The 144,179-nt window shown below is 35.4% G+C and overlaps 1 non-coding gene across 1 annotated transcript; it reads left to right on the forward strand.

Annotated features, from left to right (window-relative positions):
- The first annotated feature begins 77,560 nt into the window (after window positions 1-77,560).
- Window positions 77,561-77,667, forward strand: LOC131170763 (small nucleolar RNA R71). Its single transcript, XR_009141531.1, has one exon. It is a non-coding gene; the product is annotated as a small nucleolar RNA R71 (small nucleolar RNA).
- The last annotated feature ends 66,512 nt before the right edge of the window (window positions 77,668-144,179 follow it).

Below are 144,179 nucleotides of genomic sequence, written 5' to 3' on the forward strand. Positions count from 1 at the left end.
GCCGGTAGTCAATACAAAGTCTCAAAGTCCCATCCTTCTTTTTCACAAACAGCACTGGAGCTCCCCATGGTGACACACTAGGGCGTATGAACCCCTTATCCAGCAACTCTTGCAACAGAGTTTTCAACTCCCTCAATTCAGTGGGTGCCATCCTATAAGGAGCAATGGAAATGGGTGTCAGATCTGCAGTTGTCTCAATAGCAAATTCAACTTCCCTTTCTGGTGGCAAACCAAGCAACTCTTCAGGAAATACTTCTGGGAAGTCTCTCACTGTGGGTATGTCACTCAAGTTTGGCTTAGCCTGCCTAGTATCCACCACATGTGCTAGGTAGGCTTCACAGCCTTTTCTCATCATTCTTCTTGCAACAGTGGCTGAGATGACATTAGACAGAAAATCTGTCCTTTCACCCACAACTGAAATTTCATTACCCTCAGGGGTTTTCAAAGAAATTCTCTTCAATTTGCAATCAACTATTGCCTGATGACGTGACAACCAGTCCATTCCCAAAATCACGTCAAACTCGTGGAAGGGTAACTCAATCAAGTCTGCCAAGAATTCATACCCCTGAATCCTTAAAGGGTAACCCTTGTATACCTTGTTCACTACCACACTGTGACCCAATGGATTAGTGACCAGAATGTCTTGGTCACTCTCCCCTATTAGTATCCCCCTTTCTACGGGTAGGTTGCTGCAAATGTAGGAATGAGTGGATCCTGGATCCACCAATGCATGCACAGGAGTATTGTAGAGGGAGAACGTACCCCTGATGACATCCGGGGCATCTTGCTCCTCCTGAGCTCTCAGGGCATAATTTCTGGCAGGTGGTCTATTATCCGCCTCTCTGCTGGCTCGATGTACGCCTCGAGATGGTCCCACGGATTTACGGACCTTCTACCCTTGGTGGTGCAGAGCGAGTCCATCGCTTGTGTTGGAGCAGCTGTAGTAGTTTTGCGTGGGCAGTTCCTCAGTTGATGTTCTGTCGACCCACATCTCAAGCAAGCACCAGTCACTCTCCAACACTCCCCCTTATGCCATTTCTGACAGTGTGGACACGCAGAAGATGCTGGGGCTGGTCCCCTGAACCCCATCCCTGGAGAGCTGCCCACTGATGGTATGGACTGACCTCTCCTAGGGGTGAATCGTGGCCAGGCCCCGAGACCCTGGCCCTGTGGCTGAGCTGAACTTTGTGCAGGAGGACCCTTGAACTTCTTCCCTGATGCAGGAGCTGAACTCGACTGACCCGGTCCCCTCTTCTACTGTCTCTCTCTTCTAGTCCACTCACTAATTTTTACTTTTTCAACCTTTATTGCCGCTTCCACTAACTTGGTAAATTCTGTGATTCCCAAGGCAGTGAGCTGGATCTTGATGTTGTCATTTAGTCCCTCTTCAAATCTCTTGCATCTTTCAGCTTCATTTGGGACTATCTCCCTTCCATAGCGGCTTAATCGGACGAATTCTTTCTCATACTCAGCCACCACAACTGTCTCTGTCTCAGGTTAATGAATTCCCTTCTTCTCTCTTCCAAATATACAGTACCCACATACTTCTTCTTGAATTCAGAGAGAAAGAAATCCCAAGTTGTAGTTTCTGGCTGCACTTCACTGGACACCGTGTCCCACCACTCATAAGCATCATCTTGCAGCAAAGAGATGGCAGCTTCCAGGTTTTGCTCTGGAGTGGAGTGGAGTTGTTTTAGGACTCTGCCTGTTCTGTTCAACCAATTCTTGGCTGCAACAGAGTCATCTTCTCTCTTACCATAGAAGTCCATAGCTCCAAACTTTCTTAGCCTCTCCAAGTGTGATTTCTGCTGTGGAGCTGGTGGTGGTGGTGGTAGTGCTGGCATTACCCCAGCCATCTGTCTAAAGAAGTTGGCCATTTGTTGGAGCAGGCTCTGCTTGAGCTGGCGGAGCAGATTCTCTCATGCCCCCAGTCTCAACTGCTGCAGGTGGAGCATGACTCTCCACTTCCTCCTCAACGGCTCTCTGAGATGAGGGATCCATATCCTATTCAAAATAAGAAAGATAAACAGATCTGCGTTAGTGTCACCTCGACTCTTACAAATGCAATGCATGGTATGGACTCAATCTAGGCCCAGAAACGCCTAAACCGTGCTCTAATACCACTAAATGTGACACCCCTTACCCGTGTACAGTGTACCCGAGTAAATAATGCCACACGGTGTATCGGCACACTCTAGTATACCTTAATTAATTTATATCATGCTTTTGCATATAATTTATGAAATATGATTTATTTTAACCATTTATCAAAAGTATTATTCATTTGAGGTTCCGAAGATTTTAAAGAAAATTCGGCGGAGTACCGGCTAAAAATGGAGAAAACAGTTCTTCGGAACCTGTTAAAAACACTTCCAATATACAACTCATTCATTCTCAACTCCAATATCATTACAAAACTCAATATCAAGATCTCAACAATTTTTCAATTTCAGGTCTCAACAACCTTTTCATTTCTCAAACATCCCTTTCTCAGAGTTCTCATATATATACAACCATTAAATACTCAAATTAATACCATACATGACCATAAATCTTCATTACTTACATAAAGCTCAAAATACATTACATAAATCCCAAATACATATGAAAAATAAAATTTTAATTACAAAATGACAAAATGACATCTAGTGTCCTACCAATGCACTGCAGGTGACGAGGTGACACGGACATCGAAAGCGAATCGGATGGACTTACCTCACGTGGTCTACTGGGCTCACGATCGGTGTCTCCAGTACCTACGCGTGGCAAAAGCAACGCGCTAAGCAATAATGCTTAGTGGTGCAATAATATAATAAAGGAAAATAGCAAGAAAAGGAATATATAGTGAATGTGTATGATTCATTTGTTTAGTATGGTTATGTATACATTAATTCAGTAACTTGTTCACTTTCATTCATTTGGTTGCCCAAGTAACCTACACTAGACGACTGGACTGGATAACGGGTAAACTGGCACTGGGTACCTAGTACCTCGGGCCATCACACCATCGGTCACATATGCATCTCCCGGTGTGCAACAGAATAGCTAACAAGCTGTAAATAATATCAGGCACAAAGCCAAGTCTCAATGCAAAGTCAGAATGGCTAAAAGCCATGAAATCACAGAATGGCATTTTTGCCATGTGCGATCTTGCTAATCGAACCCTATTGGCATGCCAAACTATCCAAACCAATCTTGTTAGGTATACTAGGGCATTTGAAACTTTTAAATTCTTCAATTTGTGAATTTCAACTTTTTTTTGTGTCACTATTCATCATTAGTCAACAAAAATGTTGACTTTTAGAATAAAAATGTGTACATTGACTTTGACACTCCCAACATACCACATTTGGTGTTTAAAACTTGTTGGCATTAAGTGTTAATACCATTTCAAAGTGTAAACCCACACTAGCAGAATTTTCAGTTTTGGTGAGTCAATTTCACTATTCCATTGGACACTGTTACTGTTGGAATTTGAAGAAATGTAAAACATAAAAGTTGTTCCTTATTTTGTCTAGTTGAATTTCCTTTTTTGAATCACTCCATTTGGAGTTTTGTAGCTCCAGATATGGCCCAAAAACCCAAGCTGTCCGGATATGCATTCTGCAGAAAATTACCATATCTACAGTGCATGAACAGTGACTGGAACCACTTGTTTGGATGGGTTCTGGCCATAATTTGGGGTAGGTTCCTTCATGAAAGTTGTTTGTCTATGTCTTAACTTGTTTCTGTAAATTTTTCAGGCCAATTGACCAAATCTACAGTGAGTTATGGCCAAATGAACAGTTACTTTTCATTTGGTCAATTCTGCAGAGGCAGTTTCAGGGTTCCGGATTGGGGCCAAGTTTTGGTCCTCTTGCTTTGGTCTTTTGGGCATGGTTTCTTCAGCAAAAATGTGCCATTATAAGCCTAGTTTCATGTCCAATTGGCCAAACATCAATTGGACTAACACAGCCCAAGTTATGGCAGTGCAAAAGGACTGAATTTTCAGTCCCTATGCTGCTGTCCATAGGCAGATTTCACCTTCACTTTACCATCCAATTTTTCAGTTCTAATTAGGGTCAACCTACCTAAAATGGTCACTAATTGACCATTAAAAAGTTCTCTAACCATTTCCTAAGCTAAGTCATAATTTCACCTTTCCAAACCCTAATGTCCAAACCAATTACTCATAAACCTTGATTAACATGCTTAGTTCAATCTCCATGCATATTAACACCTTAACCATGATTTCCAACCACTCTAAGTTTATTAAACAATCAAACTCAATCTCCCATAGGGCTGCCGAAATTCAAGTGTTCATATCCATAGGTTTTTTGTTCATTTAAACTACAAATCTTACTAAGTTCAAGTCCCAAAATCATGGAAATAAAGAGTTTAATGGGTATAAGTGCACTAACCTTGTTTGGGCAGAATTTCCAAAGCCCTAAACTCTAATTTCTTTCTCCTTCTTGGCTGCCAAGAGACTATGCAAAGTACTAGAACAAATTTTAGTGAAGCTAGGTTATGATTTTATGGTGGAAACAAAGGAGAAATTAAGCTTTTGGATGGCACATCAATGGATGAAGGTGGGTTAGGGATTTCGGCTGGTTTGGGATAAGGAAGAAGGCAGCTGCATTTTGTTTCTTTTGTTCTTCCTTTAGTCTTTTAATAGTTTAGTCAAATGGTAGATTAATGGTGATTGGTTGAAAATTATAATTGACATCACATTGATGTCATAAATTGCATTTTTTTGATTTTTCTTCTCTTTTCTCCACTACTCATTTCAAATTTCATTTTTAGTAATTTTTATTCATATTTTATGTCATATTAATTATTTACTTAACTGGACAAGTCGGCCAAAAATCACCTCTGAAGGCGAAATGACCAAAATGCCCTCCGTTTGGCTTAACGGGTCAAAATCGGCTGTACCGATTGAAATATTTTTCTAGGTATTTTCTTAGCATTCTAATGCCATAGGAACCTTAATGACCCTTCTCTGGAGTCCCAAAATTTATTTTATAATTTTTCCCCTGGGTCTAGGGCTCCTCGTTGCGAGAACCGCAACTTCCCTCCGGTTACCCATCGCTTGGGCACCGGCTCGTTTTACTTGGTTGTATTTTATTTATAATATTTTTACTAAATTTTTCTTATTAATATTTGAGTTAATTATGGCCCCTCACTTAAATTTAATTATTTTTCCGGACGTTCTAGCTGTCCGGACCGACACCGGTCACCGGAACAATAGAATGTACGGAGTGGTTACCGGGAGGGTGTTACAGGCAATTTGTGGGGCAATTTGTATAGGTGGGGCTAGTGTAGTCAGGCCTCCGACATTCTGAGGAGTTGGAGCCTCACCTTGTACTTCAGTTGTCACAGATCGTTCTACTGTCTTATCCTTCTCTTCCATATCTTTACATAAGATTTTTCTTTCTCCTGTACAAGCAACATAAGGAGATTTCTCTCCGTCAGTTCATATTCATATACTTATCAAAAATTTGAGCAGTTGTACTTATCGAAAATTATTTCAAATTCACAATTCTAAATTCACATAACAACTTGCTCTGATACTACTAAAACATGTCACACCCTACCCCTCTGTAAGGAATGACATGATCCCGTAATATACCTAATAAATTACTGAGCTTCACCTACTGATAATATATTAAATATACTACAAGGGATTTTGACAAAACAAATTCATTTTTAAAATTTAGCGTGGTGATAAAATTTTATCTTATGTGTTTTCAACTCAAGGATGTATCATAAAACTTATTTAGTAATAATTAGGCATTTTAAAAATTTTGCGGAAAATTCGCGTGGTTACGGCTAAAAATGGATAAAAACAGTTCTTCAATTTACTTGCAAAAGCAATTTATAAAAATCTCTCAATCCAATCTCAACAATTGATAAATCATTTCCAGCAATCAACTCAATTCATTTCCAACAAAACCCATCATAAAGGAAATAATTCATTAATTATAAAATTTAGAAAGAAATTTAAGCACTGTATTCATTGGGGCAATAAAATTTATTTCACAAACATATACAGGTAAATAAAATTTTCAGATAATATTACAATAATATGTATTTGATTACATACCCTGTCACACCTTATCCTTAGTAAGGCATGACATGTTCCCGTAGCATACCTAATGAATTACCGAACTCCACCTACCGATAACCCATTAGTTATACTAAAAAGGATTTTAAAACAAATCATAGCTTTTTATGTTATCAATTCTTTTGCAGAAAACTGCATGAGAATAGTTAAAATTCTATGTAAACATTCATTAGAAATAATGATAGAATAAATATTGTAAATGTTACATTTTCATAAGTCTCAAAGTAAAATGCAAAATAGTTACAACTCAAAATGTGATAGTAATGCAATGCTTTTAAATACAAACTGCTCAATGTCCGTATATCCATACATATAGGTACAAAATACATCAAAAGGAAATTATAGGGGTATACGTACGATATATACCCACAATAAAAACCAAAATGCTACTTCCAAGTCTCTCACTCAGCAGCCTTCTCCTTTCCCTTACTTGCGACAGCATAAAGAAGCTATCGCTGAGTATATCACTTAGTGATGCACAACTAATAACTTTAAACTTAAGATAAAACACAATTTGTCAAAGCATAATAAATCACATTTTTCTTAAGCATGAAAACTTCACAATAGTTTTAAGTCCATAAGAGCCATTTATTGGAATAACATTTCAAATGAGAAATCATACTTCATAAATCACAATTCACAAAGCATTAGTGTTGCCAACATCAACACACAGTTCAGGCCATGACACAAAATTTCACGATTAGTGCCGTGTTGTATACCATGACAAAGCAATCTCAAGCTCACTAACCGTTATTAATGAGGGAAGGGCTAGCTAGCTAATGAGTACTCATGTAGTCTTACCCCACTAACCGTTATTAATGGGAGAAATAATCAATATCAATTATCAACCCTAAGTAGTCGTTACTATTGGGGAGTTCCGAAAGGGACTGCCATGCTAACTGTGGTTTTAAAACAGTTTCCAAAAATTTTTCGCCCAACAATCATAATAAACACATTTAAATTCATCATAATATCCATATAAAGGTGGCAACACCCAAATTTCTTAAATGCAAGAGAAAAACTATATTTCAGTCAAAGTGAACTTGTTCAAAGCAAACTCATTCAAATAAACACATTCCAAACAATTTACAAGTTTAAAAATGAAGAAAAGGTTAGTTGTGTACAAACCTTTAATGCTCTCCTTTCTCTTTACTTATTATTCCTTGTCCGTCCCAACCTCTTTCTCTATTGAAAATGCACAAATAGAATGTCTCAATATGCATCTCAATTGCTGCCTAGAACTCATTACATGAATGTCTAATGCATCCCAAATTAGCTTTGCTGTCACACCCTACCCCTCTGTAAGGCATAACATGATCTCGTAGTATACCTAATGAATTACCAAACTTCGCCTACTGATAACCCATTAAATACACTACAAGGGATTTTAAACTTTTTCTCACTTCTTTTTATAATGGTGAGCACTATTACAGGTGTTAAAAAGTTTCTTTTACTGAAGTGAAACAACTAACACATGTGAAGAATTAATAATTTCTGTAAAAATTTTGGCAGAGTGTCATCTATATTTTAAATAAAACAGTTCTTAAAAAACCTGTAAAAAGCACTTCAAATATATTTCTCAATCTCAAACTCCAACATCCAAATCAACACAATAAGTTTCTCAACATTTGTCTACTTAATCCACAATAATTTTCCAGTGTTTTCAAAAGCTGAGATAAAAAAAATATATCACAATATTTACAAACCAAAATAATTTACAAATTTAGTTTACAACTTTAATATACAATTTTAATTTATAACTACTGAAAACTAAGAACACTATATACGTACAGTGAACATATATTACAATACAAATTGCAAAATATGGTGTACTCAATATACCGGATGAACTCTCAATATAGCATTAGCAGCCTAGTCTGCTGCCTTGTCAGTCTGTCTACCTGCGATAACAATAAAAAGCTATTGCTGAGTAAAATTTACTCAGTGATGCACAATAACAGTTTGAAATGTGATATATAAATCTTTTATTGACAATTCACAAATCAAATAATTTACAATTCCATTTCACAATTTACAAAGTTCATATAACACAAATTTGATCAAACAATTGAATAGCACAGTTTTTCCAATCAATAACACCATTTGATCAAATAACTGAATAATACAGTTTTGCCAATCAATAACACCATTTGATCAAATAACTGAATAATACAGTGTTGCCAATCAATAACACAATTTAGGCCATGACACAATTTTTTCGCACATGCCGTGTTGTACACCACGATAAGACACACTCACCCCAATAATCAAAATTAATGAGGGAGGAAGCTAGCTAGATATTGAGAACTCATCGACACTCACCTCAGACTGACAAGTCAAAGAGGGAGAAATATAATCACACTCACCCCATAAATGGAGGAGGAACATAATAATATTGTCATGCCAAGTGTGAATCAAAACAATTCCAAATCACAATATTTAAATATTTCATACAAATCACAAATCATATTTTATCTCAAAATTTCCATTTGCAAAGTAGGCAACACAATAATTTCCAAATAAAATTCCCAAAGTTAAAACAATAAAAAATTATTCATAACTTAATTCTCCAAATAAATTTTCTGGTAAAAGTAGTGAATATAAAAAGTATTGTGCACAGACACAATTTAAAACTATAATGTTCAATTAAATTTTTAAGTAGAAAATGAGAAATCAAAATTATTGTGCACAAACACAATTTAAAACAATAACATACAAATAATCATAATTTATTTCAATTGAAAAATTCAAAAGAAATAACTATTGTGCACAAACCTCTGATATATGCCTCTTGGCCCTGACTCAGTGTTCCTTATGCTTCTCAATATCCTTTTCAACTGAAACACACAATTTAAAGTGTTTCAGTACTCAATGAATTTGTTTCTAACAATAAAATCCAATATTTAAATTTTCTTGGTACTATTCCCTTCAATTCAATTCATTAGTCAACCTATAATATTGACCCTTGATGCACTCTAAGTGAGTCAATTCTAATGTTACCAATATGTCACATTTAATAGCCTTTTAGTGTTGGTACATATTACCAAATTCATTTTCAAGTATATTGCATTTTATTGCAATTTACCGGATTTCAGTATACTAATTTGACCTAGCCGGATGACCTAGTTTCCTCGGTTTTCGGGTTTTGGTCCAAACTACAAACTTGTAGGTCTATGTCTTATTGCACGTGGAGCAAAATTTCAGGTCATTCTGAGTTGTGTAGACCAAGTTATGGTCAATTTACCAATGCTGGACAGAATGTACCAAAATGGTAACTTTAGGTCATTTTTAGGTCACTTTTGGTTTGGCCAGTTTTGGTACCTGAACTTGTGTAAGCTTCGACTTGCTTATGATCATTTATGGGTGTTGGTGTCTTCATAAGAATTGTAGATATATGTCTAAACTATTCATGGTAACAATTTCAGGTCAATTGGACCTATTTTGAGTGAGTTATGGCCAAAACACCAACTGCTGCCCAAATAGTCAATTTTCAGGCTTTCAAAGTACTAATCCGAATTTGGTCATTTTTAAGGTCAGTTTCTAGGCAGAATTTTGGCAACATTTCTACATAAAAGTTGGCCTATTTGGTGTATATTTTCACTCTCCATTGGCCTCATACCAATTGGGTCCACAATTTTGCACTTATATCCTAATTTAGGTACTGCCATCAATACACAACCTGCATAAGAGAATTTACACTCCCAATTTGGCAATCCTCCTTCTTCCAAACTCTAAATAAGCATATATGGCACTTCTAATACTCATTAAATAGTCTCAATTCCAACAAGTCATCATCAAAATTTCATCATAATTAAACAGCCCCAAATTAACATTAAAGCCCTAATAATTTTTCAATTTTAATTATACATACAATTCAACCTACATACATGTCCATATTCACTCTCAAGCATCATTCAACAAGTTTAATCATTCAAAACCATCTAAACCTAGCTCTCCTCAAGGCTACCAGAAATTAGAAGGAGTGTAGACTTATCATTTCTCTTAAATTTCAAGAGAATTCAACTCACCTCATGAAGCTCATCAACTTTAAAGAAGGAAGGGTGGGGGTTCTTTGCACTTACCTCATATGTGTGACCCTTGCTGCCCTTGACAACTCCACTATTTCCTCTCCTAATGGCTTCCCAAGGATTTTTCTTGATGTGAGGATAAACTTTCATGAAGGGACTTATTGGATTTATGGCATGAAAGGGGAGAGATTAAGCTTTGCATGAAAGTTGGCTATGGAAGTTTGGAGAGAGATTTGAATTCAGCAATGGGTTTGAAAGGTTGAAGAAGGTAACTTGGTTAGTGGAAATTTTGTACACTTAATGAGTTAGAATAATCCCATAGTGCTCCACTAACATAATTAACATTTAAATAATCTAAATTTTTAATTATTCCACATTTCACCCTTAATTCCTCTTAATTACTCCACACATTTGACTTCATTTTTTTTGGCATTATTAAATTTTAACACTACTAATTTTTCATGGACATTTCTGTCAAAAGTTAACTCGGGGTGTCAATTGACCAAAATGCCCTTATTCGATTTGTATTTCGAAATTTTTAGTGTTACTGATTAAATCCTTGACCTGTCAATTTCTAAATTTTCGATTTTATTTATATTGACTTACTAATTTTTCTTTGACATTTTCAAAGTCAATTATACCTCAATAGATATTTATTTAGGTCTCAAAAATATTTTCCAGGGTTTCTCGCGGTCTAGGGCTAGTCAACGGTCCACGCCCCAACTTTCGGTGCGGTCACCCATTGCTATGGTTCTCGGCTCGTTTAACTTGGTTACATTTGATTGCTATTATTTTTTCTTTGTTTTTCTTATCTTTTCTTTTCTTGTATTTCATTATTCTATGTCTCGTCACTAATATTTAAATATAGTTCTAGGCATTCTAGCTGTCCGGACAGACACTGGTCACCGAAGCAGTATAACGCACTACCGAACATAGGAGTGTTACATTTGCAAATTTTAGAGAGTTTTGGTTTTGGACAGCTTGGTGCCCTAATCTTTGAACCCAATTTTTACCTAGTTTCGATCATAATTTGATGAGGTGTTCTCATGAAAATTGTTCATCTAGGTCTTAACTTTATTTTCTTTTTGAATCGCCTAATTCGGAGCTGTGTAGCTCAAGTTATGACCAAAACACGGTTACTATTTATGTTACTATTTACCCTGCAGTTTCAGTTTTAGCAGATTTAACGATCCATGTTTGTTCAGCAATTTGATCAAGTTAAGTCCATAATTTGTTCTAATGTTCTTCATACAAAATGTTCTACTATGTCTTAGGTTTCCATCGATTCAAGAACTGCCTAAATTGAAGTTTTCTAGAGAGAGTTATGGCCATGCAAAATTTACTACTCATATAGTCAATCTGCATATTTCCAGATTTTCTGCAGATTTGGTGATTCAAATTTGCTTAGCAATTTGATTGGGTTAAGTCCATAATTTGGCCTTAAGTTTTTCATATGAAGTGTTCTACAATGTTTTAAGTTTCTATCAGTTCAAGAATCACCTAAATTGGAGTTTTCTAGAGAGAGTTATGGCCATGCAAAATTTACTGTTCACGTGCCTAATTCTGCAGGTTCCAGAATTTTGTCTCCAAGTTCAAGCCAAGTTTTAGGCAATTTCTGGGCAGTTTCTGGGTTGGGTCTCTTCATGAAAATTCTAACCCTATGTCTTAAGTTTGATTTGCAATTGGTTTCACACCAATTGGAGTTGTGTAGCTCAATTTATGTGCTGTCAAATACACTGAACTCAGTGTGTAAATTTTGCTCTAGGTTCAAATTTTCATTTCTTCAATTATTCCCACTAACCAACCTCAATTCACATTTAATTCACGTAAAATGACTATAATTTAGCATTGAGACATCAATGGCACTTCCTAGTACAAACCCCACAATTTTCAAATACCAAAGTTTGTAATTTTCCCTAATCTTACCATTTCATTACTTCCATTCATCAACCCAATGTCAATTCAAACTAAATAAACCTCAAATGATCATAATTTAACACAACCCACCCCAATTTCACTCTCTAGCACCATAGCTCCAATTTTCCCATGAACCCTACTCTCCCATAATTAAATTTATACACATTTCATGTAATTTCTTTGCCCCAATCATGTATACTACTTCAACAAAGCTTATTCTCATCATCAATTTCATTTAAAGACATCAAACCCTAACTTGTCTCCAATTTGCCCAAAACCTTAGTTTAAATTCCATGCATGTTTTCTTTCATTTTCTTATGAAATTTCATCATAATCTAACTTAATTTAAGGTTTGTATAACTAAATGTGTAACGCCCCTATTTGCATAGTCTGGTATATGTTACTGTTCCAGTGACCGGTATCGGTCCGGACAATTAAGAGGATTAGAACTATGATTAAGATACCTAGAAAAGCCCTGATTGAAAATAAATAGTGATTACCAGATAGAAAAGTAAAAATAAGAAAAACAGAATATAAAAGGTTAAATGAGCCGAGAGTCACAGCGATGGGTGACCTTCTTGGGAAGGACTGCGAAGTCGATTTAAACTCAAATTTCAAACTGAAAAATTTTGACGCTGCAGTCCTTAGGACTATTGCCAACATAGTGGAAAAGAGAAAAATCATAGAAAAGAATTGTTAAGCAAGTCAAATAATTAGGTCAGGGATCCAGAAGAAATATTGAATTATTTGCAAACCGGGTTGAACCGGCGAGGGGCAATTTGGTCAATTGACCCCAAGAGTTGACTCTTGACCTAACTGTCAAATAAAATCGGGGAAAAGAAAATTTTGGAATCAAAAATTAAATTAAAGAACTAATGGAAAAAATAAATAGAAAAATAAAAAGAAAATGAAAAAGTGAAAAGAGATGACATCATGCATGACATCATGCATGATGCCATAAATGCTATAATTAAAATTTTATTTAATTTGATTTATGGTTTTCCATAAGACTAAATTCATAAAAGAAACAGAAAAGAAAAGATTTCATCTTCTTCAAAAACGTGAACCATGTCTCTCCCACCTCTCCCTCACTAAAACTCCATGGAAGCTCATTTTGAGCTTGATCAAACCTTAAATCCCACCATAGAAAGTTAAAATTCCATCATTAAATCTTGATTTCAAGCTTTGATAGAGAACTTGACAACAAAAAGAAGAAGAAAGGAAGGGGTTTTGAAGAGGTGAAAATTCAAAGTGAGGTTGGTTAGCAAACTTCCATTTCTTAGTTTAATTTCTATGTTTTTGGTTCAAGTAGCTTAGATTTTAACTTAAAATTAAAAGAAAATAATTGTTGGAGGACTAGAGGAAAATTTGGCCAGCTAGGGTTTTGATTTGTATATGCATGAATTTGATGGACTTAAAAGTGTGTGTGAGCTTGATTGAGTTGAAGAAGCATGTGTATAGGTATTGAATTGGTTAAATGCAACAAATTAGTGAGTTAGGGTTTTTGAGCACCTAGAGTTTGGGAGGCAAAAATGTGAGAATTGGTCAAATGGTGTGTTTGACCTTGTTTGAGATGAAAAATGGTCATTTGTGACCAATTGAGATGTGTTGGAAGTGTTAGAAGTGAGTTTAAATTCGGATTGAAAATGGCCATGCTGCAGGCAGCAGGACCAAGGTCATATGAGGGACCAAAACTAAAAATTTACAAGTCCAATTGGTATGAGACCAATTGAGAATGAAAATAGACACAAAATCACACAATTTTCATTTAGGAATCATGCCCAAAAAGTGACCAAAACCTAGTGAACAAATTGACCAAATCCGGATTTTTACAGTCTGACCTGTACAAAAATGACCAAATGAACAGTGTTTGTTCATTTGGCCATAACTTGAGATAGGCAGGTCTAAATGACCTGAAAGTTTACCAGTAGATAGCTGAGATATAGACCTAAAACTTTCATGAAGAACACAAATCCAAATTATGCCCTTAACTAAGTGATTTAGTCACCCAAATTTGGTTACCTAAAACTGCCAGAACCAGAATTTGCCTAGAAAATCTGGGTTAAGTCCAATCTAGCAGCCATGATTTAAATGGCTATAACTTGAGCTAAAAAACTCCAATTGGAGTGATTCAAAAAGGACAATAAATTTAAGACAATAGGGAACATTTTCTATGAAGAAAGTTTTGCCAAATTCTAACAAGAAAATGACCAATGGAGCAGTGTAACTTAAGACACCAAAACTAAAAATTTGCAATTTTGCTTAAAAGACATAAAATTTGAGAAAACAACCAAAACCAATAAATTAGGTAACCAAAATGTGGTATGTGGGTGAAATTAGAATTCTCATACCTATTGAGCCTTAGAAAGTCAACAAATTGACTTGAATAGTGTCGTGAATAGTAACCCGAAATACAAATTTTAAAGAACGTCAAGTTTAGCACATTAAAGTTAGGTAAAAGTGAAATTAAATTTATTTTTAGATTTATTCTAAGTTATGGTACTGAAACACTGTGAAACTATGTGTTTCAGTGGAAAGGAATACCGAGAAAGAACTCGAGGAATTGAGTCAAGGCCAAGAGGTGACTTGCTAAAGGTTTGTGGACAACGTAGAATTTTTGTAAATTCTCTTCTGCATATTGTTTTGAATAATTTGAAATATTGAATTGTGACATCATTGTGATGAAATATTTATTATGCTTTTGATTTAAATTGTTGAAAGTTATTTGTGTATATTTGAAATGGCAATGTTTAGTAAATTGTTAAGATAAGTTTTGAAACCACAGTGTCATGACCATATATTTGAACACCTCACTAGGATGACTAGTGGGGGTAATCAGTTTCGAATTTTGATTCCTTCTTTGGCTGAAGTGTTGAGGTGTGTGCCAGTAGAAGAAGAAATTGAATGGACATCCATATATTTGAGCTAGCTAGCCTTGTGATGTGACTTCTCCTTAGCCTCTGGCTATTGAGAATATATTTGTTTCAAATGGCATGATATAACTGTGGGTTTTATGAAATTGGTTTTGATACTTCGAAATGAAATTGTTTGGATTAAAATCTCATAATTTGTGTTTTGTATTTAATTCTCATGTTCAGTCTAATTTTTGAATAAATATGATTTAAATTCTGCATAAAGATTATTTTAGTATGTTGTGCACCACTGAGTCCTAGTACTCAACGATGGCTGTTATTGCTATCGCAGATATAGAGATTAGAAGAGTAGCAGAATGAGCTGCTTAGGACAGAGGAGCTACCTACTCTGAAGTCTATCGGGTATATTTTATACCCTGACTATAAAAATTTATTTTGATATACGTAATGTATGTAAAGGTATGGACATTTAAAACTGGTCTTGAGCAGTTTGTATAAAGTTTGTAATAAATTTTAGTTGGATTTTTCCTAATGTAAATTTTTGTAATGATGTATATAAATTGTTTTATCTTTAATGAAATATGAATGGAAGTATTTTGTTTTAAATTGAATGAAATTCATTAATGGTATTTTGATGATTGTTGAATATTGGAAATTGTGGATTTGAATTTTTGGAGATTGATAATGATGTTGAAATTGATTGTGAATTTGAAGAAGTTGTTGAGACGGATTATTGAAAGTGTTTTTTATAGGAATTTGAGGAACTATTTTCTCAAAATACAGACGGCATTCTGCCGAAATTTTTATAAAATTTGCGGAAAAATAAAATGGACCAAAATTTTAACTAGTTTTCAACTTTAATTAAATGTTTTAATACCTATTAGAAAATGCTCACCACTTATAAAAGTAAGAAAATTGTTTTAAAAATGAGTTATCGGTAGGTGAAGTTCGATAGTTCATTAGGTATTCTATGGGATCATGTTATGCCTTACAGAGGGGTAAGGTGTGATGGACAAGGGGGATAAAACGGTAGAGCAGTCTGATACAGCTAACGTACAAGAAGAGGCCCCAGTTTCGCAGAGTTTTGGAGGTCCAACTACACTAGTCCCTCCTATATAAATTATTGCACAAACGGACCAGCAGATGGCCATGTTCTTTCAGCAAATGGCTGATAATCTATCAGCCCAGGCCCAAGTACAAACCCAACCCCCTCAAGAGCCGCATGAAAAAGAGAAAAGTGGGAAACCTATCGGTCAAAATTATAGTAGTAATTTGGGAAAGAGAAAAGGTTTTGAGGGACCCTGAGCTCCTAAGTATGAAAGAAGCGGATCTTCAGGGCAGAAGCAATCAAGAACCATTCGTTAAAGAACCAGAAGTTCCTACCCTATCCGTATCTGTGACATTTGTCGAAAATTTCATGGGGGTATTTGCCATACTGGAGCTTGCTTTAATTGTGGTGGAATTGGACATTTCGCCCGAGATTGTATTAGCGCACGTCGATTTATGCCACATACTACACCAGAGGAATCAGTTCAAGAGTTTGATTTTAGAGGCTCATTAATAGTTAGTAAGGGCAGAGGTAGAAGTAGAGACAACACTTCGGGTAATCCTCGCACAATAGACCAACCCGAGCAGAGGAATACATTAGAAAGAGGGAACGCCATGCATCGAGGGGAAGAAGCAGAGACTTCAGATGTAGTTATCGGTATGTTCTTAACTTGTGAAAGGAATAATTATGTACTATTTGATTCTGGCTCTACTTGTTTATATGCTAATGCTGAAATTATATGTTCTACTGCTATTCCCTTGCATGGAGATAAATTTTAATGTGTTAGTAATTAGTCTTTTAGGATAAGAATTGCGATAATAAGCGTGATTGGAATTAATTTTGGAAAAGTTTCTAGTGAGAGACATCTCCTAGACTATGATAAATTATAAAGTTAATTAGTAAGCCTAATTAGGTAAGGCAAGAGGACCAAAAAATAAGTTATAGCAATATATCTGCCCTAGATGGAAGTAAAGGTATTACTGTTGATAGATGTTAGTAAGTACCATAATCAAAATAAGTTTAAGATATTAGTAGATTTGAAAGAAATAAGACATAGGGAAGTATGATCTATTAGGATGTATCGTAGTAACTATGCAATATTCTTGATGTTTGTGCTGTAAGTTGCAGATTACAGTACTGACTTGAGATTTATTGTGTAAAGCTATGTACTATCCAATAGTACATAAGGATAAGAATAGTTATAAATGACTTTCGCTCTGGTACAAATATACCAGAATAGAGTTTTATTACTAGAACTGAGTTTGAAAATCCTAATTCGGGATTTAAAACTCTATAATTAGAATATCAAAAGATCATGGTTGTAAGGTAGTGAGAGTTAAAGACTCCGTTACCCTAGCATGAATTACAGTACATCAAGAATTGTTATGGGACTAGAGATTTTAGCAAGGTAAAAATTTAAAAATAACACCTATAGGGCTAAGTCATCCAGTCTCCGATATGGGGTTTATAGTTGTTTTGGTATTGTAATGGATCTTTTGCTCAAAGTTTAGTAAGGAACAATATTCTATTTGTGTAGTAGTGAGACACAAAATATGATTTTGTTCTCCTGGAAGAGACAGGATGCTATGGATGACAATTATAACTTATAAAATAGTTAAGAAATGATATTCTACTGATAACAGTAATTCGATAGGAACTAGTTGGCCAAGTATTCTTTAGGAAGATCATAATTTTATTGTGCGGATCATAAGGATTAGATTAGAATTAAAGCGAAACTTTTGAATAGCATGGGAAACAGGAGAGTCTGGTATACTCCCTTCTTAAGATTAAAGAATTGTTTATGGTTGAAAAAAAAAGGGTAATGATCGCAAACCAGTGAAAAATAAGCTATAGAATATTGATAGATAAAAGAGTTGTGGAAGTAAAAATTAGAATAGTTGATACGAATGTAATAAAGAAACGTTATGAATATTAGTTAAAGTGTTGACTAGAATGGTCAGAGGACCAAATCAAAGTAATATTGAAGTATAGTGGATTTATTAGGGATGATAAGAGGTGCTAAATCATGACTCGACAGTCAAGTTAAGGAAGAAGATAAGATTGAGGAATAAAATAATTAAAGTTAAGCTGTGGAAAAAAAAAAACAAATAGAACAGTAGGAAATGAGAAAAACACTAGATGAGGAATTGCCACCAGAGCAAACAACCTACTTAAGACGCGTAACGATATCCCAAACTATTTTATCAAGAAGGAAATAAGTTAAACAAAAGCAAACAAGATAGTGCAAAAGGGCACATAGGCCTTGGTCATAAATGGAGATGGTGAGATAATGGTTATGGACCTATGGCCAAGAAAGAGATAAGGTTCATATATGACCAACAAGGTCATTTAACAAAAAAAAAAAGACTAAAAAAGAAAATAATTGCTAAAACAACAGCAAGAAAAGACTAAAATATTCTAAACAAAACTGAAGGTTGCATAAAATGATCAAGAGATTTGATAAGAAAAGAGTAAAACTAAGTTCTCGCCCATAGGATCATACGAGGTCCTAGAAAGAGTGGATCCACTAGCATACAGATTTGCTTACCTTTAAAATTGAAATGAATTTGAATCTAACTTATAACAGAAGCTCATAAAAAACTTGGCACACGAGGTGAGCAATTGATGAGTAAATAGTATTGGTTAAAGTGCTAAGGAACCATCATTCAGGCCAGGGAGCTACTTAGGAGCGTGAATAGAACATGAGGAGATAGCACCCATAACTGTTTAGAGACTGATACCAGGTAAAATTTCGAGGACAAAATTATTTTAAGGGGGGGAGAATTGTAACACCCCTATTTGCATAGCTTGGTATATGTTACTGTTTCGGTGACCGGTATTGGTCCAGACAATTAAGAGGATTAGAACTATGTTTAAGACACCTAGAAAAGCCCTGATTGAAAATAAATAGTGATTATCAGATAGAAAAGTAAAAATAAGAAAAATAGAACATAAAAGGTTAAATGAGCCGAGAGTCACAGCGATGGGTGACCTTCTCGGGAAGGACTGCGAAGTCAATTTAAACTCAAATTTCGAACCGAAAAATTTGACGCTGCGGTCCTTAGGACTATTGCGAACACAGTGGAAAAGAGAAAATCACAGAAAAGAATTGTTAAGCAAGTCAAATAATTAGGTCGGGGATCCGAAAGAAATATTGAATTATTTGCAAATCGGGTTGAACTGGTGAGGGGCAATTTGGTAAATTGACCCCGAGAGCTAACTCCTGACCTAACTATCAAATAAAATTGGAGAAAATAAAATTTTGGAATCGAAAATTAAATTGAAGAACTAATGGAAAAAAATAGAAAAATAAAAAGAAAATGAAAAAGTGAAAAGAGATAACATCATGCATGACATCATGCATGATGCCATAAATACTATAATTAAAAATTTATTTAATTTGATTTATGGTCTTCCATAAGACTAAATTCATAAAAGAAAAAGAAAAGAAAAAAGATTTCATCTTCTTCAAAAACGTGAACCATGTCTCTCCCATCTCTCCCTCACCAAAACTCCATGGAAGCTCATTTTGAGCTTGATTAAATCTTAAATCCCAGCATAGAAAGTTAAATTTCCATCATTAAATCTTGATTTCAAGCTTTGATAGAGAACTTAACAACAAAAAGAAGAAGAAAGGAAAAGGTTTTGAAGAGGTGAAAATTCAAAGTGAGGATGGTAAGCAAACTTCCTTTTCTTAGTTTAATTTCTATGTTTTTGGTCCAAGTAGCTTAGATTTTAACTTAAAATTAAAAGAAAATAATTATTGAAGGACTAGAGGAAAATTTGGCCAGTTAGGGTTTTGATGTGTGTATGCATGAATTTGATGGACTTAAAAGTGTATGTGAGCTTGATTGAGTTGAAGAAGCATGTGTATAGGTATTGAATTGGTTAAATGCAACAAATTAGTGAGTTAGGGTTTTGGGCACCTAGGGTTTGGGAGGCAAAAATGTGAGAATTGGTCAAATGGTGTGTTTGACATTGTTTGAGATAAAAAATGATCATTTGTGACCAATTGAGATATGTTGGAAGTGTTAGAAGTGAGTTTAAATTCGGATTGAAAATGGCCATGCTGTAGGCAGCAGGACCAAGGTCCCTTTGAGGGATAAAAACAGAAAATTTACAAGTCCAATTGGTATGAGACTAATTGGGAATGAAAATAAACACAAAATGACACAATTTTCATTTAGGAATCATGCCCCAAAAGTGACCAAAACCTAGTGAACAAATTGACCAAATCCGGGATTTTGCAATCTAACCTGTACAAAAATGACTAAATGAACAGTGTTTATTCATTTGGCCATAACTTGAGCTAGGCAGGTCCAAATGACCTGAAATTTTACAAGTAGACAGCTGAGATATAGACCTAAAACTTTTATGGAGAACACAAACCCAAATTATGCCCTTAACCAAGTCATTTAGTCACCCAAAATTGGTGACCTAAAACTGCCAGAACCAAAATTTACCCAGAAAATCTGGATTAAGTCCAATCTGGCAGCTATGATTTAAATGGCTATAACTTGAGCTAAAAAACTCCAAATGGAGTGATTCAAAAAGAAGAATAAATTTAAGACAATAGAGAACATTTTCTATGAAGAAAGTTTTATCAAATTCTAACAGAAAAATGACTAATGGAACAGTGCAACATAGGACACAAAAACTGAAAATTTGCAATTTTGCTTAAAAGACTTAAAATTTGAGAAAATAACCAAAACCAATAAATTAGGTAACCAAAATGTGGTACGTGGGTGAAATTAGAATTCCCATACCTATTAAGCATTAGAAAGTCAACAAATTGACTTGAATAGTATCATGAATAGTAACTCCGAAATACAAATTTTAAAGAACGTCAAGTTTAGCATATTAAAGCTAGGTATAACTAGATTTGAATTTATTTTTAGAGTTATGATAAATAATGATACTGAAACACTGTGAAACTCTATGTTTTAGTGGAAAAGAATGCTGGAAAAGAACCCGAGATATCGATTCAAGGCCAAGAGGCGACCCGTATAAGATTTGTGCACAACTAACTATTTTGTTACTTTTCACTTCTAAATTGATTTGAATAAGTTTATTTTATGATTTATAATTTTGTTGTGTTGAGGATTTTAATTTGTTGAATGAAATTGTATAAATTAAATGTAAATTTTCTTATGTATTTAAGAATTTATTGCATGGTTTTGAGGATTGTAAATTTTAAGTTTGATGTGTTTCCAACCTTGAGCCTGAATTTATGATGATTAAATATGTTGATGATTTGTAAATACTTTGTAAATAGAAATTGTTTTGAATATGATTTAAAACCATAGTTGACATGGCAAAATATGTTGTGAATTCTCATTAGCTTGTCTGGTGAGATATCTCCTCAACTAGATGGGGCTAGTTCTTTCCTCTTTGGCTTGTCAGTTAGGGAAGAGTTTGAATGAGTACTCATATATACTAGCTAGTCTTTGTTCCTCCCTTTTAGCCTCGGTTATTGGGAGAGTGTGAAATGTCATGGTGTACAACACGACATCTATTTGAATTTTGGGTCATCGATTCAACTGTGTGAATTGTTGACAATGCCCTTTAAATTATGCATAGTTTGATAAATTGTGGTTGAAATAAATAATTTATTAGTGATTTAAAATATTTTTGTATTGTTTCGGGATTTAAAAGAAATGTAGATAAATAGTTACTATTTGATCAAAATGTTATTCAAATGAATAATTTGCATGAATGAAAATATTGATTTCTGAATGTTATGAATTTTGAAGAATTTAGAAATTTTAAATTTTTATTTGTTATGAATTGTCAAGCATAACTTGTATTAAGTTTTAAATTATTAGTTTGTGCACCATCGAAGTTCAAGACTCATGATAGCTTTGTATCTTTGTCGTAGGTGAAAGAAAATATAAAGCAGCTGAGCAAGATTACTGAAAGGCATAATGAGACTATCTTCGGGTATATCATATGTATACTCTTGTACTTTAGATTTTGATGTAATTCTGTAATTATATGTATGAAATTTACTTTGAGCAGTTGTACCAACTCTTTTGTAATATATTTTTGGATTGTAATGAAATACAAATTATTATAAGGTTATCTTGAGATTTTATATATTTATAAAGTTTTGCACTACTAAATTTTTAATGATCCCATGAATGTAAATATTAATTTTGTTACCTTAATGAGAGGTTTCAATGTTTGATTTAATTTAAACTGTGTATTGAGTTGCTTGTGCTGATTTGTGAAATGAAATTGATTAATGGAGTTGTGATTGAGAAATATATTGGGAGTATCTTTATTTTCAGGTTTTGGAGAACTGTTTTCTCAAAATACAGACAGCACTCTGCCAAAATTTTTATAAAAATTACAGAGATTTTAAATATATAAAAATTTGATTTATGTTTGGACTTTAAATAAAGGTTTTTTAATATCTGAAAAAAAAAAATTTACCCACCAATTTAAAAATGAACTAAAATTGTTTTAAAATCTCTTGTAGTATATTTAATGGGTTACCAGTAATGAAGTACGATAATTCATTAGGTGTACTACGGGAGCATATTACATCTTACGAGGAGTAGGGTGTGACAAAATGAGTATTAAAGAACTTACCTCTTGATGACTTCCTTCCAACTCCCCAAATCTTCAATTTTCTTCTAATCTCTTGTTTCCCCTTGCTTTTAATCTCTCAATCAAAGATCTCTTTGATGTTTACTATAACTTAGATGGAAAACTCATGAAAGATAAGTAAGGGATTGAACTTGGAGGATGGGTGTCTATGTAGGAGGAAGAAAGAAGAAAGAAATATGAAAGAGGGAGAGGGGAGGTGGGGCGGCATGAATGGGAGAGGAAGGGAGGGTTTTTTTTTTTTTTTTTTACCTATTTTATTTCTTTTAATTAACAATTGAATTTAATTATCAAGAGCCCATAAGTCATAATTTTAAATTTTGTCTTAATGAAAATGAAAATTTAAGTTTTCACTTCTTAAATTTCCCCTTACACATTTTTACTTGAATTTTTCCTCAAGAATTTATTCATAATTCAATTTATTATTTTCATTTACTTAAATTGACATTTTGGTAAAAAATCAACTCTTAAAGTAAATTGATCGAAATACCCCTTATCGGGTCATAATCCCTCTTTTATAATATACTCGGTGAGTCCTTATATTTTTGGATCACTTGAATTTTTATTCTGTCTATCTCAATTAATTATTTATTTATTTTTGGTCCTCAAGGTATCTTTGAATAGTACTAATCATAGATAAAAAATGGTACTATTCATAACTCGGAGGTTCAGGGTATTACATGCCCAAAATAATATTACAAGAGTTTTTGTACAACTGCTCAACCGTGGCTACATACATATAATTATATGATTACACCAAAACTTAATATACAAGGGTATACATAAGTTATACCCATAAATAACTTCAATTCACTGCTTCAAGTGGCTTCACTCAGCTGTTATACCCTTTCTTTCACCTGCGATAGCATACAAAGCTATTCGTTGAGCGGTGAACTCAGTGGTATACAACAAATAAATTAAAATTTAATGCAAAATATACTTTGACAAATCATAGTAAGAAAGATCAAAATATTTAAAATTTTCAAAATTGATAAAATCAAAAATCGATAAATTCAATCACACAAATTATTTGATGAATAGCATTTGAACGAGTAATAACAATATATCCAATTCATAATAAGGCAATTGAAATATTTATTTTTTTCTTGAACCATAAAACAATATATCATTTTCCAAATGCTAACAAATTTTTGTTTCAATCACATTTTATCAAAGTATACATAATTTAAGGATGATGGAAACATTCACACAGCTTAGAGCATGACACTAAAACAATGTCGGGTTGTGCACCACGATAAAGCCAATTCTCTCAATAACCAAAGGCTAAAGGGGTATACACGAGCTAGCTAGCAAATATGAGTACTCAATCAATTCTTCCTCAACTGGCACACACTTCAACATTTCAGCCAGAGAGAAAATACAATTCATCTCATTAGACAAGCCAATGAGGAATTCAATCACATTGCCATGTCGACTGTGGTTTCAAAACATATTTCAAACGATTTTTACTCATAAGCATCTTTACAAATTCCATAAACATTTTTAATAATTGTAAACTCATGCGCAAGGTTGTCAATACATCAAGTGTACAATTCACAATTTATAATTGTCAAAACCATGCAATAAATTCTTAAATGCATAGAAGGAAACATATTTAAATCAAACAAAGCCATTCAACCAATTAAATTTCTTGTACACAAGAGAAAATACAATTATCAAGTTCATTCAAAACTCATTATAAATTTAAAACATAAAACTAAGCTAGTTGTGCACAAACCTCTTATCTAGGTTTATCTTGGTTCAATTCCTCCTCCTTCCTTGGAGGGCTCCTTTCCCACTGAAGCACATAACTAGAGTGTTTCAATATCTATTCAATTTATTTCTAATTAATAAATTCAACAATTAAATTTTTTACACTTAATTTATCCACCAAGATTTATAGCTTTTGGGTCGTTTGCAATTGTTGTATTTGTGGTTACTATTCACTTTACTATTCAAGTCAAAATATTGACTTTTTCATACTTAAGGGGTATACTAGTTTTAATTGTACCCACATACCATATTTTGGGTTAAAATTGTATTGGCATTGACTGCCAATTGAAATTCTAAACTCCCTAGGAGGAATTACAATTTTTCAGTTTTGGTTTCGAAAGTTACTGTTCCATTGGCCTATTCTACAGTGGAAATTTGGCCAACTTTCCTTCATCAAAGTTATTCCTTAGTGTCTTAGCTTTAATTCTCTTTTTGAATCACTCTATTTGGAGTTTTGTAGCTCAAGTTATGACCATTTAATGATAACTGGCTAGATTTGAAGGAACAGAAGCGTGAAAAATACAAGTTTATACCATTGAATTCAAAAATTTTCACCTAGGGTCACATGCATCATGCAAGATTTATTTTTATCTATTTGATTTCAATGATAAACAACATATTAAAACTCTTTTAATATGTTTTTGGATCTGTATTTGTCATTTAAGATTTTAAAATTAATCAGATTAATTTTAGAACCCTAGATTAAATCAAGAACGATTACATTAACCTCTTGATGCACTGCAGCGTGTCTGCGCCTTTGAGATTTATCTTCAGGACACCAGATGTTGTCCCTCAAGTTTTTCCACACCAAGAACACCTATGAAAGCCCTTGAACAACTTCTAAAGCTTTTTCTATTAATTAGAAATTTAAGTTATGCCTTTTAAGAGATTAGAGATGTAAACATGACACTAGAAACAATTTCTAGTGTTCTTAATTCAAGAGATTGATGGCTAATCTCTTTGAATTGATGAGAGATGAAGAAGAATAGATGAAAAGCCTCAAAATGGCGTGACAAAGGAGAGGAGTGGCTGCTAGTTATTTTTCTTTTTCTTAACAACACTTATATAGCTAGGCTAACACATTAAACCCTTGCCACATGTCACCCTTTGATTAGCTCTAGGTTTAAGTGATCCAATCACATTGTGCCAAGTGTCAAACCTACATTTAATCTTGATTTTAATCATCTTACATGATTAAAAACATTTGAAAAGCTTATGTGTAATCTCATGTGTCACCATCTCATGGTGCCACGTGTCACACTGTGAAATAACCAAAATGCCCCTGTGTCTTAATTTTGAGTTCTTAACCCAAAATAATTATTTTTTTCTTCTTCTAATTTATATCAAATATAAATAAATTAATTAATCCCTATTAATTAATTTCTCATTAATTAAATTCATATTTAAACACTTTAAATATAAATTTAACTTATACTATACATCCAATAATCTAGATTTGGTTTCAAGTAATGTTAGGGACTTTGCAATTTAATATCATTTAATTAATCAATTAAACGCTATAATTAATTAATTAAATGATATTTAAATAGGTGATAACTTGTGTATGTGTGTGACTTACTAAGCTCATCACTAATTGGCAATGAGACATGATATTAACTCTTAATATCATTAGAACTCTTTCTTACCATAAATGATTTCTCTAAATCATTTTATGAATCTCATAGACCATGGTTAACACCTAGCATAGCATGCCATGACCACCCAATTAGTAATAAGGTTTACCTTAAATGAACCTATAATCATATGTTACCATGCACTAGAATCTCTCTGTTACAAAATCCCAACTCAAGCTGGAGTCATGGTTTATGTCAAACTCCATTTGCTATGAATATTATGTTCTCATTTAATTCCAGTTCTTGATTAAAAAGATTTTCTCATCAGAAACTCTTTTCTAAATAAATCTATCTGTCTTGGCCAGGAACTTGAAACATCAAGAACAATTAAATGAACATAGGATTTTATCTCTATTTACTTAGAGGAACAGATTCCATCTTGATCAACACCTACCTCCATATATAACTAGTAGGAGCCAACAGATGCCGATATACCCATACTCAGTACAAGTATGAAAGCAGTACTAAACTTAAACTACCTATATACAAGATAACTGTGCTATCTCAGGTCTAAAGATTATATGCACTGATATGATTTATGACAAAACATTAACAAGAGTAAACTCCATGTGCTTGTCATAATTGTCACTGGTTCGGCCTACTTATCATTTATAAGTGCCTATCATGTTTGTTATATGGCATGAGACTCACCATTCCATCTTATTTATATCTCATATAAATAACTTGAGAACAAACATGAATACAATCTTTCTGGATAAGTCATGTCCTTATTATGAAGTATCCTCGATTGTGAACCTATTTATGATACTTTGTGCTAGAAATATTGTCACTCATATTCTTAACAACTTAAGAATAATATTTCTAACAAAATATCAATGGACCTTTTCTATTACACATAAATATATTATGTTAACGGAAAAGTGGAAATGCCTTTTATTAATAAAAATATGTACAAGATACATACTAAATCATATGCTCTAGGGCATACTACTAACAATCTCCCACTAGCACTAGAGCCATTCATTATAATATCTTAGACCTATCTTCTTAAGATGTCGGTCTAACTGAGCTTGTGACAAATGCTTAGTGAATGGATCAGCTGATGTTATATTTCTGCATAGCTATATCGCCTTGCCCAACTATATCTCTGATAATGTGGTAGTGCCTTTCTATGTGTTTGGATTTCTGGTGAGACCTTGGTTCCTTAGCCTGTATGACTGCTCCATTGTTGTCACAGTGTAGTGGAACTGCTGACTCAATTGAAGGAACTACTGTAAGTTCTGTCACGAACTTCTTTATCCAAACATCTTCCTTTGCAGCATCTGATGCAGCAATATACTCAGCCTCTGTAGTGGAATCTGCAGTCGTGCTCTGTTTGGAACTCTTCCAACTGACTGCACCTCCATTACAAAAGAACACATATACAGAGGTAGACTTTCTATCATCGATATCTGATTGGAAATCAGAATCAGTATAACTATCCAATTGCAAGTCTCCACCTCCATAAATCAAGAATAAATCCTTAGTTCTTCTCAAGTACTTAAGGATATTCTTGTGACTATCGATGTTTCAAACCTGGATTGGATTGATACCTGCTAGTCAAACTAACAGCATATGCGATATCCGGCCTAGTACACAACATTGCATACATTAAACTTCCAATAGCCGAAGCATATGGAATCCTGGCCATCTTATTTCTTTCTTTAGGTGTCTTTAGAGACATCTCTTTAGAAAGGTGGATACCATGTCTCACTTGTAACAATCCTCTCTTCGAATCAAGCGTGTTAAACCTCTTTAACACCTTTTCCAAGTATAAACTTTGGGATAAACTAATTATTCTTTTCGCTTTATCTCTATTTATGCGAATCCCAAGAATATAGGTTGCCTCCCCTAAGTCTTTCATGGAGAATGTATTTGACAACCATACCTTTATAGTTGTCAACATACCTGTGTCATTACCCATCAATAGTATGTCATCCACATATAAGATAAGGAAAGTGATAGCACTGTCACTAACCTTCTTATATACACATGGCTCATCCTCATTTTTGATAAAACCAAAGGATTTAATGGCTTCATCAAAACGGATGTTCCAACTCCTCGAAGCTTGTTTCAACCCATAAATGGATCGCTTTAGCTTGCATACCTTGGAACCATCTTGGGATTCAAAACCCCTAGGTTGTTCCATGAAAATGTTTTCTTCAATGTATCCATTGAGAAAAGCTGTTTTGACATCCATCTGCCAAATCTTATAATCATAGTATGCAGCTATTGCTAATAAAATCCTAATTGATTTAAGCATGGCAACAGGCGAGAAAGTCTCCTCATAGTCGACTCCTTGCCTTTGGTGAAACCCTTTCGCTATTAGCCTTGCCTTATAGGTCTCTACCTTTCCATCAGAACCAATTTTCTTCTTGAAAACCCATTTGTTCCCTATAGGTATAATAGCTTCAGGTGGGTCAATAAGATCCCAAACTTGATTCTTATACATAGAATTAATCTCGGATTTCATAGCATTAATCCATTTTAAAGAGTCTATATATGATATAGCTTCTTCATAGGTAAGTGGATCATCTCCATGATCTACTTCTTCATGAGTAGACAACTCTTATTCTTCTTCATGAAGAAAACCATATCTCACTGGTGGGTGAGATACCCTGGTTGTTTTATGAGGAATAGCTGTAGATGTTTCATCAACGGGTATAGGTTGACTAGATGGATCTATATCCATCTGATCTGTTGGTTGGTCAGAATTCTCCAATTCTAACTCTATTTGCCTTCCTTTGCCTCCTTCTTGAACAAACTGTTGTTCATGAAATGTGGCATCTCTACTTATCACAACCTTTTGTGAAGTAGGCAAATAAAAATAATATCCAAAACTATCTTTTGGATATCCAACAAATCGACCTTTTTCTGATCTAGTCTCCAATTTATCAGTGTTCAACTTTTTGATATAAGCTGGACAACCCCAAATCTTAACATGCTTAAGACTTGGTTTTCTTCCATGCCATATCTCATAAGGTGTGGAAGAAACTAATTTTGATGAAATCCTATTCAGAATATACAAAGCCGATTCTAATGCAAATCCCCAAAAGAAGATTGGTATATCAGTATAGCTCATCATACTATGTACCATATCCAATAGGGTACGATTTCTCCTTTCAGATACACCATTCAGCTGTGGCGTTCTTGGAGGAGTCAGCTGAGAAACAATGCCATGCTCTCTCAAGTATTCATCAAATTCAATACTCAAATATTCACCTCCACGATCTGATCTAAGAGCTTTAATACTCTTTCCTGTTTGATTTTCTACTTCATATTTAAATTCTTTAAACTTTTCAAAGGATTCATGTTTGTATTTCATCAAATACAAATACCCAAATCTTGATTTATCATCAGTAAAGGTAATAAAATAATGAAAGCCCCCTCTAGCCATTTCTTTAAATGGACCACATACATCACTATGTATTAGCTCCAAAATATTTTCAGCTCTTTGCGCTTGTCCAATAAAGGGTGATCTAGTCATTTTGTCCTGAAGGCAAGATTCACAAGTTGGAGTAGGCTCAGAGCCTAATGAGGATAGAATCCCCATTTTCTCCAGTTTTGCAATCCTATCTTCTACAACATGACATAACCTTAAGTGCCAAATATATTTTGAACTTGAGTTAGTTTTCACCATGGCATTGCATTCTTTTAGATCACTTGCATTCAATTTGTGTTTGCCATTATTATCCAAATAATAAAGACCATCATTCATATAACCCGAACCAACATATTTATTTCTAAAATAAATATTACAAACATCATCTGTGAACTGAAATTCATAGCCATTTCTACTCAAACTAGATATAGAAATCATCAGGTACATATAAAATATTATCCAAACACAAAACATGTCCAAACATGTAAAAAGATTTATATCCTATGGCTGAAGCTTTAACAGTTGAGCCATTGCCAATCCGGACTCTAATATCTTGAGAACGCAAGCTGCTACTATTTGCTAGTTCCTGCATATCATTAGAAATGTGAGAACTGGTACCAGTATCTAAAACTGAAGCTGTAGATGAACTACGAGTATCATCAGAATCTAAATAACAAGATATGGACATACCTTCTGAAGGTGTATCCTTCTTGTCCTTCAGAGAAGCAAGATACTCTGGGTAGTTCCTTTTCCAATGCCCATCCTTTTGGCAGTGGAAACACTTTCCTTTGCCTCCATCAGCTTTAGTCTTCCTTTTTTGTTTAGCTATTTTCTTGGAAGGACCAAGAATCTGAGGTTTCTTTTTCTTATTGCCCTTCTTCTTGTTGGACTTTCCAGCAAAAGAAGATGCAATCAAAGCTACCTCTTTTCCTTTATTACCCGGCATATTCTTTTGGGCAATAACCAGCATGTTGAGTAAACCTGCTAAGGTGCATTCTTGTTGAGTCATATGGAAATTTGTTACAAAATTCCCAAAAGACTTAGGAAGGGACTAAAGGATCAAATCCGTCTATAGTTGGAAATCGATGTTGAAGTCAAGATGTTCCAACTGCTCAATCAGTAGAATCATCTTGTGGACATGATCCCCAACATTCTGTCCCTCAGACATCCTCATACTGAATAGCTGTCTAGATATCTCATACTTAGCATTCCTGCTGTGCTCACGATATAACTCTTATAGGTGAATGAGGATCTCACTCGCACTCAACATGTTCTCATGCTGCTTCTGTAACTCATTACTCATGGAAGCAATCATGTAACACTTAGCTCTCATATCATGCTCCTTCCACTTGTCCAAAGTTTCATGTTCCTCTTGTGTGGCCTCTGGAGGTAAGGGACCAGGAACATTTAAATCTAGAACATATCCTATATGTTCAAGGTTCAGGATAAGTTTCAAATTTCTTAGCCAATCAGACAGATTAGGTCCTGTCAACCTATTGCGATCAAGTATGCTTGCAAGGATATTGGATGGTGATGGTTGTTCTGTGCTCATTTTTATCAGAAAATTAACTGCAGAAAATAATCAGATTAATTAGTAAATGTATCATGTAATTAAATAAAATGATTATGGTCTTTTAATCAAATTGGTCCTCCCACTAACTTAGCGAATCCTACACTTCCAAAGTAGAAAACGAAAATCCTAGTTGGATGGATTTCTAGTGGGTGATTGAATTCTTATAATTCTATTAATCATCCTCAGGTACATCCATTATTGGAATTACAATAAACTATAAGTGAGCAACTCCTTGCCCATCACATCTCATGTGAGGTTCAATCCTTTACCTAGCCCCTAATGCTCAAAATCTCAGGTACATCCATTATTGACTTATCTTGCATTAGTTAAGTTGATCCCATTGAGCCAGTAATTATGCAAATAATTTTAATATCCTCAGGTACATCCAATATTGGCCACCAAACTATTTATATATTTACAATATCTCATGCTTAACAATTATTCTTAAGAAAATCTCTTAAATTAATTGCATCTTATGCAACTATTTAAAATTTCTTAAAATAATTGCCCCAATGGAGGGCCTATGTTATAATTACTTTAATTATAGCATTTCCAACTTAATCATTTGTTTGGAAGATTTTATGGTCATTTTAATTACTATTAAGGTCTCACTTTGCACATTATCCAATCAGCATGCATATATCATATAATAGCATACATTCCTATACATCTCATGCATTCATGGATAAGCAATAAATATGGTATGATCATGGACTTTCTAAGAGATTCAATTCTGAGCCACCAAGAATTGAATCAGGGCATTCCTAGGTGCATTTCATTCATTCATTTTACAAGAGTTGCTGAAGGAGTACATAATCTGAAGGAACGAAAGCGTGAAAAATACAAGTTTATACCATTGAATTCAAAAATTTTCACCTAGGGTCACATGCATCATGCAAGATTTATTTTATCTATTTGATTTCAATGATAAACAACATATTAAAACTCTTTTAGTATGTTTTTGGATATGTATTTACCATTTAAGATTTTAAAATTAATCAGATTAATTTTAAAACCCTAGATTAAATCAAGAACGATTACACTAACCTCTTGATGCACTGCAGCATGTCTGCGCCTTTGAGATTCATCTTCAGGACACCAGATGTTGTCCCTTTAGCTTGTCCACACCAAGAACACCTATGGCAGCCCTTGAACAGCTTCTAAAGCTTTTTCTATTAATTAGAAATTCAAGTTCTGCCTTTTAAGAGATTAGAGATGTAAACAGGACACTAGAATCAATTTTTAGTGTTCTTAATTCAAGAGATTAATGGCTAATCTCTTTGAATTGATGAGAGAAGAAGAAGAATAGATGAAAAGCCTCAAAGTGGTGTGACAAAGGAGAGGAGTGGCTGCTGGTTATTTTTTTCTTTTCATAACCACACTTAAATGGCTAGGTTAACACATTAAACCCTTGCCACATGTCACCTTTTGATTAGCTCTAGTTTTAAGTGACCCAATCACATTGTGCCAAGTGTCAAACCTACATTTAATCTTGATTTTAATCATCTTACTTGATTAAAAAACATTTGGCAAGCTTATGTGTAATCCCATGTGTCACTATCTCATGGTGCCATGTGTCACACTGTGAAATGACCAAAATGCCCCTGTGTCTTAATTTTGAGTTCTTAACCCAAAATAATTATTTTTTTCTTCTAATTAATTTATATCAAATATAAATTAATTAATTAATCTCTATTAATTAATTTCTCATTAATTAAATTCATATTTAAACACTTTAAATATAAATTTAATTTATACTACACATCCAATAATCTAGATTTGGTTTCAAGTCATGCTAGGGACTTTGCAATTTAATTGCAAACTAAACCTATTTAATTAATCAATTAAACTCTTTAATTAATTAATTAAATCATATTTAAATAGGTGATAACTTGTGTATGTGTGTGACTTACTAGGCTCATCACTAATTGGCAATGAGACATGATATCAACTCTTAATATCATTAGAACTCTTTCTTACCAGAAATGATTTCTCTAAATCATTTTATGCACCTCATAGACCATGGTTAACACCTAGCATAGCATGCCATGGCCACCCAATTAGTAATAAGGTTTACCTTAAATGAACCTATAATCATATGTTACCATGCACTAGAATCTCTCTGTTACAAAATCCCAACTCAAGCTGGAGTCATGGTTTATGTCAAACTCCATTTGCTATGAATATTATGTTCTCATTTAATTCCAGTTCTTGATTAAAAGATTTTCTCATCAGAAACTCTTTTCTGTATAAATCTATCTGTCCTGGCCAGGAACATGAAACATCAAGAACAATTAAATGAATATAGGATTTTATCTCTATTTACTTAGAGGAACAGATTCCATCTTGATCAACACCTACCTCCATATATAACTAGTAGGAGCCAACACATGCACATATACCCATACATAGTATAAGTATGAAAGCAGTATCAAACTCAAACTACCTATATACAAGATAACTGTGCTATCTCCGGTCTAAAGATTATATGCACTAATATGATTTATGAGAAAACATTGATAAGAGTAAACTCCATGTGCTTGTCATAAGTGTCACTGATTCGGCCTACTTATCATTTATAAGTGCTTATCATGTTTGTTATATGGCTTGAGACTCACCATTCCATCTTATTTATATCTCATATAAATTATGACACCCCTTACCCGACTACAGTGTAGCCGAGCAAGTTATGCCACTTAGTGTGCCGGAGCACTCTATTTTATCTTAATTCGTTTTTATCATAGTTTTGAAAATAACTTGTGAAATATAATTCATTTATTGAAATTGTAATTTATTTGAGGTTCCGAAAATTTTATAGAAAATCCAGCGAAGTACCGGCTAAAAATGGAGAAAACAGTTCTTCGGAACCTGTAAAAAACACTTCCTATGATCATATTCAATCATCTCATCACTCTCAAACTTCAATATCAAAATCTCAATATTTTTCACCATTCATTTCTCAATCATTCATCTCATGTGATAATCATGTACAAGTCATAAATAGACATTCACTCTTCCATTCACAAATACAATTTTCATTATTTACATGAACATCAAAATATGTTACATAGATCCAAATACATATGAGAAGATAAAAATTTAGTTACAAAATATCAAAATGACACCTAGTGTCCTACCAATGCACTGCAGGTGACGAGGTGACACGGACACTATGCAGAACTGTGAAGTGCCTTACCGAATCTGTGGTCTACTGGGCCCTTTGTCCAAATCTTCAGTACCTATGCGTTGCAAAAGCGACGCGCTAAGCATAAACCTTAGTGGTGCCAATAATACAAGAAAATATAATATGCAAATAAAAATAATAATTTCCTTGCTATTGTGTTCATAAGAAATGAATAATTACTAACTTATTGTTTAGTCGAGGGCTAATCATGTTTTATGATATTAACTTCTTCATGCATTTCGTTAATTATTTTCTTCATGATCTTGAGCTTCTTTGTATTTTTGTAATCATTCCTGATACTTAATTTTCGTATTTTCTTTAATAATCAGTTCAATCACAGTTATACTTTTCCATGCCCAAGTAACCTATCTTTGGGCGATTGGGTGGATAACGGGTCGTTAACCTTTGGACACCGCGGTGCCTCGGGCCGTCATACCATGGGACGCAGAACGTCAACCACGTATGCAGTTAGTATGGCTAAAGAGCCATGATATCACATAATCGGCATAAAAGCCATGAATACAGGCATAAAAGCCATGGATACGGGCATAAAGCCATGAATACAGGCATAAAGCCTTTCCTTTCGCAGTACTGCTAAAACAATACCCTATTGGCATGCCAAACTATCCAAACCAATCACATTAGGCCTACTAGGGCATTTTGCATTTTTAAGTTTCACAATTTTTGAATTTCAAGTTTTCATGTCACTATTCATTTCATTAGTCAACTAAAATGTTGACTTTTGCATAAACAATAGGTACATTGGTTTTAATACTCCCAACATACCACATTTTGTATTCAAAACTTATTAGTTTTGATCACTTTCTCAAAGCTTAGGTCATTTTGGCAAAATTGCCAATTTTTGGTTTTGGTGTCACTATTCACCTCATTGGTTAACAAAAATGTTGACTTTTGGATAGAAAATAGGTGTATTGGTTTCAACACCCCAAACATACCACATTTTGTATTTAAAACTTGTTGGTATTGGTTGCCAATACCATTTCTAAGCTTAATGCTAATTGAACAAAATTTTCAGATTTGGTGCTTCATCTTTACTGTTCCATTTGTTATTTTTACAGTGGGAATTTGAGGAAATGGTAAACATGAAAGTTGTTCCTTATTCTGTCCATTTGAATTTCCTTTTTTGAATCACTCCATTTGGAGTTTTGTAGCTCAAGTTATGGCCAAAATAAGTTTACTGTTCACGTGCACTGTTCATGCTGCACTTTTGGGTTTTGGCAGATTTTGGTCCAACTTTGGTCAGTAATTTGATCAAGTTAAGTTCATAATTTGGCCTAACTTTCTTCATATGAAATGTTCTACCATGCCTTAGGTTTCCATCGGTTCAAGAATCGCCTAAATCCGAGTTTTCTAGAGAGAGTTATAGCCATCCAAACATTACTGCTCAAATGAAAATTCTGGAAATCTCAGTACAGTAAACTTCACTTTGCTCAATGATTTGATTAGGTTCTGGTCATAATTTGGGGTAGATTTCTTCATGAAAGTTGTTTGTCTATGTCTTAAATTGTTGCTGTAAAAATTTCAGATCAATTGACCTTTTCTACAGTGAGTTATGGCCAAATGAACAGTTACTGTTCATTTGGTAATTCTGCAGGGGCTGTTTGCTGGGTATCCGGATTGGGGCCAACTTTTGGTCCTCTTGCTTTGGTCTTTTGGGTATGGTTTCTTCAGTAAAAATGTGCCATTATAAGCCTAGTTTCATGTCCAATTGGCCAAACACCAATTGAACCTACACAGCCAAAGATATGGCAGTCCAAGTGGACTGAAATCTCAGCCACCCTGCTGCACTCATTGGGCAGCCTGCCCATTCCACTTTGCCATGCAATAATTCACTCCTAATTATGGTCAACTTACCTGAAATGGTCACTAATTGACCATTAGAGTGTTCTTTAACAATTTCATAAGCAAAGTCAAATTTTCACTCCTAAACCCTAGCTCAAAGTCATGGTTTTCACAATTTCTTTAGTTAACTCTTTCATTCTTTGTATATATATATGTATACACTTTAAACATAATCTCCAATTCACTCTAAGTCCATTAATACAATCAAACTCATTCCTTCCTAGGGCTGCTGAAAATTCAAGGGATGCATACACTTAACTTTTATTCATTTAATTTATAATTTCTCACTTATTTCAAGCTTCTAACATGGAATCAAAGAAGTATATATATAAGTAGGCACTAACCTCACTTTAACCTCTTGTAGGGCAGATTTCTCCAAGCTAAAACTTCACTTTCCTTCACTTTCTAGGCTGCCAAACACTTCCCAAGAGGTAGAGACAAGCTTTTAGTGAAGGGACTTAGGGTTTTATAGTGCAAATTCATGGGAAAATGGAAGTAATTAAAGAAAACTTCCATGGAGGGTTATGGAGGAGAGGATCACGTTTTGAAGAAGAAGATGGCTGCTTGTTTTTGGTCTTCCTTGGTCTTTATTTATCTCTTTTATTAATTAGTTAAATGGTTATTGGAGGGGGCTTTTAAATGACATAATCAAGATGTCATAAATTGCTTTTTATTTCATTTTCCTTTTCTTTTATCCACTACTCATTTCCAATTTCATTTTTAGTAATGTTTATTCATATTTTATATCATATTAATTATTTACTTAACTGGACAAGTCGGCCAAAAATCACCTCTGAAGGCGAAATGACCAAAATGCCCTCCGTTTGGCTTAACGGGAAATTTTTCTAAATATTTTCTTGGCATTCTAATGCCATAGGAACCTTAATGACCTTTCTTTGGAGTCCCAAAAATTATTTTATAATTTTTCCCCCGGGTCTAGGGCTCCTCGTTGCGAGAACCGCAACTTCCCTCTGGTTACCCATCGCTTGGGCACCGGCTCATTTGACTTGGTTGTATTTTATTTCTAAAATTTTTACTAAATTTTTCTCATTAATATTTGAATTAATTATGGTTTCTCACTTTAGTTTAAATATTTTTCCAGAAGTTCTAGCTGTCCGGACCAACACCGGTCACCGGAACGATGGTATCTTGGAATTGCTACCGGGAGGATGTTACAACTCTTCCCCTCTTATTTAAATTTCGTCCTCGAAATTTACCCAATGTAAATAGCCAAGGAGCTAATACCTCTTTATTTCTTCACCTTTCCGTGTTATCCTACTTCATTTTCTCCTTAGTCTCAATCCTATCCTCAAACAGTTATGTACTCATCCTTTTTCATCTTAAATACAGTCTCCTTCTCATCTCCATTCGCTATCTCATTGTCTCTTCACTCTCTTATTCCATACCTTAACCTAAAATAAACAGGAAATACAGATCTGCAATAGTGTCACCTCGACTCTTATGAATGCAATGCATGATATGCAATCTATCTAGGTCTAGAAACGCCTAAACCGCGCTCTGATACCACTAAATGTGACACCCCTTACCCGACTACAGTGTAGCCGAGCAAGTTATGCCACTCAGTGTGCCGGAGCACTCTATTTTATCTTAATTCGTTTTTATCATAGTTTTGAAAATAACTTGTGAAATATAATTCATTTATTGAAATTGTAATTTATTTGAGGTTCCAGAAATTTTATAGAAAATCCGGCGGAGTATCGGCTAAAAATGGAGAAAACAGTTCTTCGGAACCTGTGAAAAACACTTCCTATGATCATATTCAATCATCTCATCACTCTTAAACTTCAATATCAAAATCTCAATATTTTTCACCATTCATTTCTCAATCATTCATCTCATGTGATAATCATGTACAAGTCATAAATAGACATTCACTCTTCCATTCACAAACATAATTTTCTAAACAATTCCTCTTTATTTGTCATTCAATCATTTCACATCATCATTAGACTCAAATCATAAATAAATTCTCACATGTGATTCATAATCACAAATTACAAGTACTTACATTAATACAAAATTATATTACATTTGTTTAAATACATATGATAAAATAAGAGTTTAATTACAAAATTTACAAAAATCTCAAAATACAAAATGGGACCTAGTGTCCTACCAATGCACTGCAGGTGACGAGGTGACACGGACACTATGCAGAACTGTGAACTGCCTTACCGAATCTGTGGTCTACTGGGCCCTCTGTCCAAATCTTCAGTACCTATGCGTTGCAAAAGCGACGCGCTAAGCATAAAGCTTAGTGGTGCTAATAATACAAGAAAATATCCGACTACAGTGTAGCCGAGCAAGTTATGCCACTCAGTGTGCCGGAGCACTCTATTTTATCTTAATTCGTTTTTATCATAGTTTTGAAAATAACTTGTGAAATATAATTCATTTATTGAAATTGTAATTTATTTGAGGTTCCGAAAATTTTATAGAAAATCCGGCGGAGTACCGGCTAAAAATGGAGAAAAAAGTTCTTCGGAACCTGTGAAAAACACTTCCTATGATCATATTCAACCATCTCATCACTCTCAAACTTCAATATCAAAATCTCAATATTTTTCACCATTCATTTCTCAATCATTCATCTCATGTGATAATCATGTACAAGTCATAAATAGACATTCACTCTTCCATTCACAAATACAATTTTCATTATTTACATGAACATCAAAATATGTTACATAGATCCAAATACATATGAGAAGATAAAAATTTAGTTACAAAATATCAAAATGACACCTAGTGTCCTACCAATGCACTGCAGGTGACGAGGTGACACGGACACTATGCAGAACTGTGAAGTGCCTTACCGAATCTGTGGTCTACTGGGCCCTCTGTCTAAATCTTCAGTACCTATGCGTTGCAAAAGCGACGCGCTAAGCATAAAGCTTAGTGGTGCCAATAATACAAGAAAATATAATATGCAAATAAAAATAATAATTTCCTTGCTATTGTGTTCATAAGAAATGAATAATTACTAACTTATTGTTTAGTCGAGGGCTAATCATGTTTTATGATATTAACTTCTTCATGCATTTCGTTAATTATTTTCTTCATGATCTTGAGCTTCTTTGTATTTTTGTAATCATTCAAGATTCTTATTTTTAGTATTTTCTTTAATAATCGGTTCAATCACGTTATACTTTTCCATGCCCAAGTAACCTATCTTTGGGCGATCGATGGATAACGGGTCGTTGGCCTTTGGACACCGCGGTGCCTCGGGCGTCATACCATGGGGCCTTGAGCGTCAACCACATATGCAGTCAGTATGGCTAAAGAGCCATGATATCACATAATCGGCATAAAAGCCATGAATACGGGCATAAAAGCCATGGATACGGGCATAAAGCCATGAATACAGGCATAAAGCCTTTCCTTTCGCAGTACTGCTAAAACAATACCCTATTGGCATGCCAAACTATCCAAACCAATCACATTAGGCCTACTAGGGCATTTTGCATTTTTAAGTTTCACAATTTTTGAATTTCAAGTTTTCATGTCACTATTCATTTCATTAGTCAACTAAAATGTTGACTTTTGCATAAACAATAGGTACATTGGTTTTAATACTCCCAACATACCACATTTTGTATTCAAAACTTATTAGTTTTGGTCACTTTCTCAAAGCTTAGGTCATTTTGGCAAAATTGCCAATTTTTGGTTTTGGTGTCACTATTCACCACATTGGTCAACAAAAATGTTGACTTTTGGATAGAAAATAGGTGTATTGATTTCAACACCCCAAACATACCACATTTTGTATTTAAAACTTGTTGGTATTGGTTGCCAATACCATTTCTAAGCTTAATGCTAATTGAACAAAATTTTCAGATTTGGTGCTTCATCTTTACTGTTCCATTTGTTATTTTTACAGTGGGAATTTGAGGAAATGGTAAACATGAAAGTTGTTCCTTATTCTGTCCAGTTGAATTTCCTTTTTTGAATCACTCCATTTGGAGTTTTGTAGCTCAAGTTATGGCCAAAATAAGTTTACTGTTCACGTGCACTGTTCATGCTGCACTTTTGAGTTTTGGCAGATTTTGGTCCAAATTTGGTCAGTAATTTGATCAAGTTAAGTTCATAATTTGGCCTAACTTTCTTCATATGAAATGTTCTACCATGCCTTAGGTTTCCATCGGTTCAAGAATCGCCTAAATCCAAGTTTTCTAGAGAGAGTTATAGCCATCCAAACATTACTGCTCAAATGAAAATTTTGGAAATCTCAGTACAGTAAACTTCACTTTGCTCAATGATTTGATTAGGTTCTGGTCATAATTTGGGGTAGGTTTCTTCATGAAAGTTGTTTTTCTATGTCTTAAATTGTTGCTGTAAAAATTTCAGATCAATTGACCTTTTCTACAGTGAGTTATGGCCAAATGAACAGTTACTATTCATTTGGTCATTCTGCAGGGGCTGTTTGCTGGGTATCCGGATTGGGGCCAACTTTTGGTCCTCTTGCTTTGGTCTTTTGGGCATGGTTTCTTCAGCAAAAATGTGCCATTATAAGCCTAGTTTCATGTCCAATTGGCCAAACACCAATTGAACGTACACAGCCAAAGATATGGCAGTCCAAGTGGACTGAAATCTCAGCCACCCTGCTGCACTCATTGGGCAGCCTGCCCATTCCACTTTGCCATGCAATAATTCACTCCTAATTATGGTCAACTTACCTCAAATGGTCACTAATTGACCATTAGAATGTTCTTTAACAATTTCATAAGAAAAGTCAAATTTTCACTCCTAAACCCTAGCTCAAAGTCATGGTTTTCACAATTTCTTTAGTTAACTCTTTCATTCTTTGTATATATATATGTATACACTTTAAACATAATCTCCAATTCACTCTAAGTCCATTAATACAATCAAACTCATTCCTTCCTAGGGCTGCTGAAAATTCAAGGGATGCATACACTTAACTTTTATTCATTTAATTTACAATTTCTCACTTATTTCAAGCTTCTAACATGGAATCAAAGAAGTATATATATAAGTAGGCACTAACCTCACTTTAACCTCTTGTAGGGCAGATTTCTCCAAGCTAAAACTTCACTTTCCTTCACTTTCTAGGCTGCCAAACACTTCCCAAGAGGTAGAGACAAGCTTTTAGTGAAGGGACTTAGGGTTTTATAGTGCAAATTCATGGGAAAATGGAAGTAATTAAAGAAAACTTCCATGGAGGGTTATGGAGGAGAGGATCACGTTTTGAAGAAGAAGATGGCTGCTTATTTTTGGTCTTCCTTGGTCTTTATTTATCTCTTTTATTAATTAGTCAAATGGTTATTGGAGGGGGCTTTTAAATGACATCATCAAGATGTCATAAATTGCTTTTTATTTCATTTTCCTTTTCTTTTATCCACTACTCATTTCCAATTTCATTTTTAGTAATGTTTATTCATATTTTATATCATATTAATTATTTACTTAACTGGACAAGTCGGTCAAAAATCACCTCTGAAGGCGAAATGACCAAAATGCCCTCCGTTTGGCTTAACGGGTCAAAATTGTCTGTACCAATTGAAAAATTTTTCTGAATATTTTCTTGGTATTCTAATGCCATAGGAACCTTAATGACCCTTCTTTGGAGTCCCAAAAATTATTTTATAATTTTTCCCCCGGGTCTAGGGCTCCTCGTTGTGAGAACCGCAACTTCCCTCTGGTTACCCATCGCTTGGGCACCGGCTCATTTGACTTGGTTGTATTTTATTTCTAAAATTTTTAATAAATTTTTCTCATTAATATTTGAATTAATTATGGTTTCTCACTTTAGTTTAAATATTTTTCCAGAAGTTCTAGCTGTCCGGACCGATACCGGTCCACGGAGACGATGGTATCTTGAGTACTCTGGGAGGATGTTACATAAATAACTTGGGAACAAACATGAATACAATCTTTCTGGATAAGTCATGTCCTTATTATGAAGTATCCTCGATTGTGAACCTATTTATGATACTTTGTGCTAGAAATATTGTCACTCATATTCTTAACAACTTAAGAATAATATTTCTAACAAAATATCAATGGACCTTTTCTATTACACATAAATATATTATGTAAACGGAAAAGTGGAAATGCCTTTATTAATAAAGATATGTATAAGATACATACTAAATGATATACTCTAGGGCATACTACTAACATAATCAACACTTGATCTTGAATTCCTCCCACGGGTCCCACCAATACTCTTGACCTCCTCGAACTTCTTGCAATCCAATATTACATAGTAATCCTTGGCATACCAAGGCGAATTCACAAGAACTTAAATAAATGAAATTACAACCCAAAAATTATTACAAACTTAATAATACATGCCCAAAATAAATTAAAATAAATTAATTAATTTACAATCCCAAAGAAACATAAAAGAAATAAATCCAATCACATTGGTCTTTTATAGTCCATGATCATCTATCATGCATATCACTATTTAACAATTAAATAAAATATACATACTTAAATTAAATTGAATATCTCATATTCAACTTAAAAATCTAGATTTGAATATGATTCAAATAAATTTAAAAATTCATATTTGAATCTCATTCAAACAAATTTAAAAATTCATATTTGAATCACATTCAAACAACTTTAAAAATTCAGATTTGAATCACATTCAAACATTTTTTAAAAAATCAGATTTGAATCACATTAGAACATTTTTTAAAAAATCAGATCTGAATTTTATTCAATCAATTTTAAAAAATCAATTTAAATATGATTCAAACAACTTTAAAAATTCAGATTTGAATCACATTCAAACAACTTTTAAAATTCAGATTTGAATCACATTCAAATAATTTTTAAAATTCTGATTTGAATCATAATTTAATTGTGTGATAAAAATTCTAATTAAACAATTTAATTAGACATAAAATGGATTTTAGATCATACAACAATTGCACATTCACCATCCATTTACCTTTGCACACCATTGTGGTGCATCAACCATGCGTACCATGGTGTTCATCATTTGTGCTGCCACCTTGGCTTTGCAACCAGCAATGAACTTTTGATCTCACACAATTAAATCATATAAACATCAATCTAAATGGCAAATATAGTGGCTCTGATACCAATTGAAGGAATGGAAGTGTGAAAAACATAAGTTTATGCCATTGAATTCAAAAATTTTCACCTAAGGTCACATGCATCATGCAAGATTTATTTTTATCTATTTGATTTCAATGATAAACAACATATTAAAACTCTTTTAATATGTTTTTGGATCTGTATTTGTCATTTAAGATTTTAAAATTAATCAGATTAATTTTAGAATCCTAGATTAAATCAAGAACAATTACACTAACCTCTTGATGCACTGCAGCGTGTCTGCGCCTTTGAGGTTTATCTTCAGGACACCAGATTTTGTCCCTCTAGTTTGTCCACACCAAAAACACCTATGGCAGCCCTTGAACAGCTTCTAAAGCTTTTTCTATTAATTAGAAATTCAAGTTATGCCTCTTGAGAGATTAGAGATGTAAACAGGACACTAGAAACAATTTCTAGTGTTCTTAATTCAAGAGATTGATGGCTAATCTCTTTGAATTGATGAGAGATGAAGAAGAATAGATGAAGAGCCTCAAAATGGCATGACAAAGGAGAAGAGTGGCTGCTGGTTGTTTTTCTTTTTCATAACAACACTTATATAGCTAGGTTAACACATTAAACCCTTGTCACATGTCACCCTTTGATTAGCTCTAGGTTTAAGTGACCCAATCACATTGTGCCAAGTGTCAAACCTATATTTAATCTTGATTTTAATCATCTTACATGATTAAAAAACATTTGGTAAGCTTATGTGTAATCCAATATGTCACCATCTCATGGTGCCACGTGTCACACTGTGAAATGACCAAAATGCCCCTGTGTCTTAATTTTGAGTTCTTAACCCAAAATAATTATTTTTTTCTTCTTCTAATTTATATCAAATATAAATTAATTAATTAATCCCTATTAATTAATTTCTCATTAATTAAATTCATATTTAAACATTTTAAATATAAATTTAACTTATACTATACATCCAATAATCTAGATTTGGTTTCAAGTCATGCTAGGGACTTTGCAATTTAATTGCAAACCAAACCTATTTAATTAATCAATTAAACTCTTTAATTAATTAATTAAATCATATTTAAATAGGTGATAACTTGTGTATGTGTGTGCCTAGCAATGAGACATAATATCAACTCTTAATATCATCAGAACTCTTTATTACCATAAATGATTCTCTAGATTATTTTATGAACCTCATAGACCATGGTTAACACCTAGCATGGCATGCCATGACCACCCAATTAGTAATAAGGTTTACCTTAAATGAACCTATAATCATATGTTACCATGCACTAGAATCTCTCTGTTACAAAATCCCAACTCAATCTGGAGTCATGGTATATGTCAAACTCCATTTGCTATGAATATTATGTTCTCTTTTAATTTTAGTTCTTGATTAAAAAGATTTTCTCATCAGAAACTCTTTTCTGAATAAATCTATCTGTCCTGGCCAGGAACTTGAAACATCAAGAACAATTAAATGAACATAGGATTTTATCTCTATTTACTTAGAGGAACAGATTCCATCTTGATCAACACCTACCTCCATATATAACTAGTGGGATCCAACAGATGCCCATATACCCATACTCAGTACAAGTATGAAAGCAGTATCAAACTCAAACTACCTATATACAAGATAACTGTGCTATCTCAGGTCTAAAGATTATATGCACTGATATGATTTATGACAAAAGTTTGACAAGAGTAAACTCCATATGCTTGTCATAAGTGTCACTGGTTTGGCGTACTTATCATTTATAAGTGCCTATCATATTTGTTATATGGCATGAGACTCACCATTCCTGTCACATTCTACTCTCCCGTAAGATGTAACATGATCCCGTAATACACCTAATGAATTACCGTACTTCTCCTACCGATAACCCATTAGATATACTACAAGGGATTTTAAAAACAATTTTTGTGAAATTTAAATCATCGATTAAAATCTGGTGTTATAAAATTTTTTCAAAATTTCGGCAAAGTGTCGGCTGTATTTGAGAAAACAGTTCTTCAATCCTGTAAAAGAAAATGCTCCCAATATGTTTTCTCAAATACAACTTCAATAACTTCATTTGCACTCATAATTCAAATCTCAATAATCAAATCAATCTCCTCATAAAAGAAACATTTCATTAATTACAAGACTCAAAATTAATATTATAAAACTATTCAGATAAATGAAATCCCAAACTTACATTTACAATAATTTACATTTAATTACATACCAAAATATTTTACAAGAGTTTTTATACAACTACTCAAATAATTTATATACATATTATTACATGCATACATCAAAACCTATGTACATGGGTATACCTATAATATACCTGGAGCTGATCTGAAAGTGTCTTCAAAGAAACTTACTCGCTGCTCCATGCTCTTCTTACCTGTGACAGCATACAAAGCTATCGCTGAGTGGTAAACTCAGTGGTGCACAACTATAATTTAAAACATAGTACAATATACATTGACAAAATTTACAGTAAATAATTTGGAAATCTGAATACTCATCAAATTCCAAAACTCAAAATATTCATTGCCAATAATGTGAATCATTTGTATAAAATGACTTTGATCATGAAATTCAATTTATCAAATCATAACTAACCATTTAGGTAATTCCAACAAAATCAATTATACATAAATCATAATTGAAATCACAATTCTTTACCATTCAAAAGCCATTCTGTATCTCAAAAATCATGCTGTATCTCAAAAATCATTCTTTATCTCACTAACTATGCAAGACTAATCCGAAAGGGCCATATTCGATGTGATTCTAACTCCCTATGGTTGGGGAGGTCGAATCAGATTCTAACTCCCTATGGTCGAGGAGGTCGAATCATCGTGCACAGTACCATCACAATAATGAATCTTCCGCAAGGGCCATAACGATAAAATAAACTTAGACTAACCTCAAATCAGAGGAAAATCTAAGTCTGTGCACATACCATGGTAATCAAAACACAACTAACTCCATTGTCTTCTCAACAAATGAGAGAGACGGGTAATAACCTAGTCAAGTATCTATAGTGAGATATAAAATAATATCACAATCCTTTTAGTGAGCATAAATCACAATATAATTCGATTCAAATTCAATTCCAATATCCAATAATTTTTCTGCTCATCATAATTCAAATCATAAATTTGCATTTTTCCATGAAAATTACCATCACAATTCAAAACATGTTCTATCACAATTTTCCAAAAAATAATTTATTCAATCCATAACAATGCTTAATACTTGTGGAAATACCATTTCACAAAGCTAAATTCATACATACTATAACAATTTTCAATAATCATTAAATTAAATCCAATGCTTGTTAAACATAATACATAAGAAAAGTATGTCATTTAATCATATGAAATATTCAAACAAAATTAGTTAAAAACTAGTTGTGCACAAACCTCTGATAACTGTCTCTTGGCTCTGACTCAGTGTTTCCTTCCCCTTCCCTGAGTCTTTGCTAACTGAGAAACACAATTTGAAGTGTTTCAGTACTCATTTAAACTGTCTCTAAGAATAAGGTTCAATAATTAATTTGTCGAATTCTATTATTTTCTTAGTTAACCTAATTTGTCGACCCTCGATGCATTCTAGGTAAATTAGGTTTTAATGTTACTAATATGTCACATTCAATAGTCTTCTAGGGTTGGTACCTGTTACCAAATTTATTTCCATGTATCTTGCATTTTTTTGCAATTTGCTGGATTCCGGGATACTAGTTTGACCTAGCTGGACGACCTAGTTCCCTCAGTTTTCGGATTTCGGTCAAAACTACAAACTTGTAGATCTATGTCTTATTGCACGCGGGGCAAAATTTCAAGTCATTCTGAGTTATGTAGACCAAGTTATGGTCATTTTACTATTGCTGGTCAAAATGCATCAAAATTGGTCACTTTAGGTCATTTTAGGTCAATTTTGATTCGGCCAGTTTTTGGACCCAAATTTTTGCAAGCTGTTTGACTTGCTTATGGTCATTTCTGGGCTTTGGTATCTTCATAAGACTTGTAGATATGGGTCTTAACTATTCATGGTCAAAATTTCAGGTCAATTGGACCTGTTTTGAGTGAGTTATGGCCTAAATACTAACTGCTGCCCAATTGGTAAATTTTCAGGCCTTTATTGCACTTAATCCGGATTTGGTCATTTTTCAAGCTACATTGCAAGCAGAATTTTGGCAAGCTTTCTTCATAAAAGTTGGCACATTTTGTGCCTAGTTTCACCTCCAATTGGTCTCATACCAATTGGAGCCACACACTTAAAGTTATAGGCCTAAAACACAAACTGCCTTATTGCATTTCTTTCATACACATCAAGGATCACTCCTAACACTTACCAAACTCAATATTCAAGTCAATTCTGGTTGTATCATGACCTAAACATAATTCACAACACATTATAGGTCATTTTGGCAGCTTATAATTGCATTCAACATACACCATAAAGTGCAGAATTTTTCAACTCAATTTACAATAATTCAATCACCTAACCATAACACTTTTTTCATGTCCAACTTCACACCATCATATATACACTCAAACATCCAACACAATTCAACATTAATATACCATAAACCAAGCATGAATTCCAACATTCTTCAAGAGTTAACAACCTGCTGCAATGGTACCTTTACATTCCATTAATTTCCAAGCTTCAAATTTCAATTCACATTTACATATACTAAGTATACATCACCCAAACAATTTCCTACACAATATACATTTAATCAATCATTTAATTCACCATTTACAAGCAAAAATAAACTGCCTTCAAAGTGTTTCCATGGCTGCCAAAAGTACACATCCCCATTCAACATCAAACCTCAAAAATTTCTCCATAAATCAAACACCCATAACATCCTTGCAAACTTTAACAAAGCAACAATAAAAAACACAAACTTACCTATTGTTAGGACTTGCTAAATCTTCACTAAAACTTCTTAAAATTGCTATCAAACTCTTCCTTGTGACGTGGGGATAAACTTTAATGAAGATAAGTAAAGAAAATGTAGCTTGAAAATGGGTGTAAAGGGCCATGCATTTGGGCGGCCATGGGAGGACTTTGGGAGCTCTTCATTTCGGCCATGGTGTTTGAATGAATGAGGAAGATGAAGTTTTAGTGGAGTAATCTGCCCACTTAGTATTTATTAAATTCCCATAGTGCTCCACTCACTTAAGAAAATAATTTAATATGTTTAAGTGCTAATTACTAAAATCTCACTCCACTTTTGCTATTTATATTAGGTACCCCTAATTTAATTTTTCATGACATTTTCCAAGTGAAATATTATTTATTTTTAATGGAAATTTAGGTCAAAAGACAACTCGAGATATCAAATGACCACAATGCCCCTGTTCAGGTTACATTCTCGATTTTTCGGTAACACTGGGTTTTGTCCGTTTTTCGATTTCTCACTTTTCTTTTTACTAATTATTTAATTTTTTTTTAGTATTTCTAATGGTATTTGTATTTCAATAGGTGTCTATTTAAGTCCTAAAAATATTTTCTAGGGTTCCTCACGGTCCAGGGCTAGTCAACGGTCCACGCCGTGACTTCCCGGTGCGGTCACCCATCACTAGGGTTCTCGGCTCACTTAACTTGGTTTCATTTCTTTACTATTATTTTTCCTTTGTTTTTCTTGTATTTTCTTTTCTTGTATTTCATTATTTTATGTCTCCTCACTCATATGTATAAGATACATACTAAATGATATGCTCTAGGGCATACTACTAACAAGATTGACTAAAGTTTAGATTTTTGGGTAAGTTTAGGGTTCTGGCAGTTTTAGTGAACCAATTTTGGTTGGCAATTTGATTTGGTTCTAATCAGAATTAGGGTTTGGTTTCTTCATGAAAGTTGTTCTACTATCTCATATCTTTGCAATGGTATAAAAATCAGGTCATTTGGACCTTTCTACACCAAGTTATGACCATTTTAACAAGTACTGTTCATATAGTTAGTTTCCAGGGCCAGCATGTTGGTCACCCAGATTGAGGTAGAATTTAGGTCATCCTAAGTTGGTTTTTTGGGTAGGGTTTCTTCATCAATGTTGTGTCATTATATGTCTGGTTTCACCTCCAATTAGCCTTATGCCAATTAAAGTCACACACATCAAGTTATTGTAGCCTAACTACACTAGACTCAAGTCTAGTAATTCTAGCACATTAGGGGCAACATACCAAACCAAGTCTTAATGCCACAATTCACTTCAATTTGTGGTCAAACATTACCAAATGGTCATTAATTGACCATTAAAATTTTCATTCACTATTACATGAATAAAACCCTAATTTCTCTCCAAACCCTAATTCTCAATTTCCAATTCATGCAACATACAATACATGTTAACTAAAGTGACTAATCATGTACTTATCAATATCCAAGCTTGTATTCAAGTTTAATTCAACAAAACACCTCAATTTGTTCTTCAACCAAGGCTGGCCGAATTTCTTTCTTAACCTTTAGGCATGTTTTCTTTAATTTTTTCTTCATAATTTCAACTCACTTCAACTTGTTCTCACAAATTAAATAATTAATTTGAAGTTGAATTGCACTTACCTTGACTTGGCTTTCCTTCTTCTTGTAAACTTCAATTTTTCTTCAATCTTTCACTTTTAATCTTCTTACCATAAGCAAATATGAAGTTTTCGTTTTGGGAACTAGCTAATTTATGGAGATTTATAAGGGATTTAAAGCTTGAGAAGGAAAGAAAATAGAGGAAAGAGAGAAATTGAGTGAGGTGCCGGCTGCCCTTGATGAAGAAGATGATGGTCTCATTTTTTTTAATTGTTTTGTCTTTATATATGTGTATTTATCCCTTAATTATCATAAATTAAAAATAAAAGTTTTAATTAGGTCATGGATGATGTTATAATGCACTTTTTTTTTTAAATTTTCTTTTCATTTTTCATTTCTTCCTTACACCTCTTCACTTGTAATCTATTTTTCATAATATTAATTTCGTACATTTTATTGGGCATTTAGGCCAAGAGTCGCCTCTAAGGGAGAATTAACCAAATTGCCCCTTACCGGTCTAATCTGTTTTTCCAATAACACTGTATTACTTCCTGAACCCTGATTCAATAATTTGACCTTGTTCTCAACTCCTTTTCCTGGTTTTCACATTTCCCCTAGCTTCGCAATAATTCTTAGGCCTGGGGTGTTACAATATCCCACTCAAAAATAAGGAAGCGACTAATCTCGAAGTCACTTCCCGGTGCGGTCACCCATCGCTGTGGCCTTGGCTCATTTAATCTTTTATGCTTTATTTTTCTTATTTCCATTTTTCCTTCATATAATTTCTATTAATTTTTGTTTATAGCTTTTCTAAGTAACTTAAATATGGTTCTCAGCCTTTTGACTGTCCGGACTGGCACTGGTCACTGGAATAGTGAAATGTATAGAACTAATGAACATAGGGGTGTTATAGAGTTTGATTATATTTCCTTCCTCTCTGGCCTGCCAGTTTAGATTAAATTCGGATGAGTACTCATATAGCTAGCTAGCCACCTTCCTCATTAATTTCGGTTAATAAGGTTGTAGATTGCTTTGTCATTGTGTACAACGTGGTATTAATTGAAAATTTTGTGTCATGACCTAAGTTGTGTGAATTGTAGCAACACCAATGTTTGAAATTATTTGATATAATATTTTTAAAAATATGAATGTTAGATGAATGTTGAAAACTCTTATTTATATTTTTGACAAATTGTGTTTACTTAAAGTATTAAATTATGATTGTGCATCACTGAGTATAATACTCAGTGATAGCTTGTTATGCTGTCGCAAGTAGGAGTAAGTAGAAGTCTACTTAGACGGTTGAGTGAGCTATAGATTGGAGCTTTTTTGCAGTCTCACTTTTGGATATATTAGAAATACCCATTGTATTTTCCTTTTTGATGTATTTATAGTACATATATGTATATGATCATGAATATTGAGCAGTTGTGCAAAAAGTCTTGTATAATATTTGAGTTTGCAAATATTGAAATCTTACTTTTGTATATATGTGTTGATTGTTTGAAATGAAATGAGAAATGATTTATGAAATGTTGATATTGAAGTAGGATATTATTGTAAATTACTTTTTCAGGTGAATAAAAGAACATTTTTCTTATATTTATAGCCATTATTCTGCCAAAAGTTTTGTAAAATTTTTAAAATGCAAAAAAAAAAAATTTATGACATCTAACCACTATTTATTAATCACTTATAACTCCCGACTAAATTTGCAATTATTTCAAAATCACTTGTAGTATATTTAATGAGTTATCGGTAGGTGAAGTTCGATAATTCATCAGGTATACTATGGGATTATGTTATGCCTTACAGAGGAGTAAGGTGTGACATATTTTAGTGGTATCAGAGCTTGTTTTCAAAGCATGTTTTGAATTGTGAATTTGAAATATTTTTTTGATAAGTACAATTGCTTAATGTCATAATTGATATATATATATATATAGTGCATTACATCATAAATGTGGACTAATGAAAGGTAATTTCCTTTGAATTGGTGGTTTAGGGGGTAGAAATTGTTGTGAATCAAAATGGAAGAGGGGGACCATTCACCAGAACAGTCTGCTGCAGCAGAAGCTCAGGGTGAGGCCCCAACTCTTAAGAGTGTGGGAGGCCCAGCTGCACCAACTTGCCCGTTGCAATTTCTCGCTCAATTCATACAGCAGATGGCTACCTTATTCCAGCAGATGGCTAGAAATGTACCTACACCAGCACCAGTGCAACCACCACTCCCAGTCAGACACTATGAAAAATTAAAGAAGTATGGGGCTGAGGAATTCAAAGGCACAGTTGGATCCTCTGAAAGCAGAACAGTGGCTTGAGAGGATGGAAAGAGTATTTAAAATGCTGCATTGTACTGATAATCTGAAGTTCGAGTATTTAGTCTCTTTGCTATAGGGAGATGCATATGAGTGGTGAATGATCATCCCACATAGTTTAGTGGAGCCTTTAGTTCTAACATGGTCAGATTTTCTGAGGGAGTTTAGACAGAAATGGGTTCCTGACACATATATGGATATGAAGTTACAAGAATTTCTTGGTTTGAAGCAGGGGAACATGACTGTAGCTGAGTATGAAAGGGAATTTTCTCGCCTCAGTCATTGTGCTGGGAGCCTACTTACCACTGCTAGAGACAGATGCAAACACTTTGAGGCTAGGTTAAGGCCTAGTTTGAGACTGCAAGTAGTGGGGTTCAGACACCAGAATTTCTCAGAATTAATTAATTTCACAAGCTTTATAATTGGAAAGGATAGAATTAGAAAGAGCAGCTGATAAGGGAGGCAAAGAGAAAGAGAAGAGTGGAAAGCCTGCAGGTCAGAGTTCAAGTAGTAGTTCGGGTAAGAGGAAGGATTCTGGGGGACAGCATGGTCAGAGGTATGACAGAGGTAGATTTTCTGGGCAGAGACCACACCGATTCGGTCAGCAAACACAACAGACGCCCAAAAGTGCACTATCGGTTCGCCTTTGTGAAACATGTGGCAAAACACATGGTAGGGTATGCTACAGAGCCACAGAAGCATGTTATAACTATGGTGAAACTAGACACTTTGCCAAAGATTGCATTAGTGCACATAGGTCAGGGCCACCTACTACTTCAGAGGGTTCAGTTCAAGGCTCCACCTCTCGAGGATCACAGCCAGTTAATAAAGGCCGAGGCCGAGGTAGGGGTAGTACATCTGGTAGCTAGGGTACCATGAACCAGCCAGAGCAGGGTGGTACACCATGAGACAGAGGGTAGAGGCTGAGACATCCGATGTAGTGGCTGGTACTTTTTTCATCTTTGATCAAGATGTTTATGTGCTATTTGATCCTGGCTCCACACATTCGTATGCCAGTGTTAATATCATATGTTCTACTGCTATGCCTTACTTAAAAATGGATTATGATGTGTTAGTAACCAGTCCTTTGGGACAGGAGGTTAGGGTAAACATAATGTATAAGGATTGTCCTTTGGTGATCCAAGGACATACTTTCCTATCCAATTTGATTGAATTGCCCTTCCGGGATTATGATATCATCTTGGGCATGGATTGGTTAGCCAGGCATCATGTTATGATTGACTGTAGATTGAAGACAGTCACTTTTGTTCTCCCTTAATATGGGGATGTGGTAATACATGGAGAGAGGCAGTTATTGCCATCAAACCTCATTTCGGCTGCACTTGTAAGAAAAATGATTCAGAAGGGGTGTGAAGCATACTTGGCATATGTGGTAGACACCCAAATGGAGAGTCCAGGTCTAAAGGATATCCCTACAGTATGTGACTTTTCAGATGTCTTTCTTGATGAATTGCCAGGATTACCTCCAGAAAGAAAGGTGCAATTCGAAATAGAGATTATGCCTGGTGTGGAACTGAGGGTTGCCGATTCCGCCAAAAATTAACTGAAATTACCAGTAATGAAATATTTTCTGAATGAATGCAATAAGTGGTAATCCAGGTCGAATCCTAGAAATTGAATTACTAAATTTCGTGCACTTGTGTAACAGAAAAAGAACAAAGGTTAGGGGGGTGGGGGGGTGGGGGGGGGGGTTGGGTTTGTAACACTAAATCAGAAGAAATCAAGTTTAGAAATTAAAGAACTAAATTTAGATATGAAACTCTCAATTTAAACAAACTTCAGTCCAAGGTAATTCACATTCCAATGCATGACTCAATCATAGACAAAAGAAATATAATTTTCTCTTATTGAATACTTAAAGTAGATTTACCAAATAGCGAGGTAAAACCCTTAACTCTCCTATACTCATCAATTTGAGCCCAGCACTCTTGTTGACTCTAATTATTAACTGAATTGGTATTAGGCAATTCTCATCAAATTAATAACTGCTTTAAGAACAAGAAGTAGTTACGCTAAATAATGATTTATAAAGGATAAATCATTTAATTTACCCTATTATTTCCTTAGGTTATTATCAAAAACTTGGATCATAATTAATAAAACCTAATTGCTACTCACATTCAATCTTACATAATAATTATGGATTATGAAGATGAACTAGCAATTGATCACATCAAACAATTAACCAATAGGCCTTTTTAGCAATCATTCAATAGATCAAAAACAATAAAATCAAGAAACAATAGATATTCAAAAAGGCATAATTTAAATTAAGAACTGGATCTCACAAATCATGTATAAGAACTAGAATCCCTTGAACTGAATTTAAAAACTTAGTTGCTCATGTTCATGGCTTACAAAAGAAAAAAATAAAATGGAGAAATATAAAACTATTGACGTGAATGGAGAATGAAGGTGTCCAAGGTCTGAATGTCTCTATCCCCGCTGTTGTCCAAAGATGATCTTTATAATAAAAGACCTAATCCATAGATAACAACCAAACTTGGAAAATTTTTGAAATTCAAAAAGATAGATTCTTTGCTTTGAAATCATGGCCAATTTTCAGCCACTTCCCTTGTGATTCTGTCTCTGACTTCTTCAGGAAAGTTGTAGCCCTACTTCTTAGCTTTCCAACAGGTACTCATTTGCCCAAATCAGGGTCTACAACCCAAGTTATGGGCCAAAAACTGAAACAGGTTCTGTCAGGCGATCCAGCCCAAAATAACGACTTTGCTGTTGTTTTTTACAATTAAAACGGCCTTATCTCGCTTCCAGCCCCTCACAATAATTGTAGAGGTGGCCTCTGAGCTTCAAATGGGCCTAAGTTTGCTTTGATTGGACATCTAATGCTTCAGATATAAAATAATTCCCAAAACTGGTCGTGACACATTAAGTGTGGGCTTTTGTAATAGATCCATAGGTAACTTTGACAACCTTAGAGACTAATGTAGGCTTTGGTCCCTCTTTGTCATTTGTAGTGCTCTGACTTAGCTTTTCAATGAATTAAACAGCATTGGATTTGAAGACCCACAACTTTAGAAACACCTGAAAAATACAGCTAAGGTCAAGTTAATGTAAATGCTGAAAATTTCTCCATTTAACACAATTATTCCAACAACTCTCTAAAAATATGCCTAATTAATAATTATACTTTAATCAACTGAATTAGGCATAAAAATATGCTAGAAGCACTAAATGTAATGGGAGTAAAATTAATAAATTATGCACTTATTAAATTCCCCCACACTTATTCCATGCTTATCCTCAAGCATGACTTAAACTCTCAATCAACTCCACTTAGAAGTTCACTTAACTTCACCCTATCACAACATTCTCTAATAAAAGATTAAAAGTTTGAAAGAAGAGGCAGGTAAGGTAATAACTATCACAACAAATTCCATCAACACCATACCAATATATCAACAATTCTCTAGCACAAAACAAAATGCTTGAAATCAATTAAGCTCACATAATTAAAGTTCCATAAAATTTTAAATCAATACACACCAAAACACAAGGCTAATTTATCAAGGCACAATAATTATAGCTCTTTGCTAATCTTAGGGGAGATAGAAATGACTTTTTTTAAAAAAAATTTGAAATTGGTACTCTCTCTCATCACAGTTATGTTTTTTATTATTATTTTAACTGTCACCTTCAGAAAAGTACCTTGTTCATATCCTAGCTAGTTTTTTGTAACACCCTCACTTTAGCAATTCCGTACATTCTACTGTTCCGGTGACCGGTGTCAGTCCGGATAGCTAGAATGTCTGGAAAAATATTTAGACTAAAGTGAGGAGCCATAAATAACTCAAATAATAATAAGAAAAATTTAGGAAAAATTTTAGAAATAAAATACAACCAAGTTAAATGAGCTGGTGCCCTAGCGATGGGTAACCCAGTGGGAAGTTGCGGTCTTCGCAACTAGGAGCCCTAAACCTAGTGGAAAATTCATAAAATAATTTTTGAGACTCCAGAGAAGAGTCATTGAGGTTTCGATGGCATTAGAATGCCAAGAAAATGCTTAGAAAAATTTTTCGATCTGTACAGACGATTTTGGCTCAATAAGCCAAATGGAGGGCATTTTGGTCATTTCGTCTTCGGAGATGATTTTTTACCGACTTGTCCAGTTAAGTAAATAATTATTATAACACAAAATGTGAATAAATATTGCTAAAAATTGAATTGAAAATGAGTAGAAAAGAAAAGAAAAGAAAATGGATAAAAATTTGAATTTTGACATCACATGATGTCATTAAACCACTTCCACCCAATCACCTTGCAACAAGCCACTAAAAACCAATTTAAAAAGAGTTAAATGAGGAAAAATTGGAAAGAAAAATTTTCCTTCTTCTTCTTCTTCTCAAAAACCAGCCAGAACTCCCTCTTTCTCCTATCTCCATTGAATCTCTCCTTTCTTACTAAAATTTCCTTGTAAAAAACACCATAAAACCATAAGTTTGCTTCACAAAAACTGCTCCTTACATCTTGCACCATCCCTAGGCAGCAAAAAGAAGGAGAGATTGAGAAGTTTTACTAGCTTGACAACTCTTCAAATTAAGGTTAGTGCCTAATATTTCATCTTTCTTTTTAATTTCTTGTTTAAGAACATGATTTAAGTTGAATTAGTAAGAAAAGAAATGAAAATTATGTGTGTGTGTGTGTGTATATATATATATATATATACGGCCATAGATGGGTTAGGGTTTGATGAATTCCTTTGAATTAAAAATGGCTTCATAGTTGCCCTTAACACTAATTTCATGATTAGGATAATGAAATGTAAGTTAATGCATGAATTGAAATGGTAGAGTTAGGGTTTGGGCACAAATTTGAGATTTTGTTTATGTATTGATGAAAAGAAGTTGTAATGGTTAATTAGTGACCATTTGGTCATGTTTGAGTAGGAAATTAAGTGAATGGTGCCAAGGGAATGGAGGTTAGGCATGCTGTCCAATGCGCCCTGCAGGTCTGAATGTGAATCCAGCATGTTTGGATAGATTTAACTTGGGTTGTGTAGGTTTAATTAGTGCAAGGCCAATTGGACATGAAATTAGACACATAATGGCACAACTTTGATGAAGGAACCCTATCCAGAACCAAACTTAGGATGCCCTAAAAATTGACCAAATTCGGGTAACACACATTCTGCCTGGGCAAAATGACCAAATGAATAATGTTCATTCATTTGGTCATAACTCACTATAGAAATGTCCAATTGACCTGAAATTTATATCAATGGAAAGCTTAGACAATTTAGGAGAACTTTCGTAAAGGACATAATTCCAAAGTTTGACCAGAACTTAATGAAATTGCCCACCAAACTCAGGACACCAAAAGTGCTAGAATGGATTCTGCCCAGAAATTCTGGGTATTGCCCTATCCGGCCAGTTATGGTATTTAGGCCATAACTTGAGCTACAAAACTCCAAATGGAGTGATTCAAAAAGGGAGTTAAAGAAGACACAATAAGGAACAACTTTGATGAAGAAAAGTTAGCCCAATTTCCATTGTAGAATTGTCCAATGGAACAGTAAACTTAGGTAATTAAAACTGAAAATTTAGAAATGCATCTAGGGGACTTTAAATTGCAATTGGCAATTAATACTAATAAATGTAAAACTCAAAATGTGGGATCTTGGTGTAATTAGAATTAACATATCCATTAAGTATGAAAAAGTGAATATTTTGGTTGACTAGTAAGGTGAATGGTAATCAAAATGATTAGCAAATTAAGATGAAGACCTATAACTAATTATAAACTTAAATGCTTAGAATTGTATGACAAATGTGGATTATGCATCTTAGTCAAAATTGTTAGAGGGAAATTAAGGCCATAAATTTGAAATCAATGAAATGTTCATGGGTTGCTTGAAACATGAAAAGTAAGTCACCTAATTGATGTGAATAGGTAGTTAGGGCTTATATGCCCATCATAAATAGAATTCATAAAATATTAATAATTCAACTTGAAATATAAAATTTATAATTACATAAGTAGATTTTCAAATGTATAAATGAGAAAGGAAAAAAGTTTTGAATACAATGGTACATGAGAACCATTGTTTTGAATTGTGATCATTATAGATAACATAATGAATATATAAATTACGATGAATGCATAAATTATATAAATATTAAACTTAGAGATTTATGTTTCTATTATGAAAAAGATTAAAATGCTAGAAATTATAATTAGAACCTATAATGAAATAATGAAACTTATGAACATTTAATGGTACTATGTGCCCATGTATTGCCCAGACACGTGTGTCAGATTGGATAGATTGGCATGCCAATAGGGTATTGTTTTAGCAGTACTACGAAAGGCTTTATGCCCGTATTCATGGCTTTATGCCCGCATTCATGGCTTTATGCCCGCACTCATGGCTTTTATGTCCGATTATGTGTTATCATGGCTTTTTAGCTATTCTGACTGCATATGTGGTTGATGTTCCGCATCCCATGGTATGATGGCCCAAGGCACCGCGGTGTCCAGTGCCAATGACCCATTATCCAGTTTAGTCAGCTTGTCATAGGTTACTTGGGCAGTGAAAATTATTGAAATAAGTTAAGAATATTAGCAATTAAATAAATGAGTAGAAATATTTAAAATAAATTAGATTAGTTATTTAGTAGAAAGTATTGAATTAAACGATACAAAAGATTAGCAATAGAATTATAATTTAAATAAATGTTATAATGAACTATGTTTTATTTCCATATGTATTTTGTATATTATTTATCTTATTATATTATTGCACCACTAAGCAAAAATGCTTAGCGCGATGGATTTGTTTTCTTCGCGCAGGTACTGAAGACAAAACCCAGTGGATATTGGACTGAGATTTTGAAGTCTAGATCTGCAGAAGTGTCAGAAGTGTTTAAGGTTATCACCTCCTCAGCAATGCATGTAGCTAGGGCCTATGTAAATCACATTATGTATTTTGTATGTAAAAATATTTCGTATATTGTAATGTAAACTAAGAATTTGTAAGTAATATTTATGTGATATAAATTAATAAATTGATTATTCATATGTGATTAAATTGTATATCATATAAATTAATGAAGATTGAAAATTTTCATATATGAGTTGAGCATGAATGGGAATGTATGGAAATGGATATGAATGAAATTGTATAGATTTGAATACGAAATTGAAATATATAGATGATGCATGAAATGATGAGATTTTTATTTTAAAATATTATTGAAATTTTCAAACAGGTGAATAGTGAAACACGTCAAACGTTAATAAAATAGGGAAAACTCTGTTAGTTTCTGTGACACCCCTTACCCGTCTACAGTATATCCGAGTAAGTTATGTCACACAGTGTACCAGAACACTCTATTTTATTTTAATTAATTTTTATCATAGTTTTGAATATAACTTGTGAAATATAATTCATTTAAGTCATTTATTGAAATTATAATTTATTTGAGGTTCCGAAAATTTTATAGAATATCCGGCAGAGTACCAGCTAAAAATGGAGAAATCAGTTCTTCGGAACCTGTGAAAAAAACTTCCAAGATCATTTCCAAACAATTCCAACTCCATCTCATCAACAAAGTCTCAATATGATTTTCAACAACCTTTCCATTACTCAAATATTCATTTCTCATGGTACTCATATACAAACAATAATTAATACTCGAATTTTCCATTCATAACCACAATTTTTCATTATATACATGAACATCAAAATACATTACATAAGTTTAATTACATATGAGAAAATAAAAGTTAATTACAAAATACCAAAATGAAACCTAGTGTCCTACCAATGCACTGAAGATGGTGAGGTGACACGGACACTATGCAAAGCTGCAGGAGGTCTCACCCTGTCTGCGGTCTACTGGGCTCTCGGTCAGTATCTCCAGAACCTACGCGTGGCAAAAGCAACGCGCTAAGCAATAATGCTTAGTGGTGCAGTAATAAAATAAAAGGAAATAACAGAAATTAAATATGTATTGAATGTATCGATGTCTTACTTGTTTTGTACTTGTTATATTCATTATTTCATTAAATTTATCCACTTTCATTTTTTGGTTGCCCAAGTAACCTATCTTTGGACGATCGATCGATAAGCGGGTAACCGCACTTTGGGTATCTAGTACCTCGTGCCATCACACCATCGGTCACATATGCATCTCCGGTGTGCAATGTAGCGACTAATAAATCAGAATGACAATAGGCATAAGGCCAAATATCAACACAATTTCAGAATGGCTAAAAGCCATGAAATCACAGAATGGCATAATGCCATGTGCAGTACTGCTAACTGAACCCTATTGGCATGCCAAACTATCCAAACCAATCTTGTTAGGTATACTAGGGCATTTGATACTTTTGAATTCTTCAATTTTTGAATTTCAAGTTTTGGTGTCACAATTCACTTCACTAGTCAACAAAAATGTTGAATTTTGCATAGAAAATAAGTACATTGGTTTTAACACTCCCAATGTACCACATTTTGCATTCAAAACTTGTTGGAATTAATCAGCAATACCATTCCTAAGCTTAAAACTAAGGGAGCAGAATTTTCAGTTTTTGTACCCTAAATTTACTGTTCCATTAGTTACTGTTGCAATGGGAATTTGAGAAAGTGATAACATAAAAGTTGTTCCTTATTTTGTCTAGTTGAATTTATTTTTTGAATCACTTCATTTGGAGTTTTGTAGCTCCAGTTATGGTCCAAATACCACAGCTGGCCGGATTGAAAAATTGCAGAACTGACCATATCTACAGTGCAGTGAATAGTGACTGAAACTGCCTTGTTGGATAGGTTCTGGTCATAATTTTGGGTAGGTTTCTTCATGAAAGTAGTTTGTCTATATCTTAAATTGTTTCTGTAAAAAGTTCAGGTCAATTGGACCATTCTACAATGAGTTATGGCCAAATGAACAATTACTGTTCATTTGGTCATTCTGCAGAATCTGGTTGCAGGACATCCGGATTGGGGCCAGTTTTTGGTCCACTTGCTTTGGTCTTTTGGGCATGGTTTCTTCACCAAAATTGTGCCATTATGTGTCTAGTTTCATGTCCAATTGGCCAAACACCAATTGAACCTACACAGACAAAGTTATGGCTGTCCAAGCAGGCTGGACTCACAGCCACACCTGCTGCTCTCACTAGGCAGCACACCAAATCAGTTTGTAATGCTATAATTCACTCCAAATTATGGTCAACTTACCTCAAATGGTCACTAATTGACCATTAAAATGTTCATTCACCATTACATAAGTAAAACCCTAATTTCTCTCAAAACCCTAATTCCTAATTTCTTCAATCTTACATTATACATACAACTAAGGTTTTTAATTCACTTATACACATCAAGGGACACCCCTAGATTTTAATTCCATTCAAAGCCATGAAACTCAAGAAAGTTCATGGCTGTCAAAAATTTGAAGAAACTATAACATGTATAATTTGTTTCAAATTTTACAATTCCTTAACTTAATTTGATGTTCTAACAAGAATTAAAAGGAGTGAGAGAGAAAAATATGGCACTAACCTCACTTGAGAGCTTTTCAAGAGCTCTAATTCTTCACCTTTTATCTTTCTTTTTGCTGCCTAAGGGTTATTCAAGGTGTAAGGATGAGTTTTAGTGAAAGGAGTAGGAGGGTTTATGGTGAAATGAAGAGGAAAATGGAGCTTTGGTTGAGAATCAATGGAGGTTTGGCTATGGAATTTGAGAGCTACGGGTGAGTTTTGTGAATGTGATGGCTGCTGGATTTTTATGAGGTTTTGCTGTATTCTTATCCGTATTTTATTAGTTAATTTAAGTGTTGATTAAATGTGATTGGTGGGTAAGTGTTTAATGACATCATATGATGTCATAATTGGTATTTTCTTCCTTTTTTTTTCTTCTCTTCTCTACTCATTTTGAATTCAATTTTTACCAATATTTATTCATATTTTAGATCATAATAATTATTTACTTAACTGGACAAGTCGGCCAAAAATCGCCTCTGAAGGCGAAATGACCAAAATGCCCTCCGTTTGGCTTAACGGGTCAAAATTGTCTGTACCGATTGAAAAATTTTTCTAAATATTTTCTTGGCATTCTAATGCCATAGGAACCTCTATGACCTTTCTCTGGAGTCCCAAAAATTATTTTATGAATTTTTCCCCGGGTCTAGGGCTCCTAGTTGTGAGAACCGCAACTTCCTTCTGGGTTACCCATCGCTTGGGCACCGGCTCATTTAACTTGGTTGTGTTTTATTTCTAAAATTTTTTACTAAATTTTTCTTATTAATATTTGAGTTAATTATGGTTCCTCACTTTAGTTTAAATATTTTTCTGAACGTTCTAGCTGTCCGGACCGACACCGGTCACCGAATGAGAATGTACGGAGTTGCTACCGGGAGGGTGTTACAACTCTTCCCCTCTAATTTAAATTTCGTCCTCGAAATTTACCTGATGCAAACAGTTGAGGGAACTATTGCCTCATCGTCTCTTCACTTTCCCAAGTTGCCTCCTCGGTGTTGTGGTGCCTCCAAAGCACTTTCACCAGTGGAATCCGCTTATTCCTCAATTCTTTCACTTCCCGAGCCAGAATCCGTATGGGTTCTTCTTCATATGTCAAATCCGGTTGTACTTCAATTTCTTCCATAGAGATGACATGTGAAGGATCTGAGCGGTATCTTCTTAGCATAGACACTTGGAACACATTGTGGATCTTGTCTAGCTCTGGTGGTAAAGCTAGCCTATAGGCCACTGGACCCACACGTTCAATGACTTCATATGGGCCAATGAACCTAGGGCTCAACTTACATTTTCTTCTAAATCTCAATACCTTCTTCCATGGTGACACCTTGAGGAACACTTTGTCGCCAACCACATATTCTATTTCTTTTCTCTTCAGGTCGGCATAAGATTTACATGCATGCGAGGCAACCTTCAGATTGGCTTTGATTAGTTTCACTTTCTCTTCAGTCTATTTCACCAAGTCTGGGCCTACCAGTTTGTCTTCGCCCAATTCAGTCCAACACACTGGAGTTCTACATTTTCTCCCATACAGTGCTTCATATGGGGCCATTTGGATGCTAGCTTGGTAGCTATTGTTGTATGCAAATTCTGCCAGTGGGAACTATTTATCCCAACTTCCCTCAAATTCAATGACACAACTCCTCAGCATATCCTCAAGGACCTGGCATATATTTCATGTTATTATTATCATTCTAATTCAATATTTGTATCAATTCCATTGGTTTCAATTGTTTACCTGGATTACTCTTTCTGATTGCCCATCCGTCTGAGGATGGAAAGCTGTGCTGAAGTGGAGTTGTGTACCCAAGGACTCATGCAACTTCTTCCAAAATCTCGATGTAAACCTTGGGTCTCGATCAGATATGATGGAAAGTGGAATTCCATGCAGTCTAACTATCTCACTGATATATAATTCTGCTAACTTCTCCAGTGAGTAGTCAGTCCTAACTGGCAGAAAGTGTGCTGACTTAGTCAATCTATCTACTATCACCCATACTGCATCATGTTTCTTCTGGGTGAGAGGTAGACCACTTACAAAATCCATGGTAACCCGATCCCATTTCCATTCAGGTATGCGTATAGGCTGTAGCAAACCCGATGGAACTTGATGTTCTGCCTTGACTTGCTGACATGTCAAATATTTAGTCACATAGTCAGCTATGTCTTTTTTCATATCAGGCCACCAATACTGAAGCTTCATGTGACACCCCTTACCCGACTACAGTGTAGCCGAGCAAGTTATGCCACTCAGTGTGCCGGAGCACTCTATTTTATTTGATTTCATTACAGTCCTTGATTTATTTATTCAAAAACTTTATTGAAGATTTAGGCTATTTTTACTTTTATCAAAATCTAACTAAATTGGAAATTTCAAAAATTTTAACGATAATCCGACAAAGTGTACTGTAATTTGACTAACAGTTCTTCCGAACTCCGCCAAAGACAATTTCAATATATACTCAATTTCTCAAACTTAATAGTCTCAAAAATTTTCAAACATAATGTATCTCAATACAGTATCCAGATTTCTCAGAAATCTCATTAGATTTTCAATATCTCAATATTCACAAGTATAATCTCATTATAACTCAAATTCAATTAACATACTAAAATACTTACTTTGAATAGCTTCCATAATTCATAGGTTAATTACATGAGTTTATCTTGTACAAGATATACAAATAATTTACAATGTGCTAGGAATGAACAATATACATAACATGTATAAAATGAGCCCTATCTACATGCATTGCTGAGGAGGTGACAATCTTGAACTCTTCTGACACTTCGCAGATCCGACTCCAAAAATCTCGATCCAACGATCTGGTTTTACCTTCAAGACTGCGAGGAAGCAATTCCATTGCGCTAAGCATTTCTGCTTAGTGGTGCAATAATATAACCAGAAATAATATATACAAGTAAAGAAAGAAATAAATGATAATTCAGATACTCAAGAATCAATTTAATTTGGTATGGTATTTCTAGTATCAACGATCTTATATACTAGTTTGTTCCTCTTTGGAAGTGCTTAGTTTATAACTTTTCAGTAATACTAGCAGGTATATAATTTATTCTATCTGTATTGTATTTCAAGTCTGTACGGTTTTGCAATTTATATTTTTGTTATGTTTCTTTTGCTAATCTCTTTTGCTTATTCATTCAATACTTAATTTAATTGTACTTTATTTTCATTATACTTAACTTAACTTAGCTGAATTGAATAATACTTTAATTGATCGCCCAAGTAACCTATACTAGACGCATCGGATCGATAACGGGTCGTTAGCATCGACATCTGGTGCTCGGGCCGTAATACCATGGGACGCAGAACGTCAACCATGTATGCAGTCATTATGGATAAAAAGCCATTATATCACATAATCGTGCATAAAAGCCATGAATACGGGCATAAAGCCATGAATACAGGCATAAAGCCTTTCGCAGTACTGCTAAAACAATACCCTATTGGCATGCCAAACTATCCAAACCAATCTTGTTAGGTATACTAGGGCATTTGATACTTTAAAATATTAATATATTGTGCTTTATGACTTCATTATTTCATGATAAATTTCAATCATAATTCATACATTCATTTGATCATTTATATGATCACAATTCACATCAATTATCCTTTTATACCATTGTACTCAAAATACTTCTCCTCTTTACAATAATGAGAACTAATGTCTCATTCATACATTAATATGGTTTATTTATCCATTCATTATGTTATTCATATTGATCCCAATTCTAAATAATGGTTCACATGTACCATTGTATTCAAAACATTTTTCCTTTCTCATTTATACATTTAAGAGTCTACTTATGTAATTACAAATTTTATATTTCAAGTTGAGTTTCTAATATTTTATAAATTCCATTTGTGATGGGCATATATGCCCTAACTATCTATTCACATCAATTAGGTGACTTATTTTTCATGTTTCAAGTAATCCATGAATATTTCATGGATTTCAAATTTATGGTCTTAATTTCCTTTTAACAATTTTGACTAAGATACATAGTCCACATTTGTCATACAATTCTAAGCATTTAAGCTTAGAATTGGTTCTAGGTCTTCATCTTAGTTTGTTACTCATTTTGATTACTATTCACCTTACTAGTCAACCAAAATGTTGACTCTTTCATACTTAAGGGATATGTTAATTCTAATTACACCAAGATCCCACATTTTGAGTTTTACATTTGCTAGTATTAATTGCCAATTGCAATTTAAAGTCCCCTAGATGCATTTCTAGTTTCAAATTTTGAATTTCAAGTTTTGGTGTCACTATTCATTTCATTAGTCAACTAAAATGTTGACTTTTGCATAAACAATAGGTACATTGGTTTTAATACTCCCAACATACCACATTTTGTATTCAAAACTTGTTGGTTTTGGTCACTTTCTCAAAGCTTAGGTCATTTTGGCAAAATTGCCAATTTTTGGTTTTGGTGTCACTATTCACCTCATTGGTCAACAAAAATGTTGACTTTTGGATAGAAAATAGGTGTATTGGTTTTAACACCCCAAACATACCACATTTTGTATTTAAAACTTGTTGGCATTAAGCATTAATACCATTTCTATGCTTAAACCAAGAGAAGCAAAATTTTCAATTTTGCTAACTCAACTTTACTATTCCATTGGGCACTATTGCAGTAGGAATTTGAGGAAATGGTAAACATGAAAGTTGTTCCTTATTTTGTCTAGTTGAATTTCTTTTTTTGAATCACTCCATTTGGAGTTTTGCAGCTCAAGTTATGGCCAAAATAAGTTTACTGTTCACGCAATCGCTCATGCTGCATTTTTGGTCCGCATTTTGGGTCCAACTTTGGTCAGTAATTTGATCAAGTTAAGTTCATAATTTGGTCTCACTTTCTTCATATGAAATGTTCTACTATGTCTTAGGTTTCCATCGGTTCAAGAATCGCCTAAATCTGAGTTTTCTAGCGAGAGTTATAGTCATCCAAACATGGCTGCTCAAATCAAAGTCTGCAGAGTTGCAGGTTTGAACAGTGGCTGCCACTGCCATTTGGGTTAGGTTCTGGTCATAATTTGGGGTAGGTTTCTTCATGAAAGTTGTTTTTCTATGTCTTAACTTGTTTCTGTAAAAATTTCAGGTTAATTGACCAAATCTACAGTGAGTTATGGCCAAATGAACAGTTACTATTCATTTGGTCAATTCTGCAGAATTCAGTGCAGGGTATCCGGATTGGGGCCAAGTTTTGGTCCTCTTGCTTTGGTCTTTTGGGGATGGTTTCTTCAGCAAAAATGTGCCATTATAAGCCTAGTTTCATGTCCAATTGGCCAAACACCAATTGGACTAACACAGCCCAAGTTATGGCTGTGCAAAGGGACTGAATTTTCACCCTATGTCAGCCCTAGGGCAGTTTATACCTTGACTTTGCCCTACTATTTTTCAGTCCAAATTGTTCTCAACATACCTAAAATAGTCACTAATTGACCATTAACAAGTTCTCTAACAATTCCCTAAGCCAAATCACATTTTCATCTTTCAAAACCCTAGTTCCATTATAGGTTTTCACAACACCTTAATTACTAGCTCCTTCAATAATCACATACACACATGGTTTAAACTTGATCTATAGCCCACTTTAAGTCCATTAAAACAATCATTAAAATTCCTCTATTAGGGCTGCCAAATTCTTGGGTGGGCATACACATGAATTTGTTTCATTATTTCACAATTTCTAAGTCATTACAAGCCTAAATCATGGAATTAATGAACTTTAACTACATATATGCACTAACCTCACTTTAACCTCTTGTAGGGCAGATTTCTTCAAGCTCAACTTCACTTTTCTTGTACTCTCTTGGCTGCCAAACACTTCCTCTAGGTCCAAGGGTTCATTTTAGTGTTGGGGTCTTGAGGAAATATGGTGAGGAAGCATGAGAAATGAAGCTTGCAAAGGATGGCTATGGTGGAAACCCTCTCGTCCCTCTCTCTACGTTTTGGCTGCTGGTTTTTAGTCCATTTGGTCTTCATTTTATGTCTTTTAATGGTTTAGTCAAATGGTAGCTTAATGGTGATTGGTGGTGGCTTTTTAATGACATCACCTTATGTCATTATTAAGCCTTTTTCTTCATTTTCTTTTCTTTCCTCCACTACTCATTTTCAATTTAATTTCTAATAATGTTTATTCATATTTTGAGTCATAATAATTATTTACTTAACTGGACAAGTCGGCCAAAAATCACCTCTGAAGGCGAAATGACCAAAATGCCCTCCGTTTGGCTTAACGGGTCAAAATTGTCTGTACCGATTGAAAAATTTTTCTAAATATTTTCTTGGCATTCTAATGCCATAGGAACCTCAATAACCCTTCTCTGGAGTCCCAAAAATTATTTTATAATTTTTCCCCCGGGTCTAGGGTTCCTCGTTGCGAGAACCGCAACTTTCCTCTGGTTACCCATCGCTTGGGCACCGGCTCGTTTAACTTAGTTGTATTTTATTTCTAAAATTTTTACTAAATTTTTCTTGTCAATATTTGAGTTATTTATGGTTTCTCACTTAAGTTTAAATATTTTTTCGGACGTTCTAGCTGTCCGGACCGACACCGGTCACCGGAACAGTAGAATGTACGGAATTGCTACCGGGAGGATGTTACACAGCTCAATTGATAAGAGGCGAAGCAAATCCGTGAGGTGATATGGGTTCGAATCCTAGCTCTGCAGGGAGAAGGGATTGAACTCCACCAAAGCGGACAGTACCGATTTGAGTCGCATCGCCGGCCTCTAGAGGGGTACGCCAGCAAGATGGCCACCCATAGAGGGGCTTGAGCTGGGGCCCACTAAGCCGGGGTGTGACACTTCAGATCTTGATACATCTTTGTACTTCCTGGGTGCATAGCATAAACACTGGTATGTGCCTCTTTCAGAATACTGGCTTTCAATTTCCCATTATCTGGTACACATACTCTTCCTTTGTAGTAGAGACACCCATCTGCTTTCACCTCATAGTCAATTGCTTTTCCCTCAGAGATTTTGCTCATAATAGCCATTAGCTTCTCATCTACTTTCTGCCCATCTAAAATCTCAGAATGTGTTTGGCCTCACTTGCAACTCAGCCAAAATAACTCCATCTCGAACCAAAGATAGACGGGCATTCAATGATCTCAAAGCTGTGATGGATTTTCTGTTCAAAGCATCAGCAACTACATTTGCCTTCCCAGGATGGTAGTCAATTACACAATCATAATCCTTCAGGAACTCAATCCATCTTCTCTGTCAAAGGTTGAGCTCCTTCTGGGTTGGCAAGTATTTCAGGCTTTTGTGGTCCGTGTAAATGTAGCACTTTTCACCATACAAGTAATGCCTCCATATCTTCAGTGCAAAGATAATTGCTGCAAGCTCTAGATCATGGGTAGGGTAATTTTGTTCATGTGGCCTTAGCTGCCTGGAAGCATAAGCGACCACCTTCCCCTCTTGCATCAATACACACACTAACCCATTATGAGAGGCATCACTGTAAACCACGAAGTCCTTTCCTGACACTGGCTGTGTTAACACTGGTGCTTCTATTAACATAGCCTTCAACTTCTCAAAACTGGTCTGACACTTGTCATTCCAGTTAAATTTGACATTCTTGTGTAACAACTTGGTCATTGGAGCAGCTATTAAGGAAAATCCCTTCACAAATCTTCTGTAATACCCAGCTAGCCCTAAGAAGCTTCTGACCTCAGTTGTATTTTTGGGAGGCTTCCATTCCATCACTGCTTCTATTTTCTTGGGATCCACCCTAATCCCATCAGCTGACACTATGTGTCCAAGGAAGGCAATCTCATTCAACCAGAAGTCACACTTGGACAACTTAGCATACAGCTTCTTTTCTCTCAGGGTTTGCAAAATAATCCTCAAATGCTCATCATGTTCTTCCCTGGTCTTGGAATACACCAGAATATCATCAATAAAGACCACTACGAACCGATCTAGGTATGGATAGAAGATACGGTTCATAAGGTCCATAAATGCCGCTGGTGCATTTGTTAGGCCAAAGGGCATCACCAGAAACTCATAATGCCCATACCGGGTCCTGAATGCAGTCTTTGGCACATCTACATCCTTCACCCTCAAATGATGATACCCTGATCTAAGATCAATCTTAGAAAATACTCCTGCTCCCTTCAACTGATCAAACAGATCATCAATTCTAGGCAACAGATATTTGTTCTTCACAGTCACTTTATTCAACTGCCGGTAATCGATACATAGCCTCAAAGTCCCATCCTTTTTCTTTACAAACAGAACTGGAGCTCCCCATGGTGACACACTGGGGCGTATAAACCCCTTATCAAGTAACTCTTGCAACTGAGTTTTCAACTCCCTCAATTCCGTGGGTGCCATCATATAAGGAGCAATGGAAATGGGTGTCAGATCTACAGTTGTTTCAATAGCAAATTCAACTTCCCTTTCTGGTGGCAAACCAGGCAACTCTTCAGGAAATACCTCTGGGAAGTCTCTTACTGTGGGTATATCACTCAGGTTTGGCTTAGCCTGCCTAGTATCCACCACATGTGCTAGGTAGGCTTCACAGCCTTTTCTCATCATTCTTCTTACAGCTGTGGCTGAGATAACATTGGATAGAAAATCTGTCCTTTCACCCACAACAGTGATTTCATTACCCTCAGAAGTTTTCAGAGAAATTCTCTTCAATTTGCAATCAACTATTGCCTGATGACGTGACAACCAATCCATTCCCAAAATCACGTCAAACTCGTGGAAGGGCAACTCAATTAGATCTGCCGAGAATTCATACCCTTGAATCCTTAACGGGCAACCCTTGTATACTTTGTTCACCACTACACTGTGGCCCAATGGATTAGTGACTAGAATGTCTTGGTCACTCTCCCCTACTAGTATCCCCCTTTATATGGGTAGGTTGATGCAGATGTATGAATGAGTGGATCCTGGATCCACTAATGCATGCACAGATGTATTGTAGAGGGAGAACGTATCCTTGATGACGTCCGGGGCATCTTGCTCCTCCTGAGCTCTAATGGCATAAGCTCTGGCAGGTGGTCTGTTATCAGGCCTCTCTGCTGGCTCAGATGCAGGCCTCTATGATGGTCCCACTGCGTCAGATTTGCCAGATTTCCTACCCCTTTGTGGTGCAGAAGCAGGTCTGTCTGCTTGTGTTGGAGCAGCTGTAGTAGTTCTGCGTGGACAGTTCTTCAACTGATGCTCTTTTGACCCACACCTTAAACAGGCACCAGTCACTCTCCAACACTCTCTCTTATGCCATTTCAAACAATGTGGACATGCAGAAGATGCTGGGGCTGGTCCCCTGAACCCCATCCCTGGAGAGCTGCCCACTGATGGTGTGGACTGACCTCTCCTAGGGGTAAACTGTGGCCTGGGCCCCGAGACCACTCGACCACGACCTTGTGGTTGACCTGAACTGCGTGGTGGACCTTTGAACTTCTTCCCAAATGCAGAGATGAACTAGACCGACTGGGCCCTCTTCTGTCTCTCTTCTGGTCTGCTCACTTATTCTAACCTTTTTAACCTTTATTGCAACTTCCACTAACTTGGTGAAGTCTGTGATTCCCAAGGCAGTGATCATGATCTTTATATTGTCATTTAATCCTTCTTCAAATCTCTTACACCATTCGGCCTCATTAGGGACTATCTCCCTTCCATAGCGGCTCAATCTGACGAATTCCTTCTCATACTCGGCCACTGATAGCTGTCTCTGCCTCAGATTAATGAACTCTCTTCTTCTTTCTTCCAGGTATACACTACCCACATATTTCTTCTTGAATTCAGAGAGGAAGAAGTCCCAAGTTATAACTTTTGGCTGCACTTCACTGGATACCGTGTCCCACCATTCATATGCATCATCTTGCAACGGAGATATGGCAGCTTCTAAGTTTTGCTCTGGAGTACAGTGGAGTTGTTTTAAAACTCGCACTGCTCATTCAACCAATTTTCTACCGCAATGTAATCATCTTCTCTCTTGCCAAAGAAGTCCACTGCTCCAAACTTTCTCAATTTTTCTAGATGTGATTGGTTGTGGAGGTGGTGGTGGTGGTGCTGGCATTACCCCGGCCATTTGTCTGAAGAATTCGGCCATTTGCTAGAACATGGCCTGTGGAGGCTGAGCAGGCTCTGCTTGAGCTAGCGGAGTAGGTTCTCCCATACCCCCAGTCTCAGCTGCTGTAGGTGGAGCATGACTCTCCACTTCCTCCTCAACTGCCTTCTGAGATGTAGGGTCCATATCCTATTCAAAATAAGAAAGACAAACAGATCTGCATTAGTGTCACCTCGACTCTTACAAATGCAATGCATGGTATGGACTCAATCTAGGCCCAGAAACGCCTAAATCGTGCTCTGATACCACTAAATGTGACACCCCTTACCTGTCTACAGTATATCCGAGTAAGTTATGTCACACGGTGTACCGGAACACTCTATTTTATCTTAATTAATTTTTATCATAGTTTTGAATATAACTTGTGAAATATAATTCATTTAAGTCATTTATTGAAATTATAATTTATTTACGGTTCTGAAAATTTTATAGAAAATCGGGCAGAGTACTGGCTAAAAATGGAGAAAACAGTTCTTCGGAACCTGTGAAAAACACTTCCAAAATCATTTCCAAACAATTCCAACTCCATTTCATCAACAAAGTCTCAATATGATTTTCAACAACCTTTCCATTACTCAAACATTCATTTCTCATGGTACTCATATACAAACAATAATTAATACTCTAATTTTCCATTCATAACCACAATTTTTCATTATATACATGAACATCAAAATACATTACATAAGTTCAATTACATATGAGAAAATAAAAGTTAATTACAAAATACCAAAATGAAACCTAGTGTCCTACCAATGCACTGAAGATGGTGAGGTGACACGGACACTATACAAAGCTGCAGGAGGTCTCACCCAGTCTGCGGTCTACTGGGCTCTCGGTCAGTATCTCCAGAACCTACGCGTGGCAAAAGCAACGCGCTAAGCAATAATGCTTAGTGGCGCAATAATAAAATAAAAGGAAATAACAGAAATTAAATATGTATTGAATGTATCGATGTCTTACTTGTTTTGTACTTGTTATATTCATTATTTCATTAAATTTATCCACTTTCATTTTTTGGTTGCCCAAGTAACCTATACTGGACGACTGGACTGGATAAACGGGTAAACTGGAACTGGGTATCTAGTACTTCGGGCCGTCACACCATCGGTCACATATGCATCTCCCGGTGTGCAATGTAGCAGCTAATAAATGTAATGACAATAGGCACAAGGCCAAATATCAACACAATGTCGAATGGCTAAAAGCCATGAAATCACTGAATGGCATAATGCCATGTGCGATCGCTAATCGAACCCTATTGGCATGCCAAACTATCCAAACCAATCTTGTTAGGTATACTAGGGCATTTGATACTTTTGAATTCTTCAATTTTTGAATTTCAAGTTTTGGTTTCACTATTCACTTCACCAGTCAACAAAAATGTTGACTTTTGCATAGAAAATAGGTACATTGGTTTTAACACTCCCAATGTACCACATTTTGCATTCAAAACTTGTTGGAATTAATCACCAATACCATTCCTAAGCTTAAAACTAAGGGAGTAGAATTTTCAGTTTTTGTACCCTAACTTTACTGTTCCATTAGTTACTGTTGCAATGGGAATTTGAGAAAGTGATAAACATGAAAGTTGTTCCTTATTTTGTCTAGTTGAATTTATTTTTTTGAATCACTTCATTTGGAGTTTTGTAGCTCCAGTTATGGTCCAAATACCACAGCTGGCTGGATTGAAAAATTGCAGAACTGACCATATCTATAGTGCAGTGAACAGTGACTGCAACTGCCTTGTTGGATAGGTTCTGGTCATAATTTGGGTAGGTTTCTTCATGAAAGTTGTTTGTATATATCTTAAATTGTTTCTGTAAAACTTTCAGATCAATTGGGCCATTCTACAATGAGTTATGGCCAAATGAACAATTACTGTTCATTTGGTCATTCTGCAGAATCTGGTTGCAGGACATCCGCATTGGGGCCAGTTTTTGGTCCACTTGCTTTGGTCTTTTGGGCATGGTTTCTTCACCAAAATTGTGCCATTATGTGTCTAGTTTCATGTCCAATTGGCCAAACACCAATTGAACCTACACAGCCAAAGTTATGGCTGTCCAACCAGGGTGGACTCACAGCCACACCTGCTGCTCTCACTAGGCAGCATACCAAATCAATTTGTAATGCTATAATTCACTCCAAATTATGGTCAACTTACCTCAAATGGTCACTAATTGACCATTAAAATGTTCATTCACCATTACATAAGTAAAACCCTAATTTCTCTCAAAGCCCTAATTCCTAATTTCTTCAATCTTACATTATACATACAACTAAGGTTTTTAATTCACTTATACACATCAAGGGACACCCCTAGATTTTAATTCCATTCAAAGCCATCAAACTCAAGAAAGTTCATGGCTGTCAAAAATTTGAAGAAACTCTAACATGTATAATTTGTTTCAAATTTTACAATTCCTTAACTTAATTTGATGTTCTAACAAGAATTAAAAGGAGTGAGAGAGAAAAATATGGCACTAACCTCACTTGAGAGCTTTTCAAGAGCTCTAATTCTTCACCTTTTCTCTTTCTTTTTGCTGCCTAAGGGTTATTCAAGGTGTAAGGATGAGTTTTAGTGAAAGGAGTAGGAGGGTTTATGGTGAAATGAAGAGGAAAATGGAGCCTTGGTTGAGAATCAATGGAGGTTTGGCTATGGAATTTGAGAGCTACGGGTGAGTTTTGTGAAGATGATGGCTGCTGGATTTTTATGAGGTTTTGCTGTATTCTTATCCGTATTTTATTGGTTAATTTAAGTGTTGATTAAATGTGATTGGTGGGTAAGTGTTTAATGACAGCATATGATGTCATAATTGGTATTTTCTTCCTTTTTTTTTCTTCTCTTCTCTACTCATTTTCAATTCAATTTTTACCAATATTTATTCATATTTTAGATCATAATAATTATTTACTTAACTGGACAAGTCGGCCAAAAATCACCTCTGAAGGCGAAATGACCAAAATGCCCTCCGTTTGGCTTAACGGGTTAAAATTATCTGTACCGATTGAAAAATTTTTCTAAATATTTTCTTGGCATTCTAATGCCATAGGAACCTCTATGACCCTTCTCTGGAGTCCCAAAAATTATTTTATGAATTTTTCCCCAGGTCTAGGGCTCCTAGTTGCGAGAACCGCAACTTCCTACTGGGTTACCCATTGCTTGGGCACCGGCTCATTTAACTTGGTTGTATTTTATTTCTAAAATTTTTTACTAAATTTTTCTTATTAATATTTGAGTTAATTATGGTTCCTCACTTTAGTTTAAATATTTTTCCGAACGTTCTAGCTGTCCAGACCGACACCGGTCACCGGAACAGTAGAATGTACGGAGTTGCTACCGGGAGGGTGTTACAGTTTCTCCATCAAAAAATAATTGATATTAAAAGATAATAACTTGAAAATGATTAAAGGAATAAAGTAAGATAAGATAGGGTGCTCCGGCACCGAGTGTGACATGCCTTGCTCGGCTACACTGTAGTCGGGTGAGGGGTGTTACACTTTTGGCCTGAGAATCGACATGGGGTTCATAAAGACCCCTGCTTACTTTGCTTAACTAAAATAGCGGAGTACTTTTTAAGTTTAGCCTTTTATTTCCCCTAATTTATACATCTACATATTATAAAGTGCCTTGATAGATTAAACAAAGTTCTGAAATATGCATGACACTAGTTTAAAGCACACATAACTAATCATTTCACCATTAAATCAAGCCTAAATGATTTATGCAGGAAAAAAAATTTCTCTATGGTATGGAGAAGAGGGAAAATCCATCATTAAAGTTACTATTACCTTGCCTAAAATCTCAAAAATTCAACCTAAAATAGAAAAGTCATTTCAAGGATAAAGCACTTCTCTTCGAGAGTTAATATAGAATCATGAATCAAGCTTATGAGAATTAATTTTTTTTTTAGATGTTAATTAAAAAAAATGCAGCAACAAATTTCAAACTCCTCCCCCACACTTACTCCTCACATTGTCCCCAATGTAAAACAAATGGAAACAACATAAAATAAAGTCAAAGGAAAAAAGGAGAACAAATCTGATCGTGGCTATCAGCCACCGATGGGTTGCCTCCCAAGAAGTGCTTTTGTTTATCGTCGTTAGCTTGACATGGCAAAGCTCCTTAATCCAAATAAATTGGGTTACTCAATTTAAGCTCCTCCAATGAATGCTCCTGAAACCCCTCATAAAATAGCTTGAGTCAATGACCTGGCGCCTACACAACAGAAGGTAATAATTTTGTATGAGATACAGGTAAGTTAATCTTTGATACTCCATACCTTCTTGGAACAAAATATAATGACTGCAAAGCCATTACTGCATCTTGAACCTCTACACTTAATGGCTGATTGGTACTGACTTCTTAAATTCCTTGAGTAATCACCATTTCTAACTCATCCTCTATGCTTAACTCAAAAACATCCTGCACAAATGTATCAACAACATTAATAGAAAAGACAGAATGATCATCAGCAGGATACTTCACGGCATTAAAGATATTAAATTTGATAGTCTCTCCATCAAATTCCATAGTTAAGGTACCATCATCCACATCAATTTTTATCTTGGCAGCTTTTAGGAAAGGTCTTCCAAATAAAATCAAAGCTGACTTTGATGTGAGAGCACTATCCTCTATATCCAGAATGTAAAAATCTGCAGGAAAAATCAATTCTCCAACCTGTACCAACACATCCTCAACTACTCCCAATGGCTAAGCATTAAAATGATCAGCTAACTGAATAATGACACTGGTTTCTTTCAAAGGACCCAAATTCAAAGTTTGGAAAACTGAATATGACTTGACATTAATAGATGCTCCTAAATCTGCCATTGCACCTTCAAATCTAGAATCACCTATTTTGCAGGGAATAGAAAATGAACCTGGATCCTTACACTTAGGGGAAATTTTAGCTAAATTAATGCTGACACATTTTCCACACACTGATCTTCTCATTATTCCTCAACTTACGCCTTGTAGTGCATAATTCCTTAAGGAATTTAGCATACCTAGGAACTTGTTTGATCGCATCAAGTAAAAGTATATTAACCTCTACCTTCCTGAAAGTCTCCAAAATTTCTTTCTCTTGTTCTTCTTTCTTAGCCTTAGCCAACCTGTAGGGGAATGGAGGAAGAACAGAATTATTAACCTTATTCAGTTTAGGTTCAGTATTTACCTCAACTTCATACTCTTTTGCTCCTTGCTTCTTCTTTTTCATTGACTCATGTGGAGTCTGATTATCAACTTCTTTCCCACTCTGCAACACTATAGCACTTGCATTTTCTCTGGGATTCGTGACTGCTTGTGATGGAAGCTTTCCAGAACCTTGAGCTTCCAGCTTACTTACAGATAAAGCTAACTGACTAATCTGTCTCTCTATGTTTTGAATGCTATTTCTAGTCTCCTGTTGAAACCATTGTGTATTGCTAGCAAAAGCCTTAACAATTTCATCAAGTGACATACCTTGATTTGAGGGAGGCGAAGGTGGTTGATTCACTTGTGGTCTCTGCTGCTGATATTGATTTTGTACTGGTTGATTCCCATAACTCAAATTGGGATGATCTCGCCATATCGGATTATAAGTATTAGAAAAGGGATCATACCTGCATTGTGGTTGTCCATAATTTCCTACTGCATTAGCATGTTGCATTAATTCATCCTCTTGTAATGTAGGACACATGTCAGTAGCATGACCCAAACCCAAACAAATTCCACATACCTTAACTATTTGCATGTTCCCTACAGCCAATTGCCTCACCAAAGAAGTTAAATCAGAAATCTATTTCTCAAGATTAGATGTACTTAACTCATTAACCTTCTTAGGTGTGTGATCCATTCTCATTCCAAACTGTTGAGAGTTTGCTACCATGTTAGCAATCAGCCTCCTTGCTTCTTCTGGTGTCTTGTTAACCAAAGCTCCTCCACTAATAGCATCTATCATGCTGTGGTCCATTGGTATAAGTCCCTCATAGAAATACTGAATCAAAAGCTACTCACTTATTTGATGATGGGGACAACTTGCAAACAGCTTCTTAAATCGCTCCCAATATTCATACAAACTCTTTCCATTGTACTGCTGGATGCCACAAATTTCTTTTCTTATGTTGGCAGCACGGGAAGTAGGAAAATACTTTTCCAAAAATATCCGCTTCATCTCATTCTATGAGTTGACAGATCCAGAAGGAAGGTAATACAACCAATCCTTAGTTGTGCCTTCCAGTGAGAAAGGGAAAGCTCAAAGCTTAATCTGGTCCTCTAAAACTCCTTGAGGTTTCATGCTGGAACACACAACATAAAATTCCTTTAAATGCTTATGTGGATTCTCACCTGAAAGACCATGAAACTTAGGCAACAAATAGATTAGTCCAGACTTTAACTCAAAAGCAACATTTAAGGCAGGGAATTGAATGCACAAAGGCTGTTGGTTTAGATCAGGAGTAGCCAACTCTTTCAAAGTCCTAGTAGCCATGGTTTCGTTTTCAAAATCTGAATCCGAATCCGAACTTAATTCCTTTAGAGATTAGACTCCTTTAGATGTACTCGGAATCTTCTTAGCTTGCTTAGCCAATTTTCTCAACTGTTTAGCTGTTTTTCTACTTCTGGATCAAAGAGCAACTCACCAGATTGAGAAGTTCTTGTCATAAACAAAAAAAATCAAAGTAAAAATAGAAAAATGCCTCAAAACCCTAGAAAACGATCGAATTTGGCCTTAAGAGGGTGGGGCAAGAAATCATATGGATTGATTAGTCTTAATCAGAATGTCATTTCCTTCAAAATAAGTATAGAGCGCTCTCTTAATTAAACCAAAATTCTGTTGATGAATAGTAACACCGTAATTTTCACTGAAAACCTAAAAACAACAACACTTCATAAACAAAGTTAATAACAAAATATCCTAACACTAAAAACACGAAATCCATTAAACTTTGAAATGCCTTCAACGTTGGTAGTTCGTACATTTTATTGCCCCAGCGACTGACATCTATCTGGATAGTCAGGGTGTCTAGAACTACACCTAAATGACAGTGAGGACACGTAAAATGATAGAATACATGATAGAAAAGTACAAGAAAAATTAAGGTAAAATACAAGACACAAAACCAAATTAGGCTAAAAGAGCTGTGTCCCGGAACCCCGAGAAACCCTAGGAATAAATTTTCAGGGTTTAATTAAAAATTTACAGAGGTGTAAATGGCATTAAAAATGTCAAGAACAATTTAATTAATTGATAAAAGTGAAGATAAAAATAAAAATAGATAGTGTAAAAATTTGGAGAAATTGTCCGATTAGTAATTCCGAAAAAGAGGGACTTTAACCTGAAGAGGGGTATTTTGGTCATTTGACATTTGAAGTTAACTTTTGACCAAAAAGTCCATTAAAAATTAGTGGTATTAAATTTAGAAAACCCCATAAAACCCCCCCCCCCCCATGAAAACATAAACTTACATTAGTGCAATTAAAGGAACTTAAGTGGGGTTAATTAGAATTATAGGAAACTTTGATTATTATATTATTAAATTGAGTTAGTGTGGGGGGGGGGGGGGTGGTATAAAAGGTTAAGTGTGTACAAAATGAAAGAGAAAACTCACCTCTCTCCCTCGTTTCTCACCTTACCGCAACCCTAGCCTCACTCTTCCCCCTTTGATTTCTTTCACTTGCATGCCCATTTCTAGCCATAATCCACCAATTGTCCCTTCACCAAAGTTGTTCCCCACATCAAAAGGAAGCCATTGATACTAATTTAAGGAGGTAGAAGTTGAAATTTTGCTATTCAAGGGGCTGCCATCAAAGGTCTAATCCCTACCTCTCTTCTTTGAATTGTTGAATATAAGGTTAATTGAGTTAGTATGTTAGCAAATTGGAAGGAATTGAGGGGTAATTGGGAAACCCCCAATTCGGTAGCCATGGGAGCTAGGGAAGATTATTTAATTTGTACATGAAATTGATGCCTAGTAGTATTAATTAAGCTAATTAAATGAATTAGGACATAAGTGCATGTGGGTGTTTGAGGTTTGATTGTGAATTAGGGTTTGTAACCCTAAATTTTTGGGATTTTATTTAGGCTTTAATCTGCCCAATTTGGTAGCCTTAATTAGCTTAATTATTGATTAAATTAAACACATAATTGGTGAATTATAATGTTGATTAGGGTGACTAAGAGTATAGGAATTAAATTGCATGTATAATTGTTGATTTTGATACTTTATCTTAGGGCTTTGAACAATTGTGAGTAATTAAGGATACTGCCCAGTTTGGCAGCCTTAAGGAACATAGAAATATGTAATTTCTTGAATTAAATGGTGAATTATGGTGTCCATGGATATGTGGAAGTGCATCAGGCATTGATTGTTGAAATTACATGTATTAGTCAATTATTCCGTACACATATTGTTAACCTTGACCAAATTGAATTTAGGGTTTTGAATTGCTTATTATAGACTTATGTATACTACTGGATATTGATTGATTGAGATGAATTGGTGATATTAGAAGTGCCATGAATGTTTACTTGAAGTTTGGGAGATGGAGAAATGAATTATTGGGAGTGTTATTTTGTGCAGGTTGTGATATTGTTGAAAACAATGTACAAATGGAGTTAAAACTAACCTTGTGTGACTCCAATTGGTATGAGGCCAATTGGAGGTGAAAAATGACCTAAAACACTCCAACTTTCATGCAAAGACCATGTCCCAATTCTGCCTAAAAACTGACCTAAAACTTGACCAAATCCGGATTGCAACTTTAGTGAACCCAGAAATGACCAATTGAACAGTATTCACTCTTTTGGTCATATCTCACTGTAGACAGGTCCAAATGACCTGAAATTTATATCATTAGAAAGCTTAGACATAGGGCTACAACTCTTGTAGAGGATACAAAGCCCAAAAATGCCATTTACCTAACAAAATTGCTTATCTAAGTTGAGGTACCAAATCTGTCCAGAATTGATACTGCCCAGAATTTGCCATATAAGGACCACTTGACCAGTTTTGGCAAAGAAGCCATAACTTGGTCCATAAAACAACAAATGCCCTGAAACCAGTGCCAAAGTTTCACTAAGACATGGGCCTACAATAATTGTATTTTGACCAAAACCTAGAAACTTAGGGAATTAGGTCAATTAACTTGAGTAAATCGGCATACCAAATCTGGAAATGGTTCAAATGACCATTAACTCTAGCAAAGTGTTTTAAATATAACTCCCACTGTAAGTCTTCAAACAAAATGAGCTATACCATTTTGGAAAGCTGAGAAATAGACCTTCAACTTTGGTTTAGACTTCTCCCTCACCTTAGGAATGTAAGAAGCTCAAATGTTGGGTTAAAGCTACTGCCCTAGTTGAACATCCTATCACTATAAGGCCGTTGAGTCCAGTCCAATAATTTGACTATAAGTAACCCTACAAGACTTGAAAAATTACAATAAAAAATTCTTTGTGACCATAAGACATAGCGTAACATGTCCTATGAAGAGTAATAGACCTAAATATGGCAACAACATACTCAAATAAAATTGACAAAGTATAATAGTAAAACTACCTTGTAAGGGAACCAAAATTCAGAATTGACCTAGTTATGGTCAATTGACCATAACTTAAGTTATACAAATCCAAATGATATGATTTAAAAAGAGAAATAAAGACAAGACATAGAAGAACAATTTCCTTTTCGGCAATGGGGCCAAAAAGTGGCCACAAACTGTCCAAAGTCAAATGCAAATTTAAAATCCCAAAATTGAACCTAAAGAAAGGTTCTTGCAAAACATTAGTGGCTTATCCCTACTAAGCACTATATGCTAAATTACTTAAAACAGGTATGTGGGACCCACTTTCCCACTACACATTGACCAAAATTCTGTTATCACTACATTTCACTAAACGAGTATGTGGGACCCACCTTCCCACTATAAAATGACATGAAAAGCCTACTAAGAAGTTACGAATGCTAAATTACCCAAAGTAAACCTAGGCTTATGTATATTGTATGGATCGATTAGTATACTAATTAGGGACTATAGATAGCAGTACTACCTATAGGAATAATCATTGATCGACAAAATATGTCTGACATGATTGTTCTATAGGCTATATGCCTGACCGTTGGCCATTGTGCCTAACTATATTTCTAGCTTTGAAAGCCTGACCGCTGGCCTAGTGCCTGACATGACCGTTGTATACAGGCTAGACATATGGCTATCTAACCAGTATACTCCCATGTATCCAACACTTATAGTCTGTTATAGGTTACTTGGGCACTGTTATAAATAAATTAAGACTGAAAATATAAGAAATGACCAGAAAAGATACTGTTAAGTTAAATTGCTTCTAAAGTGCAGAAAATTCTTAAATAACTTAGAAATTGTGGAACTTAGTATAGAATGATTATTTTAATTATTTAAATACATTTCTTTAAATTATGCACCACTAAGCAATTTGCTTAGCGCGTATGGTTTTTCCATCGCATAGGTACTGGAGATCAGCAGCAACCTCTATAGCAACCACCATAGTAGTGTTTTGAGAGACCTTTGACCGAATCTACCATCGCCCAGAGTCACCTCATCAGTCATTTTGTATTTTGGTAGGGCCCATGTATAGACTAGTATTTTGGTTTATTGTGTATAAACATGATGTAATTACTAGTTTGTGATGTAAACAAAATTGTAAGTTTGTATTTTGGATTGTAATTAATGTTATGAATTTCTGCATATGAATGTCTATATAAATGAATGAATGAACTTGAGAATGTATAAGCAAAAATGAGATAATATGACATGTAGAAATATGAGACAGACATGATATTATTTTTAATAGGTAACTTGTAGAAACAGCCAGATGCTAATTAAACAGAGGGGGCTCTATCTGGGTATTCACAAAAAAAAATTCTGATAAAAAAAAATTCCACATATTTTCTATAAGTTTAAAATTAAGAATGAGCAGGACAGTAAAAGACAGGGTGCTTCGGCACCAAATATGGCACTCCTCGCTCGGCTACACTGTAGATGGGTAAGGGGCGTCACATTTCAGTGGTATCAGAGTAGAGGTTTAGGCGGTCCTAGGCCTAGATAGATAAAAAGAAATAGTTTGCATCACATGCATGGGCCTTCAGATAGCATCGAGGTGACACTAATGCAGATCTGTTCTTTGTCTGTTTTATAGGATCGATGGCATCTAATCCTTCAGAGCACGGACCTTCAAGATCGATAGAGGAGGTGGTAGAGAGTCACACACCTGTACCTACTCCTAGTAGGGAGTGAAGCAGCAGAGCAGAGTCATCATGTGGCACTGCAGGGAGAGCACAATAACCCTTCCTGGAACAGATGACTCAGCTGCTCCGTCAGGTCACCGAAGCCATCCCTTAGCCACAGCCACCACCACCTGTACAGCCACCACTACCCCCTCAGTCGCAACCTGTACACAGATCCCCATTAGAGAGACTACGAAAGTATGGGGCAGTTGACTTCAGGGGTAAGAAGGAGGATGATCCAAATGACAGAGAGGGTTTTGCAGCAGCTCCATTACACCCCAGAGCAACAGTTGAAATGTGCTCTGTCACTGCTTCAAGAGGATGCCTATAGATGGTGGGTGACTATATCTAGAGTAGTACAGGCTGCATAGATTACCTGGGAGTTCTTTTTGGCTAAATTCAGAAAGAAATACATCAGCCATGTGTACTTAGAGGCCAGAAGGAGAGAATTCCTGGCACTGAGGCAGAGGTAGCTTACAGTCTCTGAATATGAGCAAAAATTCGTGAGACTTAATGGATATGCTTAGAGATCATGCCTACAAAGGTTGATAAGTGCAAAAGGTTTGAGGATGGACTGAATGACAACATTAGATTGATAGTCACATCTCATCACTTCACAGACTTCTCCCAGTGGATAGCATTAGCCCTTGATGTGGAGAGATTAAAAAAATGAAGAACAGTCTAGAAAAGACAGGCAAAGTAAGAGGGGTTCTAGATCTAGGTAGTCCGGTTCAGCAACCACTGGCAGTAAGAAGCCCAAGGAGTCTCAGGGTCAGACTCAGGGTCGAGGCAAGAGGCAGAATTCTTGGTTTGCTCCGAGGAGAGGAGCACAGTCTAGTGCATCAATGGGTAGTTCACATGATATAGCTACATAGGGGTTAGCCCTACCACCAGCTTGTACACATTGTGGGAAGCCCCACAGAGGAGAGTGCAGATTGTTGACTGGTGGGTGTTTTAGATGTGGGTTTACAGATCACTTTCTGAAGGATTGCCCACAGAGGAGTGTATATACTCCCACTGTTCCACCCTAGACAGAGAGGACTACCCCGGCAGCACAGAGGGGTAGAAGACCTCCGAGGCTTGATACAGCTGGTACATCACAGAGGCGTACTACAGAGACAGCTCAGAGGTAGGAGACCAGGGTAGCACCTCGTGCTTATGCTATAAGGGCTCGGGTGTTAGTAGTATGCCTTAGAGCATATCATTTAGTATGTATCTTGTACATATTTTATTAATAAAAGGCAATTTCACTTTTCCATTTAAATAATGTATTTATATGTAATAGAAAAGGTTCATTGATATTTTGTTAAAAATTCTATTCTTAAGTTGTTAAGAATATGAGTGATAGTATTTCTAGCACAAAGTATCATAAATTGGTTCACAATCAAGGATACTTCACAATAAGGACATGACTTATCCAGAAAGATTGTAATCATGTTTGTTCCCAAGGTATTTATATGAGATATAAATAAGATGGAATGGTGAGTCTCATGCCATATAACAAACATGATAGGCACTTATACATGATAAGTAGGCTGAACCAGTGACATTTATGACAAGCACATGGAGTTTACTCTTGTCAATGCATTGTCATAAATCATATAAGTGCATATAATCTTTAGACCTGAGATAGCACAGTTATCTTGTATATAGGTGGTTTGAGTTTGATACTGCTTTCATACTTGTACTGTGTATGGGTATATGGGCATGTGTTGGCACCTACTAGTTATATATAGAGGTAGGTGTTGATCAAGATGGAATCTGTTACCCTAAGTAAATAGGGATAAAATCCTATGTTCATTTAATTATTCTTGATGTTTCATGTTCCTAGCTAGGACAGATAGAATTAATCAGAAAAGAGTTTCTGATAAGAAAATCTTTTTAATCAAGAACTAGAATTAAAAGAGAACATAATATTCATAGCAAATAGGGTTTGACATAAACCATGACTCCAGCTCGAATTGGGATTTTGTAATAGAGAGATTCTAGTGCATCGTAACATATGATTATAGGTTTATTTAAGGTAAACCTTATAACTAATTGGGTGGCTATGGCATGCTATGCTAGGTGTTAACCATAGTCTATGAGCTGCATAAAATGATTTAGAGAAATCATTTATGGTAAGAAAGAGTTCTGATAATATTAAGAGTTGATATCATATCTCATTGCCAATTAGTGATGAGCCTAGTAAGTCACACACATACACAAGTAATCACCAAATTAAATATAATTTAATTAATTAATTAAAGAGTTTAATTGATTAATTAAATAGATTTGGTTTCCAATTAGATTGCAAAGTCCCCAGCATGGCTTGAAACCAAATCTAGGTTATTGGATGTATAGTATAAGTTAAATTTATATTTAAAGTGTTTAAATATGAATTTAATTATGAGAAATTAATTAATTAATTTATATTTGATATAAATTGATTAGAAGAAGAGAAATAATTATTTTGGGTTGAGAACTCAAAATTAAGATAAAAGGGTATTTTGGTCATTTTCACCGGGTGACATGTGGCACCATGAGATAGTGACACATGGCACTACATATAAGCTTGCCATTTATCTTTTAATCATGTAAGATGATCAAAGACAAGATTAAATCTAAGTTTGACACTTGGCACAATGTGATTGGGTTAATTAAACTAAGAGCCAATTAGAAGGTGACAATGTGGCAAGGGTTTTAAGTGGTGACCTAGCTATATAAGGGAAAGGATGAAAAGAAAAATAATAATCTGCTCATTCTCTCTTTGGTGCCGCCACCCTTGGTTGCCTCTCCCTCTCTTCTTCTTCATCTCTCACCAATTCAAAGAGAATTGCCAACATTCTCTTGAATTAAAAATACTAGAAATCGTTTCTAGTGTCCTATATACATCTGTAATCTCTTAAAAGGCAAACCTGATTTTCTAATTAATTGGAAAGGCTTGAGAAGCTGTTCAAGGGGCTGCCAATGGTGATCTTGGTGTGGACAAGCTAGAGGGACAACATCTGGTGTCCTAGGCGCATCCCAAAGGTGCCAAACACACTGCAGTGTATCAAAAAGGTTAGTGCATTTGTTCTTGATCTAATCTAGGGTTCTAATGAATTAATATGTTAATTCTAAAATCTTAAATGGCAAATGTAGATCCAAAAACTTATTAAAAGAGTTTTAATATGCTGTTTATCATTGAAAGCAAATAGATAAAAATAAATCTTACATGATGCATGTAACCCTAGATGAAAAATTTTTGAATTCAATGATCTGAACTTTTATTTTTCATGCTTCCGCTCCTTCACACTTGGAGTCCTAGGTGCTTCCTAAAGGTGCCAATCACATTCATAGTGCATAAAAGAGGTTATGTCACACCCTACTCCTCGTAAGATGTAACATGCTCCTGTAGTACACCTAATGAATTACCGTACTTCGCTTACCGATAACCCATTAAATATACTATAAGGAATTTTAAAATAATTTTCGTTCTTTTTTAAATTGGTGGGTAAAATTTTCTTTCAGATTTTAAAAACCTTTATTTAAAGTTCAAACATAAATTAAATTTTTATTTATTTAAAATCTCTACAATTTTTACAAAAATTTCGGCAGAGTGCCGTCTGTATTTTGAGAAAACAATTCTTCAAAACCTGAAAATAAAGACACTCCCAATATTTTTCTCAATCACAACTCCATTATTCAATCTCATTTCATAAATCAACTCAAGCAACTCAATACACAGTTTAAATTAAATCAAACATTGAAATATCTTATTAAGATAACAAAATGAATATTTACATTCATGGGAGTATTAAAAATTTAGTAATGCAAACTTTATAAATACATAAAATCTAAAAATAACCTTATAATAATTTGTATTTTATTACAATCCAAAAATATATTACAAAAGAGTTGGTACAACTGCTCAAAGTAAATTTCATACATACAATTACAGAATTACATCAAAATCTAAAGTACAAGGTATACCTATGATATACCCGAAGATAGTCTCACTATGCCTTTTAGTAATCTGGCTCAGCTGCTTTATATTTTCTTTCACCTGCGACAGCATACAAAGCTATTGCTGAGTGGTGAACTCAGTGGTGCACAAACTAATAATTTAAAACTTAATACAAGTTATGCTTGATAATTCATAACAAATAAAAATTTAAAATTTCTAAATTCTTCAAAATTTATAAAATTCAGAAATCAATATTTTCATTCATGCAAATTATTCATTTGAATAACATTTTGATCAAATAGTAACTATTTATCTACATTTCTTTTAAATCTCGAAACAATATAAAAATATTTTGAATCACTGAAAAATTATTTATTTCAACCACAATTTATCAAACTATGCATAATTTAAAGGGCGTTGTCAACAATTCACACAGTTGAACCCATGACCCAAAATTCAAATAGATGCCGTGTTGTACACTACGACATTTCACACTCTCTCAATAACTGAGGCTAAAAGGGAGGGACAAAAACTAGCTAGTATATATGAGTACTCATTCAAATTCTTCCCCAACTGGCAAGCTAGAGAGGAAGGAACTCGCTCCATCTAGTGGAGGAGATTCTCACTAGACAAGCTAATGAGAATTCACAATATATTTTGCCATGCCAACTGTGGTTTCAAATCATATTCTAAACAATTTCTATTTACAAAGTGTTTACAAATCATCAACATATTTAATCATCATAAATTCATGCTCAAGGTTGACAATACATCAAACTTAAAATTTACAATCCTCAAAACCATGCAATAAATCCTTAAATGCATAAGAAAATTTACATTTAATTTATACAATTTCATTAAACAAATTAAAATCCTCAACACAAAAAAATTATAAATTATAAAATAAACTTGTTCAAATCAATTTAGAAGTAAAAAGTAACAAAATAGTTAGTTGTGCACAAACCTTATACGAGTCGCCTCTTGGCCTTGACTCGATGTCTCGGGTTCTTTCTCGATATTCTTTTCCACTGAAACACACAGTTTCACAGTGTTTTAGTATCATAACTTATCGTAAATCCAAAAACAAATTCAAATTCACTTATACCTAGCTTTAATATGTTAAACTTTGCGTTCTTTAAATTTTGTATTTTGATGTTACTATTCACGACACTATTTAAGTCAATTTATTGACTTTCTAAGGCTTAATAGGTATAGGAATTCTAACTTCACCCACATACCACATTTTGGTTACTAAATTTGTTGGTTTTGGTTGTTTACTCAAATTTTAAGTTTTTTAGGCAAAATTGCAAAATTTTAGTTTTGGTGTCCTATGTTGCACTGTTCCATTGGTCATGTTGCTGTTAGAATTTGGCTAAGTTTTCTTCATAGAAATTGTTCTTTATTTTCTTAACTTTATTCTCATTTTTGAATCACTCCAATTGGAGTTTTTTAGCTCAAGTTATAGCCATTTGAATCATGGCTGCCGGATTGGCCTTAACCTAGATTTCTGGGCACCAGACTAGTTCTGGCAGTTTTAGGTCACCAATTTTGGGTGGCCAAATGACTTGGTTAAGGGCATAATTTGAGTTTGTATTCTTCATGAAAGTTTTAGGTTTATATCTCAGCTGTCTACTGGTAAAATTTCAGGTCATTTAGACCTACCTAGCCCAAGTTATGGCTAAATGAATAAATACTGTTCATTTGGTCATTTTTGTACAGGTAAGACTGCATAAATCCGGATTTGGTCAATTTGTTCACTAGGTTTTGGTCACTTTTTGGACATGATTCCTGAATGAAAAATGTTCCATTTTGTGTCTATTTTCATTCCCAATTGGCCTAACACCAATTGGACTTGTAAATTTTCAGTTTTGGTCCCTAAAAGGGACCTTGATCCTACTGCCTGCAAAATGACCATTTTCAATCCGAATTTAAACTCACTTCTAATACTTCCAACACATCTCAATTGGTCACAAATGACCATTTTTCATTTCAAACAAGGTCAAACACACTATTTGACCAATTCTTACATTTTTGCCTCCCAAACCCTACATGCCAAAAACCCTAACTCATAAAATTAAAACCTAATGCATTCTAAACATCTATCCATAGTTTACATACTTAATTCAACTTAAGCAACCATTCAAATGCATAAAATTCACCCATTTGAAATCCTAACTAAGGCTGGTAAAAATTCATGTTTGGTCCCTCAACCATGTTTTCCTTTGATTTGTTTCAATTTCTAAGTTTATTAAAGCATATTTGCATGAAATTTAAAGAAATAAATTAGAGTTTATTACTAACCTTTCTTTGATTTCCACCTCTTCAATTTCCTCTCTTTTCTTCCTTTCTTTTCTTCCTCTAAAGCTTCTTCAAGTTGATCTAACAAGTTCTTATAGACTGGTTTGGGGTCAAAGTGGGTTAAGTGGTTGGAAGCAAGCTTAAATCATGCTTTAATGGAGGTTTTTGGTGAGAGAAGAAATGGAATAGAGAGAGCTACGGGAATTTGGAGAAGAAGAAGCAAAAATTTTGTCTTTTTAATTTTGTTTTTATCTTCATTTATGCCATAATTGACTTAGTCAAAAATTTGGATAAAATAATTTTAATTTTGACATCATTCATGATGTCACCTAATGATATAAGCATGATATAAATAAAGTTTTCTTTTTTTTTCTTTTGTATTTATTTTTCTATTAGTTCTTTAATTTAATTCCTGATTTCTAAACTTTCTTTTCTCTAATTTTATTAGACAGTTAGGTCAGGAGTCAGCTCTAGGGGTAAATTGACCAAATTGCCCCTCGTTGGTTCAATCCGGTTTGCAAATAATTTAATATTTCTTTCGGATCTCTGACCTAATTATTTGACCTACTTAAAAATTCTTTTTCGTGATTTTCTCTTTTCCACTGTGTTCGCAATAGTCCTAAGGACCGCAACGTCACATTTTACGGTTCGAAATTTGAGTTTAAATCGACCTCGCAGTCCTTCCCGAGAAGGTCACCCATCGCTGTGACTCTCGGCTCATTTAACTTCTTATATTTTGTTTTTCTTATTTATACTTAACTAATTGACAATTACTAATTATTTGTATTCTGGGCTTAACTAGGTGTCTTAAACACAGTTCTAATCCTCGTAATTGTCCAGACCGATACCGATCACCGGAACAGTAACATATACCAGACTATGCAAATAGGGGTGTTACAGGTTAGTACTCTAACTCCTCTTTTAAACTAGGGTTTAAATGAATTAATTTGTTAATTCACAATCTTGAATGGCAAACATAGATCCTTATACATATTAAAAGTGTTTTAATATGCAATTGAGCATTGAAATTAATTAGGCACATAAGAGATGTGGTATGATACATGTAACCTTAGAAGAAAATTTTGAAATTCAATGCTCTAATGAATAATTTTCATGCTTCAGCTCCTTCAATTGGTATCAGAGCCACTATATTTGCCATTAAAGATTTAATATGAGATTTAATTGTGTGATTTAATCAAAGTTTGATTGATTCCAGGCTGTTTGGATCACCACAGGTGGCGGCATGTCTGTATGCTCCGTGGGCGCGCATGGCTCGGGCCCTTCAAAGTGTGTGCATAGTTATGGGTTTCATTGTGCAATTGTTGTATGATCTAAGGCCCATACTTAATTAAATTGTTTAATTAAGAATTTTAATCACACAATTAAATTTGATTCAATTGTTTGAATGAGATTCAAATATGAGTTTTTAAATTTGTTTGAATGAGATTCAAATCTGAATGTTTTTATTGAATATGAGATATTCAATTTAATTTTAGTATATATGTTTTATTTAATTGTTAAATGGTAATATGCATGATGGATGATCATGGACAATAAAAGACCAATGTGATTAGATTTATTTCTTTTATTTTTCTTTGGGTTGTAAAATAATTAATTTTATTTTTGGTGGCATGTAATATAAGTGTTTTAATATTTTGGATTGTAATTTCATTTATTTAAGGACTTTAAAGTCCATATTCTTGTAAATTCACCTTGGTATGCCAATGATTTCTATGTAATTGGATTGCAAGAAGATCAAGAAGGTCAAGAGCATTGGTGGGACCACTGGGAGGAATTCAAGATCAAGTGTTGATTATGTACTCCTTCAGCAACTCTTGTAAAATGAATGAATGAAATGCACCTAGGAATGCCCTGATTCAATTCTTGGTGGCTCAGAATTGAATCCCTTAGAAAGTCCATGATCATACCATATCTATTGTTTATCCATGTATGCATGAGTATGGGAATGTATGTAAGTATATGATATATGCATGCTAAGTGGATAATATGCAAAGTGATACCATAATAGTAATTAAGCGGACCACTAAATCTCCCAAACAAATGATTTAGTTGGAAATGGTATAATTAAAGTAATTATATCATGGGCCCTCCATTGAGGTAATTATTTTAAGAATTTTTAAATACTTGCAAGTGATGCATTTAATTTAAGAGATTTTCTTAAGAATAATTGTTAAGCATGAGATGTTGTAAATATGTAAATAAGTTAATAGCCAATAATGGATGTGCCTAAGGACATTAAAATTATTTGCATGTTTACTGGCTTAATGGGATCAACTTAACTAATGTAAGATGAATCAATAAAGGATGTGCCTGATATTTTGAGCATTAGGGGCTAGATAAATGATTGAACCTCACATGAGATGTGATGGGCAAGGAGTTGCTCACTTATAGTTTATTGTAATTCCAATAATGGATGTGCCTGAGGATGATCAATAAGACTATAAGAATTCAATCACCCACTAGAAATCCATCCAACTAGGATTTTCATTTCTTACTTTGGAAGTGTAGGATTCACCAAGTTAATGGGAGGACCAATTTGATTAAAAGACCATAATCATTCTGGTTAATTACTTGATACATTTACTAATTAATCTAGTTATTTTCTGCAGTTATTCTTCTGATAATAATGAGCACACCACAACCACCACCATCCAATATACTTGGGAGTATACTTGATCGCAATAGGTTGATGGGACCTAATTTTTCAGATTGGCTAAGAAATTTAAAACTTATCCTGAACCTAGAATGTATTGGATATGTTCTAGACTCAAAGGTTCCTGGTCCCTTACCTCCAGAGGTCACTCAAGAGGAACATGATGCTTTGGACAAGCGAAAAAAGCATGATATGAGAGCGAAATGTTACATGCTTACTTCTATGAGTAATGAGTTACAGAAGTAGCATGAGGACATGCAGAGTGCAAGTGAGATCCTTCTTCACCTGTAAGAGTTATATGGTGAGCAAAGCAGGAATGCTAGGTATGAGATATCTAAACAGCTATTTTGCATTAGGATGTCTAAGGGACAGAATGTAGGAGATCATGTCCACAAGATGATTCGACTTATTGAGCAGCTGGAAGATCTTGACTTTCACATGGATTTCTAACTGCAGACGAATTTGATCCTTCAGTCCTTGCTTGAGTCATTTGGGAATTTTGTGACAAATTTCCATATGACTAAGCAGGAATACACCTTGGCTGGTTTACTTAACATGCTTGTTATTGCCCAAAAGAATATGCTGGGCAATAAAGGAAAAGAGGTAGCTTTGATTGCATCTTCTTTTGCTGGAAAGTCCAATAAGAAAAAGGGCAATAAGAAAAAGAAACCTCAAGTTCCAGGACCTTTGAAGAAGATATCCAAACAGAAAGGGAAGACCAAAGCTGATGGAGGCAAAGGAAAGTGTTTCTACTGCCAGAAGGATGGGCACTGAAAAAGGAACTGCCTAGAGTATCTTGCTTCTTTGAAGGACAAGAAGGATATACCTTCAGAAGGCATGTCTATATCTTGTTATTTAGATGCTGACGATGCTCATAGTTCATCTACAGCTTGGGTTTTAGATACTAGTGTTAGTTCTCACATTTCTTATGATATGCAGGAACTAGCAAATAGTAGCAGCTTGGATGCTCGTGATGTTAGACTCTGGATTGGTAATGGCTCAACTCTTGAAGCTTTAGCCATAGGATCTAAATCTTTTTATATGTGTGGACATGTTTTGTGTTTGAATAATATTTTGTATGTGCTTGATGCTTTTAAGAACATTATTTCTATATCTAGTTTGACTAGAAATGGTATGAATTTTAGTTCACAGATGATGTTTGCAATATTTATTTTGGAAATAAATATGTTGGCTCGGGTTATATGCATGATGGTCTTTATTATTTGGATAATAATGATAAACACAAATTGAATGCAAGCAATCTAAAAGAATGCAATGCCATGATGAAAATCAACCCAAGTTCAAAGTATCTTTGATACTTAAGATTAGGTCATGTTGTAGAAGATAGGATTGCAAAACTAGAGAAAATGGGGATTTTATCCTCATTGGGTTCATAACCTACTCCAACTTGCAAATCCTACCTTCAGGGTAAAATGACTAGATCACCCTTTGTTAGACAAGGACTAAGAGCTAAAAATATTTTAGAGCGAATACATAGTGATGTATGTGGTCCATTGAAAGAAATGGCTAGAGGCGGCTTTTATTACTTTATTACCTTTACTGATGATAAATCAAGGTTTGGGCATTTGTATTTGATGAAATACAAACATGAATCTTTTGAAAAGTTCAAAGAATTTAAATCTGAAGTAGAAAATCAAACAAGAAAAAGATTTAAAACTCTTCAATCAGATCATGGAGGTGAATACTTAAATACTAAATTTGATGAATACTTGAAAGAGCATGGCATTTTTTCCCAGCTGACTCCTTTAGGAATGCCACAGCTGAATGGTGTATCTGAAAAGAGAAATTGTGCCCTATTGGATATGGTACGTAGTATGATGAGCTATACTGATATGCTAATCTCCTTCTGGGGATTTGCATTAGAATCAGCTTTGCATATTCTGAATAGGATTCCATCAAAATCAGTTTCTTCCACACCTTATGAGATATGGCATGGAAGAAAATCAAGTCGTAAGCATGTTAAGATTTGGGGTTGCCAACTTATATCAAAAAGCTGAACACTGATAAATTGAAAACCAGATCAGAAAAGAGTTGATTTGTTGGATATCCAAAAGAAAGTTTTGAATATTAATTTTATTTGCCTACATCACAAAAGGTTGTGATAAGCAGAGATGCCATATTTCTTAAACAACAGTTTAATCAAGAAGGAGGCAAAGGAAGGCAAATAGAGTTAGAATTGGAGAATTCTAACCAACCAACATATCAAATAGATATAGATCCATCTAGTCTACCTACACCTATTGATGAAACATCTACAGTAACTCCTCGTAGATCAACCACGATATCTCACCCACCAGTGAGATATGGTTTTCTTCATGAAGATGAACAATAGTTGTTTACTTATGAAGAAGTAGATCATGGAGATGATCCACTTACCTATGAAGAAGCTATATTAGATATAGACTATTCAAAATGGATTGGAGCTATGAAATCCGAAATTGATTCCATGTATAAGAATCAAGTTTAGGATCTTGTTGACCCACCTAAGGTATTGTATCTATAAGGAATAAATGGGTTTTCAAGAAGAAAATTGGTTCTGATGGAAAGGTAGAGACTTATAAAGTAAGGTTAGTAGTGAAAGGGTTTCGCCAATGGCAAGGAATCGACTATGAGGAGACTTTCTCGCCTGTTGCCATGCTTAAATCAATTAGGATTCTATTAGCAATAGCTGCATACTATGATTATGAGATTTGGCAGATGGATGTCAAAATAACTTTTCTCAATGGATACATTGAAGAAAACATTTTCATGGAAGAACTTAGGGGTTTTGAATCCCAAGATGGTTCCAAAGTATGCAAGCTAAAGCGATCCATTTATGGGTTGAAACAAGCTTCGAGGAGTTGGAACATCCATTTTGATAAAGCCATTAATTCATTTGGTTTTGCAAAAAATGTGGATGAACCATATGTATATAAAAAGGTTAGTGATAGTGCGTGATAGTGCTATCACTAACCTTTTTATATACATATGGTTCATCACTTTCCTTGTCTTATATGTGGATGATATTCTGTTGATAGGTAATGACATAGGTATATTGACAGCTGTAAAAGTATGGTTGTCAAATACATACTCCATGAAAGACTTAGGGGAGGCAACCTATATTCTTGGAATTCGCATCTATAGAGATAGAGGGAAAAGAATAATTGGTTTATCCCAAAGTCTATACATGGAAAAGGTATTAAAAAGGTTTAACATGCTTGATTCCAAGAGAGGATTGTTACTAGTGAGACATGGTATCCACCTTTCTAAAGAGATGTCTCCAAAGACACTTGAAGAAAGAGATAAAATGGCTAGGATTCCATATGCTTCGGTTATTGGAAGCTTGATGTATGCAATGATGTATACTAGGCCAGATATCGCACATGCTGTTAGTTTGACTAGCAGGTTTCAATCCAATCTAGGTTTGGAACACTGGATAGCTTTCAAGAATATCCTTAAGTACTTAAGAAGAACTAAGGATTTATTCTTGATTTATGAAGGTGGTGACTTGCAATTGGATGGTTATATTAATTTTGATTTTCAATCAGATATCGAAGATAGAAAGTCTACCTCTGGGTTTGTGTTCATTTGTAATAGAGGTGCAGTTAGTTGGAAGAGTTCCAAATAGAGTACGACTACTGATTCCACTACAGAGGCTGAGTATATTGCTGCATCAGATGCTATAAAAGAAGCTATTTGGATAAAGAAGTTCATGACAGAATTTGCAGTAGTTCCTTCTATTGAGTCAGCAGTTCCACTCTACCGTGACAACAATGGAGTAGTCATATAGGCTAAGGAACCCCGGTCTCACCAGAAATCCAAACACATAGAAAGATGCTACCACATTATCAGAGAAATAGTTGGGCGAGGCGATGTAGCCATGCAGAAAATAGCATTAGTTAAAAATCTAGCTGATCCATTCACGAAGCCTACGTCACAAGCTCAGTTAGACCGACATCTTGAGAAGATGGGTTTAAGATATTGTAATGAATGGCTCTAGTGGTAGTGGCAGATTACTAGTAATATGCCCTAGAACATATCATTTAGTATGTATCTTGTACATATTTTATTAATAAAAGGCAATTTCACTTTTCTGTTTACATAATGTATTTATGTGTAATAGAAAAGCTCCATTGATATTTTATTAGAAATTCTATTCTTAAGTTGTTAAGAATATGAGTGACAGTATTTCTAGCACAAAGTATCATAAATTGGTTGACAATTGAGGATACTTTACAATAAGGACATGACTTATCTAGAAAGATTGTAATCATGTTTGTTCCCAAGGTATTTATATGAGATATAAATAAGATAGAATAGTGAGTCTCATGCCATATAACAAACATGATAGGCACTTATACATGATAAGTAGGCCGAACTAGTGACGCGTATGACAAGCACATGGAATTTACTCTTGTCAATGCATTATCATATATCATATTAGTGCATATAATCTTTAGACTTGAGATAACACAGTTATCTTGCATGTAGGTGGTTTGAGTTTGATACTGCTTTAATACTTGTACTGTGTATAGGTATATGGGCATGTGTTAGCTCCTACTTGTTATATATGGAGGTAGGTGTTGATCAAGATGGAATCTGTTACCCTAAGTAAATAGGGATAAAGTCCTATGTTCATTTAATTGTTCTTGATGTTTCAAGTTCCTAGCTAAAATAGACAGATTTAGTCAGAAAAGAGTTTCTGATAAGAAAATCTAATTAATCAAGAACTAAAATTAAAAGAGAACATAATAGTCATAGCAAATGGGTTTGACATAAACCATGACTCCAGCTCGAGTTGGGATTTTGTAATAGAGAGATTCTAGTGCTTGGTAACATATGATTATATGTTCATTTAAGGTATTCCTTGTTACTGATTGGGTGGCCATGACATGCTATGCTAGGTGTCAACCATGGTTTATGAGATGCCTAAAATGATTTAGAGAAATCATTTATTGTAAGAAAGAGTTCTGATGACATTAATAGTTAATATCATATCTCATTGCCAATTAGTGATGAGCCTAGTGAGTCACATACATACACAAGTTAATCACCAAGTTAAATATGATTTAATTGATTAATTAAAGAGTTTAATTGATTAATTAAATAGGTTTGGTTTGCAATAAGATTGCAAAGTCCCTAGCATGGCTTGAAACCAAATCTAGGTTATTGGATGTATAATATAAGTTAAATTTATATTTAAAGTGTTTAAATATGAATTTAATTGTGAAAAATTAATTAATGGAGATTAATTAATTTATATTTGACAAAAATTGATTAGAAAAGGAGAAATAATAATTTTGGGATGAGAACTCAAAATTACAATATAGGGGTAATTTGGTCATTTCACATGGTGACATGTGGCACCATGAGATGGTGACATATGGCACCATGAGATGGTGACACATGGTGACATATTAGCTTGCCATTTGTCTTCCTATCATGTAAGATTATCAAAGTCAAGATTAAGTCTAGCTTTGACACTTGGCTTAATGTGATTGAGTCAATTAAAAATAAGATGCAATGAGGTGATGACATGTGGCATAGGGTTTAAGTGACTTAATGACCTAATTATATAAGAGGGAAAAGAAAAAAAAAGAAAAAGAACACTCTCATTCTATTCCTCAAGGTGGCGGCACACCTCTCTCCCTCTCCTCTTCAACTTGTCTCATCAATTCAAAGAGAATTGCCCAAAAATCCTTTGAATTAAAATTGTTAGAAATTGTTTCTAGTGTCATATACATACATACTACCTCTCTAAAGGCAAAAACCCAATTTATAATTGGTTGGCAAAGGCTTAAGAAGCAAATTGGGGGCTGCCCATTGATGATCTTGGTGTGGACAAGTTAGAGGGACAACACTTGGGGTCCTAGGTGCTTCCTAAAGGTGCCAATCACATCCATAATGCATCAAAGAGGTTAATGCTATAACTCCTCTTTTAAACTAGGGTTTAAATGAATTAATTTATTAATTCACAATCTTGAATAGCAAACATAGATCCCAATACATATTAAAAGTGTTTTAATATGCAATTGAACATTGAAATTAATTAGGCACATAAAAGATATGGTATGATGCTTGTAACCCTAGAAGAAAATTTTGAAATTCAATTTTCTAATGAATAATTTTCATACTTCCGCTCGTTCATCAGGAGGAGCCAGAACCAGCAGATGTCATTAGAGGTGCATTTTCTCTTTATGATATGCTAGTATGTGCACTGATTGATCTGAATTCCACACATTCATATGTGTGTATCGCACCACTAATTGATAGAGGAGTATAAATGGAGGACTTAGAAGAGGACATATAAGTTACGAACCCTTTAGGCCATAGTGTCATGGTGAAAAAGGTCCACAAGGGTTCTCCTCTGAAAATATAAGGGTGTGAGTTTCCAGCTTACCTAATCGAACTACCATTCCATGAGTTTGATGTGATACTGGGTATGTGAATTTCTGGATGTGTTTCCGAAAGAGTTACCGGGTTTTCCACCTAATAGAGAAGTGGAGTTTGCTATAGAGGTTATGCCGGCTACCGCACCAATTTCTATTGCTCCATATAGGATGGCACCTACTAAATTGAGAGAGTTGAAAGTTTAGTTACAGGAGCTACTAGATAAGAGATTCATACGCCATAGTGTGTCACCCTGGGGAACACTGGTGTTATTTGTAAAGAAGAAAGACGGTACACTACGGCTTTGTATAGACTATCGGTAGTTGAACAGGGTTACTGTGAAAAACAAATATCCGTTACCATGGATAGATGATTTGTTAGATCAAATGAAGGGAACCAGTGTGTTCTCTAAGATACATCTCAAATCAGGCTATCACCAGGTGAAAGTAAAGGATACAGATATGCCAAAAACTGCTTTTAGGACCCGGTATGGATACTATGAGTTTCTAAAGATGCCATTTGGGCTAACAAATGCACCAGCAGCTTTTATGGACCTAATGAACCATATCATTCACTCGTACTTGGATTGGATTGTTACGGTCTTTATAGATGATATTTTGGTATATTCTAAGAAACGGGAGGAGCATGATGAACATCTGAGAGTAGTACTACAGACACTACGGGAAAAGCAATTATATGCCAAACTATCCAAGTGTGACTTATGGTTAGATGAAATATCCTTCATTGGACACATTGTATCAGTAGATGGAATCAGGGTGGATCCAAGGAAGATTGAAGCAATAGTTGAATGGAAACCTCCCAGAAATGTAATAAAGGTCAGAAGTTTCTTGGGGTTAGCTAGTTATTACAGGAGATTCGTGAAGGGATTCTCCCTTATAGTAGCCCCACTAACTAAGTTACTACATAAGAATGCAAAGTTTGACTGGAATGACAAATATCAAGCCAGATTTGAGAGGCTAAGGGCTATGCTCACAGAAGCTCCACTGCTGACACAGCCAGAGTCAGGGAAAGACTATGTGATCTATAGTGATGCCTCTCATAACGGGCTTGGGTGTGTTTTGATGCAAGAAGGTAAAGTAGTTGCCTATGCTTCCAGATAGCTAAGGCCACATGAAAAGAACTACCCAACACATAATCTAGAATTGGCTGCAGTAATATTTATACTAAAGATATAGAGGCATTACCTATACGGTGAGAAGTGCTACATATACACAGATCACAAGAGTCTGAAGCACTTGCCAACCCAAAAGGAACTCAATCTGAGATAGAGGAGATGGATTGAATTCCTTAAAGATTATAACTGTGTGATCGACTATCATCCTGAAAAGGCAAATGTAGTGGCTGATGCACTGAGCAGGAAGTCCATGATGGCCTTAAGAGCATTGAATGCTCATTTGTCTATAGCACATGATGGGGTACTTTTGGTTGAGTTGCATGTAAAGCCAATTTTGCTACAACAAATACAAGAAACATAGCTAAGGGATGAAAGGTTAGTGACTGTAATGGGCAGAGTTAAAGAGGGGAAGGAGACTGACTATGAGTTGAAAGGAGATGGATGCCTATACTATAAAGGCTGAATTTGTGCACCAGGAGATGAGGAACTGAAAAAGAGTATCCTAAAAGAGGCACACAGTAGCTTCCATGCTATGCACCCAGGAAGTACTAAGATGTATCATGACCTGAAGGCACAGTTTTGGTGGCCTAGAATGAAGAAGGAGATTGGTGATTTTGTTACCAGATGTCTGATATGCCATCAGGTTAAAGTTGAGCATCAGGTTCCATCAGGGTTATTGCAACCTATATCCATACCAGAGTGGAAATGGAACCGCATCACCATGGATTTTGTAATTGGGCTGCCATTGACATAGAAGAAGAATGATACCATCTGTGTAACACCCTCCCGGTAACAACTCCGTACATTCTACTATTCCGGTGACCGGTGTCGATCCGGACAGCTAGAATGTCCGGAAAAATAATTAAACTTAAGTGAGGGACCATAATTAACTCAAATATTAATAAGAAAAATTTAGTAAAAATTTTAGAAATAAAATACAACCAAGTTAAACGAGCCGGTGCCCTAGCGAGGGGTAACCCAGAGGGAAGTTGCGGTTCTCGCAATGAGGAGCCCTAGACCCGGGGGAAAAATTATAAAATAATTTTTGGGACTCCAGAGAAGGGTTACTGAGGTTTCTATGGCATTAGAATGCCAAGAAAATACCTAGAAAAATTTTTCAATCGGTACAGACAATTTTAACCCGTTAAGCCAAACGGAGGGCATTTTGGTCATTTCGCCTTCAGACGTGATTTTTGGCCGACTTGTCCAGTTGAGTAAATAATTAATATGACATAAAATATGAATAAACATTACTAAAAATTGAATTGAAATCAAGTAGAAAAGAAAAGAAAAGAAAAATGAAAAAAATGGGACTTTTGACATCACATGATGTCATTAAACTTTCTCTCCACCAATGACAATCAAGCAATTTCATTAAAAAGGGAAAATGAGGCAAAATTGAAACAAAAATTCTGTTCTTCTTCCTTCATCAAACGGCAGCCTCTCTCTCCCACTCTCAACCTCCATTAAACCTCACTTCTCAAGCTTGATTTCTACTTTGTTTCACCACAAAACCCTAACCTCTCTTCATTAAAATTTTACCCCACACCTTAAACAACCTTTTGGTAGCCTAGAAAGTGAAGGAAAGTGAAGTTTAGAGTTGGGAAAAATCTGCCCTATTCAAGGTTAGTGCACTATATACCTAAAACTCTTTAATTTCATGAATTGGAACTTGAATTTAGTAAGAAAATGTAATTTAAATGAACAAAATTCATGTGTATGTGTACATGAATTTCGGCTGCCCTAGTGAAGGAATAGGAAGGAGTGTTTTTGATGAGCTTGAAGTGAACTAGAATCATGTTGGAAGTTTATGAACATAAGAATAATAAGTTGGTATGCTAACTAAGGCATTTTGTAGAAAACATAATGTGAAGCTAGGGTTTTGGGGAGTGAAAATTGATTTGGCTTATGAAATTGTTAGAGAACATTTTAATGGTCAATTAGTGACCATTTGAGGAGATTTGACCATAATATGGACTGAAAAATAGCATGGTAAAGGGAATGACTATGCTGCCTAGGGACAAAGAGAATGGACTGAGATTTTAGTCCAATTACACAGCCATAACTTTGGCTGTGTTAGTCTAATTGGTGTTTGGCCAATTGGACATGAAACTAGGCTTATAATGGCACATTTTTGCTGAAGAAACCATGCCCAAAAGACCAAAGCAAGAGGACCAAAACTTAGCCCCAATCTGGATACCCTGCAACTGATTCTGCAGAATGATCAAATGAACAGTATAGGCCATAACTCACTGTAGATTTGGTCAATTGACCTGAAATTTTTACAGCAACAAGTTAAGACATAGAAAAACAACTTTCATGAAGAAATCTACCCCAAATTATGGCCAGAACCTAACCCAAATGGCAGTGGCAGTCACTGTTCATGTTACTGTAGATATGGTCAATTCTGCAGATTGGCAATCCGGCCAGCTGGAGTTTTTGGACCATATCTGGAGCTACAAAACTCCAAATGGAGTGATTCAAAAAAGGAAATTCAACTAGACAAAATAAGGAACAACTTTCATGTTTGTCATTTCTTCAAATTCTCACTGAAACAGTGCTTAATGGAACAGTAAACATATGCTTCAAAAACTGAAATTTTCTACCCTCTTGGTTTTAAGTTAGAAATGGTAATGGTGACCAATTCTAACAAGTTTTAAATGTAAAATGTGGTATGTTGGGAGTTCCAAAGTCAATGTACATATTTTCTATCCAAAAGTCAACATTTTTGTTCACCAATGAGGTGAATAGTGACACCAAAACTTGAAAATGCACAAATTGAAGAATTTAAAAGTTTCAAATGCCCTAGTATACCTAACATGATTGGTTTGGATAGTTTGGCATGCCAATAGGGTTCAGTTAGCAGTACTGCACATGGCAATATGCCATTCTGTGATTTTATGGCTTTTAGCCATTCTGACCTTGCATTGATATTTGGCCTTGTGCCTGATGTATTTATAGCTTGTTAGCTGTTCTGTTGCACACCGGGAGATGCATATGTGACCGATGGTGTGACGGCCCGAGGTACTAGGTACCCAGTGCCAGTTTACCCGTTTATCCAGTCCAGTCATCTAGTGTAGGTTACTTGGGCAACCAAATGAATGAAGGTGAACAAAGTTAATAAAATGATGGATATGCCAATACCAAATAAACAAATCATACACATTCTATACATATTTAATTTCTTGCTATTTTCTTTTATTATATTGTTGCACCACTAAGCATTATTGCTTAGCACGTTGCTTTTACCACGCGTAGGTACTGGAGATACAGATCGTGAGCCCAGTAGACCACAGACTGGGTGAGTCCATCCTGCAGCTCTGCACAGTGTCCGTGTCACCTCAACTTCTGCAGTGCATTGGTAGGACACTAGGTGTCATTTTGACATTTTGTAACTTAATTTTGATTTTCTCATATGTAATTAAACTTGTGTAATGTATATTGAGGTTTATGTAAATTATGAAAATTGTATTTGTGAATGGAAAAGTAAATGGTTATTTATGATTTATATGTGATCATCACATGTGATGGATGATTGAGAATTGAAATTGAAATGTTGAGATCATGATATTGAGTTTTGTGATGATATTGGAGTTTAGAATGAATGAATTTGTTTATTGGAAGTGTTTTTCACAGGTTCCGAAGAACTGTTTTCTCCATTTTTAGCCGGTACTCTGCCGGATTTTCTTTAAAATTTACGGAACCTCAAATAAATTATGATTTCAATAAATGACTTAAATGAGTTATATTTTACAAGTTATATTCAAAATTATGTTGAAAATTAATTAGGGTATATTAGAGGGTGCCGGTACACCATGTGGCATTACTTACTCAGGTATACTGTACACGGGTAAGGGGTGTCACATTTAGTGGTATCAGAGCACGGTTTAGGCATTTCTGGGCCTAGATTGAGTCCATACCATGCATTGCATTTGTAAGAGTCGAGGTGACACTAATGCAGATCTGTTTATCTTTCTTATTTTGAATAGGATATGGACCCTTCATCTCAGAGGGCAGTTGAGGAGGAAGTGGAGAGTCATGCTCCACCTGCAGCAGCTGAGACTGGGGGCATGAGAGAATCTGCTCTGCCAGCTCAAGCAGAGCCTGCTCAGCCTCCACAGGCCATGTTTCAACAAATGTCCGATTTCTTTAGACAAATGGCCGGGGTAATGCCATTACCACCACCACCACCAGCTCCACAGTAGAAATCACACCTGGAAAGGCTAAGAAAGTTTGGGGCGGTGGATTTCTTCGGCAAGAGAGAAGATGACTCTGTTGCAGCCGAGAATTGGTTGAACAGAACGGGCAGAGTCTTAAAACAACTCCACTGCACCTCAGAGCAAAATCTAGAAGCTGCAGTATCCTTGTTGCAAGACGATGCCTACGAATGGTGGGACACTGTGTCCAGTGAAGTGCAGCCAGAAGCTGTAACATGGGACTTCTTTCTCTCAGAATTTAAGAAGAAATATGTGGGTACTATATACCTGGAAGAGAGAAGAAGAGAGTTTATTAACCTGAGGCAGAGACAGCTGTCAGTGGCCGAATATGAGAAGGAATTTGTTCGATTAAGCCGCTATGGCAGGGAGATAGTCCCTAATGAAGCTGAAAGATGTAAGAGGTTTGAAGAGGGACTAAATGACAACGTCAAGATCCAGCTCACTGCCTTGGGAATCACAGAATTTACCAAGTTAGTGGAAGCTGCAATAAAGGTGGAAAAAGTAAGAATTAGTGAGCAAACCAGAAGGGAAAGACAGCAGAAGAGGGGACCGGTCACCCAAATTTCGGCTCCCGCATTTGGGAAGAAGTTCAAGGGTCCTCCCGCACGAGTTCAGTGGCAACCACAGTGGTCAAGGTCGGTCTCGGGGCCTGGACCACGCTCACCCCTAGGAGAGGTCACCCACACCATCGGTGGGCGCTCTCCAGGATGGGGTTCAGGACCAACCCCAGATCTTCTCGCATGTCCACACCGCTGAAGTGGCATAAGGGGAGTGTTGGAGAGTAATCGGTGCCCGCTTGAGGTGTGGGTCAACAGAGCATCGCTAAGGAACCGCCCACGCAGAACTACTACAAATGCTCCAACACAAGCGCATGCACTGCTCCCGCACTACGCAGAGGTAGAAAATCTGCAAATCGAGGTCGTTGGACCATCACAGAGGCTTGCATCTAAGCCAGCAGAGAGGCCTGACAGTAGACCACCAGCAAGGGCTTATGCTATTAGAGCTCAGGAGGAGCAAGATGCCCCGGACGTCATCAGGGGTACGTTCTTCCTTTACACTACACCTGTGCATGCATTGGTAGATCCAGGATCTACTCATTCCTACATTTGCATCAACCTACCCATAGAAAGGGGGATACTGGTAGGGGAGAGTGACCAAGACATTCTGGTCACTAATCCATTGGGTCACAGTGTGGTAGTGAACAAAGTATATAAGGGTTGCCCGTTGAGGATTCAGGGGTATGAATTCTTGGCAGACCTGATTGAGTTGCCTTTCCACGAGTTTGACGTGATTTTGGGAATGGATTGGTTGTCACGTCATCAAGCAATGGTTGATTGCAAATTGAAGAGAATTTCTTTGAAAACTTCTGAGGGTAATGAGATCACTGTTGTGGGTGAAAGGACAGGTTTCCTGTCCAATGTCATCTCAGCCACAGTTGCAAGAAGAATGATGAGAAAAGGCTGTGAAGCCTACCTAGCACATGTGGTGGATACTAGGCAGGCTAAGCCAAACCTGAGTGGTATACCCACAGTGAGAGACTTCCCAGAGGTATTTCCCGAAGAGTTGCCTGGTTTGCCACCAGAAAGGGAAGTTGAATTTGCTATTGAGACACTGCCGGGAACAGCACCCATTTCCATCGCTCCTTATAGGATGGCACCCACTGAATTGAGGGAGTTGAAAACTCAGTTGCAAGAGTTGCTGAAAAAGGGGTTTATACGCCCCAGTGTGTCACCATGGGGAGCTCCAGTGCTGTTTGTGAAAAAGAAGGATGGGACTTTGAGGCTATGCATCGATTACCGGCAGTTGAATAAAGTGACTGTGAAGAACAAATATCCGTTGCCTAGAATAGATGATCTATTTAATCAGTTGAAGGGAGCAGGAGTATTTTCTAAGATTGATCTCAGATCAGGGTATCATCAGTTGAGGGTGAAGGATGCAGATGTGCCAAAGACTACATTCAGGACCCGATATGGGCATTATGAGTTTCTAGTGATGCCCTTTGGCCTAACAAATGCACCAGCGGCATTCATGGACCTTATGAACCGTATCTTCCATCCATACTTAGATCGGTTTATAGTGGTCTTTATTGATGATATTTTGGTGTATTCCAAGACCAGGGAAGAACATGATGAGCATTTGAGGATTGTTCTACAAACCCTGAGAGAAAAGAAGCTATATGCTAAGTTGTCCAAGTGTGATTTTTGGCTGAATGAGATTGCATTCCTTGGACACATAATGTCAGCTGATGGGATTAGGGTGGATCCCAAGAAAATAGAAGCAGTGATGGAATGGAAGCCTCCCAGAAACACAACTGAGGTCAGAAGTTTCTTGGGGCTAGCTGGGTATTACAGGAGATTTGTGAAGGGATTTTCCTTAATAGCTGCTCCAATGACCAAGTTATTACACAAGAATGTCAGATTTGACTGGAATGACAAGTGTCGCACAGCTTTGAGAAGTTGAAGGCTATGTTGACAGAGGCACCAGTGTTAACACAGCCAGTGTCAGGAAAGGACTTTGTGGTCTACAGTGATGCCTCACATAATGGGCTAGGGTGTGTATTGATGCAAGAGGGGAAGGTGGTCGCTTATGCTTCCAGACAGCTAAGGCCACATGAACAGAACTACCCTACCCATGATCTAGAGCTTGCAGCAATTATCTTCGCACTGAAGATATGGAGGCATTACTTGTATGGTGAAAAATGCTACATTTACATAGACCACAAAAGCCTAAAATACTTGCCAACCCAGAAGGAGCTCAACCTTAGACAGAGGCGATGGATTGAGTTCCTGAAGGATTATGATTGTGTGATTGACTACCATCCTGGGAAGGCAAATGTAGTTGCTGATGCTTTAAGCAGAAAATCCATGACAGCCTTGAGATCATTGAATGCCCGTCTATCCTTGGTTCAAGATGGAACTATTTTGGCTGAGTTGCAAGTGAGGCCAAACCTGTTACAGCAGATTTTAGATGGGCAAAAGGCAGATGAGAAGCTAATGGCTATTATGAGCAAAATCTCAGAGGGAAAAGCAACTGACTATGAGGTGAAAGCAGATGGGTGTCTGTATTACAAAGGAAGATTGTATGTACCAGATAATGGGGAATTGAAGGCCAGTATTCTAAAAGAGGCACACACCAGTGTATATGCTATGCACCCAGGAAGTACAAAGATGTATCATGATCTGAAGCTTCAGTATTGGTGGCCTGGTATGAAGAGGGACATAGCTGACTATATGACTAAATGCTTGACATGTCAGCAAGTCAAGGCAGAACATCAAGTTCCATCAGGTTTGCTACAGCCTATACGCATACCTGAATGGAAATGGGATCGGGTCACCATGGATTTTGTAAGTGGTCTACCTCTCACCCAGAAGAAACATGATGCAGCATGGGTGATAGTTGATAGATTGACAAAGTCAGCACACTTTCTGCCGATTAGACCGACTACTCACTAGAGAGGTTAGCGATTGTATATCGCTGAGATAGTTAGATCGCATGGAATTCCACTTTCCATCATATCCGATCGAGACCCAAGGTTTACATCGAGATTCTCGGAAGAAGTTGCATGAGTCCTTGGGTACACAACTCCATTTCAGCACAGCTTTCCATCCTCAGACGGATGGGCAATCAGAAAAGAGTAATCCAGGTAAATAATTGAAACCAATGAAATTGATACAAATATTGAATTGAAATGATAACAATAACATGAAATATATGTCAGGTCCTTGAGGATATGCTGAGGAGTTGTGTCATTGAGTTTGAGGGAAGTTGGGATAGATACCTCCCACTGGCAGAATTTGCATACAACAATAGCTACCAAGCTAGCATCCAAATGGCCCCATATAAAGCACTGTATGGGAGAAAATGTAGAACTCTAGTGTGCTGGACTGAATTGGGCGAAGACAAACTGGTAGGGCCAGACCTGGTGAAACAGACTGAGGAGAAAGTGAAACTAATCAAAGCCAACTTGAAGGTTGCCTAGGACAGACAGAAATCTTATGCCGACCTGAAGAGAAAAGAAATAGAATATGGAGTTGGCGACAAAGTGTTCCTCAAGGTGTCACCGTGGAAGAAAGTATTGAGGTTTGGAAGGAAAGGTAAGTTAAGCCCTAGGTTCATTGGCCCATATGAAGTCATTGAACGTGTGGGTCCAGTGGCCTATAGGCTAGCTTTACCACCAGAGCTGGACAAGATCCACAATGTGTTCCACGTGTCCATGCTTAGAAGATACCGCTCAGATCCTTCACATGTCATCTCCAGGGAAGAAATTGAAATACAACCGGATTTGACATATGAAGAAAAACCTCTACGGATCCTAGCTCGGGAAGTAAAAGAATTAAGGAACAAACAGATTCCACTGGTGAAAGTGCTTTGGAGGTACTACAACAATGAGGATGCAACTTGGGAAAGTGAAGAAACGATGAGGCAACAGTTCCCTCAACTATTTGCATCAGGTAAATTTCGAGGACGAAATTTAAATTAGAGGGGAAGAGTTGTAACACCCTTCCGGTAATAACTACGTACATTCTACTGTTCCGGTGACCGGTGTCGGTCCGGACAGCTAGAACGTTCGGAAAAATAATTAAACTTAAGTGAGGGACCATAATTAACTCAAATATTAATAAGAAAAATTTAGTAAAAATTTTAGAAATAAAATACAACCAAGTTAAACGAGCCGGTGCCCTAGCGAGGGATAACCCAGAGGGAAGTTGCGGTTCTCGCAACGAGGAGCCCTAGACCCATGGGAAAAATTATAAAATAATTTTTGGGACTCCAGAGAAGGGTTACTGAGGTTCCTATAGCATTAGAATGCCAAGAAAATACCTAGAAAAATTTTTCAATCGGTACAGACAATTTTGACCCGTTAAGCCAAACGGAGGGCATTTTGGTCATTTCGCCTTCAGAGGTGATTTTTTGCCGACTTGTCCAGTTGAGTAAATAATTAATATGACATAAAATATGAATAAACATTACTAAAAATTGAATTGAAATCAAGTAGAAAAGAAAAGAAAAGAAAAATGAAAAAAATGGGACTTTTGACATCACATGATGTCATTAAACTTTCTCTCCACCAATGACAATCAAGCAATTTCATTAAAAAGGGAAAATGAGGCAAAATTGAAACAAAAATTCTGTTCTTCTTCCTTCATCAAACGGCAGCCTCTCTCTCCCTCTCTCAACCTCCATTAAACCTCACTTCTCAAGCTTGATTTTTACTTTGTTTCACCACAAAACCCTAACCTCTCTTCATTAAAATTTTACCCCACACCTTAAACAACCTTTTGGCAGCCTAGAAAGTGAAGGAAAGTGAAGTTTAGAGTTGGGAAAAATTTGCCCTATTCAAGGTTAGTGCACTATATACCTAAAACTCTTTAATTTCATGAATTGGAACTTGAATTTAGTAAGAAAATGTAATTTAAATGAACAAAATTCATGTGTATGTGTACATGAATTTCGGCTGCCCTAGTGAAGGAATAGGAAGGAGTGTTTTTGATGAGCTTGAAGTGAACTAGAATCATGTTGGAAGTTTATAAACATAAGAATAATAAGTTGGTATGCTAACTAAGGCATTTTGTAGAAAACATAATGTGAAGCTAGGGTTTTGGGGAGTGAAAATTGATTTGGCTTATGAAATTGTTAGAGAACATTTTAATGGTCAATTAGTGACCATTTGAGGAGATTTGACCATAATATGGACTGAAAAATAGCATGGTAAAGGGAATGACTATGCTGCCTAGGGACAGCAGCAATGGACTGAGATTTCAGTCCAATTACACAGCCATAACTTTGGCTGTGTTAGTCTAATTGGTGTTTGGCCAATTGGACATGAAACTAGGCTTATAATGGCACATTTTTGCTGAAGAAACCATACCCAAAAGACCAAAGCAAGAGGACCAAAACTTGGCCCCAATCCGGATACCCTGCAACTGATTCTGCAGAATGACCAAATGAACAGTAACTGTTAATTTGGCCATAACTCACTGTAGATTTGGTCAATTGATCTGAAATTTTTACAGCAACAAGTTAAGACATAGATAAACAACTTTCATGGAGAAACCTACCCCAAATTATGGCCAGAACCTAACCCAAATGGCAGTGGCAGTCACTATTCATGTTACTGTAGATATGGTCAATTCTGCAGATTGGCAATCCGGCCAGCTGGGGTTTTTGGACCATATCTGGAGCTACAAAACTCCAAATAGAGTTATTCAAAAAAGGAAATTCAACTAGACAAAATAAGGAACAACTTTCATGTTTGTCATTTCTTCAAATTCTCACTGAAACAGTGCTTAATGGAACAGTAAACATATGCTTCAAAAACTGAAATTTTCTGCCCTCTTGGTTTTAAGTTAGAAATGGTAATGGTGACCAATTCTAACAAGTTTTAAATGTAAAATGTGGTATGTTGGGAGTGCCAAAGTCAATGTACATATTTTCTATCCAAAAGTCAACATTTTTGTTCACCAATGAGGTGAATAGTGACACCAAAACTTGAAATGCACAAATTGAAGAATTTAAAAGTTTCAAATGCCCTAGTATACCTAACATGATTGGTTTGGATAGTTTGGCATGCCAATAGGGTTCAGTTAGCAGTACTGCACATGGCAATATGCCATTCCGTGATTTTATGGCTTTTAGCCATTCTGACCTTGCATTGAGATTTGGCAGTGCACGATGTATTTCTGACTTGTTAGCTCTGCATTACTGCCGGAGATGCATATGTGACCGATGGTGTGACGGCCCGAGGTACTAGGTACCCAGTGCCAGTTTACCCGTTTATCCAGTCCAGTCGTCTAGTGTAGGTTACTTGGGCAACCAAATGAATGAAGGTGAACAAAGTTAATAAAATGATGGATATGCCAATACCAAATAAACAAACCATACACATTCTATACATATTTAATTTCTTGCTATTTTCTTTTATTATATTATTGCACCACTAAGCATTATTGCTTAACGCGTTGCTTTTACCACGCGTAGGTACTGGAGATACAGATCGTGAGCCCAGTAGACCACAGACTGGGTGAGTACATCCTGCAGCTCTGCACAGTGTCTGTGTCACCTCAACTTCTGCAGTGCATTGGTAGGACACTAGGTGTCATTTTGACATTTTGTAACTTAATTTTGATTTTCTCATATGTAATTAAACTTGTGTAATGTATATTGAGGTTTATGTAAATTATGAAAATTGTATTTGTGAATGGAAAAGTAAATGGTTATTTATGATTTATATGTGATCATCACATGTGATGGATGATTGAGAATTGAAATTGAAATGTTGAGATCTTGATATTGAGTTTTGTGATGATATTGGAGTTGAGAATGAATGAATTTGTTTATTGGAAGTGTTTTTCACAGGTTCCGAAGAACTGTTTTCTCCATTTTTAGCCGGTACTCTGCCGGATTTTCTTTAAAATTTACGGAACCTCAAATAAATTATGATTTTAATAAATGACTTAAATGAGTTATATTTTACAAGTTATATTCAAAATTATGTTGAAAATTAATTAGGGTATATTAGAGGGTGCCGATACACCGTGTGGCATTACTTACTCGAGTATACTGTACACGGGTAAGGGGTGTCACAATCTGGGTGATTGTAGACAGATTAACCAAGTCAGCACACTTCCTACCTATCAGAACGGACTATTCAGTAGAGAGACTAGTAGAAATATACATAGCTGAGATAGGACGATTACAAGGAGTGCCAACATTGATTATATCTGACTGATGTTTCTACTATTTCGCAATCACCGCAAGTGCATGTATCGCTAACAAGTAATAAAGTGATAAGTAGAGTATCGTTCCCATGAGGAATTTTGTTTAGCAAGTACCAATCTACACAGAAATCTTGACTGTCTGGGCTATCGAATACTTAAGGAATGAAGTTTGTTAACTTTAAACACTAAAATGGTAAACTTAAAACGAAATGATTTATTTAAAGCAATTTTGGAATTAAGATTTCACACTTGAATCACACTAGGGATGTTATCTTCTTTATTTACCGAATTGAGGATCGTTTTCCTTGATGGACATCAGTCCTAAGCTATCTTAAATCCTCTCTCACGGCATCTAGGGTGTATTCTAATTAACTCGAACCCTACTTTCATGGTGATCAAATTAATTAAAATCCTTTAAGACCTTTGACTAATTTTTAGATTCCACAAAGGTATCAGCCTATGTCTAGGTCAGAATTCCTAGGTTCAAGATCTTGATTTTCTAATGTTAATCTTCACCTTTCAGTCCTTCAATTAACATCTACGATCATAACTAAGTGGGCACCAACACGTAGCATGCATTAAGATCATAGGAAATTAAATCAAGAAACGAATCTCGAATCCAATAAATAAAACTCAGTGTTCATCTATAATAATAATTACAAGAGCTACTCTCCCAAATCCAGAATAAGAAAACTACTTACTCATGGTGAGTTCAACAAATGTCATGATAAAAAGCGAAAACAATGAAAGGAGAATTATGCAGAAGAAATAAAAATAATAGAAATCCGTCTAAGGAGATGAAACGAAGGAACCAAAGAGAGTTGCAGCTTTGATCTTGTGGAGTTTCAGCTGAAAAACTTCTTTTTGGTACTGACGTAGAGCCTGACAACCTTCAAGAATGATCCTGGCGATGATGGCGACCCCTCTTCCTGATGTTTTCTTTTCTATTTATATTGGTTGCTCTAGGGTTAGGTCATTTTGAGTCCAAAAGGCTTTAGGAGTCTCGTTCGAATAAGAAAACAGGAGGGGAATTTGAGTCAGAAAATAGGTTGCAGCATAGTACATGGCCTGTGTGTCATTACACGAGTCCCGCAAAGTAGGGCCGTGTAACTTGCTGGAGGAGAATCGCGTGGTCTTATTTTGGCATAGAAAGTTACAGGGTCTGTGCCGACTACACGGGCCTTATTACATGGGACATGTACTATTGTTCCCATAAGGTTCTTCAAGCTTGTGCCCGACAGAGACTTACACGGGTCCCTGCAGATTACACGGGTCTACTTAAATGACCCGTGTACTTGTGTTTCTCATTGATTCTCTTGGCTTTCTTTTGGAAGAGAATTATGAGGGTCTGGGGCTTGGTTTACACGACCTATGTACTTTGTATCAGCAACAATTCTTTGTCTTTTTACCTCTCCAAGCTTTCCTTTGCACTCCAATCCTTTGGGGGTTCACCCAAACACCTAAAATAATGCAGAAAACATGGAATTAAAGGGCTTGGCAATAGGATTTATGAAAACTATTTAAATCAGCTGTTATGCATGAAAATACTTGCCTAAATGCTATGATTTAGAATACAAATGTGCTTAAAAACATCTATTCAATTCAAGTGTATCAACTGAGACTCGAGGTTTACTTTGAGGTTTTGGAAGAAGGTACAAGAGTCGTTAGGCACTTAACTGCACTTCAGTACGGCTTTTCATCCTCAGACGGATGGACAGTCTGAAAGGGTGATTCAGGTAACTCTTAAAACTTAGTAAAATATATATAAATATTAAAAGATTGATAATAATGATACGACATGAATGACATGATAGGTATTGGAAGATATGTTCTGGAGTTGCATTATTGACTTTGAAGGAAGTTGGGAAAAGTATCTTCCTTTGGTAGAGTTTGCTTACAACTATAGCTTCCAAGCCAGCCTAAAGATAGCTCCATATGAAGCTTTATATGGGTGGAGATGCAAAACTCCCTTATGTTGGACAGAAATGGGTGAAGAGAAAATAGTGGGCCTAGACCTAGTAAGGAAAACTGAAGAGAAAGTAAAGCTCATCAGAGACAACCTGAAAGTCACCTCAGACAGGCAGAAGTCATATGCTGACATGACGAGAAAGAATATAGAGTATGAGGTTAGTGATAAGGTGTTCTCTAAGTATCACCTTGGAAGAAAGTGCTAAGGTTTGGTAAGAAGGGTAAGTTAATCCCTAGGTTTATTAGTCCATACGATGTCATTAAACGTGGGTCCAGTAGCCTACAGGCTAGCTTTGCCACTTAAGCTAGACAAGATTCACAATGTATTCCATGTGTCGATAATCAGGAGGTACAGATCAGATCCTTCACATATCATTTTAGCAGAAGAGATAATAGTGCAACCTGACTTGACATATAAAGAAGAGCTAATTAGAATTTTGGCACGGGAAGTAAAGGAGCTCAGAAACAAGAGTATTCCACTGGTGAAAGTCCTATGGAGACACCACAACACAGAAGAGGCAACTTGGGAGAGCGAAGAGACAATGAGGCAGTAGTTCCCTCAGCTCTTCATACTAGGTAAATTTCGAGACCGAAATTCTAATTAGAGGGGAAGAATTGTAATGCCCTCACTGTCGGTAGTCCGTATATTCTACTGCCCAAGTAACTGACGTCTGTCTAGACAGTCAAGGTGTCTGGAACTACACCTAAATGACAGTGAGGACACAAAAAATGATAGAACACATGATAGGAAAATATAAGAAAAATTAAGGTAAAATACAAGACACAACCAAATTAGGCTAAAAGAGCCGTGTCCTGGACCCCCGAGAAACCCTAGGACCAAATTTCCGAGGTTTAATTAAAAATTTATCGAGGTGTAAATGGCATTAAAAATGTCAAGAATAATTTAATTAATTGATAAAAGTGAAGTAAAAATAAAAATAGGCAGTGTAAAAATTTGGAGAAATTGTCCGATCGGCAATTCCAAAAAGAGGTACTTTAACCTGAAGAGGGGCATTTTGGTCATTTGACATTCAAAGTTGACTTTTGATCAAAAAGTACATTAAAAATCAGTGGTATTAAATTTAGAAAATCCCATAAAACCCTGTAACGCCCCTCACCCGACTACAGTGTAGCCGAGCAAGGCGTGTCACATTTGGTGTCGGACCACCATATCTTATCTTACTTTATTCCTTTAATAATTTTGTTCTCGTTATATTTTAATATAAATTATTTTTCTAAGGAGAAACCAGTGGAGTTTCCCCTATTTTATTATCGTTTAGCGTATTTACTTGTTTAAAAATCTCAACAATATTTTCCATACAATAATTCATCCATGTATTTCAATTCTTATATTCATTTCCATCCACTTTCCTTCATACTCCATTCACATATCAAAATTCTCATATTTTCATTAATTAACATAATTTGCAAACTAATTGAATAAATTTGTAATTTACATGATATACAAATTAATTACATGTGAACTAATTAATTTATTAATTTACATCACATAAATATTACTTATAAATTCTTAGTTTACATTACAACATACAAAATATTTATAATATACAAAATACATAAAATAACTTATACGGGCCCTATCTATATGCATTGCTGAGGAGGTGACAACCTTGAACCCTTCTGACACTTCGGCAGATCTGGACTTCAAAATCCCAGTCTAATATCTACTGGGTTTTGCCTTCAGTACCTGCGTGAAGGAAACAAATCCATCGTGTTAAGCATTTCCACTTAGTGGTGCAATAATATAACAAGAAAATAATATATACAAATAAAGAAAAAAATGGATCACAATTTGGATACTCTGAAATTTAATCTAATTTAATATAATACTTCTAGTATCAACTATCTTTTATTCTAATTTATTTCTCTTCAGAAGCGTTCAATTCTTTCATAATAATTTAAATTTTAATATCGTTCCAATTCATTTTAATTCTTTCTTCTAAATAACTAATCTAATTTATTTTAAATATTCTTACTCATTTATTTAATTGCTAATATTTTCAGTTGCTAATATTCTGAACTTATTTCAATAAATTTTACTACCCAAGTAACCTATGACAGGCTGACTAAACTGGATAACGGGTTGTTGGCATTGGACATCGGGGTGCCTCGGGCCGTCATACCATGGGACGCGGAACGTCAACCACGTATGCAGTTAGAATGGCTAAGAAGCCATGATATCAAATAATCGGGCATAAAAGCCATGAGTGCGGGCATAAAGCCATGAATGCAGGCATAAAGCCTTTTGCAGTATTGCTAAAACAATACCCTATTAGCATGCCAATCTATCCAATCTGACACACATGTCTAGGCAATACATGGGCACATAGTACCATTAATATTAATATGTCTTCTTATTTCATTATTTCATTATAAGTTCCAATTATAATTTATAACGTTTTAATTTTGTTCTTAGCAGAAGTACAAATTTTTAAATCACAATTCTATATAGTTTATGCATTCATCATAATTCATACATTCCTTACATCATTCATTTTGGATCTCAATTCATAACAATGGTGTTCATGTACAATTGTACTCAAAACATTCTTTTTGTTTCTCATATGCTATTAATTATGCCAATTATAAATTTTTAGCTACCAAAGAGACATATAAGCCTTAACTATTTTTTTTTTCATGATTTAGGTGCATTATCATTTATATTTCAAGTAGTCCATGAATGTTTCATGGATTTCAAATTTAGCTAAGTTTCCTTAAATCCTAGTGTCACTCAATTCCAAAAATTTAAATAAACTATTTATATTATCTATATATTAACCATTACAATAGCTTTCTAATTTATTATACCCTTTCCTTTATTATTGACTATAATAGTTCTTATAGTTTGTCTTTCTACTTCACATATTTTAGTAATTACTATTCATTTGACCATCTCCATTCAAAAGTTGACTTTTTGATTTATAATAAATTTGTGGAGCCTATGTTCACCAAGATACCACATTTTGCATTTTATTTTTATTGGCATTAATTGCCAAACTCAATTCCTAGTCTCCTAGGTTTTATTTCAAATTTTTCAGAATTTGAGGACCAAATCACTGTTCCATTGGACCTTGCTACAGTAACAATTTGATAAATCTTTCTTCATAAAAGTTATTCTTTATTGTGTCTAGTTACATTTTACTTTTTGAATCACCCCATTTGGAGTTTTCTAACTAAAGTTATGGCTATTTTACCATAACTAGTCGGATTGCCTTTACCCAGAATTTCTGGGCAATTTTAATTCTGCCAGATTTGGTAGTTCAACTTTGCTAGCAATTTCATTTGGTTAAGTCCAGAATTAGAGTTTGTGTTCGACATAAAAGTTATTCTAAATTGTCTAAGCATTTCATTGATATAAATTTCAGGTCAATTGGACCTTTCTACACTGAGTTATGACCAAATGAATAAACATTGTTTATTTGGTCATTTTGCCAAGGCAGAATTGATGCTACCAGAATTTGGTCAATTTTTAGAGTATCCTAAGTTTAGTTTCTGGATAGGGTTCCTTCATCAAAGTTGTACCATTATGTGTCTAATTTCATGTCCAATTAGCCTTGCACCAATTGAACCTACACAACCCAAGTTATAGCTGCCCAAACATGCTGGACTCACATCTAGACCTGCAGGGTACATTGGACAGCATACCTAACCTCCATTTCCTTGGCACCATTCACTCAATTTCCTACTCAAACATGACCAAATGGTCACTAATTGACCATTACAACTTCTTTTCATCAATACATAAACAAAATCCCAATTTTGGTGCCCAAACCCTAACTCCAACAACTACAATTCTTCATATACATATAATCCATGAATTAAAACACCAAAATCATGTTCAATGGCAGCCATACACAACTATTATACAATTCAAATTGATGAAACCCTAAGGTGCCCTAAGGTTGCCAAAATTTCATGGGGTAAGTTCATACATCTTTAATTCATTTTTCATCAAATTTTCAACTTAACTCAACTTAGATTCATGCTTAGAAAAGAGTGGAAGCAAGAAAATTAGCACTAACCTCTTGGATGAATTTTTACCCTTCACTTTCATTCACTTTTTCCTCTTCTAATGGCTGCCCAAATCTTGATTTAGTGGTAGGGACAAAATTTCATGAAGGAAAGTTAGGGTTTTGAGGTGATTTGGTTGTGGTTTGGAAGCTTGGCAAAGCTTTAATGGTGGAGGAGAGGGAGAGAGTGTGTTCCGGCTGGAATGAGGAAGAAGTGAGCAGATGGTTCTTTTGATATTTCAGCCCATTTAACTCCTTTAATTGGTTTTATAATGAGTTGTCAAAATGTGATTGGGTGAGAGTGCTTTAATGACATAAGCATGAGGTCAAAATTATAATTATAATTCATTTTCTTTTCTTTTCTTTTCTAATCAATTTCAATTTAATTTGTAGCAATATTTATTCATATTTTATGTCATAATAATTATTTGCTTAACTGGAAAAGTCGATAAAAAATCATCTCTGAAGACGAAATGACCAAAATGCCCTCCGTTTGGCTTATTTAGCCAAAATCGTCTGTACCGATCGAAAAATTTTTCTAAGCCTTTTCTTGGCATTCTAATGCCATCGAAACCTCAATGACTCTTCTCTGGAGTCCCAAAAATTATTTTATGAATTTTCTCCCAGGTTTAGGGCTCCTAGTTGTGAAGACTGCAACTTCCCACTAGGTTACCCATCACTAAGGCACTGGCTCATTTAACTTGGTTGTATTTTATTTCTAAAATTTTTTCTAAATTTTTCTTACCATTATTTGAGTTATTTATAACTCCTCACTCTAGTTTACATATAGTTCCAATCAATCTAACTGTCCGGACTGACATTAATCACTGGAACAGTTGAATGCACAAACTAGCTAAAGTGAGGGTGTTACAAACCCCCATGAAAACATGAAATTACATTAGTGCAATTAAAGGAACTTAAGTGGGGTTAAATATAATTATAGGAAACTTTGATTATTATATTATTAAATTGAGTTAGGGGGCGGGGGGGGGGAGGGAAGGGGGGAGGGAGGGGGGGTTTGGGGTTATAAAAGGTTAAGTGTGCAGAAAATGAAAGAGAAAACTCTCCTCTCTCCCTCATTTCTCACCTTGCTACAACCCTAGCCTGACTCTTCCCCCTTTGATGTCTTTCACTTGTATGCCCATTTCTTGCCATAATCCATCAATTGTCCCTTCACTAAAGTTGTTCCCCACATCAAAAGGAAGCCATTGATACTAATTTGAGGAGGTAGAAGATGAAATTTGGCTATTCAAGGGGCTGCCATCAAAGTTTAGTGCATAAATCCCTACCTCTCTTCTTTGAATTGTTGAATTTAAGGTTAATTGAGTTAGTATGTTAGCAAATTTGAAGGAATTAAGGGGTAATTGGGAAACCCCCAATTCAGCAGCCATGGGAGCTTGGGGAGATTGTTTAATTTGTACATGAAATTGATGCCTAGTACTGTTAATTAAGCTAATTACATGAATTAGGATAAAAAAGCATGTGGGTGTTTGAGGTTCGATTGTGAATTAGGGTTTGTAACCTTAAATTTTTGAGGTTTTGTTTAGGCTTGAATCTGCCCAATTTGGCATCCTTAATTAGCTTAATTATTAGTTAAATTAGACACATAATTGGTGATTGGTGAATTATAATGTTGATTAAGGTGACTAAGAGTATAGGAATTAAATTGCATGTATAATTGTTGATTTTGATACTTTATCTTAGGGCTTTGAACAATTGTGAGTAATTAAGGATACTGCCCAGTTTGGTAACCTTGAGGAACATAGAAAATATGTAATTTCATGAATTAAATGGTGAATTATGGTATCCATGGATATGTGGAAGTGAATTAGGCATTGATTGTTGAAATTACATGTATTTGTCAATTATTCCATGCACATATTGTTGACCTTGACCAAATTGAATTTAGGGTTTTGAATTGCTTATTATAGACTTGTGTATACTGCTGGATATTGATTGATTAAGATGAATTGGTGATATTAGAAGTTCCATGAATGTATACTTGAAGTTTGGAAGATGGAGAAATGAATTATTGGGAGTGTTATTTTGTGCAGGTTGTGATATTGTTGAAAATAGTGTATAAATGGAGTTAAAACTGACCTTGTGTGACTCCAATTGGTATGAGGCCAATCAAAGGTGAAAAATGACCTAAAACATTCCAACTTTCATGCAGAGACCATGTCCCAATTATGCCTAAAAACAGACCTAAAACTTGACCATATCTGGATTGCAACTTTTGTGAAACCAGAAATGATCAAATGAACAGTGTTCACTCTTTTGGTCATATCTCACTGTAGACAGGTCCAAATGACATGAAATTTATATCATTAGAAAGCTTAGACATAGGGCTACAACTCTTGTAGAGGATACAAAGCCTAGAAATGCCATTTATCTAACGAAATTGCTTGTCTAAGTTAAGGTACCAGATCTATCCAGAATTGACACTGCCCAGAATTTGCCATATAAGGACCACTTGACCAGTTTTGGAAAAGAAGCCATAACTTGGTCCATATAACTCTAAATGCCCTGAAACTAGTGCTAAATTTTCACTAAGACATATTCCTACAATAATGGTATTTTGACCAAAACCCAGAAACTTAGGGAACTAGGTCAGTTAACTTGATTAAGTTGGCATACCAACTCTGGAAACGGTTTAAATGACCATTAACTCTAGCAAAGTGTTTTAAGTATAACTCCCACTAGAAGTCTTCAAACAAAATGAGCCATACCATTCTGGAAAGATAAGAAATAGACCTTCAAGTTTGTTTTAGACCTCTCCCTCACCTTATGAATGTAAGAAGCTCAAATGTTAGGTCAAAGCTACTGCCCTAGTTGAACATCCTGTCACTACAAGGCCATTGAGTCTAGCCCAATAATTTGACTGTAAGTAACCCTACAAGACTTGAAAATTTGCAACAAAAAATTCTTCATGACTATAAGACACGGGGTAACATGTCCTATGAAGAGTAATTGACTAAATATGGCAGCAACATACTCAAATAAAATTGAAAAGTTATAATAGCAAAACTGCCTAGTAAGGGAACCAAATTTCACAATTGACCTAGTTATGGTCAATTGACCATAACTTGAGTCATACAATTCCAAATGACATTATTCAAATAGGGAAATAAAGAGAAGACATAGAAGAACAATTTCCTTTCAGGAAATGAGGCCAAACAGTGGCCACAAGCTGTCCAAAGTCAAATGCAAAGTTAAAATCCCGAAATTGAACCTAAAGAAAGGTTCTTGCAAAACATTAGTGGCTTATCCCTACTAAGTCATTATATGCTAAATTACTTAAAATAGGTATGTGCGACCCACTTTCCCACTACACATTGACACAAAATTTTAACATCACTACATTATAGTAAATGAGTATGTGGGACCCACCTTCCCACTATAAAATGACATGAAAAGCCTACTAAGAAGTTACTAATGCTAAATTGCCCAAAGTAAACCTAGGCTTATGTATATTGTATAAATCGATTGGTATATCAATTAGGGACTACAGATAGCAGTACTGCCTACAGGAATAATCATTGATTGACAAAATATGTCAGACATGATTATTCTACAGGCTATATGCCTGATCGTTGGCCATTGTGCCTAACTATATTTCTGGCTTTGAAAGCCTGACCGCTGGCCCAGTGCTTGGGTTGACTATTGTATACAGGCTAGACATATGGCTGTCTAACCAGTATACTCCTACGTATCCAGCACTTATAGTCTGTTATAAGTTACTTGAGCACTGTTGTAAATAAATTAAGACTGAAAATATAAGAAATGACCAGAAAAGATACTGTTAAGTTAAATTATTTCTAAAGTGCAGAAAATTCATAAATAACTTAGAAATTGTGGAACTTAGTATAGAATGATTATTTTAATTATTTAAATACATTTCTTTAAATTATGCACCACTAAGCAATTTGCTTAGCGCGTATGGTTTTTCCATTGTACAGGTACTGGAGATCAGCAGCAGCCTCAACAGTAGCCATCACAGCAGTGTTTAGACAGAGCTTTGACCGGATCTGCCATCGCCCTGAGTCAACTCAACAGTCATTTTATATTTTGGTAGGGCCCATGTATAGACTAGTATTTTGGTTGTTCATTGTGTATAAACGTGATGTAATTACTAGTTTGTGATGTAAATAAAATCATAAGTTTGTATTTTGGATTGTAATTAAAGTTATGAATTTCTGCATATGAATGTCTATATGAATGAATGAAATGAATGAATGAACTTGAGATTGTACAAGCAGAAATGAGATAATATGACATGTAGAAATATGAGACAGACATGATATTATTTTTAGCAGGTAACTTGTGAAAACCATCAGATGTTAATTAAACAGGGGAGGCTCTGCTCGGGTATCCACAGAAATAAATTGTGATAAAAAAAAATTCTACATATTTTCTATAAGTTTAAAATTAACCATGAACATGATAGCATAAGATAGGGTGCTCTGGGACCAAATGTGGCACTGCTCGCTCGGCTATACTGTAGATAGGTAAGGGGTGTCACATTTTAATGGTATCAGAGTGGAGGTTTAGGCGGTCCTAGACCTAGATAGATAGAAAAAAATAGTTTGCATCACATACATGGGCCTTTAGATAGAGTCGAGGTGACACTAATGCAGATATATTCTTTGTCTATTTAATAGGATCGATGGCATCTGATCCTTCAGAGCACGGACCTCCAGGACCGATAGAGGAGGAGGTAGAGAGTCAAGCACCCGCACTTAGTAGGGAGCGAAGAAGCAGAGTAGAGTCATCATGTGGCACTGCGGAGAGAGCACAACAGGCCTTCCTAGAATAGATGAGTTAGTTGCTCTGTCAGGTCACCAAAGCCATCCCTCAGCCACAGCCACCTCTACCTCCACCTCCACCTCCACCTCCACAGCTACAGCCACCACCACCACCACCACCTGTACAACCACCACCGCCCCCTTAGCCACAAACTGTACATAGATCCCCATTAGAGAGACTACGAAAGTATGGGGCAGTTGACTTCAGGGGTAAGAAGGAGGATGATCCAGCCACAGCAAAGCATTGGTTGGAAAGGACAGAGAGGGTTTTGCAGCAGCTCCACTACACCCCAGAGCAGTAGTTAGAGTGTGCTCTGTCACTACATCAGAAGGATGCCTATAGATGGTGGGTGACTGTATCTAGAGTAGTACACCCTGTATAAATTACCTAGGAGTTCTTTTTGGGTTGAATTCAGAAAGAAATAGATCAGCTATGTGTACTTGGATGCCAGAAGGAGAGAATTCCTAGCACTGATACAGAGGCAGCTTATAGTCTCCGAATATGAGCAGGAATTAATGAGAATTGGTGGATATGCCTTGGAGATTATGCCTACAGAGGTTGATGAGTGTAGAAGGTTTGAGGATGGTCTAAATGACAAAATCAAATTAATAATCACATCTCAGCACTTCACAGACTTCTCCTAGTTGATAGCATCAGCCCTTGATGTGGAGAGAGTCAGAAATGAAGAGCAGTTCAGAAAGGCCATGCAACGTAATAGGGGTTCTGCATCTGAGCAGTCCGGTTTAGCAACCACTAGTAGTAAGAAGCCTAAGGAGTCTCAGGGTCAGACTTAGGGTTGAGGCAAGAGGCAGAAATCTTGAATTGCTTCGAGGAGAGGAGGACAGTCTAGTGCATCAGTGGGTAGTTCATCTGGTGCAGCTACACGGGGATCAACCCCACCACCAGCTTATACACATTGTGGGAGGCCCCACAGAGGAGAGTGCAGATTATTGACTAGTGGGTGTTTCAGATGTGGGTCTACGGATCACTTTCTGAAGAATTGCCCACAGAGGAGTGTTAATGCTCCCACTATTCCACCCCAGACAGAGAGGACTACCCTGATAGCACAGAGGGGGAGAAGACCTCCGAGGCTTGATACAGCTGGTACATTACAGAGGCATACTGCAGAGACAACTTAGAGGTAGGAGACTAGGGTAACACCTCGTGCTTATGCTATGAGGGCTCGAGAGGAGCTAGAACCAGCAGATGTCATTAGAGGTACATTTTCTCTTTATGATATGCTAGTATGTGCACTGATTGATCCGAGTTCCACACATTCATATATGTGTATCACACCATTAATTGATAGAGGAGTACAGATGGAGGAGTTAGAAGAGGACATACAAGTTGCAAACCCTTTAGGCCATAGTGTCATGGTGAAAAAGATCTACAAGGGTTGTCCTCTGAAAATACAAGGGTGTGAATTTCTAGCTGACCTAATTAAACTACCATTCCATGAGTTTAATGTGATACTAGATATGGATTGGTTATCATGTCATCAGGCAATGGTAGATTTTCAGCTGAAGAGGATTTCACTACAGACAGCAGAAGGGAATGAAATTACAGTTGTGGGTGAAGGAATGGGTTGTATTTCTACTATCATATTAGCCACAGCAGCTAGAAGAATGATAAGAAAGGGCTGTGAGACTTTCTTACCATATGTAGTTGACAGTAGGAAGACTAGCCTGAGCATTCAGGAGATCCCCATAGTATGTGAATTTCTGGATGTGTTTCCAAAAGAGTTGCCGGGTTCGCCACCTGATAGAGAAGTGGAGTTTGCAATAGAGATTATGCTGGATATCACACCAATTTCTATTGCTCCATATAGGATGACACCTACTGAACTGAGAGAGTTGAAAGTTTAGTTACAGGAGCTACTAGATAAGGGTTTCATACGCGTTAATGTGTCACCCTGGGGAGCACCGGTGTTATTTGTAAAGAAGAAAGATGGCACACTATGGCTTTGTATAGACTATCGGCAGTTGAACAAGGTGACTATGAAAAATAAATATTCGTTACCACGAATAGATGACTTGTTTGATCAACTGAAGGGAGCCGGTGTGTTCTCTAAGATATATCTCAAATCAAGCTATCACCAGTTGAAAGTAAAGAAGACAAATGTGCCAAAAACTGCTTTCAGGACCCGGTATGGACACAATGAGTTTCTAGTGATGCCATTTGGGCTAACAAATGCACTAGTAGCTGTTATGGACCTAATGAACCGTATCTTTCACTCCTACTTAGATCGGTTTTTTGTGGTCTTTATAGATGATATTCTAGTGTATTCTAAGAACTGGGAGGAGCATGATGAACACCTGAGAGTAGTATTACAGACACTGCAGGAGAAGCAGCTATATGCCAAACTATCCAAGTGTGACTTCTGGTTAGATGAAATATCCTTCCTTGGACATATTGTATCAGCAGATGGGATCAGAGTGGATTCAAGGAAGATTGAAGCCATAGTTCAATGGAAACCTCCCAAAAATGTAATAGAGGTCAGAAGTGTCTTGGGGTTAGTTGGTTATTACAGGAGATTTGTAAAGGGATTCTTCCTTATAGCAGCCCCATTGACTAAGTTACTGCATAAGAATGCAAAGTTTAACTAGAATGACAAATGTCAAGCTAGCTTTGAGAAGCTAAGGGCTATGCTCACAGAAGCTCCACTGCTGACACAGCTAGAGTCAGGGAAAGACTATGTGATCTATAGTGATGCCTCTCATAAAGGGCTTGGGTGTGTTTTGATGTAAGAAGGTAAAGTAGTTGCTTATGCTTCTAGACAACTAAGGCCACATGGAAAGAACTACCCGACACATGATCTGGAATTGGCTGCAATGATATTTGCACTGAAGATATAGAGGAATTACCTATATAGTGAGAAGTTCTACATATGCACAGATCACAAGAGTCTGAAGTACTTGCCAACCCAAAAGGAACTCAATCTGAGACAGAGGAGATGGATTAAATTCCTTAAAGATTATGACTGTGTGATCGACTATCACCTTGGAAAGGTAAATGTAGTGGTTGACGCACTGAGTAGGAAGTCCATGATGGCCTTAAGAGCATTGAATGCTCAGTTGTCAGTAGCACAGGATGGGGTACTTTTGGTTGAGTTGCATGTAAAGCCAATTTTGCTATAACAAATATAAGAACCACAGCTAAGGGATGAAAGGTTAGTGACTATAATAGGTAGTGTTAAAGAGGGGAAGAAGACTGACTATGAGTTGAAAAGAGATGGATGCTTATGCTGTAAAGGTAGAATTTGTGTACCAGAAGATGAGGAACTGAAAAAGTGTATCCTAAAAGAGGCACACAGTAGCTTCCATGCTATGCACCAAGGAAGTACTAAGGTGTATCATGACCTGAAGGCGCAGTATTGGTGGCCTAGAATGAAGAAGGTGATTGGTGATTTTGTTGCCAGATGTCTGACATGCCAACAAGTTAAAGCTGAGCATCAGGTTCCATTAGAGTTATTGCAACCTATATCCATACCAGAGTGGAAATGGAATAGCATCACCATAGATTTTGTAACTGGGCTACCATTGACATAGAAGAAGACGATACCTTATGGGTGATTGTAGATAGATTAACCAAGTCAGCACACTTCCTGCCAATCAGAACCGACTATTCACTAGAGAGACTAACAGAAATATACATAGCTGAGATAGTATGGTTACATGGAGTGCCAACATCAATTATATCTGACCGAGACTCGAGGTTTACTTTGAGGTTTTGGAAGAAGCTACAGGAGTTGTTAGGCACTCAACTGCACTTCAGTACGGCTTTTCATCCTCAAATGGATGGACAATCTGAAAGGGAAATTCAGGTAACTCTAAAAACTTAGTAATATATATATATATATATATATATATATATATGTTAAAAGACTGATAATAATGATATGATATGAATGACATAATAGGTATTGGAAGATATGCTCCGAAGTTGCATTATTGACTTTGAAATGAAGTTGGGAAAAGTATCTTCCTTTGGTAGAGTTTCCTTACAACAACAGCTATCAAGCCAGCCTAAAGATGGCTCCATATGAAACTTTATATGGGAGGAGTGTGACACCCCTTACCCGTCTACAGTGTAGCCGAGCAAGTTATGCCACTCAGTGTGTCGGAACACCAATTCATGTTTCAATTTCAATTAATCCTTTTTAATTCATTTATTTATAATTTTTGATAAGACTAAATCTTTCCGCAAATTTTATAGAAAATCCGGTAGAGTGCCGACTATAAATTGGAAAAACAGTTCTTCTGAACCTGTTAAAAACACTCCCAATAATATCATCACCTTATTCTCAATCAACATCCAATATATTTTCAACAATTTCTCAATTCACTTCAATATCTTAAAATTCAATTAAATTCAAACCACAGTCAACTCAATAAAAAAAATGCTCAATTTATTACTGAACATGTTTCATAGATATTTACATCAAAAGCATAATTACATGAATTTATAATATACATTACAGAAGGTTACAAAATACAAAATATCAAAATATCAAAATGGTCTAATGTCCTACCAAATGCACTGCAATGTGAGGTGACTCTGAACTCTGAGTGTAGATATGAAGGCTCACCCTGTGTGAGGTCTACTGGACTCCCCAGCTATGTCTCCAGTACCTGCGCGTGGCAAAAGCGATGCGCTAAGCAATTCTGCTTAGTGGTGACAATATAAAATAAAATAAAATAAAACATGTGTGCAAAATGTATATTTACATTTTTGGGTGGACTAAATTTCAAAAATTTATTGCAATATTATTCGATTAAAGTTTGGTAAAATTTATTAATACTGCCCGAGTAACCTACACTAGTTGACTGGACTGGATAAACGAGTAAACTGGTACTGGATACTAAGTACCTCGGACCATCACACCATCGGTCACATTGTGTGTCCCGGTGTGCAACAGAACAACTAATAAGCTATGATAATTATCGGGGATTAAACCCGAGTATAATAACTCATTATCATAGCCAAAGGCTATTATGTCACAGAATGGCATGGGAAGCCATGAAATACAGAATGGCATAAAGCCATATGCAGTACTGCTAATAGAACCCTATTGGCATGCCAACCTATCCAAACCAATCACATTAGGCCTACTAGGGCATTTAACACTTTTAATTTGTGTAATTCTTTGAAATTGAAATTTTTATGACCACTATTCATTTCATTAGTCAACCAAAATGTTGACTTTTGCATTGACAATAGGTAATTTAGTTTAAATATCATCAACATACCACATTTTGCATTTTAAACTTATTGGTATTGGTTGCCAATACCATCTCTATGCTTAATGTGAATTGGACAGAATTTTCAATTTTCAAGCCTTGGGTTTACTGTTCCATTAGTTACTGTTACAGTGGGAATTTGGAAAAATGGTAAACATAAAAGTTGTTCCTCATTTTGTGTAGTTGAATTTCCTTTTTTGAATCACTCCATTTTGGAGTTTTTTAGCTCAAGTTATGGCCTAAAAACCATAACTGGCCGGATTGGGCAGATTCCAAAAATCTGGGCAAAACTGGTTCTGCCAGATTTGGTAACCTAAGTTTGGTTGGCAATTTGACTAAGTTATGGTCATAATTTGGGTAAAGTTTCTTCATGAAAGTTGTTGATCTATATGTCACCTTGTTTCTGGTAAAATTTTAGGTCAATTGGACCTTGCTACATTGAGTTATGGCCAAATGACAAAATACTGTTCATTTGGTCATTTTGCCCAGGCAGATTGCAGGTCACCCGGATTAGGGTAAATTTTTGGTCAAGTTGGTTTGGTTTTCTGGGCATGGTTTCTTCATCAAAGTTATGCCATTATGTGTCTAGTTTCATACCCAATTGGCCAAACACCAATTGGACCTCTAAAATTCAAGTTATGGCTGTCAAAACAGACTGGACTTACAGCCACACCTGCAGGTCACACAAGGCAGCCACTCCAACCTCAAATCCCACAACCCAATTCACTTCATTTTTGGTTCAAACCAAACCAAATGGTCACTAATTGACCATTAAAGCCTACTTCCATCATCACAAGATCAAAATCTCATTCTTCAACCCAAACCCTAACTCAAAAATTCAAAACCATGCATTTTCATTGCATTTATCAATTCACTTATAAGTTACACTTTAAGGGCAGCCATACTTGCATGTTAGCTCCCCAAAAATCATCACCCTATTACCCTAACCATGGCTGCCAAAATATAGGGTTAGCATACCAATGGTCTTTCATCAAATTTCTTTGCAATTTGCTCACATATATAGTTCTTAAACATGAAACTAAAGTGAAATTCAAGGTTTAGGTCACTAACCTCTTATGGAGTGAATTTCCCACTTGCTCAAAGTCTTGGTTTCCTTTTCTTTTTGCTCCCACAAGCTTCACTAGGATGTAAGGATAAATTTTTATGTTGCTAGGTTAGGGTTTTGTTAGGTCAAACTTAGAGAAATCAAGCTTTGAAAGCTTGCTCAAGGTTGGCAATGGTGGGTGGGGTGACGCCAAGAAGAAGAAAGGAGAAGGTGTTCTGATTTTTTTTTTCATTTTCTGCCCATTTAGCCTCTTTTAAATAAGATTATGCCATGTGTCAAGTTTTGATTGGTTGGGAGAATTTTAATGACATCATTATGATGTCATAATGCCATTTTCTTTCATTTTCTCTCCATTTCTTGTTTATTTAATTTCAATTAAAATTTTAACAACATTTATTCATATTTTATATTATATAAATTATTTATTTAACTGGACAAGTTGGTTAAAAATCATCTCGGAAGATGAAATGACCAAAATGCCCTCCGTTTGGCTTAACGGGCCAAAATTGTCTGTACCGATTAAAAATTTTTTCTAAGTATTTTCTTGGAATTCTAATGCCATAAGAACCTCTATAACCCTTCTCTGGAGTCTCAAAAATTATTTTATAATTTTTTCCCCGGGTCTAGGGCTCCTAGTTGCGAGAACCGCAACTTCTCACTAGGTTACCCATCGCTAGGGCACCGGCTCATTTAACTTGGTTGTTTTATTTCTAAATTTTTTTCTAAATTTTTCTTATTAATATTTGAGTTAATTATAGTTCCTCACTTTAGTTTAAATATTTTTCCAGACATTCTAGCTGTCCGGACCGACACCGATCACCGGAACAGTAGAATGTACGAAATTGCTACAGGGAGGTGTTACAAGGAGATGGAAGATGGAAGAAGCTACAAGAGTCGTTAGGCACTCAACTACACTTTAGTATGGCTTTTCATCCTCAGATGGATGGACAATCTGGAAGGGTGATTCAGGTAACTCTTAAAACTTAAGAAAATATATATAAATATTAAAAGACTGATAATAATGATACGACATGAATGACATGATAGGTATTAGAAAATATGCTCCGGAGTTGCATTATTGACTTTGAAGGAAGTTGGGAAAAGTATTTTCCTTTGGTAGAGTTTTCTTACAACAATAGCTACCAAGCCAGCCTTAAGATGGCTCCATATGAAGCTTTATATGGAAGGAGATGCAGAACTCCCTTATGTTAGATAGAAATGGGTGAAGAGAAAATAGTGGGCCCTAACTTGGTAAGGCAAACTGAAGAGAAAGTGAAGCTCATTAGAGATAACCTGAAAGTCGCCTTAGACAGGCAGAAGTCATATACTGACCGGAGGAGAAAGAATATAGAGTATGAGGTTGGTGATAAGGTGTTTCTCAAGGTATCACCTTGGAATAAAGTCCTAAGGTTTGGTAAGAAGGGTAAGTTAAGCCCTAGGGTTTTTGGTCCATACGATGTCATTGAACGTGTGGGTCCCGTAGCCTACAGGCTAGCTTTGCCACCTGAGCTGAATAAGATTCACAATGTATTCCTTGTGTCGATGCTTAGGAGATACAGATCAGATCCTTGACATGTCATTTCAGCAAAAGAGATAATTGTGCAACCTGACTTGACATATGAAGAAGAGCCAATCAAAATTTTGGCACGAGAAGTAAAGGAGCTCAGAAATAAGAGTATTCCACTGGTGAAAGTCCTGTGGAGACACCACAACACAGAAGAGGCAACTTGGGAGAGCAAGGAGACAATGAGGCAGTAGTTCCCTCAGCTCTTCATAGTAGGTAAATTTCGAGGACGAAATTCTAATTAGAGGGGAAGAATTGTAACGCCCTTACCGTCGATAGTCCCTACATTCTACTACCTCGGTGACTGACGTTTGTCCGGACAGTTAGGGTGTCTAGAACTACACCTAAATGATAGTGAGGACACATAAAATGATAGAACACATGATTAGAAAATATAAGAAAAATTAAGGTAAAATACAAGACACAAAACCAAAATAGGCTAAAAGAGCCGTGTCCCATACCCCCGAGAAACCCTAGGAACAAATTTCCGGGGATTAATTAAAAATTTATTGAGGTGTAAATGGCATTAAAAATATCAAGAATAATTTAATTAATTGATAAAAGTGAAGATAAAAATAAAAATAGACAGTGTAAAAATTTGTAGAAATTGTCCGATTAGTAATTCCAAAAAAAAGGGACTTTAACCCGAAGAGGGGCATTTTGGTCATTTGACTTTTAAAATTGACTTTTGACCAAAAAGTCCATTAAAAAGTAGTGGTATTAAATTTAGAAAATCCCATAAAAACCTTCATGAAAATATGAAATTACATTAGTGCAATTAAAGGAACTTAAGTGGGGTTAATTAGAATTATAGGAAACTTTGATTATTATATTATTAAATTGACTTAGTTGGGGGGGGGGGGGGGGGGTTGGGTTGAGTGTACTGAAAATGAAAGAGAAAACTCTCCTCTCTCCCTCATTTCTCACCTTGCTGCAACCCTAGCCTCACTCTTCCCCCTTTGATTTCTTTCACTTGCATGCCCATTTCTAGCCGTAATCCACCAATTGTCCCTTCACTAAAGTTGTTCCCCACATCAAAAGGAAGCCATTGATACTAATTTGAGGAGGTAGAAGTTGAAATTTAGCTGTTCAAGGGGCTGTCATGAAAGGTTAGTGCATAAATCCCTACCTCTCTTCTTTGAATTATTGAATTTAAGGTTAATTGAGTTGGTATGTTAGCAAATTTGAAGGAATTGAGGAGTAATTGGGAAACCCCCATTTCAGCAGCCATGGGAGCTAGGCGAGATTGTTTAATTTGTATATTAAATTGATGCCTAGTAGTGTTAATTAAGCTAATTACATGAATTAGGATAGAAGTGCATGCGGATGTTTGAGGTTTGATTGTGAATTTGGGTTTGTAACCCTAAATTTTTGGGATTTTGTTTAGGCTTGAATCTGCCCAATTAGGTAGCCTTAATTAGCTTAATTATTGATTAAATTAGACACATAATTGGTGAATTATAATATTGATTAAGGTGACTAAGAGTATAGGAATTAAATTGCATGTATAATTATTGATTTTGATACTTTATCTTAAGGCTTTGAACAATTATGAGTAATTAAGGATACTACCCAGTTTGGTAGCCTTGAGGAACATAAAAAATATGTAATTTCATGAATTAAATGGTGAATTATGGTGTCCATGGATATGTGGAAGTGAATTAGGCATTGATTGTTGAAATTACATGTATTTGTCAATTATTCCATGCACATATTGTTGACCTTGACCAAATTAAATTTAGGATTTTGAATTGCTTTTTATAGACTTGTGTATACTGCTGGATATTGATTGATTGAGATGAATTGGTGATATTAGAAGTGCCATGAATGTATACTTGAAGCTTGGGAGATAGAGAAATGAATTATTGGGAGTGTTATTTTGTGCAAGTTGTGATATTGTTGAAAACAGTGTATAAATGGGGTTAAAACTGACCTTGTGTGACTCAAATTGGTATGAGGCCAATCAAAGGGGAAAAATGACCTAAAACACTCCAACGATCATGTCAAGACCTTGTCCCAATTCTCCTTAAAAACTGACCTACAACTTGACCAAATCCGGATTGCAACTTTAGTGAACCCAAAAATGATCAAATGAACAATGTTCACTCTTTTGGTCATATCTCACTGTAGACAGGTCCAAATGACCTGAAATTTATATCTTTATAAAACTTAGATATAGGGCTACAACTCTTGTAGAGGACACAAAGCCCAGAAATGCCATTTACCTTAATAAATTGCTTGTCTAAGTTAAGGTACCAAATCTGTCCAGAATTGACACTGCAGAGAATTTGCCATATAAGGACCACTTGACCGATTTTGGAAAAGAAGACATAACTTGGTCCATATAACTCCAAATGCCCTGAAACTAGTGCTAAATTTTCATTAAGACATAGGCCAACAATAATGGTATTTTGACCAAAACCCAGAAAATTAGGAAACTAGGTCAATTAACTTGATTAAGTTGGCATACCAAATCTGGAAATGGTTCAAATGACCATTAACTCCAGCAAAGTGTTTTAAGTATAACTCCCACTAGAAGTCTTCAAACAAAATGAGTCATACCATTCTGGAATGCTAAGAAATAGACCTTCAAGTTTGTTTTAGAGCTCTCCCTCACCTTATGAATGTAAGAAGCTCAAATGTTAGGTCAAAGCTACTGCCCTAGTTGAACATCCTGTCACTATAAGGCTATTGAGTCTAGTCCAATAATTTGACTGTAAGTAACCCTAAAAAACTTGAAAAATTATAATAAAAAATTCTTTGTGACCATAAGACATAGAGTAACATGTCCTATGAACAGTAATAGACCTAAATATGGCAACATACTCAAATAAAATTGAAAATGTATAATAGCAAAACTGCCTAGTAAGGGAACCAAAATTCAGAATTGACCTAGTTATGGTCAATTGACCATAACTTGAATTATACAATTTCAAATGGCATGATTCAAAAAGGGAAATAAAGACAAGACATATAAAAACAATTTCCTTTTGGGAAATGGGGCTAAACAGTGGCCACAAACTATCCAAAGTCAAATGCAAAATTAAAATCCCAAAAATGAACCTAAAGAAAGATTCCTGCAAAACATTAGTGGCTTATCCCTACTAAGTTACTATATGCTAAATTACTTAAAACAGGTATGTGGGACCCACTTTCCCGCTACACATTGACACAAAATTCTATTATCACTACATTACACTAAACGAGTATGTGGGACCCCCCCCTTCCCACTACAAAATGACATGAAAAGCCTACTAAGAAGTTACGAATGCTAAATTGCCCAAAGTAAACCTAAGCTTATGAATATTGTATGGATCGATTAGTATACCAATTAGGGACTATAGATAGCAGTACTGCCTATAGGAATAATCACTGATCGATAAAATATGTCTGACATAATTGTTCTACAGGCTATATGCCTGACCGTTGACCATTCTGCCTAACTATATTTCTCTCTTTGAAAGCTTGACCACTGGCCTAATGCCTGACATGACCGTTGTATACAAGTTAGACATATGGCTGTCTAACCAGTATACTCCCGCGTATCCAGCACTTATAGTCTGTTATAAGTTACTTGGGCACTGTTATAAATAAATTAAGACTAAAAATATAAGAAATGACCAGAAAAGATACTGCTAAGTTTAATTGCTTCCAAAGTGCTGAAAATTCGTAAATAACTTAGAAATTGTGGAACTTGTATAGAATGATTATTTTAATTATTTAAATACATTTCTTTAAATTATGCACCACTAAGCAATTTGCTTATCGCATATGGTTTTTTCATCACATAGGTACTGGAGATCAGCAGCAACCCCAGCAGCGGTTACCACAGTAGTGTTCAGACAGAGCTCTGACTGGATCTGCCACTGCCTAGAGCCACCTCGCCAGTCATTTTGTATTTTGGTAGGGCCCATGTATAGACTAGTATTTTGGTTCATTATGTATAAACATAATGTAATTACTAGTTTGTGATGTAAATAAAATTGTAAGTTTGTATTTTTTATTGTAATTAAAGTTATGAATTTATGCATATGAATGTCTATATGAATGAATGAAACGAATGAATGAACTTCAGATTGTATAAGCAGAAATGAGATAATATGATATGTAGAAATATTGTTAGTAGTATGCCCTTGAGCATATCATTTAGTATGTATCTTGTATATATTTTTATTAATAAAAGGCATTTCCACTTTTCCGTTTACATAATATATTTATGTGTAATAGAAAAGGTCCATTGATATTTTGTTAGAAATATTATTCTTAAGTTGTTAAGAATATGAGTGACAATATTTCTAGCACGAAGTATCATAAATAGGTTCACAATCGAGGATACTTCATAATAAGGACATGACTTATCCAGAAAGATTGTATTCATGTTTGTTCCCAAGTTATTTATATAAGATATAAATAAGATGGAATGGTGAGTCTCATGCCATATAACAAACATGATAGGCACTTATAAATGATCAGTAGGTCGAACCAGTGACACTTATGACAAGCACATGGAGTTTACTCTTATCAATGTTTTGTCATAAATCATATCAGTTCATATAATCTTTAGACCTGAGATAGCACAGTTATCTTGTATATAGGTAGTTTGAGTTTGATACTGCTTTCATACTTGTACTTTCTATGGGTATATGGGCATGTGTTGGCTCCTACTAGTTATATATAGAGGTAGGTGTTGATCAAGATGGAATCTGTTCCTCTAAGTAAATAGAGATAAAATCCTATGTTCATTTAATTGTTCTTGATGTTTCAAGTTCCTGGCCAGGACAGATAGATTTATTCAGAAAAGAGTTTCTGATGAGAAAATCTTTTTAATCAAGAACTGGAATTAAAAGAGAACATAATATTCATAGCAAATGGAGTTTGACATAAACCATGACTCTAGCTTGAGTTGGGATTTTGTAACAGAGAGATTCTAGTGCATGGTAACATATGATTATAGGTTCATTTAAGGTAAACCTTATTACTAATTGGGTGGCCATGGCATGCTATGCTAGGTGTTAACCATGGTCTATGAGGTTCATAAAATGATTTAGAGAAATCATTTATGGTAAGAAAGAGTTCTGATGATATTAAGAGTTGATATCATGTCTCATTGCCAATTAGTGATGAGCCTAGTAAGTCACGCACATACACAAGTTATCACCTAATTAAATATGATTTAATTAATTAATTAAAGAGTTTAATTGATTAATTAAATAGGTTTGGTTTGCAATTAGTTTGCAAAGTCCCTAGCATGACTTGAAACCAAATCTAGATTATTGGATGTATAATATAAGTTAAATTTATATTTGAAGTGTTTAAATATGAATTTAATTAATGAGAAATTAATTAATAGAGATTAATTAATTAATTTATATTTGATATAAATTAATTAGAAGAAGAAAAATAATTATTTTGGGTTGAGAACTCAAAATTAAGACACAGGGGCATTTTGGTCATTTTGCAGTGTGACACGTGACACCATGAGATGGTGACACATGGCATAACACATAAGCTTGCCAAATGTTTTTTAATCATGTAAGATGATTAAAATCAAGATTACATATAGGTTTGACACTTGGCACAATGTGATTGGGTCACTTAAACCTAGAGCTAATCAAAGGGTGACATGTGGCAAGGGTTTAATGTGTTAACCTAGCTATTTAAGTGTTGTTATGAGAAAATAAAATACAACCAGTAGCCACACTCCTTGGTCACGCCATTTTGCAGCCCTCCCTCTATTCTTCTTCATCTCTCATCAATTCAAAGAGATTAGCCATCAATCTCTTGAATTAAAAACACTAGAAATTATTTCTAGTGTCCTGTTTACATCTCTAATCTCTTAAAAGGCAGAACTTGAATTTCTAATTAATAGAAAAGGCTTTAGAAGCTGTTCAAGGGCTGCCATAGGTGTTCTTGGTGTGGACAAGCTAGAGGGACAACATCTGGTGTCCTTAAGACGAATCTCAAAGGCGCAGACACGCTGCAATGCATCAAGAGGTTAGTGTAATCGTTCTTGATTTAATCTAGGGTTCTAAAATTAATCTGATTAATTTTAAAATCTTAAATGGCAAATACAGATCCAAAAACATATTAAAAGAGTTTTAATATGTTGTTTATCATTGAAATCAAATAGATAAAAATAAATCTTGCATGATGCATGTGACCCTAGGTGAAAATTTTTGAATTCAATGGTATAAACTTGTATTTTTCACGCTTCCGTTCTTTCAATTGGTATCAGAGCCACTATATTTGCCATTTAGATTGTTTATTATATGATTTAATTATGTGATTTGATCATGAGATGATTGATCCATTGCTGGTTGGATCAAGAGGTGTGGCGGCATGCTTGATGAACTCCATCAATGGTGCGCATGGTTTGGCTACCATGGGTGGTTCAAGGTTTGGGTTTTAATTCTGCAATTGTTGTATGATCTAAGGCCTATTATTTGACTAATTAAAGTGTTTAATTAGTAATTTTAATCACACAATTAAATTATGATTCAAATCAGAATTTTAAAATTTGTTTGAATGTGATTCAAATCTGAATTTTAAAAGTTGTTTGAATCATATTTAAATCTGATTTTTTAAAAGTGATTGAATAAAATTCAGATCTGATTTTTTAAAAAATGTTTGAATGTGATTCAAATCTGATTTTTTAAAAAATGTTTGAATGTGATTCAGATCTGAATTTTTAAATTTGTTTGAATGAGATTCAAATCTGAATTTTTAAATTTATTTGAATCATATTCAAATCTGGATTTTTAAGTTGAATATGAGATATTTAATTTAATTTAAATATGTATGTTTTATTTAATTGTTAAATAGTGATATGCATGATGGATGATCATGGACTATAAAAGACCAATGTGATTGGATTTATTTCTTTTATGTTTCTTTGGGATTGTAAATTAATTAATTAATTTTAATTTATTTTGGGCATGTATTATTAAGTTTGTAATAAATTTTGGGTTATAATTTTATTTATTTAAGTTCTTGTAAATTCGCCTTGGTATGCCAAGGATTACTATGTAATATTGGATTGCAAGAAGTTCAAGGAGGTCAAGAGCATTGGTGGGACCAGTGGGAGGAATTTAAGATCAAGTATTGATTATGTACTCCTTCAGCAACTCTTGTAAAATGAATGAATGAAATGCACCTAGGAATGCCCTGATTCAATTCTTGGTGGCTCAGAATTGAATCCCTTAGAAAGTCCATGATCATACCATATTTACTGCTTATCCATGAATGTATGAGATGTATGGAAATATATGCAATTATATGATATATGCATGCTAAATGGATAATGTGCAAAGTGAGACCATAATAGTAATTAGAATGACCATAAAATCTTCCAAACAAATGATTAAGTTGGATATGCTATAATTAAAGTAATTATAACATAGGCCCTCCATTGGGGCAATTATTTTAAGTAATTTTAAATAGTTGCATGAGATGCAATTAATTTAAGAGATTTTCCTAAGAATAATTGTTAAGCATGAGATGTTATAAATATGTAAATGGTTTGGTGGCCAATATTGGATGTACCTGAGGACATTAAAATTATTTACATAATTACTGGCTCAATGGGATCAACTTAACTAATGCTAGATAAGTCAATAATGGATGTACCTGAGATTTTGAGCATTAGGGGCTAGGTAAAGGATTGAACCTCACATGAGATGTGATGGGCAAGGAGTTGCTCACTTATAGTTTATTGTAATTCCAATAATGGATGTACCTGAGGATGATCAATAGAATTATAAGAATTCAATCACCCACTAGAAATCCATCAAACTAGGATTTCCATTTCCTACTTTGGAAGTGTAGGATTCGCTAAGTTAGTGGGAGGACCAATTTGATTAAAAGACCATAATCATTTTTGTTAATTACATGATATATTTACTAATTAATCTGGTTATTTTCTGCAGTTAATTTTCTGATAAAAATGAGCACAAAACAACCACCACCATCCAATATCCTTGCAAGCATACTTGATCACAATAGGTTGACAGGACCAAATCACATCGATTGGCTAAGAAATTTGAAGCTTGTCTCAACCTTGAACATATAGGATATGTTCTAGATTCAAATGTTCCTGGTCCCTTACCTCCAGAGGCCACACAAGAGGAACATGATACTTTGGACAAGTGGAAGGAGCATGATATGAGAGCTAAGTGTTACATACTTGCTTCCATGAGTAATGAGTTACAGAAGCAACATGAGAACATGCAGAGTGCGAGTGAGATCCTCCTTCACCTACAAGAGTTGTATGGTGAGCACAGCAGGAATGCTAGGTATAAGATATCTAGACAGCTATTCCGTATGAGGATGTCTGAGGGACAGAATGTTGGGGATCATGTCCACAAGATGATTCGGCTGATTGAGCAGTTGGAACATCTTGACTTCAACATGGATTTCCAACTACAGACGGATTTGATCCTTCAGTCCCTTCCTAAGTCTTTTGGGAATTTTGTGACAAATTTCCATATGACTAAACAGGAATGCACCTTAGCTGGTTTACCCAACATGCTGGTTATTGCCCAAAAGAATATGTCAGGCAATAAAGGGAAAGAGGTAGCTTTGGTTACATCTTCTTCTGTTGGAAAGTCCAACAAGAAGAAGGGCAATAAGAAAAAGAAACCTTAGATTCCTGGTCCTTCCAAGAAGATAGCCAAACAGAAAAAAACAAAGATCAAAGTTGACAAAGGTAAAGGAAAGTGTTTCCACTACCAGCAGGAAAGTGTTTCCACTGCTAGCAGGAAAGTGTTTCCACTGTCCAGAGTATAGCAATCAAAAAGAATGTAATGCCATGATGAAAATCAACTCAAAATTCAAAATATATTTGGCACTTAAGATTAGGTTATGTTGCAGAAGATAGGATTGCAAAATTGGAGAAAATGGGGATTTTATCCTCATTGGGCTCTGAGCCTACTCCAACTTGTGAATCTTGCCTTCAGGGAAAAATGACTAGATCACCCTTTGTTGGACAAGGGCTAAGAGCTGAAAATATTTTGGAGCTAATACATAGTGATGTATGTGGTCCATTTAAAGAAATGGCTAGAGGGGGTTTTAATTATTTTATTACCTTTACTGATGATAAATCAAGGTTTGGGTATTTGTATTTGATGAACTACAAACATGAATCTTTTGAAAAGTTCAAAGAATTTAAATCTGAAGTAGAAAATCAAACAGGAAAGAATATTAAAGCTCTTCGATCAGATCGTGGAGGTGAATATTTGAGTACTGAATTTGATGAATACTTGAGAGAGCATGGCATTGTTTTTCAGCTGACTCCTCTAGGAACGCCATAGCTGAATGGTGTATCTGAAAGGAGAAATCATACCCTATTGGATATGGTACGTAGTATGATGAGCTATACTGATATGCCAATCTTCTTTTGGGGATTTGCATTAGAATCAGCTTTGTATATTCTGAATAGGATTCCATCAAAATTAGTTTCTTCCACACCTTATGAGATATGGCATGGAAGAAAACCAAGTCTTAAGCATGTTAAGATTTGGGGTTGTCCAACTTATATCAAAAGTGAACAACGATAAATTGGCGACGGATCGTAAAAGGTCGATTTGTTGGATATCCAAAAGATAGTTTTGGATATTATTTTTATTTGCCTACTTCACAAAAGGTTGTGATAAGTAGAGATGCCACATTTCTTGAACAACAGTTTGTTCAAGAAGGAGGCAAAGGAAGGCAAAGGAAGGCAAATAGAGTTAGAATTGGAGAATTCTGACCAACCAACAGATCAGATAGATATAGATCCATCTAGTCAACCAATACCCGTTGATGAAACATCTACAGCTGTTCCTCGTAGAACAACCAGGGTATCTCACCCACCAGTGAGATATGGTTTTCTTCATGAAGAAGAACAAGAGTTGTCTACTCATGAAGAAGTAGATCATGGAGATGATCCACTTACCTATGAAGAAGCTATATCAGATATTGACTCTTCAAAATGGATTGATGCTATGAAATCCGAGATTGATTCCATGTATAAGAATCAAGTTTGGGATCTTGTTGACCCACCTGAAGGTATTATACCTATAGGGAACAAATGGGTTTTCAAGAAGAAAATTGGTTCTGATGGAAAGGTGGAGACCTATAAGGCAAGGCTAGTAGCGAAAGGGTTTCGCCAAAGGCAAGGAATCTACTATGAGGAAACTTTCTCGCCTGTTGCCATGCTTAAATCAATTAGGATTTTATTAGCAATAGCTGCATACTATGATTATGAGATTTGGCAGATGGATGTCAAAACAACTTTTCTCAATGGATACATTGAAGAAAACATTTTCATGGAACAACCTAGGGGATTTGAATCCCAAGATGGTTCCAAGGTATGCAAGCTAAAGCGATCCATTTATGGGTTGAAACAAGCTTCGAGGAGTTGGAACAACCATTTTGATGAAGCCATTAAATCCTTTGGTTTTATCAAAAATGAGGATGAGCCATGTGTATATAAGAAGGTTATTGACAGTGCTATCACTTTCCTTGTCTTATATGTGGATGACATACTGTTGATGGGTAATGACACAGGTATGTTGACGACTATAAAGGTATGGTTGTCAAATACATTCTCCATGAAAGACTTAGGGGAAGCAACCTATATTCTTGGAATTCGCATCTATAGAGATAGAGCGAAAAGAATAATTGGTTTATCCCAAAGTCTATACTTGGAAAAGGTGTTAAAGAGGTTTAACATGCTTAATTCCAAGAGAGGATTGTTACCAGTGAGACATGGTATCCATCTTTCTAAAGAGATGTCTCCAAAGACACCTGAAGAAAGAGATAAGATGGCCAGGATTCCATATGCTTCGGCTATTGGAAGTTTAATGTATGCAATGTTGTGTACTAGGCCGGATATCGCATATCTTTGTTAGTTTGACTAGCGGTATCAATCCAATCAGGTTTGGAACACTAGATAGTCGTCAAGAATATTCTTAAGTACTTGAGAAGAACTAAGGATTTATTCTTGATTTATGGAGTGGAGACTTGCAATTGGATGGTTATCACGATTCGATTTCTAATCGATATCGATGATAGAAAGTCTACCTCTGGATAAGTGTTCATTTGTAATGGAGGTGCGATCGGTTGGAAGAGTACCAAGCGAGCACGCATTGCAGATTCCACTACAGGTCGAGTATATTCTTTGCATCGAATCTTTGTAAAGGAAGTTGTTTGGATAAAGAAGTTCGTGCGAGAACTTACATGAGTTCCTTCCATTGAGTCGCAGTTCCACTACACCGTGACAATAATGAAGCGATCATACAAAGCTAAGGAACCAAGGTCTCACCAGAAATCCAAACACATAGAAAGGCGCTACCACATTATCAGAGAAATAGTTGGGCGAGGCGATGTAGCCATGCAGAAAATAGCATCAGCTGAAAATCCAGCTGATCCATTCACTAAGCCTATGTCACAGACTCAGTTAGATCGACATCTTGAGAAGATAGGTCTAAGATATAGTAATGAATGACTCTAGTGCTAGTGGGTGATTGTTAGTAGTATGCCCTAGAGCATATCATTTAGTATGTATCTTGTACATATTTTTATTAATAAAAGGCATTTCCACTTTTTCGTTTACATAATATATTTATGTGTAATAGAAAAGGTCCATTGATATTTTGTTAGAAATATTATTCTTAAGTTGTTAAGAATATGAGTGACAATATTTCTAGCATGAAGTATCATAAATAGGTTCACAATCGAGGATACTTCATAATAAGGACATGACTTATCCATAAAGATTGTATTCATGTTTGTTCCCAAGTTATTTATATGAGATATAAATAAGATGGAATGGTGAGTCTCATGCCATATAACAAACATGATAGGCACTTATAAATGATAAGTAGGCCGAACCAGTGACACTTATGACAAGCACATGGAGTTTACTCTTATCAATGTTTTGTCATAAATCATATCAGTGCATATAATCTTTAGACCTAAGATAGCACAGTTATCTTGTATATAGGTAGTTTGAGTTTGATACTGCTTTCATATTTATACTGTGTATGGGTATATGGGCATGTGTTGGCTCCTACTAGTTATATATGGAGGTAGGTGTTGATCAAGATAGAATCTGTTCCTCTAAGTAAATAGAGATAAAATCCTATGTTCATTTAATTGTTCTTGATGTTTCAAGTTCTGGCAGACAGATAGATTTATTGAGAAAGAGTTTACGATGAGAAAATCTTTTAATCAAGAATCGAATTAAAAGAGAACATAATATTCATAGCAAATGGAGTTTGACATAAACCATGACTCCAGCTTGAGTTGGGATTTTGTAACAGAGAGATTCTAGTGCATGGTAACATATGATTATAGGTTCATTTAAGGTAAACCTTATTACTAATTGGGTGGCCATGGCATGCTATGCTAGGTGTTAACCATGGTCTATGAGGTTCATAAAATGATTTAGAGAAATCATTTATGGTAAGAAAGAGTTCTGATGATATTAAGAGTTGATATCATATCTCATTGCCAATTAGTGATGAGCCTAGTAAGTCACACACATACACAAGTTATCACCTAATTAAATATGATTTAATTAATTAATTAAAGAGTTTAATTGATTAATTAAATAGGTTTGGTTTGCAATTAGTTTGCAAAGTCCCTAGCATGACTTGAAACCAAATCTAGATTATTGGATGTATAATATAAGTTAAATTTATATTTAAGGTGTTTAAATATGAATTTAATTAATGAAAAATTAATTAATAGAGATTAATTAATTAATTTATATTTGATATAAATTAATTAGAAGAAGAAAAATAATTATTTTGGGTTGAGAACTCAAAATTAAGACACAGGGGCATTTTGGTCATTTTGCAGTGTGACATGTGGCACCATGAGATGGTGACACATGGCATAACACATAAGCTTGCCAAATGTTTTTTAATCATGTAAGATGATTAAAATCAAGATTACATATAGGTTTGACACTTGGCACAATGTGATTGGGTCACTTAAACCTAGAGCTAATCAAAGGGTGACATGTGGCAAGGGTTTAATGTGTTAACCTAGCTATTTAAGTGTTGTTATGAGAAAATAAAATACAACCAGCAGCCACACTCCTTGGTCACGCCATTTTGCAGCCCTCCCTCTATTCTTCTTTATCTCTCATCAATTCAAAGAGATTAGCCATCAATCTCTTGAATTAAGAACACTAGAAATTGTTTCTAGTGTCCTGTTTACATCTCTAATCTCTTAAAAGGCAGAACTTGAATTTCTAATTAATAGAAAAGGCTTTAGAAGCTGTTCAACCTATTTAATTAATCAATTAAACTCATTAATTAATTAATTAAATCACATTTAACTTGGTGATTACTTATGTATGTGTGTGACTCACTAGGCTCATCATTAATTAGCAATGGGATATGATATCAACTCTTAATATCATCAGAACTCTTTCTTACCATAAATGATTTCTCTAAATCATTTTAGGCACCTTATAGACTATGGTTAACACCTAGCATAGCAAGCCATAGCCACCCAATTAGTAATAAGGTTTACTTTAAATGAACCTATAATCATATGTTACCATGCACTAGAATCTCTCTGTTACAAAATCCCAATTCGAGCTGGAGTCATGGTTTATGTCGAACCCCATTTGCTATGAATATTATATTCTCTTTTAATTCCAGTTCTTGATTAAAAAGATTTTCTCATCAGAAACTCTTTTCTGATTAAATCAATCAGTCCTGGCTAGAAACTTGAAACATCAAGAACAATTAAATGAACATAAGATTTTATCCTTATTTACTTAGGGTAACAAATTCCATCTTGATCAACACCTACCTCCATATATAACTAGTAGGAGCCAACATATGCCCATATACCCATAAATAGTACAAGTATGAAAGCAGTATCAAACTCAAACCACCTATATACAAGATAACTATGCTATCTTAGGTTTAAAGATTATATGCATTGATATGATTTATGACAATGCATTGACAAGAGTAAACTCCATGTGCTTATCATAAATGTCACTGGTTCGGCCTACTTATCTTGCATAAATGGCTATTATGTTTGTTATATGGCATGAGACTCACCATTCTATCTTATTTATATCTCATATAAATACATTGGGAACAAACATGAATACAATCTTTCTGGATAAATCATGTCCTGTGTGAAGTATCCTCGATTGTGAACCAATTTATGATACTTTGTGCTAGAAATACTGTCACTCATATTCTTAACAACTTAAGAATAGAATTTCTAACAAAATATCAATGGACCTTTTCTATTACACATAAATATATTATGTAAATGGAAATTTGAAAATGCCTTTTATTAATAAAATGTGTACAAGATACATACTAA

The sequence above is a fragment of the Hevea brasiliensis genome, chromosome 11 (genome assembly GCF_030052815.1).
Source record: "Hevea brasiliensis isolate MT/VB/25A 57/8 chromosome 11, ASM3005281v1, whole genome shotgun sequence".
Classification (NCBI taxonomy): Eukaryota; Viridiplantae; Streptophyta; class Magnoliopsida; order Malpighiales; family Euphorbiaceae; genus Hevea; species Hevea brasiliensis.